This window comes from Accipiter gentilis, chromosome 11 (genome assembly GCF_929443795.1).
Source record: "Accipiter gentilis chromosome 11, bAccGen1.1, whole genome shotgun sequence".
NCBI lineage: Eukaryota > Metazoa > Chordata > Aves > Accipitriformes > Accipitridae > Astur > Astur gentilis.
The window spans coordinates 27,449,065-27,593,243 of record NC_064890.1 but is presented as its reverse complement, the minus strand read 5'-3'; the positions used below and the strand labels follow the sequence as shown (position 1 = coordinate 27,593,243).

The window sequence follows — 144,179 nt, the reverse complement described above, 5'->3', positions numbered from 1 at the left end:
CAGATTCATTGTCTGCTCCTTCTTCACCAATAGAAATCAACACTGAAAAAAATAGAAGCGAGTCATCTCTTCTGTGTGGGTAAATAAAAGCTACCCTTGAAGAAGGATCACAAGTCATCTTATGTACCTCTTACTTGTGTTGCCAGTGCAAGGATGTTCTCTGTGCTAAGGGATCTAAAGGATACATTTTGCTACTGAAAGTGCTGCCTCATCTCTTTTCAGGCTGTATGTAATGTCCTATGGCAAAACAAGGCAATGCGCATGGTCTGATGGTGAACACCACATCTCTTTCTCATGTTTTACAGTCCTATCTTTATAATTATTTGCACTAGTGACCTTTTCACTGTTTGTGTAAATTACATATTTGCTCTTTTTTCTTTTTTCCAGATTTCCCAATTGTAATTCTTACTTTCTGATTTCTCAAGCCTTCCACTTAATAGCGTTAAAGATCAAGCTTGGAGTAGGAATTCTCAAGAAATGTACTGGTTGTAGTGTAGTGTACTGGCTGTGTTTTAACCAGTCTATAATAACATCATATATTGTTGCACGTCTGATTTTTGCTATTGTTTTATTATTATAAGTTTAACTACATTTCTTGTTTTATTTGGCTGAGGTGATTTGAATCAGGTATGAGGAACAAACTGCCTCTTCTAAAGAGAATTGGCCCCCATTCTTTTCTGGGTCCCATTGGTAGGTGATATTGCTGCAGCAGAAGCCTAACCTCCTTTCTTTAAAGCCATTATTGTGAAAGGTGCCAATTAGATAGTCCTCAAACTTGAGGTATCCCATTCATCTATATGTCAAGAGAAGCAACACAAAATTATTTATGAATGCTATACAAACATCCACAATAAATTACTACAGCATTTTTGAGGGCCACAAATTATAAGAAACACTATTCCTAATCATGTTTGCTGTGCACTTCCTTTCTATAAAAATACATAGAAGTGGCAAATGAGTTACTGTTTTTATGCAGACAGCATTGTGTCATGACATCACTCTGCATAATCTAGCATAGTCATCAGAAGTCATCACTTTTGGAACAATATCTGTGCATTTTCATCTAGCTGCTGTACCAGCAGCATCTTACTCTGCATTGCTGGGTTACTTGCACTAGAAACAAGGACATGAGGCTTCTCTGGACTTCGGTTTGTGTTGCAGGGATCACTGTTTTCAAGGGGTGTAATTGAAGAAGAACAACCGGCAGAACAAAGTCTCAAAAGCTGTTTCCAGCACATCCACTGAAACTATTTTCTGCCACTTCTGGTCTGGTAGACTGAGGACCAGCCTGTGATATGTAAAATCAGCACAGGATTCCCCTATTAACTGAGTAGTATCTGTAAGGGTAGTTTATTCCAGCATTAATTTTCCTTGGTCAAGGTTTGACTTAGTCAAGTTGCCAGTTAAACAATATTGTCTCACAAACAAAGACCTAAAATCAGGTTCTATTAAGTCTAGGCATATCTAATAATCTCAACAACTCCAATAAATTGATTCTTTTCTAAATCTTCTATCAACTGCACTACTTTATTTAAATTTACATACTTATACCCTCTCCTAAAAGTCATGAAGGTAAAGATTGTAAAATCAAATCAAATCAGATTTGTATATTTGATAACAAATTTAGATGAATATTGTCATGCACTTCCTAAAAGAGGGGAGAAAAAAGAGCATAAACAGAAACAAAAATGAACAGAAACAATCAGAATCACAGAAAAAAATATACAACCTTAATTCAGAGGCTTATCTGATGTGACCTCTGCTTCCCCTACTGCTTCCAGTGTGATGTCTTTCCAAGGAGTTATTCTTCATGATACTGTCCCAGGCCTAAAGTCTGTTTTACCATTGCTGCTTCTTTGGTCAGACTAACTATACAGCATTCAGATATAAGTCAATCTTATTTAACAAAAGAAAAAAAGAAGGAAAAAAAGGGGGACATTTGCTTTGCTAGACACAGAATAAACAAAGGTGGGAAGTTTTCCTGCCTCTGTGCCTCAGAAGGTCTCATGCTTTGCTTCTCTGGGTCATGTTTATGGCTACTTTCCAGACATTGCCTTCAACTCTCGTGCACACATATGGATGTATATGCACACACAGTCTGCTCTGGGGCAAGCCACCCTGGTACCATCAAGTTTAGCCCCAGGTTACTGTGAGACCACCGCTGCAGGTGGTAACAGTCACAGTTCTTCTCTGTCCCTACTGTCTAACAACATCTACTTGTTCTTTTTGTTGAGCCTGAAGTAAGCTTTAGAGCTAGTCTTGGCATTATTTTTCTATTAAAATCTCCTGTAAGTTAACCTGTAACCCCTCCCAGTAAAGAGAAAAAGTTCAATTTCATTCATTCATTATATAATTGCTTCACTTCCTAAGGTTGAGGCTACATAACTTAGCCTCAGGCCAGGCTCATCTCTGACATCCCCCAAACTACCATAAACCGAACTGGATTACTAGGTCAGTTGATAAGCCGACATTTGCTTGTGCGACTGCAGCTCATTTCACCCACTCTGACCAGAAACGCAAGCACTCAGAAGGTACAAGATGGGCTGCTCCTGGACCACTACTGCTTTTAAAGAGTATTTTGATTTTATAAAAGGGTGTTAAAATGGAGTCTTTATTTCAATGTTCAAATACTATTTATTCCAAAGGAATTCTGACACATTCAGTGCATGTGGTCAGTGTTGTCCTATGTCAAATGAAGGTTGTGCACCAGAGGAAAATACTGGCCCCTGAACACCTGCCTCTTCCATCCCAAAGCTGAGTGCTGCCGCGGATAGCTGGGACTGTGTCCCTGCCTCTCTCCTCAAGTCTTGCATGATGCTGAGAAGGTCACCCATATCACAGTTTTCAAAAAGCAGCCACAAGTTATGCGTTCCTCATTTTCTGGGTATCTAATATAAAACAGCTGCGGATGAGTTTGCAGGCGTAGTGAGTACACACAACTCCAGCTGGAGCTGGTTCCCACTGCATAAAACTTTATAAAAAGGTTAAGTGCTCTGAAACATGAATTCCAAGGTGGCTATCTAAAAGCAGCAGACATTTCTGACAATGGGATGTTAGCACAAACCATTTCTACAGGAATGCAGTGAAGTCAAGTTCACATTTGTGAATCAGAGCAAATCTGCAGAGATTTTGGTAGTAGAAGAGACAGCTTTCCAGTGCCCTATCATAGTACAGGATCTGCAACTCTGATCTAGTAGTCTGCAAGACATCGAAAGTTTTTTGCATAAAACCAGTGCAAAAACTGAACCCCTTCTCCCACCACATGTGTGTATATATGTATATATATACACGACACACACAAGCAAACAAACAAGCAGAGTTGAGGAAAGCGAGAGGAATAAACAAACATTCCGGGGTAAACTACTTGTAGGAATTTGTAAATGAAAACAGTTGTGGCAACACTGCAAGACAGACCTCTTTCCAAAAAGTTAGGTGTTTCTCCAGTTGAAAAAGCTTGTGAAGCTCCACCATCCACACAACGTGAGGAAAGAGAGGCGTCTCCCAGAGTATCCAGCATGTTGGGCTACCTAACGCCAGCATCCAGAGCATGCAAAGAGTGACCACTTTCACATTTCTGAGTCTGAGGACATATCTGTATCTTACTCGGGCAAGGCTGGGGGCTCGGCTCCATGCACCCTGGTTTCCACTGAAAAGAAGCCCAGCTGAGCATCACAGAGGCAATCATACTAATTTTTCATAAATGACGAGTATTATTTAAGGGATCAACAGTTACATGTAGCCACAAGATAAGCTAACCAGAAAGAACGAGCTCATATCGTAAAACCTACCTATCCCAGCAAGACTGTGGGAGGCTTGGGTTAAATTCCTTTTGCTGCCTGGGGGAATCTGACCTGACATCTCCCACCTCCAGGTGAATATGCTGATCACAAGAGGTCAGCTATTTTAAGGCACAAGGGTGAGGCGTCCCATTATTTCTGTTCAAACTGTTCCACTTTGCATGGAATGAATATTCATTGGGCTCCTGAGAGAATTAAAGTGCAAAAATGTGTCTATAACCGGGTTGTTAAGGTGCTCAGAGGGGAAGGTGGGTGCGAGGAACATATTCTTCTGGAATATGAGAGCATACCTGGCTAAGCAGTAGCAGAGCAAGGGTGTTGAGGATCTGTGTTTGGGACTGAGGTGCTGACACTGGTGATAAGACAGAATCTGAATGCTTAAATCCGATTGTGGCAGCAGCCCTCAGACACAGTACTGAAGAGGCTACCTGGACTTTAATAGTTGTCTATGTAGTGCTGGATAATGTGAGGAAAATACAACGTGAAACCACTCACAGAAGGATGAGAATGACTCTCCTACAGCTGCAAGAATAAAATTTCTCCCTCTAAACTATCTTTATATATAGATGTAGGAGTAAAAATGATCCTGGCAGAGAAGTAATTAAGTAGACTGACTGCAAAGGTCTGATAATAGATCGTCCTAAATTCAGCAAAAAGGCCTTCATCTAGATATACTAAAAAGCAGATTAAATAACTGTTCACATGAACTCTTCCATGAAGGTATTTTTCCCCTTAGACTGTTGCTTTAATGACTGTGTAATTATTGGAATGAATTGGGTTTGAAGGAACATTAGCACTTTTAACACAGGTTTTATCAGGCAGTGACAGTATCTTTTGTCTTATTGTAACTTTTTATTTTCACACCCTGATGCCTTACCATTGGATCAAACTTTTCAATTGTGAAGTTGGTGATAAATTAATCTCTGGTGAAAAGGCATTAATTTAAATCTGTTTATACTGACTTCTGCTGGCTTTCCTCAAGAATTAATCTGTCCCACAAAGATTATTGTGAGATTTCTTTACTGTAGTAGAGGATGGTGAGGCGCTGGAACAGGTTGCCCAGAGAGATTGTGGATGCCCCATCCCTGGAAGTGTTCAGGCCAGGTTGGATGGAGCTTTCGGCAACCTGGTCTAGTGGAAGGTGTCCTTGACCACGGCAGGGGGGTTGGAACTAGATGCTTTAAGGTCCCCTCCAACCCAAACCATTCTAGGATTCTATGATTATTTAGAGAGATGTTGACAAAGCTAGACTGTCCAGGTAAAGAAATAAATTTCTGTATATTGCCCTGAAATGACCATGCTATAGAGAAGAGTATTTGGGCATGGCTTCTTTTATGGACAAAATCTACAGCCTTTAACAAGAGGGGACAACACTGTTTTAAGATTTAGCAACAAAAACACTTCATGGGATCTGTATGCATTATCTATTAAACCATTTGGAATTATATTTTAAAAACTAAAGAAAACATAATCCCAGATGATTTTAGTTCTAGTGGGGAACCACACAGCATCCACAAGAACGACTGGCCGGTTCACACGGACAGAGATCAGTGAGAGCTCTACTAAGGAGAAGGGTCTGCCCACTGAGTGTGTGGCCCATTCGATTGGAAAGAGAGCGAGGTTTTAACTAAGGAACACCAGGACTGCCTGTGCCTTTGCAGTTTAGTCAAAGTTCATTTCACATCTTCTGGCTGCCAAAAACCAGCAGGTTTGCTCCTGCTTGCATGTAGGTAGCTGGTTTGGCACTGCAACTTCATTTTATGTCGAAGAGCAGCAGCAGCCACTGCCTTCACATTAGCTTTGTGGTATAATTAGGTTTTACTAATAAAGACTGGATGCACCAGATTAGTAACCTCTTCTTTACATTGCAGACTGGTAAATTAGAGTCGGGTTTCTCTCCAAGAAATGTTGCTAGATTCACACCACTGCTTTTATACCTTTAACTTACCTACAGAACTTTTATGCCATTCATCTTCCATGAAGTGCACCTGCTAGCCTATGGCAACATGCTGATTTACAGTAGCTGATGATCTGGGGACTGTGTAGGAAGAACTTAGGTTGTATTTTTTCAGGACACTTGAGAAAAAATATCTGGGGCTTGGCATGCTCTCATATTCCAAAAGAAAGATTTTTGAGTGCCCAGGGAGAAAACACCTCTAGCAAGAATTATTTAAGAACAGGCAGAGAGGATTATGTCAGAGGAGGGAGATCATCCCAAGCTTTTGGTTTGCTGGCAGAAATCTAGTCTACCTCAGGAGCCCTCTAGGACGGACTTCAGCACAGCATTAGTAGATTTTATAAACTGCAATTATACACTAGGAAATGTTTCTTTTGTTCCTGCTTATAGATCCTTATCCCATCTAGAGACTGGTAAAACATGAACCTTTCCCTCCCCAAGGACACCTGTGTGTTCTGTATAGGAACCAGAATTTACATTCGTCTATGCTATGAAAAAGGACGCACTTAATTCCCTTTGAGGCTCATTGACCTAAACCCACAGAGACACAGATCGGGGAAGGACAACCGGAGGCTGCCCTGTCCCTCCCCTGCACTGTCCCCAACAGGTGTTGGTATGAACTGTCCTTAAACACATCCAATAAAAGACATTCAGATGTATTCTTGAGCGCTACTCCAGTACTTCAGCAGCCAAAATATTCCTTCTTAAAAGATTACACTAATAATGCAATTTAGAGCAGACAATATTTAGTTGCAATAATGTCTTCTTGTCATTCCTTGCTGGTCTTAAAAAACAGCCAATCATTATTCTTTTTATAATGACTTTTTTACATACTAGAAGACTTATCCTGTCCCCTTTTATTCTTCCCTTTTGTAGCCTAAAGGAACGGAGTTACCTTTCTTTATAGATTGTGTTTTCTAAACCCTTTAGCATTCTTTGCAGCCTCCTCTGGATTTTCTCCAAATCATCATCTTTTTTAAAATGTGGTGTCTAAAAGTGGACACAGTGGTCTGAGATCCAGTTGGCTCCCAAGTAGAGCAGAATAATTACTTCCCAAGGGTTGCGTGCAATATTCCTATGAATGTGTCTCTGACCAAGACTTTTTTTTTTTTAAAAAAATCACGTTGTTACTCATAGCCAGTTTGTGATTCACTACAACCCCCAGATCCTTTTCCGTGTAAAGTCACTCCTGTTACATTTGTCTATTTGCATTTGTCTTTGTTGAATTTCATCTGCTTTTAATTTCAGATGATGTCTGATTTTTCAGACTCATTTCATTTCCAGTTCTGATCCTGTCACCACAGTAGGAGCAACTTCTCCCTTCATATTGTCTGTAGATTTTCTAAATGTATTAATTGAATTTCATTGTTCAATTACTAATAAAAATACCTAGAAGAAATGGGACTCCACATGACGTGCCCCTCCAGCTTAATGTGAATCACTGAAAATTATTCTTGGCAGTCACTCAGTAACAATGACATTCAGAGGAGGGGGTTCAGCACTTACTTTACTTGGGTGTGGGTAACCACCCTGGTGGCTGTGGTAGCGCCCAGTCCTTATCCAGGGAAATGACATTTTTCTTAGCATTATAGTTTATGACCCCTTTTCCTAACATCCACCTTTCCAGAAAAGTTATGCAATGGAAGGGTAAAGAAGATGGAGCCAGACTCTTCTCAATGGTATCCAGTGACAGGCTGAGAGGCAATGGTAACAAGCTGAAATAAAGGAAATTACATTTAAAAACAAGTGAAAACTTTTTTTTTTTTTTTTTCCTGTGAAGGTAGCCAAACACTATAACAAGTTTCCCAGAAAGGTGTAGAGTCTTCATCTTGGCGACCCTCAAAACCTGAATGGACATGGCCCTGAGCAACCTGCTGTAGCTGACCCTGCTTGAGTAGGGGCCTTGGACTAGAGACCTCCTGAGGTCTCTTCCAGCCTCAACCATTCTGTGATTCTATGAATTTATGAGACAATATTATTTATTTTACACATCCTTGCTTGAATTCAGACAGTGTTTTGCAAGCAGTTTTAACTTTTTAAAATAATAATTTTAAATAGCCTGAAGTCATGGTCTGATCTGCAGTTGTTCTATTGAAAAAACCTGAAGGTCAGTCTGAGGATTAGATTAGACATTTTGCCGGTCTCTGCAATACTGTGAATGACACATAACATTTCAAACAGCATTTGAAACTCTGTAATTGACTCCTCTGGAGACTGAGTGCACATCTTTTTAACCCTAGATCAAAGTCTTTCTCCCAAAGTTTGAGCACTGGTATCAGTTTCCCTGTTACAGCCCCCCTCTTCCCACCATTCCACCTTTAAAAAGCAGGATGTTATTTTTAAGGAAGCTGAAGCCCAATGCCAACACTATTAGTAAAGACCTACATTCAAATTCATGACTCATATGACCCAGCGTAGGCCTCTGCAGTCAAATGGGAGTATTGGCAAGCATCACTTGTGACCTGGACTCCGTCCCCTGTGTTCCCAGAACCTCACAGTCACTTCATTAGTGCCCACATGGATGAGTAACATGAATAGCATGAGTCACAGTCAGGGACTGGATATGCCTCAACAGTCTTTCCACTGTGCCTAAGGTTTTTGGATTAGTCAAGAAGCCCATGTCCCAGCAGGGTGGTCAGACTGGCAGATGGGCGTCTCTGGCCCCATTACAAGAGTCTCTAATCACAGCCATCCACTGAGAAGTTTGTCACTGGAGCAGCACAGCAAGTAGCAGGATTGTACCTTACTGAAGAGCTGGGCCAAAAGCTATTTGTCTTGAAGCTGGAATTTTTCAACATTTATCCCTCCTAAAAGAGGTTTACCTTTCTCCCCTGCTGAAGTCAGTGGGGAACCTCTGGCTTCTGACTTCAGCAGGCACAGGACCTGACTCTTAAATGAACCCACAGCTTCTACAGATTACTGACTTGGAAACTGATGGACTGGCCAAAATACTTTCAGCTAGTCTTGTAACCCAATTTTGATACTTGGTAGAAATTTTAAAAGTATTAATGCTTTTTTTTCCTCTCTTATTTACCAGATTGTTTTTCAGCATTTTTCCACTTACATGCCAGAGTTTCTGGTTGTGAAATTCTGTAAAACCCACTTAACTAGAATGGAGAGGTTTTAATTTTCTGTTCAGACAGGTTACTAAAATATAATACAAGCACATGCTCCTGAGCAGCGGTGCAATAGCAGGGTGTGGAAAAAAACAGCATTTAACACAAGTCCCCTTATACATTTCTCTTAGTTATATAGTTGAAATCCACACTATGAGGTCAGCTATGATAGAACTCTGTAACAGTGCCTCTTCTTTTTCTCTTGTACGTTATGAACACCATTGTTTTCTCACTTACTTGTAAACCTGCCTAATAATTACCTTACAAGGCTAAATGGGGCTTTTCTGTTAAATCTTCCCTTGGAATTTAGGTATCCGTAAATGTGTCTCTTCTATTGACAGACCTTCACGTTTCCTTGTACCAAATGAGTGATTCTCCCCAAAAGATCATGTTACATAAAAACATCAGCACTTCTATCCTACAGGTAAGATACACATTTGCAAGTCTTGCCAGAGCACAGGTAAGAAGCGGACACCAGGTGGTTCAATATCAATTGTTTCTGCAGAAAAGTAAGAACTTGGGGCACGTTACCACTGGAAACTGAGGTGCCAAGGGGTTGTAGACACCTAAAGTAGCTCAGGAGGGTTTTATGAAACCCTTAATGATATGTGGTTTAGGCACTCTGAAAGCTCATTAGGAACAAGTCCTCCAGTGAATCTGGCCTCTTATCCTAGGTATTTTATTGTACTAGTCAATCTTAAGCTGAAAGGGGAAACGGTGAAGCATTACTCTGACCACGGAGGGGAGGCAGTAACCATGCAGTGTTCAAACTTACCACTTATTTTGTTTCTTCTAAGAATTCATTTTGATCTTATGGTCTTACACCTCTAAAACTGCTATGTTTCCTTACCAAAGGTTATTGAAATGTTGGTTTTAGCAAAAATTGGCTGCCTAGACCTTTTTTTACTAGCAGCATGACCCTCTAGTGAGGCTAATTCACATGACTTCTATCTGACTTCAGGGCATATAGATTCACATTTCTAATTAATATCATCCACATGGCTAGTTTACTAGGAGCAGGAAAATTCAATCCTGCAAGACAAACACAAAAGCAAATGCATTTTTCCTCCTTTTCCTGACAAAGCTCACAGTAACTGTGCAGATAGAAGGGTGTGTGTGGACTAGCAAGAGGAAAATGCAACAAAACTCTAACAGTAATTCCTGGAAATATTTTCCTGTGAAGATGCTTCTGTCTTACTGCAATAAGGTCTACAGATAGCTCCCTCCCACTTCCAAAAAGAGCAAGCAATCTTGCACATTTATAACAGCAAGTCATGATTTCCATGAGGCACGTCAGTTTGAAAGCTCATACACCATTGGTGTCTTAGGCAGAAGTTATATTGGGCCAAAGCGTTTGCACATTTCTAAGACAAATCTACTGCTATTGCACTGAAGGCGCATCCCCATTACCACATAGTGTTTAGCTATTTCAGGAATGAAGAGTTTTAAGAGCTCCCCAAGGTTAAATACAGCATCCTGTGTGCAAGCCGAGTTGCTATGGTGACATTGCTTCATACTTGCATCACTCACTTGTTTAATATAGGCCTATGGCCTTCTGTTTTCTAATTGCTGATGAACTATCAAACTGTCTTAGATTAACTGTACAAAGGTGATGTGAATCATATTTCAAAACACCAAACTAAATGTGGTACAATTAAACCTGAGGAAAATACCACAACCACAAACAAAACTCTGTTAAGACCGATTTTAGGTTAAAGCAGCACCTTTTCATTTGAAGCAATATTGTCGCAACTTAGCAGACACAAAATGTGTTCCAGGAGGTAAAGCTGGAAGTAGGAGTTACAGTTACAAAAGTAAGCCATGAAATGTCAGGAAAGTATACTATTGTCATTAAAAAACACTAGCACTCTGGATTTTTCTAAGTTTCTGGTCTCAGCCCTTTGTGTTGTCTTGGTCTCCACTCACTGGGAGTTGAACCTCACTACCTACCACTTGGAAATGAAAAAATATGTTACATCAGATATGTAAATTAATATTTTTTTAATTTACTTTCACATTGTTTGTTTATATCTTTATTTACAATTTGAAAAGTAGGATGCTGTTTCAGAAAGCTTTCCAAGAAAGTGGTATGTGATGTCTTGTCTATGGCTCTGATAATGATCTTGTGAGATAGCAGTTGCCTTTAGGCATTAAATAATTACACAACTTCTTGCTAGGGATCTCAACAGCCATCACAGCTCTTTGCACAGATGTGGCTTTGGGTTTTTTCCACCTCTAGCTTGAAATAATCAAAAGATATGTGAAAAGTTAATATTTTCTAAAACCGTTAGGCCTTTTGTTTTAGGGAGAACACTGTGATACTTAGGTTGTGCTGAGGAGGCAGAATGATTTTAGGCAGCTGGTGCAAGAAGTCCTGGTGCATTGTTAAGAGGCAAAGTATAACCAGAGTAGACATTTCTCGAAGATCTTTTTACCCACCAAAAAAAAAAAAAAAAAAAAAAAAAAAAAAAAAAGGCGCTGACTGCATTTTTTACAAGCTCTAGAACATGCTGGAAGTGAAGGCCTCTCTGCTTCCTCTTCTCAGCATTTGGGCTTTTCCCTTAAGATTCTGTGTCATTCGGCATCTTTTGCTACCCAGTGACTTCTGGTCAAACACAGGCCAAAAGAGAAAGTCTGAGACACATAGTTTGTTCCCTGTTGTTTGATGAAAATTATTTGGGGGCAACACTTTTTTTTTGTTTGACATTCAATATGTTACATCTCCCTCAACATCAGCATGCAAAACCGTTTTGTGTGTAAAACTGCATGTTTCACCCGATTAGGTGTATCTAGGCACGTTTTTCATTTGTAGCAACAAGCATAATGTGCTAAATACTTTCCAAACACTTTATAATTACTTTCTTCGGAGGAAGTCAGAATTTAGGCCCAGAACAGTAAGTGCTAGTCCTTGGAAGAGGAACAAAAAGAGATAATTTATACAAAAACCCTTGACTATTCTGCCAAGCTGACTGAGGTGAAAACGGGCCTTAAATGTGGATGAGGTCAATATAATCTTATCCCCAGTATGCTGTTCATTACCTTTGCTGGGAATATTAAGCTGAAGGTCACTTTTTCCCTTAATTTCAAAGTTTCTGTAGCTAATGCTTGTAAAAGAGTAACTTAATACTGTCTACTCTGTTGTGCTGTTGAAGAAATCTCTAATACATTTGGAATGTATTTTTAATTTTTATTTTATTTTTATTTTTTATTAGTGCAGTAAGTGGGGAGTGGGTAGACTGAGATATCTGATTCACAATAGATCAAGAGGCATATTTTTAGGAAAGGAAATCTTTAAAATACTGCAGATTTCAGCTTTCACAAGAACATCTAGTTTCATCCTTTAACGTATGTTCCTCTGGAGACCTGAGGAGTTTGCAGTTCAAGGACTAACAAAATATTTTCTGTGAAATACGTGGGTATATAGATCCTAAACAGAAATTAAGAATTATGATTTGAGAAAGGAACAGTAAGTATGATTGTTACAACTTTAAGCTGCTGTCTTCAATGTCTGATGCTTATACGTCACATGCTGCAATCCAACAGCCAGACTTCTGAAAGCTTGGTTCATAATCTTGGTTGCATGTATCTTGTACTAGTAAATTGAAAGGGGTTCTTAAGAAAGTTGAGGCTAATTATCAAAGAAGTGTGGCAGGGAGTGAATGGGCTATGTGCTAGGGAATGAGCACGTGTATGCAAATGTAGTAGTATCACTGTACTGTTTAAGGACAAGGTTTGGGAATTAGCCATCCTAAACTGATTATAAAACCCTCCAGTCCCAAGAGAGAGCTAATAATGAGATGCAGCTCTAATCCCATGTTCATACACATGTTTGCAGTAAATATAAGGTGCCCTGTAGAGAAAGGCTTCAGGATGAATTCTACACATTGCCAGGGTAGAAAGAGCATTTTACCTCTCACTACAGTAAAGATTTGCTAGTAGTTTAGACAAGCCATGACAAATGAGCCGTGTTTACCCCTGAGAGAGGAGATGACTGTAGAAGGGACATTAACATTTCCACACAAGGGAGAGCAGTCTATGAGGATCAACCTCTGTCTTGAATAAATTTGGAATCAGAATTCACAAAGGAGGTAGAAATCTCGATGGAAACTCCAGTCCCAGTCCCTTCCTGCTCCCTTCGAGGGGACCTCAAGGAAGGGATTAAACAGAAAAGCATTCACTCTTCCCCAGTCCATCATTAATATCCCACCTCCCATGAATGCAACCTGTTTGCAGATATTGTATGCAAATTCTGTGTCCCTGATCATATGGACTAGGTAACTGCTAGTGTCTATGGCTTGTTAGCTAAATGACTTTCAGATTTAAGCTTAGGATCGATTAATGGTTTTCTTTAACTTTTATTGGCAGGCTGTTATTAAATATTTACAATAGTGTTCACTGGGCATATTTTAAATTAATACTTTTGTTTGCTTTAAATTTAATCTCTCTTGTATTACAGATTCAGAATAGCTGGGTAAAATTAAAATATACCAATCCTATAAGGATGTACTACTCATTAGTATCAGTGTCCTGGACAATACTCAGAGAAATGCAAATACTTTACTCCAAAATATTAAAAAGTACCAAGGTGTTCCTCTGCTGAAGTCTTTTGGGAGCTGGAAATGGAAAAGTGTATTCTCAAGACCAGCATTATCCGTGTAACTTTTCTCTTGTACAGATGTTTCCTGGAGGACAGGACTGGAGCCTTGTGGGTTTAGAATCATAGAATTGTTTAGGTTGGAAAAGACCTTGAAGATTGTCAAGTCCAACTGTTAACCTAACACTGCCAAGTCCATCACTAAACCATGTCCCTAAGTGCCACATCTGCCTGTCTTTTAAATACCTCCAGGGACAGTAACTCCACCACTTCCCTAGGCAGCCTGTTCCAGTGCTTGACAACCCTTTCGGTGAAGAAATTTTTCCTACTATCCAATCTAAACCTCCCCTGGAGCAACTTGAGGCTGTTTCCTCTCATCCTATCACTTGTTACTTGGGAGAAGAGACCGACTCCCACTCGCTACAACCTCCTTTCAGGTAGTTTAGGAGAATACCCAAAAGTAACGCACTTCCAGGGGTTGTAGGGACACTGGTGGGATGAGCTGCAAGTCTCTTGTAGGCATACTCAACTCAAAATTTGATAGGGAGTGGGGAATGCACCACCTAAATTTAGGCTCCTGCTCTGAATTTTCCTCTGGCAGAACTGACCTCTGTCTATTGACTATACAAGAGTAGGGAGAAAAATCTCTTATTTTAGTGGACTTAGTTACCAGCTCAACTGGTGCCAGTCAAGACTTAGATGAAAATAAACATGGTGATTTGAGTGTCATTCCAATAGTGGATTTTAGGATTTAGAAGCACTGCAGAATTGTTACTGCTTTTCAGTATGAAGTCATGAAGGCTGCCTCTCTCCTTTTTAAGGGTGGACCTTCTACATCTGCCTGGAGTAGATGGCAAAGGAACCATATGAGGCAGCTGGAGATACAACACTGCCAGTGTTGTATCTGTCCAACAGATAAATACAGGATGACAGTCTCCAGAGTTGTCAGCTTGGTAACTTTCAAAAGCATTTCAATACCTGACATAAATTCCAATAAAACAACATTCTTCAGGTTAATGCCAGAGATCTTGCATCCTGGTGAACAGGTAGTACTAAAATCAGGCTCCCTGCTGCCTTCCAATGTAAAAATAACAGTACTTCTGAGTACACTACAGAAGACAAAACAGCCTAACAGTTTTTTAGAGTTAATGAGACAGTTACTGGATGCTAGATAAAGATGTGTTTCTAACAGTGTATTTAAAGGATAAGTCATGGGATGGATGTGTACCTGTTCTACATTTTCTGTTTTACAACAACTATTTTTAAAAATTACATGGACTTAATCGATATCCATGTAAGTTCCTTCTCACTCTCATGAGTTAGACAGATACATCTTAAACAAACAAACAAAAATGCCATTTAAAATCTACAATTAAATAATCACAAATAAATTGCATTAAGATTTTATAGTGGGGACTGTATTATCATGGAATCTGAATGATTTTTCCATGCTTTCTACCTTCTTACTTGCAAGAGCTTAAGTAAGAGTGGACCCTTCCAGCTTGGTTATGTTGGGGAAAACTCTGGTGACCTCTTACTGACTCAAAGGAAACAAGAAGCATCTTTGAAGAATACTGTCAGAACAGCAGCACTTTGAAGTCATTCTCATGTACAATGACAGTCCTTACTCAAAATTATTCTTCTCTAGATAAACCAGACACAAGAAAAGAGAATAAAAGTATTTACATAGAGATTTGCTAAGGTCACTGAGGAAGGCTGGTAAAGAACTCAGAACAAGACTTCATTAGTTGTTACACCATCCTTCCTCTCCACTTACAAGTTTCAGCTGATAAATGCCTGCTCTAAATTGAATTGTAAGCTAATTAGCTTTCAGAAGTCTGACTCAGAAGGCTCAGAAGCTGTAGCTCACCGATTAGAAATAGAGCTCTTAGATATAGCATATTAATTGTAATAGAGGAAGGAAGGAAAGAAGGAAGGAAGGAGAGAAGGAAGGAAGGAAGGAAAGAAGGAAGGAAGGAGAGAAGGAAGGAAGGAGAGAAGGAAGGAAGGAAGGAAGGAAGGAAGGAAGGAAGGAAGGAAGGAAGGAAGGAAGGAAGGAAGGAAAAAAACCCCTAGATTCTTTTAACTCTCTTTTTTGAAAGAATAGTCATTTACAAATCCAGACATGTAACTAGTTTCCAAAGCAACAGTAACTAAGAGAAAACAGTCATGGTTTTTGTTCAGTGAAAACAGGGTTAATAAACGGAGGCATGAAATACTCTATCCAAACCCATAGCAGGATTGTCATGATTGATAAATAACTATTTTATATTACGAAGGGAATTGCAAGAATATCATTAGCATAAGTAAATGTAAGGAACATCATGCAAAACACTTCTCATTTGAAGCAAGTGTTACAAAAAAATAATGCACGCTTTACTTTGTGGCAGATACAAATGGTGAATTTGAGGATCAGTTATATTTTAATATTGACAGTAGTATCTTGGTAATGCAGTGTAAATAGCTTCTTATTAACTAACAGAGAGATTAGCCGAAAAGAAAATTAAGAGCTGGAAGCAGATTTCCCAGGCATTGCCTGGGAGGAAGAGCTTTCAGTGGAGTTCAAGGGACTGACATCTTGCATAAAGGCAAACTTCTGTTGGAACCTGACTTGTATCTTTAGTATATATATGCAATTGTCTAAGAATCATACTCATTTTTACAATTCAGAGCAGAGCACTATATTCAATTGGGGGGGCGGGGAGGGGGATATGCTTTTAACCGCTTGATGAAAATATTCCTACTTAAGCAGTCTTTTTGCAAAAAATTAAGACTTTGGTTAATTTTCCAGGGTCTGCTTTTCATGCTCCATTTGATTCTTCCATGAAATATGAAAACCTGAAAGACAAAACATTTTTTCTGAATCTCAAAATTTTATGTTTGGAAATGCAAGCAAGTGGCCTGTGAGGTTCATTATCTCCCCATCTCCATCACCTTCCTGGGTTGCTTTCCTGAGCATATCTCCCCTAGTGCCCTGTTGTCAGGAACTGCAGTGATGCTCCTATTTAGCAACAGGTAGATCATCAGATACAGGATAAATGGAGAAACTGGACCAAAATGAAAATGAACTATTACTTGCAAAATAAAATAGTAAAATAGTCACTGAAAAACTTTCCTAGAATATGTGTGTGCATGTGTCTGTGTATAGATATTGGTCTTCAACTGTTTTTGAAAACTGCAACTAGCTATAATGATTATCATTAGTTACTACTATCCTACGTAGTCACCTAATGTACTGGGCACACAGCTATTAAAATACACATGATTAACAGTGGTGATGGAAACTTTTATACAGACTACTTCAAAATCACAGAAACTAAAGAAATGCTTTTCCCAAAATCACTTGGGAAATTTCATCCGCTACAGAGTCAAGCCGTATAACTGTGCCATACCCTGCCCATTACAGATCTAGCTCCTTAGAAAAATATTAGCTGTGCAACCATCCATCAAATAAATGAGTCAGTCCTGCAGAAGCCTACCAAAACCAATGGGCTCATCTGCGGTTTGTGCTAGCTTATAAGAGCTGTCTGGTCTTGAATGCCAGACCCCACGGGGCACTGCAATCGCCACATGCAGGATTTCATCAGTAACCGAGGGTCTCTCAGGATTTCACAAACAGGAGTCTGTTGAGTGGGATCCACTTCCCCCTCTTAGATCACAAGGATGATGCTCCCCTCTGCATCCCTTGCCCGTGCCTCCGATGGCTTCACTCCTACCAGCAGCTGGATTAGGTCAGGGACCAACAGCAAGAGAAAAGACAAATGGGACAAGTAACATGTCCGCAGCCCACCCTGTCTGACTTTTCGCCCCCACTTAGACAGCCCATCAGTACATTTTCCCAAGCGCCAGGGACGTCACTTCAATACGAACGGGGCCTCATGCCACCTCCCTGGGAGGTGGTGTCACTACCCCTGGGCTGTGCCGGAGCCGGCTAGCCCTGAGGGACAGCCCTCTCCGCTGGCTTTGTGGCCAACAGGATCTGCCCCCAAGGACCTATCAGACACAGAAGTCTATGGCTTTTGGGCCTGACCCACCAGGCTGGGGATTTAAAGGGTGTTGCTGTAGGGACAGGGATGACTTACAGGCCTGCCCTGCCATGCATTAGGATGTTCCATCAGGATGAAGCCTCCAAAACTTGTGTTGAAAATCAGATGTCCTCTCCATGGACATCTTTAGTAACGTGTGTAAGATCCGGGAGAGTACAGCAGGACCTAGTCACTCTTGGAAAGTACGTGCTTGAACTGGCTCTGAGGTGCAGGTTGAGCTGAGATTTTCCTCCAAGGCCAAGAGCTGCATTCCCCTTGTGGTTCCCGCGACAACCCTGAGGCACAATTGCATGAAGACACAGCGAATTTGGACTCTCATCAGGGTGGAGAAGTTCAGGCTGATTTCAACAGCCAACATACTGGGGCCTTTCCCCTTCACTCTGTTAACAGCGTCTTATTTTTCCAAGGCTTAGTAATGCCCACTTCTTGCAGGAGGAAACCTTTTAATGTATGAACATGCTGTATGCCTGATGAAGTACGTTTAGGGACTTGTAAAACAATGAATACTGTATAAATGTAACAAAAAATGCTATCACAGCTATGTGCACTTGTGGGACAAAATTAAAGGGAAACGATTCCAGGTTGAGGCCACAGCAACTTGGTAATTGAAATGTTATCCACAGCATCCTTTAAACAATGAGCCAAATGCTAAAGACCTTATTTCAAACACTGCTTATTATTTCCTTTGAAGCCTTGTGCAAGTAATGTTTAGAATAAAAAATGAGCTGGTAATTTAGGATTTTTCCCACTGTTTGTATACAATTTTCTTTTTAAAATATAAGGAGAAAAGGAAACAAAGGTTTCACAATGAGAACAAACTGAAATACAAGAACTTCTGTGGGAGACTGAAATAGCAGCAGGATTAAAAGCAGAAAATACATGCATCCCACAGACTCCTTTCTTGCCTCTGAGGCCTCTCATTCAAGTACTGACCAGGACCACTGTGGCTTTGTTTATGGCATCTGAGAAGCTCAAAGCCTCTGGCTGTAGGACTGCATTAGGTATTTTTTAAAGTGTTTTTTTTTTAAGCTCTAGGGAACAATAAAACAGTATTAAGCTCAAATTCAGCTCTTCCACATTTGCTCAGCACTCCATCTATATTGTTAATGTAGAGGTAAATCTGTGTGTGTGTGTAGGCATGGACATATGTGTGTGTATATATATATATATATATAAAAGTTGAAATATTTTATTTAACTATCACAGAATTGGTAAGATCTGCTATTTATCTTGGGGAACTCCAGACAATTTCAGAAGGACATGTGATGGGATACTTGCATCTTCTTGTTTTATAAAACTCATTGACAATATATATATAATTTCTGTTAATTACATTTAACAGTTATTCATAGCATGTTAGCTTAAATTCAATAGCTTCTTTTTCATATTTAAGAATTTTGGGGGAATTTTTAAGCATTTGTTGAAAAGAATGGATTTTTAAGGCTAGTTTCAGCACCACTGGAGTCAGTAATTTCTCATCAACCTCAACATCTGCAGGACTGAAGTCCCAAAATTCAAATGGCTTACAGCTGTCATCTTGCCTTCTAGTGGTATTTCTTTAAAGCCACCACTGAATAAAAAACAGATGGACTAGAGTATTTTAAATTTAGGAAAACTATAAATTGACTTATGTTGCAGCTGGAGGAGCAAATAGGTATAAAAAATCCCTAACTATTCTATTTTCCCCTAGCACAGCAGGCAAGATAAGGCTATTACAAAAGCTCTGAAAACTTCATGGGAAGATCTGCAATTGAAGGTCAGATAACTTGGTAGCTTGATTTATTTTGTTGGTAAACAATACTCCCTTTTTTTTTTTTTCAACTTCTCCAGCGTTTCAATGTCCTTCATCCCTGATAAGAATATATTAATGTTTTGACATTTTATTTCTGATACAGGGGCTATGATGTCAGACTTGTTGGATCACTAAATGTTACCCAGTTTTGCAAGGACTGGGAGCAAAGGTTAAAAACCCATCATGACTGCAGGAATTGCTGCCTGTGATTTTCTTCAGGTGTCTCTCTGGCTTGCTTATAGGATGCAGAGAGGCAAGGCTGAGATTCAAAACTTCCAGTAGAGCCAAGAAGACAGAGGTCTTCTCATGCTCATAGGGGGAAGAAGGCCAGATACTGTAAAAGCACTTCCAGGCAGGTTGTGCTGGAGCTGATTCATAGCAGAGTAAAAGGATGCTGCATTGATCTCATCTATTTCATATGACACTTACGCAGTATATTACATGCTTCTTAACTTGCAAAACATTTTGGTATCTACTTGCACTGTTCTGCGGGTAAAAACAAAAGAGGCTGGGGGCAAGTCAAGAGAAAGACAAGATGTTCTTCTCGGGCAGAAAAGACACTGAACACTAAAGGGGTAAAATCCTATAGCAACCTAGGACTTAAATCTCTTTCTTAAGCCTTGTCACATGTTTCTAGTTGATTTTACACTGGACTAGCACCATCAGGCAGAGGTTTGGGGAGCTCATCTAGCTGAAACCCAACCCAGCACAAAAGGAGGCGATTTCTTTTCAGCTAGATCAGCTCTCTTATCCAGTTCACCAGGTAAATCCTAAAACTGGATCAGGAGAAGGAAGAGCTTCCCAGGAAACCTGGACTTTGATCACCTTCACCTGCAAACGTGCTGACTGAGAAGTCTGGCAGAGATTTGGGGCAGAAACAAGGAGAAGGCATAAGAGCACTGCTGTACAGGACGTCTGTGTGGGTCATCCAAGCCTTTTATGTATCCTAGAGATTCATGGAGAAGAATTGCCTAATCTCTCTGAGTCAAAACCAGCTTTCACCATGGAATCATTTTTGGACAATTCTGTTCAAGAGACAATTCAAGATGTAACCTCCAACAGTTTTCCACGCATTTGTATTTCCACAGGAGAGGAAATCTGAGGCTCTGGCTCTTATGCTTCAGCATTTTTAAGTACTCCATGGAAGAAGACTCTGTCAGAGGTACCTCACTCAAACCATATGACAGGGAACAGACACTGCTTTCCTGTCAAAGTAAAAGATACCAGACTTGGGGCTACATTTGTCCTAAAGCTTTTCACTTCTAAACAGCACAATCAGGACTGCAATATTCATACTTAGGAAAATTCATAAAGACAATTCATGCTATCTCTGTTATGCCCTGGGAGGAAGTTTCACTGGCTCTCATCTTAAGGATCACAGCCACTGGAAAAGCTTGTTTGCAAACATTTCTAAAAGCAATAAAAAGAGGTACCCTTTCATTAAGGTTTTCCTTTGCATTGTTGCAAAAGAGTTTCTATTTTATTCTGAAGAAGTTACCAGATAATGATAAATATCTTTCTAAATTTTCCTCAGGGCCTAATCCTGAAGTCTTTAGTTGGTATTTAATCACTTTTGACCCTGGCAAGCACCCTTTTGCTTTGAGCACACAAGTACAAAGTTTCGTACCAGTAAGGCCATTTATCACTTCACCAGGAATTTTGCTGTGCTGTGCTTTCTTTGATCACTCAAAACAAAGCAAAAAACTTTAATAGAGATGATCATGAGCCACAAAATCTTGATATGTAAGTAAAAATTGGTTTAAAATACATATTCTGGCTCATTTTGCTGTGGAGATGGTCTGGCTAAGAGTTCCTAAACTCAAGAAATGCAAAGCAAGTTTAAAGTATACTGATCTCTACACAGAGGTTTGGGTTCAGGCTCCTCTCCAGTTCTTCACTGTGAGATCATAATTTACCTGAGTTGACTGCTTACTTCCTTTTTAGTGGCTCTATTGATGATGTCAGCAGTGCCTTGCATACTAAAATTCATACGCTCTTTTTCTGAAAGCAGACTTTTATTTTCTTTTTCTATAAAATTAAAGTAATTCTAAATGCAAGCTTTCAGAGAAATGTTCAAACTTTACACACCTAGATTAAACAGCTAGTTGTTTTTATTTCCCTTCATAGTCCATTGACATTGGTTGTTTATTCTGAATGTTCCTTGGACCAAATACCTTTGACTCTCACCTGGACTCAGTCTTTGGGAAAGTCTATTGCTTTATAGGGTATAGGTGGAGCTCAGAGACATAAGCCTTCTCATAAAGCATCTTAATCAGATGCTCTTTCTATCAAGCAGTAGCTCTAAAGGTAGAGATACTGAACACAAAAACCTACACTGCTTTGGTCAGTACTTTAACTTCCCTAATTGTCTTTAAATGCCAGGTGAAATAAATCAATGACTGCATTTTCAGCTTGAACCTTTATTGTGATTATTGTTGTGAAGGTACTGTATGAATCTAGACAGATGCATTCAGACAATTCTGCTATTGGAACGTCTGCTCTGCCCTGACCCTAGTAAAAAAATTCCCACCAATGATGGAGATTTACATGCAGTGCAGACTGGAGAGAAAAACTTTCCTTTAAGTGAGAAATAAGTTATTTGGTTAGTTAAGTTGTTCAAAGATTAATAAAAGCAGTTTAGTCCAGAAGATGGGAATCAGTCAAGCTACTAAACTGGTAGATGATTTATTGAATGTGAAACTTAACCACTGTATTTCTGTCTCTGACTCAGGAAATAAAAGCTTTGATATAATATTTGATCAAACAGACAATATTCTTAACATTTCCAATGAATTTTCTATGTCCTACCTAACTTAACAGACGTTCACTTCAGAATACAAGTTTAAATAGCTTATGCTTTTGGAATTAAAATCTATGAGACCAAAACTTGCAAAAGTGTCTCCATATCTAGGATATTTCCATTTTTACAGACTGAATTCAAGCTAGTTAAACAGTCTGATCTTTACAGTGTACTAAGCATGCATGCATAACATCTCAAGGCTGGCAACTTAAGTCGTGAACCACTCCTTAAAATCTTTTAAAAATATTGTCTGCACCGCAGTTGAAGTACATTTCTGTTGGAGGCAATGCTGGTGTATGCAGTTTATATATGTATATGTGTATATATATTTATTTTTTATATATGGTATATATGTACATACTATATATGATCTTTTTTATATATAAATGAACAATTTTTCCAGGTGCAAGACAAATGAATTGTGAGAAGGTTCAGGTCCACCTTTCATTTCCAAATAATGGTAGGATAGTCAGAACATTTTCAAAGACCTATCTAAATATCACTCCTGCAGTGAAGTTGGGACTAGTAGTATAAATGGAGAAAAATATTCCCTAGCATAAGCTTTTGACCACTAGCACTCTAGCCATTGACTTGGTCACAAAGTTTCTTGCTCATGCTCTCACATAACCTGTGCAGCACTAGTACTAATTATGCTAAGAGACAAGAAGCTATCATGCAGTTATTCACAGGCTCTGGATAATAAATACTCTTGGACAAACAAGTGTGGACATAATTTTATATCAACAAAGAGAGAAAAGAAAGGAATGGGAGCACTACACCTAACACGGGAGAGGCAAAAAGGAGATCTTACAAAAGGCTGTGGTTATGCATAACTGACCTCAAGAGGCACCTTACTGATGGATGTCTTCAAAAGGCTTTGCAATGAGCTAAATTTCACTGAAGGCACTTAACATGTTTCCTTTGACGTGCACTGGTTCTGTAGCACTACCTCAATTCCAGTAAGACCCTGGCAAAGACTGCAGTCAGGCTGAACTCAAAGCTCCATGGTGAGTCCAGGTGAAATTTTCAAGGTGAAAGCCTACACAAAAAGGAAGTAACGGTCTTGCTTGGTCTGAGCTATAGGACAGCAAGGGCAGCAGACTTTCTTGCTTACCACCCAGCCTTTGGCTTTGTTTAAAGCTGAGAAGATGCCCCCAGTTAGTCTCTCATGTCCTGGCCTGAGAGGAGGAGACAGATTTAACCTTTCGCAAACTGAAGCCTTTAGGGACCTTTGTTTCAATTTTGTGGGCTGTGCTTCTATGAGCAGAGGAAGACACTATATAGCACAGAAATATAGGACAAGTGATTACCATGTGCCAGATCTGTGGAGTGCTGGTGGGAGGTGTTCATCTGCATATGCTATAACAGTTCATTAAACGCACTAAACTGCCTGCAAAATTTGCATAGTGGAAAGACAGCATTTCATTTTTCCCTCTCTGTTTGAGAGAGACAAAGACCACTGAATATATCTCAGCAGTCATCATCTTAAGAGGATTCTGTTCACTACAGGGGAAGTACCTGGTAACACTTCAGTGGGTTTAGGCTTTTGCCTTGTGCTCATCAGCTGCCCTCAGGCTTTTAATGCCAGAGATAAAAAAAATAATATTCCTAGACTAGAAGAAAATCTCCTTCAAGATTTTATGCAGCAAATCTTCACTGCTACATTGGCTCTACACAAGTTAAACATTTGTATAGTCATGTAAGTGCAAGAGAAAATATCAGAACAGAGAAATGTGAAGAAATGTTTTAATTCAATTGTCAAGATGCAGGACTTCATTGTCAGACAGTATCATGCAATAAAGCTTTGCCATCTAGTTTGGGTGATCCTAGGTTATCTGTCATTTAACATTTAAACTATGTCAGGAAACTGACATTCATATTTCCACTAAGTTTATTCTTCCAAGAGAGTCCTTAAGTGATTTGCCTTCTCTTGCATGTATTTGCAGCATACAGCAGAAAGAATGCTATGCCTTCGTACATCTCCTTTTGACAGTAGTCATCTCGGATTTCAGTAGAAATTACTCAGATTGAAAGGGATGTGTTATTGTAATTGACTCCTATTCATATGCCCCAAAATATCATTCGCTGTGGGTGGCGGGGGAACCTCCACCAACATGCTGGTTTGTTCTGTTACTACATGTTCTTTGAGATTATCAACAGCCTGAAAAAATGAATCTGCCATATGTCTATACTCATCCATTCTCCATTTGGTTGAATGTACAATTCCTATTTTACAGAGCTCTGGATTTTACTCTCTTGAATCATGCTGAATGGAGAGACTTAGTACTCAGGTAAATCCAATGATCTAAAGCCAAGCAGGACAATTACGATCACCCATCTGACCTTCTGCACCACATATAATTCTATCTAGTCAAAGCCCTATCAATTTGTGGTTGAAGCAGGCTATCTATTTTAGGAAGATATGCACCGTTTTAGTCAGCTACAGAGAGTCTGAAAGTATGGGGCACAGCATCGAACTTTTTTCTAAAGAAAATGGAATCAAGCAGCAGACATAGCTATGCAATCTTACCCATAGAAATAACACTTTTGGGAATGCTGAGAAAAATCAGAGTCTTTGCAGCAGTGCACCGGGTTTGGAGTATATCCTTAGATACTGTGCAACATCGCTGGGGAATTTCAGGTCCTCTGTGTATCCTTTTCTCCCTCCTGCAGTCACATGAAGACATAACATTTTCTATAAAGTAAAGGAAATGATGAGTACAAGGAAAGTGTGGCATGTCAACTAGTGTGGCATATCAAACGAGGGCAGTCAGATCAGCTGCCTGCAGAAATATTTCTCGTCCATTCACTAATTTGTTGGGGAGCAGAATCCTTATAGTCAGGGCGAATATCTTTTCTAGTTTGACATATTACGTCAAGGCACAAACACAAATGTGACTTTGTTATCAACAACTACAGGATACATCACATTAACTCTATTTCCTACCAGATAAGAAAAGCTATAGCCCAGTAAGATTTGACCAGATCTTAAACATGGCCATGGTGGGAAGTCCAGGTTCTGGCACCGTTCTTTGATGACCTGAGGTGGGAATCTCCTTTTCCATTATTTTTTTCTCTCTTTTCTTGTGCCCCATCCATCACTATATGCTATGCAGAATTAGATTTTTCTATCAAATCAGGACTTTATCAGTCTGCCAGAGGCAACTGCTGTCGCTTTGCAACCCCTGCTGCTTGCTACGCTGTTCAGAACTGCCTCACTCCAGTCTATATTATCACCAGACCATTTTCAAGGCAAGTAATGTTTTTTGTTACATCAGCTTCTCTTTGGTTCCACGCTCGTGAACTTCCTTAGCCTTCAGTATTACCTGAACAACGATGCCTGCTCGTGATCTTATGAAGTGCTTTTGTAACTTACAATGTGGTCCAAAACCTTTCACGAGTCTCCACCTACAACAACAGACACGTGGACTGTAGGCTGCACCTCGGTATGGGCCACGGACTATGAGAACAGCGCCTGCTATTTAATGGTGCAAAGCTTACCTTCAATTTTCTCCTTGCTCACCGTACAAGAGTGAGTCAACTAGAAGATACAAAGCAGCTTATAGCAGCGCCAGCACCAGAGCCTCCTCCCAGGTGCTGAGGGGAGCCAGGCGCAGGGGAGGAGAGGCGATTGCCCCGGGGGATGCCAACGGCACACCGAGCACCGAAGCAGGGCTCTGCGGGGCAGGCAATGGCGCCCGCAGGACAGGGAGCTCGTGGGAGAAAGTCTGCGCGTGCAAAGAGTTGGTCAGGCGCTGATAGGCATAAGCAAGTGAAAGCTGGGTACAGGACTTTGGAGGGGAAAAGTTAGACCTTCCACACCTGGACTGACTGGGGTGGAAGGAATTTTTGAGGGAGAGGAAGCATTTTGGCAGAGAGATGGAAGACAGAGAACGAAGGCTTGGTGCAGTCCATGTAAACTACCACAGCAAGGTAGGAGCAAGCCCAATCTAAGGAAATTTGGGAACTGCTAGTTTAGTGAAATGACCACAAAGTAAGACTGAGCTCTAATCTTGGCTTAAATATTGATTCAATGTATTGCCTTGGGCAAGGAATTGGTTAGATGGGATTAATTATGTCTATCTACCTATTTCAAAGGGCTGCTGCAAGGATTAATTAGTCATTGTTTGTAGATTTCTTTGAAGATGAAAATGTAGAACTGTATAATTAAATGAAATCATTACACATAAGGTTATGTGACTTTGATGTTTTCCAAAAATGCATAAATTAATACCATAACATATACTTCCATTTTATTCTTAGGCATATATGTAATCCTGGATAAGGAATTAACGGTGCCTGTAAAACATGCCTACACAGTGGTTACATGAATGAAATCCATTTTATAAATAAGGCTATATTAAAATTATAAAGATTAAAGCAATAAAACTTAGGTTTATATATCAAGCTTCCTGTTGATATTCGAAAACTTAGTGAATCTGAGATAGACCACTGCTGTTTTAAAGTATTATTTTATCTATAGAAAGCACATTTCTGGTTGCTTTCCAACGCTTAGGAACTATAGCTGATGTTCCTCACAGCAGCAGTGCAACTCCACTGGAGAGAAAGGAATTACTGATGCACACATGATAAGGATTAGAGTCTAGTAGTGCCTGCTAGAGTGGCATGCTAGCCAATGTGCACACATTCCACTGTCTTCTCCAGGACAGGCTTGGGCCAGAATACATGGGAAGGGTGATGGATCTTACCCATCTTCAGCTTAAATGAACTTAAAGATGGTGCTACTCTGGTTGGCACACAGCTTCAGAAAGCATAAACTGTCAAAGACATACTAAATCAAAAGACACTACGCAATTTTAGGTCATCATCTCAGGTTAGGTGGGTTAATACCTATGACAGAATCATGTCTTTGACATTCAGTGTTTTTTTGGTTCTGCACACTTACTCATACAAGTGTAACAGAGATTCCTGTGTGGGTTTTTTTGCCATGATATAACATCGAGTAACTTTAAACCTATGGCAGGAACAATTTCTGGTGATAATGAAGAATCTGTAATCATAAATGCCTCTGAAACCACCATGGAAAGCTGCTGTGGAAAGTTTCTAGACTAGACTTGTTATCGAAGACTTTTTTTTTTTCCTTTTCTTTAAATTGAACTCTATTAAACGTTTCTGAAAGAATAAAACAGCTCCACCACCACACAGTTTGCTTCTTGCTAGGTGTTGCTTAGCATTCATATAATTACACCACCACAAATGAAGTTTTGTTTTGAATTGATTGTTTTCCAGACAGCTTTTGTGCACTGATTTATTGAACTTGGTGGGGAGAGGGGAATGAGAGAGAGATTCCTTCAGGGTCCAATCATCCCACCTAATTTTTCACAGCTCCTAAGATCCACATCACCCCCTGGTAGCACCCATCTGCTGGTAGGAAATGCTGCCTAGGGAATTATATTTCTCACTTAAAGTTCCTGAATAGAAGCAGAAGCTAGCAAAATGGCTGGACAGAAATAAAAGATGACTATATTTGTATTTACATATCTTTAGATCACATACAGAAAGCTTCCTCTACTCTTATGTCAAACCAGTGCCCTGATCATGGAGCTCATAATGTGGTCCTTATGCAAGTCAATCATATATCCTGTGGAAGCAAACCTAAAGAAAACCTCAGCCACGGAATGCGTGCTTCCTCCCTCCTTTAGCATCTGTTTGGATTCTCACCTCTACAGCCTCTTTTGCTTTGTCCTTCTCACCTCTAGCCTGACTCCTGCTCCCCATCAAGAGACTTATTGATTCTTAATTTATTCAGGAAACAGTGTCAATACTCACTCCCCCAAAATCTTCACTGCTTTCACCTCCTCAAACAGCCGGTACGCCTGTTGAGGCCAGGTGCAGGCATCCCTTCCTTCCTGCAGGCAGCGCCTGTTAATGAGGGCCATTCCCCAGACTTCCCTAAATGTTAAAAAAAAAAATCACACAAAGGCAAAATGTTTTCTCTCACTTGGTAAGGGACTGTTCAAATCTCATCACGAAACCTTACCATATATTGAAGCTTTTATTCCATACAAGTATATACATCTGCCTGTATGCTTTGCCACACCATAGGCAAATATATCCATGCATTACTGGTTCTTGCTTGAGACTGGACTTGGCAGTAATTAATCATGTGGAAATGGTGAGGTTTGGTGTGACAGAACCCTGCAGCAATCTTCGAGGGACACTGTAACGGACTTAGTATTTGCGAGACATGTCAATAGGTAATGCATATTTCATACAACCCTTTATGAAGGGGTTTTTCCTCAGGAGCATGGGGAAGAAACCAGTCAGATCTTCCTCTCCTCATCCAGACTGCATAGTTACAATTCACATGCCTTTCTGCCTAACGCAGTGCATTACAGACACTCTCAGTCCAGAGATTTCCTGGGTAAACAACTACAGCAAGTGAACTGGATACAGAACAGAGGTCTGTTTTATAGAAAAGATACGGGAGAGGGATGCTAAGCATTCCAGACACAAAGCGTCTGTTTTCTACTATCAAATGGCTGCAAAAAAACAGGAAGATCAAAGTTCTCTACCTACTTGCATATCATGTGCAATCTCTGCATCTCACTGTCTATACCACCACTACAAATATAGAGCACAGAAACATGTCTCTATGGAGGCTGAGAAGAAAGGAGGGGTGTCCTAGTTTCAGCTGGGATAGGGTTAATTTGCTTCCTAGTAGCTGGTATAGTGTTATGGTTTGGGTTCAGTATGAGAAGAATGTTGATAACACACTGATGTTTTCAGTTGTTGCTCAGTAGTGTTTAGACTAATTCAAGGATTTTTCAGCTTCTCATCCCTAGCCAGCAAGAAGGCTGGAGGGGCACAAGAATTTGGGAGGGGACACAGCCAGGGCAGCTGACCCAAACTGGCCAAAGGGGTATTTCATACCATGTGACATCATGCACAGTATAAAAACTGGGGGAATTTGGCCAGGGGGTTGCAGATCGCTGCTCGGGAACTAACTGGGCATTGTTTGGCAAGTGGTGAGCAATTGCATTGTGCATCACTTGTTTTGTATATTCCAATTATTTTACTACTATTATTGTAATTTTATTAGTTATTATTATCATTTTCTTCCTTTTTGTCCTATTAAACTGTTCTTATCTCAACCCACGCGTTTCACCTTTTTTTTGCCGATTCTCTCCCCCATCCCACTGTGGGGGGGGAAGTGAGCAAGTGACTGCGTGGTGCTTTGTTGCTGTCTGGGGTTAAACCACAAGGAGTACATTGAAACACTCTTGATTCTATATCATCTGATTTTATAGGAATGAGGCCTTCCCTGCATAGATGTAAATTGCCAAGAAAAACGTGAAGAGTTGGCTTTAGCTGCCTCCAGTACCTGGAGGCTTAGACACTCAGTCCCTCCAGTAGCTGGCCCTGGGTCCTCAATTGCCTCATGCATAGAGGGAGAGACACGCTCAGACACACACACTCAAGACACATACACACATCTGATCTCTCAGTCAGCCCCAGACCCTACAGCCACTCTGCCACATGGCTGGGACCCCCACTCCTCCCGCAGCCAGCTCCTCCAGTTGTCTCACTCTCAGAGACACACGCATGCACCTGGCTCCCAGGTCCCATCAACTACTTCGCCAGCCCAGGCTGATATTCGGGAGCGATCACACACTGACTTACATATCCTCACCCACTCCAGTTGCTAATACCACAGACAGGGGCCCCTGTGATCCTGTGGTCCCACTCAGTTGCTGGCCTCTCAGACATCCATACACACAGAAGAGAGCCCTGCACTCAGGAAAATAAAAATGGAGTTTAATGCGAACACAGGACAGACTGTGCTGATCGAGTGCAGGGCAGGGCCAAACAAGCCTACTGACTAGCCACCTGTTTACATGTGACTGCCCCCTTTTAGCCCCTTGTCCCTCTGTTTTCCCAAGATTTTTCCTCCCCAGACCACCTCTATCCCTCCCTTTCTCTGCTGTGGTTCCTCCCCTAAACATCCTATGATAAGTTTTGCACAATTCCAAAATGCTGTTCCCCTGCAACCCATAAAGTGTCCTGTACTCCCAGGCAGTGTCTCCCCTCAGTCTGTGACATGCTACAGAGACACATTCCCATCTTGCAGACAACACTTTCTCTCTGTATAACACAGCAGACCTGGATCCTGGCAAAACTCAGCAGGCAATGGAAGCCTCTGCCCCTTACAGACTCCTCTGCCAGTATGGTGTCATCTTGACACTTAAGGTGCTGTATCCATGTTCTCAGCTGCTCTAGAGCTCTTAGACCTTGCCTGCATCTGACACACAGTGATAGCTTGCTTTACATTCCTTGGTAACCACATGGAGGGAAAAAAGGTAAAGACCTGCATGAGAGAAAAATACCCAATATGAAACAATACACTGGGTTTGTAACCCACCCATCCCCTAATTCCAACACACTAGCATTGTTCAAAATCTGTTTATAAGAGCATTAGCTGGCATAATCTTGTTGCCAGCTTCCTCCACGCTCTTTTTATTTCTATGTTCAAATATTTGCCTTTGGGATCCTCACACTGCATAGAGGCCCCTTGCTGGACAATGTCTAAATCTGGAGTAGCAACTGTACCCTTCTGAACTGAGGTTTAGTTCAGCTGGAACATTACTGATTAATCACCAGTGCAGCACAACAATGCTGTAAAGTAAAACATAGACCTGCTTCAGAAAACCTGGCATTATATTTGGCATTGTGCGTTCCAATATATACACACATGGTGCCGTGACGTACAGTTTCTAAAGCTGAGCATTTTCCTGGAAAGATTGTATCCCTGAGATGTGAGGGATGGATGTTTGAGGAGTTTTTCCTACCTTGAGACAACTTGCAGCTAGATATGTATATCCTGGACACAATGCCTCCTGTAAAAATAACTCTCTGTAGAAGAGTAGTGCAGCAGGAAAAAAAAAAAAAAAAAAAAAGCCTGCATTCAGTAAGTGTCTAAACAAATTTGCTAGCAGTGACTGGAGATAAGTTACCAGCTCTGCTTCATCTGGAAACTGAAGATAATTATGTGTCCCTCACCAAGCACATTTTCATAATACAATCATGTCATGCTTGTATTTCAAGATTTTTAGAAAGTCTTGAAATGCGTTTTAAAAATCATTGCCAGGCAAACTCTTTGAAAGGAATTTTCTTAACCAAGGGCAATGTGCTGCTTTATCATACCAAATGCATTTTGGATATTAACAATATGATGAAGTTTTATAAAAAGATCTCCATTATTTACAATAGTTGCTATTCAAGTGACATCGCTCATTTCATCTAAGTAAGCACAGCTCTTAGGCTGAAATTGGGAAGCAATGTTATACAGCAGCTAAAAAAGAAATAGATGAGACTATATATATGTAAGAGCTTTTCAATTTAATATCATACTTGCATTTCTAACACAATGATAATGCTCCCTAGGTGCAGACTAGAAATCAGATTCAAATCACCATGGGTTTGTACATGAACATAATGAACACTGGGTATATTCTTTGAAAAATAATCATAACACCCTCTTGCCAAAAAATAGCAACACTTTTTTTAATTATTTCCTCTATAACACAGCTCCTTTTCCATGTGCAGAACAGATCACCTCCTGTTTAAATACCACAATCGTGACTACAAAATACCAGAGTCAGCCAATACTAAAAACACTTATGTGCTGTATATGTTCATAATAAAGAACAAAAATATGAAAGCACTTGCGAAAACAGATTGTGCACATTAGCTTCGGGGCAGCAGAGACTTGCACAATGACAGCCTTATCTTGATATTGTGCTTCAATTTGCAGGGGCCTGTTTTGCCTAGGAGACACACCTGCCTGCCTCATCACTTATCTGACATAAAAGAAGATAGACCATTTTATAAACATCCTAATATGTCATGTCAGTGACCTCAGGAATGGCAATGAATATTATTTCCATTCTAATGATCTTCTTTTAGATGCATTTAATTCTCTATTTTTCTCATTAAAAAAAAAAAAAAAGACAGACAAGCAGGTGAGGCAGATGATAATAGAGCTTTACCTCACATGTGGCGTACTGCAGTCCATATCCCACTCTGGAACTTCTCCTCCTGAGGCTGAAAGAGAATGAAGGTGGTTAGCAAAGTACTGGAGTCTCTGGAAAAGAGAAGAGATGGGGCAAGATGGGGAATGCTCATACATGCTATATATCAAATTACATGCTGAGGGGGAAGCAGGGGAACCTTCCTCAGGGTCCAAAATGGTGTTGTAAAATAAACTATGAGAAATTGCCTAGAATATAGTTCAGAAATCCAAATTTGCTTTCTACTGGTGGCACACAGTAGCCTTAGGCAAATCACCTTTCTTTGCTTTCTGTCTGTAAAATAGAATATTTTCAGTGGGAAGGGACCTATAGTAATCATCTAGTCAACTGCCTGACCACTTCAGGGCTGACCAAAAGTTAAAGTATGTTATTAAGGGCATTAAATGGAGACATTAATACCTTCTTCCTTTTGCACTTTCTCTTGGCTATTCACTGTGCAAATTCATTGTAGCCCAGACTTTTTGTCTGTCTTCACATGCTTATGTAGAGAGTTTAGCATAATGAGGCCCTAATATTGACTGATGCCTTCTGGTGCGTCACTGTAATGCCAATATTTAAAAATTAGCTAACTTTTATTCACAGTTCCACCACTGTCTTCAAAAGAAATTCTGCTATTTCACTGAATGTGTATGCAATTCAACTTACAGATTTAGTAAATAATTAGAATAATATTTACCAATCATTCTGAGTTGCTAATGCTGAGATGGTAATGCTTAACCAAGATGTACAGAATACTTTTAGTCCCTACAATAAGTGAAGCATGTGAATCTCCAGAACATTAGTAGCAGCAGCATATCTAGCACAGTTGAGTAAAATATAAAAAAATTTGCATTATATTTAGAAATTTGATGCCGTCAGGATGGTTTCAATATTCAGTGACATACATACTTTTGTCAATGACTATAAAGGGAGGGAGTGCTTATGAATGACATTTCACTCATTCCTCTTGCTATTCAATTAGACGCGGCTGATATGTTGAGTACTTTTCAGTAAGAACATAAGGGACCAGCAGGAATGGCTTTCAACAGCATTAATCAATAATGCAATAGCACAGCGGTTGATAATGAAAAGGCAGCAGTTACTAATGGTTAGCACTGTGCTCTCCGAGACACTGCTCTTCTCTGTGAGATCCTGTGGGGTGATGGTAACCCTTCTACACATAGCCAGGTAAGCATGCACTCCAATAATAGAAGGACATTTCTCAAGGCCTTTTATCATTTCCCTCCCAACTACTAGAGCACTATAGAGTTGCAAAACTAACTTGTACTTTCAGGCATTAGATGTACCCATCCAAATAGCCCAGAAATTTCAGGGCATGAGTTTACCTCTGCCATTCATCACTCCAGAATGGCAACTAGGCCTTGGACACGTTAATCCAAGGAGAACAGATTTTGTCTGAGATTAAAAAAAAAAAAAAAAACCAAAAAAAATCTGAGCACAGTGCAACTTCTTGCTGTGAAGTAGACCTGCCTCAAACAAAAAGCTTTACCTACAGGGATACCTCTTCAAACAACGACTATATCTTGTCATGACCCAAAGCCCTGTGTTTTTTTGTTTACAAAGGTGTTCCCCAGTTTAGACCAACAGTGCAAACAGTAAGTCAACAGAAAGACTTTCTTCTATTGCCAGTGATTCTTATCCCTATTAATCTCCATAATTGCGATCCCTCGTTCCCTTCCAGATACCGCTGTGCTGGCTGCAGCCCAGTTTCCAGGGTGCGGCATATACAGTTATCTTCATCACACCAAAGGCCTCAACACTGAACACAGCATTGGTGCCAGCTGCCTGCCTGAGTGAATGATGAGCTACCACAGCTGGGACAAGCAAGCTCAGGGAAGCTATTTCTTCTCCCCATAAGTTAACTGGCTTCAGTATCTGAACACTAACAGCTGAAAAAGCTCATCACTAGAAGGAATCTCAAGTGCCAGCAGAAACACTGACCAGAGGGTGTGAAGAGAGTACCTGAAAGTACCAAGTGAAAGAGCTAGCACGTACTCTGGCAGTGAACAAGGATGCCAGTTGCGATTACCGAGGAGATTCTGGGGGCTGTAAGAGAAAATACCCATTTGGAGCAGTAGCTTGCAAAATCCTAGGCTAGAAATAATGACAAAACAGACAGCCCTCTTCAAGGCTGTGAAGAAAGCATAGCATCTGCCATCCTCATGTGCTACCTCCCTTCATTGCTGTTGGTGCAATTCTGTTTGCTCGTGCTTCAAGTTTTGCCTTTCACAACATAGCCTACTAATAAAAAAAATGGCCTCCTCCCTGCCCTATGGTCTTATGGCTTTTATTAGACAAAACACAGTTCAGTGCCTGTTAAAGGAAAGGCAGGTTCTCCTATTTATCTTCCTCTCCTGTTGATTATTTTTCATTTACATGTTTCTAACATGAAGGATTTTGGCACCTCTTCTGGGCAGGACCAAATCCACAGTATATTCTTTCTCTGCTTCCGTAATTTGTTTAAAGGTCCTGGTGCAAAAAGATTGCTCTCTGCTACAATGAGTAACCTACTTCACAAAATAATGGTGCCATATAAGTTACAAAGCAGAATTATATTGATTTTTTTAGTGCAATCTACATTATATCTGGCAGGAGGCAGTGTGTAAGTCAATCTCTGAACAGAGCCCTTTGACCATGTGCTACTCCCTTCACATGGTGATCATGCGCTGCAGAGCAAATGAAACAAGAAGGGGAATGGGGTCAAATGGGCATCCCTGCAGAGTATTAAGATAAAGGACCTTATATTTAAAACTGGAAGATCTAGTCATCTTAACACAGGCTAAAGATTAGCATCAGTGCTTTTACAGGAAGATGAATTATACTTTGAGAAGTAGGGAATCTATCAGAACGAAAATCCTGCTTCATGAGAGCAATTTAGCAAATGCAATTTCAGCTATGACTGTAAAAAATGATGAAGCTGACGTGCTAGTAAATGTCAGTTACTTGAAGCTTATTATTCATTTTATGTACAACAGAATTGTCTTAATACTCTGCTTAGAGCAGCTGAAAACAAGAATCCATTTGCTTTGTAATCCTGAAGTTGTAGGTACACGACCCGTTAGCAATGGCATTTTTCCTACCAATAGTTCATAACACCCCCTAAAATTTCTATCTAAAAGGATAATGGTACTGAACTTCTACAGCTGTCTTCAGTTTCTTCTGGAAAAAAAAAAAAAAAGAGGAAAATGGAAAACAGTTTGTTTTTCTGCAAACAGAAACATGCAAAGTTATTTTTTATGCTAACACATTAAATAGGGATGTAGTCATTAAGATTGCTATCTTATTTTGCATATTTTAGCAAAAACTGCTGGAAAAAATACACACTTTCTCATATAAAGGAGCTCTTTGAGTAAAATTAGGTTTTTTGTAATGTTTCCCATGATAGCAGCAGTTGCTATCATAACATTCAAAATTCAGATCAGGTGTTTGTTAACACCGAGTTTCTAAAGATAAATAAGAAGCACTTTGGGACTACTTACGCTACAGATTTGTTTCTAATGCATTGTAACTTATATTCAGAGTCTACTAGCAATTTTCAGACTGTTAACCTTTTATATTTTCCAGTTGTTTCATTGCAAACCCCTGTCATTTGATATAATATACATGAAACACATCTCAACTCAGACTGCAGCTAGTCATGCATGAGGTGAGCAAGATCCTTCTAGTTTTCTCCAGCTACCAGATAAAATCTGTGTCCTTGCATTGTTGATAATGGACCCTAGAGTCTCTACAGGCTCAGAGGAATAAAGCAGAGATGAAGGAATGTTTCTATTTTTCCTGAACACATAAAGAGAAACCAAGCATGTTTAGCCAGCTTGGGTGTATATAAACTAGACGAGCTGAAGGGCTACGGTTTTTTTATGGAGTAACATTTGGGGAATATAGGTGAAAATCAGATTTAAATCTTTGAGTCCCAGAAAGTATGAAAAGGGCTGTTAGAAGGGTTAAGTAAATTAAATGTATGGGATTTGGGGGTGCTTAGTTCTCTTCTGGAGCATGTACTGATTCTTATTCTCCAGTATGTAGCACTCCATTATTCCCTACCTCAGGTGCTATTTTTTCTTGAGCAGCAACCAGGAGATGCAATTCTTGTTGAGCGGGCTGACAAATGTTACCAATTTCAGGGGGGTTTGTTACAAGAAATTTCTTAAAGCTCCTATTCCAAAAGTCGGGTGATTATATTAGTTTCAGCTTTCAAAGAAGCCTGAGGATTAGGTTTTGCACCTTTCTCCATCTGATCTGCCAGTGACAGGGCACGACATAGCAGTACTGGTCAGGCCTCTCCTCCCGCAAGAACTCCACAAAGCCATTTCACCTTTCAGAATGGCTGGGTCTGTAAAACCCGGCTACTTCTTAATAACCAAGTGTTTTGGGAGACGTAAAACTGATAAGCAATATACAGTGACAACAGCAACAAAACACTCACTCATCCATTCCACCAGCCCTAGGCTAGATAACAAGTTTACACACAATAACTGCTTGCACATACACCCTACAACTACCATTGCAGGGTTTCCTTCCTGCCCTGGCAGACTATAAGGAAGCAGGAAAGTGTGCAGAGACACTCCAGGGCATGATTAGTTGGTTATATATTCTGCAGAAAGCATAACATACAGCAACCACTTGCCATAGCAACCTTAATGTATGGAGAATCAATTGCAGAAATAAACTGATTTTAATTACAGAAGTATATCTAATTAGCAAGTAAGCTATATCTAGAAAATGTAAGAGAAAGGGAAAGCCTTTTTACAAAGGTGGGGTTAATTGGGAGCTTAATGGGCATTAGGCTTATATTCAGTTATTTAGTGTATGCTCATATTCAATTATTTAGTGTGTCCTCAAGGGCAGCTCTGCAGCAACTGTAGGAAAGAAACAGGCAAATGGTCCCTAGCTAGCTGCAGGTTTCTGATCCTAAAACCAATGTTATATTGGCAACTATGGTCACCAGGAATAAAATTTGTCTGGCCTAATGTGTGAACCTGTGAAATGTCTGCGTCTGAGTTAGTCACCCTCAGCTCACTTCATAAGAATTGAAGAAACATGGACATCTTTACTGGGAAAAGCATCTCATCCCATAGTAGAAAACTAATTGATTTGCTCTGTAAAGAAGACCAGGGTGACATACTCAGACATAAGACACCGAATTTCTACATCTAAAGTTAGGTCTCAGGTGATCTTGACCAGCTACAGAGAACCGATGCTCAAGGCTGTTTATTCATTTCGTCTAAAATGCCACTGGATTTCTGTACTGAAAGAGACCTTGTTATAGCAACCAGAAGCCAAGATTTCCCTCTGCTGGACAAGTAATGTAATCAGTTTTAGCCGCTAGCCTAATGGATCCGTTTTCTCTGCATGTGGCACAGATTCAACAAAAGGGCAAATTACAGCCCCAGGTTGTAACTTAGTCTACCAAACCTTGCTACCAAGGGGGAGAGGCAGGCTTTTTTTTTTTTTTCCCCTTTTTCCCCCCAAAAAAGATGCGGCGATTAGTTTTCCATTTCTTATGTGGAAGTTTATTTCATAAGAGGAGAATAATAGTAGTGGTGGCTTCAAACAGGAGGCTGAACCTCAATTAGGACTGTGAGAAGGGCACAGCTGCTTGCCTTCAGGAAAAGACAGCCTAAATAAATGAAGCCAGGAATTCTCTTTACAGAGCTCCTTTATACTGTGAGTGCTAACTGCTGTCAAGCACCTAGTTTGGCAAAGCCTGGGCACGTGACTTCAGGAGCTCAGACCTAAGCCTTTCTCTTTGGGTTTTAGTCCTCCTTTATAAAACAAGAAAAAAGTCCTTCTCTGCTTTTCAGGGACACTGTTAAACAGATAGATGAGAGATTCTCAGGGGATCAAATATCGAGGTAATGTCACAGTGCAAGTATTTTAAGATTTTATCCTACATCCCTGTATCCTAATAATCTCATATTCTTGGCCTTTGAAAATGTCTATCTTTATAGGGAGAAGGAAGAGTATGAAAAGGAAAATGTCAAACCACACACACACAAAAATCTTCAGCCTCTTACATGGAATATACAATAAGGGGTAGTGGCAGTTGTTAAGCTTTTTATATTAAGAGCTTAAGAGGATGGGCATTATGTAATGCCCAGTTCCAAAAGTATTTTATGAGCTCCAACATCTCTTTTTATGTTTTTGATAAAGGCTGAGCCTGAGTCCTCAGAGACTACTTTGGCATAGTTACCTTCAGAGGTGCCAGGAAATGTCTATCCATTTTTTTCTTGCTACTTTGCCTTGAAAAACTTAATTTTGCTTTCTCTGTAGTTGTGATGGCTACAACGTGAAACAACTGGCACACTAGGAAGGGATGAAACAATAGCATTCTGCTGTCCAGAAACAGTATTCCCTGCGGGAATTAAACCATGGGCTAGACACCAAGTTCCAGTTTGCGCCTCTTGCCAATTTGTCCCTGGAGTCTTTATTGAAATAAAAGGAAGTTGGACTAGTACTGACAGGGACGATCTAAACTCGAAGTAGCTTCTATATAGTAAAATAAAGACCACAAAGTATTTTTACAGTTGAAAGGCAGACACATGGAAGTCAGAGAATGCAGAAATGAGATGTTTTAAGAAACATCAGTTTGGTTTCATATGTCTCTGCATCTTTTGCTACATGATCTGAAACTTCTTTTTATAGGATTCCATCAGTTAAGGAGAACAAAGGCTGGTACCTCATCCGTGTCGAGTTATTCAGTGTTTCTTCTACAAAACTGGGAATAGACAACTTTGAATTTTCAGTTTGTCTTAAACACCTGATTGTACCTTCCAGTTATTAAAAAAATGCATTCTCAGTATTTCAGTATATTGATTTATAAGATTTATTAAGTTTACAGGTGAAAGCCCTGGAAAATAAAAATTCTGGAAGTTAATTTCCTCCCGTTTTTTTCACAGTACTATTTGAGAGCTTTCTCCTGTGAATGCGTCTGCTCAGTGCTTCAGCAAATCTAACCTCCTGATTATACACAGATCTAATGTTATTTTAGACCATTTTATGAAGCCCATCACAATCACTATCTTCACTGGCAGATTGGAAAACTTTACAGATACTAAATTTTCTCAGTGTCATCCAAAAACTGACAAAAAGGGGAATTCCATATTCTAAGTCCCAAGCTAATTCTCTGTCTACTGAATGCCATGAACTTACAATAAATATTTTTTTTAACCCAGAATTTATGTAACATTTCACTTCACAATATGCTGGACTGGAAATGGCCCACTGTTTGTTTTTATACTTTGAAAGAATATTTCCCACACAGTGTAACATCTGGAAAGATTGGCACTCAGTTCAATGAATAGCCAATACTGTCAAAAAAGCAGGTGGAAGAAAATTTTAATGTGACTCTATGAAGACTACTTGAGCAGTGGTGCTTAAACAACAGCATTGACCTCAGGCTTTGAGAAGCTTGGTAGGTAGATAAGACTGTTACAAGAGGTCATACCTGTGCTAAGACTTTAGGTATCACCAACAGACTGCTGTATTATTAAATACTGTTATAGGGATGCATTCATGACTTCGAATACATTGCAGTGCAGAGGATGTCTCTATGTACAACATATTACAGTATGGTTCTGAAAGCCACTTGCATACTAACAGACTACATTATATCCCACAGGCAAAGAAGGCTAAAGCGCAAGGATTGTTTTTGTAGCTTAACTTGGTTCTGTTACTGAATGTCTGAACTTAATTACTCTGAGGTATTTCTTGGGTGAAGTACCAGTGTGTATGCCTACATTCCTGAAGACTGTTGGCCAGTGCCACCACTGAAACCAGCAGACTTCATACACTCCTCCATCTCAAGAGGACTCTAAGGAGACTGAGGAAACACTGTGTATCATGTAGACTGACCAGAAAGTATGGAAAGCAGTAATAATTGGGGACGCATCAGAAGAAATAATGGACCACCAGAAGAGAAAGGGAAGAATGCTAATGACAGGTGAAGTTATACAAAAATGAAAAAAAGCACGAGCCCTTCGAGACATCCTTATTTGCCATTCCCACGTTTACAGATTATGGCGGAAGAAGATCCTGTAAGCATAGAATCCCAACTTCTGCATAAGAATCACCACTTTCTGAGCACTCTGCATCTTTTTAAAAAGATGCTGTTTTGCTCGGACTGGAGCTTGACCACTGCATTTCTCTTTAAAGCAGTGGCACAGCTCTCCACTTGCAGACCGCAGCCTGGGCCCAAGCAGGTATCTTGGTGCCATGCCCATTAGAGCACAGGATCTGGGCACAACAAAAATCACCTTCCCCAAGCCTCGTCTTCCCCACACCCAGCCATCCAACATTTCCTACAGAAAGCACCTCTGCACGGGACTTCAGTAAACAGCACTGCAATGCTAGCCCTGGGCACCCATCCCACAGCCCTGCTGCGAGGCTCTCCGAGCCAGCCAGGCCTCCCTCCCACCCACCCACCTCACACCGGCAGCCCGCAGGGAACCAAGGGAGGGATAGGTGGCTCCCGTGTTAGCAAGAGAAGCGCTACAAGCCAGGCGGCGAGGCCCTGACGACTGCGCACGGAAACAGCCCCCGCACTCCCCGCCGAACGTTCCCCCCACAGCCATGGCGGCCGCACGAGCCCGCCTGACAGGACACGACGGCTCGCACTGCGCCTGCGCCTCCTGCCCCCGCCCACCCAACAGGCGTCCCTACGGATGGAACCATGTGCCGCGGAGGGGGCAATGTGACTCCCCCCTACCACACCCCCCGCGCGGCCCTTCAGCCGCCGCTACTTGGTACAGCCCACTCCCATGCCTTTGCCGCCTCCTGCCCCTCCGCGCATGCGCATCCGCGGCGCCCCCTTCTTCGCGCTGCCGCGCTTCGCCCCGCTTGAAATCTCGCGGCGCTTTCCCCGCCTCTCCCCGGGGTTGTGCGCCTGCGCGCCGGGCCGCGCCGCGCGTCAGCGCCGCGCGCCGGAGGCGGCGGCGGGAGTCTCGCGGGCGCTGCCGCCGTCTCGCGGGAGGTGGTTGCCGGCGCCGGTGTGAGGGGAAGCGCGGGAGCCGTCGCCATGACCTCTGCTTTGGAGAATTACATCAACCGTATCCTTCCGGCGGGCGGAAACGTCCCGGGGAAGGCCTAGGGGCGGCGGGGACGGGAACGGGCCTTCCCTCCCCTTCGCGCCCGCGGGCATGAGGGGAGGCCGGGTGCGGAGGGCCCAGCGGCTCGGTGCGGCGCCCGGCTGCGGGGGCTTGGTGGCTGCAGCGCGGCGCGGGGTTGGGTGCCAGGGCTGCTGCGGGCATCGGGTGCCTCCGGGCCCGGCAAGGTGTGAGCTGCGAGGAGGTGCCGAGCCCTAGACAGGCTGCTGAAGGGCCTGTGAAAAGCGTAGCGGCCCGGGGCCTCCGGCCTCCTGCACCCCGCTGCCGCGGGCGGCTGCGTTGCGTGGGTCCTTCCTGGCTGGCTATGTCGGTTTCCCTTTACGTGAGGCTGGCTTGGCAGGTGGAACGGAGGTTACAGGAGACCCAGAGAAAAGGGTCCGCTATAGGCTCCGGTGCTGCAGCCCTGATCCTTGCTTGATCTGTGATGAGGAACGAGATTCACAATGGGCCTGGCCCCTTAAAGGGCTCTTAACTTGTTTAGTTGATAGCTTTGCCTCATTTGCTCGAAAGCTGTGAGTTAGTGTTCTTGGAACCCTTTTCTTGCTAGCTTTTTGTACTCCTAATAACCTATGGGCATTTTCCGTTTTATTCACCGTCAGCTACTAACCCAAAATCATTTACGATGTGGTCATCAAACCTGACTAGTCAGACTTTCCAAGTGAGGGGATGTAGAATGCTAGACTCGGGATCCCCACTGCTAAGCTGTTTTTTAAGGACTTAGCTTGAAGTGTTTATCCAACTGTTCATGTTCTTTCAATTTTGAGGTAGAGCAGTTAGTAATGGGAAGAAAAGCGCACTCAAATCTTTAGTCTGCTTTTGATGGTATTCATGTTTGTGTATGACTCTCTGTGGTTGGGTAAAGTGAAACTTTAAAACAGATTGTCATAAAAAATACTATGCTGTCAAATGTTACTATCAACCATGCAGGTTTTTTTTTTTTAAAAAGAAATGCTGATTATCTTTTCTGGCTCTTAATAGCTCTTAAAGCTTATATTATGTATCAATGTTTCAGAAAATGCTAATTTTTCTATTTCAGATATCTCTAAATTTTTCCTAAATGAACTATCAGGTACTGTTGCAGTAATTACTTCTGATGGAAGAATGATTGTGGTACGACTTGTATTTTTTTAACATTTTATTTTCCCCCATAAAGATTTTCTATCACAGCAATAAAGAAACTGTGCTGGGTTATTATCACTCATATGTTCACATCTTTACAAACTTTTTTTTAAAGCTTTATGGCTGTTATTTTATACTGTATGATTTAAACACTTACTGGTTCTTGCCTGTCAGCTTTGTCCGTTGATAAACTTGTGTGTGCAAATGCTTTGATTTTTTTGTTAAATGGCCTTTTCTATAGGAATGTACAAGAAAACGCATTTCTTCTGTTCAGTAATGTGGTTTCCATCTAAAATGTCCTCTTTGTTCAGGTAGCTCTTCAACTTTCATGCTAAAACCATTTCTTCCTTATGGTTATAGAGAAACATCAGCTGACTATTGCGCTGAAAAATTGTGGGATTCTGTTTAAGCCTAAAAAGCTGAGTATTGGCAAACTACTATATATTAGACTGTATGATGTTTTAGTTTTATTACTTCTGCATTATCTTTTTTTCTTGTATCCTCCCTCCCCCCCCAAACTTTTATTTGTTTGTGTTTTGAGTTTAACTTAATAGTATGATCATTGCATGAGGATTATATCTTTCTGTCTGTACTTAGTTTTGTGCGGCCTCTGGAAAGAGAAAACAGTACTTTTAGCAGAAAAATCCTAGCTTCACCAAATCTTCTGTCTGGTTGGAGTCAGTCTGGTAAACTTTGTGGTGTGATAAAAGATACTTTCTACCAAAAAGATTTGAATGAAATTGGTATATATGACTCATTGATACATGGTTAGATGATATAAATGGATATTACTACTGTTTGAATGATGGTATTTTACATGAGTTTAAATTTCCTAATCAATTACTGATGATAAATTACATAAATCATTTATGTTTTCATTTTTCCAAATGTGTATTGAAGTGGCACAGAAATTGTTCTTGGGGGGGGTGGGGGTTGAGTAATTTTGTGGAACCAGGCTAATTTCCTTCAAAGAGATACCATTTAAAACTGCATGTTAAGAGCGGCTTCAATATTGTTGACCACAAGAATCCAGTTTTTCTGTTCTTTGGTTTAATTAACTATTTATTTGATTTCTGGAAATACAAGGAAGACTAAAATAGTGTAGAAATAGTAAAATTAGTTGTCGGGAGGGCCATCATTGGTAAAAGGGAAACTTACTACTTTTACTGCTAAAGGTTACTGTAGCTTTTAGCATGAACACTCGGTAGTAAATATAGATACTTCTTCTCTAAATTGAGTATTGCTTTTAAAGTTTCATTCTCCAGCTGTTTGAGTTTAAGCCTAACAATAAAACCTAAATGGAGCATCTGTTCTCTAGTACCTTAGTATTGCCACCTTGTTTAAGATACCCTTGAGAGCAAGGATGATAAATTTAAAAGGTAATTGGAGTGCTTTATTTTTGTGTGTTTTTCAGGGAACCCTCAAAGGTTTTGATCAGACAATTAATTTGATTTTGGATGAAAGCCATGAACGAGTGTTCAGTTCTTCACAAGGTGTTGAGCAAGTAGTGCTGGGATTATACATTGTAAGAGGTGATAACGTGTAAGTATAGCATATTCTTGGTCAATGTGTGCGTGTATACCTAGATAATATATCTGTATATGTCCTGATAGCCCCTGACATCTTGCATCTTTGTATTTGTGGGTAGCACTGATAGTACTGTCAAAGTGGAGGCACATTAAATAGCAAATATCTGTGCTTCTCTTACAGAAGTGATTGCATTGTAATGTTAAGATATTGTTAGTCTAGATTTACAGTGTTGTAAACTAACCAGCTCATGTACGGATAACAATCTAGGAGAGGTCAGTATATAACTCAACATTTTCCTTTCTTGAGTCTAGGCGTTGTGTAGATGTTCTTTATTCCAGCTTGTGAAAGGCAGGATCCGTTGATGGAGGAACAGAGAAGAATGAACAAAAGATGAGATAGAACTTGTACAAAAAGTCAGCAATCTATTATACAAAGTTGACTTTTAACAGTTTTTTTTAGGTCAGGTGTTCACAGCGAACACTTTATAATCTGGAAAATGCATGAAGGTTCTGGCTTGACAGTGTAAAAACTGTCGAAGCCCATGTAGTGACAGGTCAAACCCATGAGTTGATACTTGCTGTGAAATGCCCTGACAAAATGAGAGTAAAAGCTCATTAAATGCAGAGAAGAGTAGCTGATGTAACCCTCCCATCTGTTTGGTACAAGAGAATTGGAAGGAAGGCCTGGTAAGTGGGCCTGCTAGGAAGACGACTTCTGCAGCAGCATTCTGAAACTGTTGGCAAAAAATGAGATTTTTTTAACACAACCAGAAAAAGAGCATGTTGCAGGGACCAATGTGTGAACCTGGATAAGAATTTGCATCTTCTAATTCTAATGAATATTGCTGTACAAAGAAATGTCAAGACCTAGATTTATATCTAGGTGTGTTTATCTAATGTCATCAAGAAAGCGGATCATTTTGGAAGGCTTTCATCGCTTTTGACTTAAGCTTTTAAGCAAAAATAAAGATATTGACAAATGTACAAAGATAAGGCTAAGTATCCTACTGTACCAGTAACTTTTCATTCAAATAGTACAAATGTGTATTAAAAGCCAAATAATTGTTTACTCTTTCACTTTTTCACTGTACCAGCCTGCCACATTACTCAAATGTACTCAAAGTATACTCAAAACATTATTTTATAGAAACTACTCTTATTTTCTTGTAACTGTAACAAACTCAGAAACATATTGATTAGAAGACATAATCCTGCATTCATGCAACTCATCATACAGAAATTCAGCATCATTGTAGGAAGAAATAAAAACAAACAACAGCTAAGTAACAGTAACTTCAAAATAAGGGACTCTCAGAAAGTAGAGAAGCTATTGAAAAATAAAATAAAAGAAATAGTCATGGGATAAAGTGCTTCCAGGCATTTCAGTGTGCATTACTAGAAGCTTGCAGTGCATATGCAGCACCAATCAGAAAAACTCAGTATGGTTCAACAGCAATTAAAGGTTGTTAGAAGGAAAAAGACAAATTCTGTTTTAGAAGCATGTGATGAATCAGGAAAACAACAAAAAAATAGTAATACTAGAAAGTTATGTGTAAAACTCTAACGAAAACTGTGAAGAAAAGCTGCTTAAAAACTGCAAACCGCTTAAATATGTGTGTATTTTGCTGCATGAGAAGCAGAAAGCCTATGAAAGAGACATCAGGAGTGGCAGGTATTGTTTGTTCCTTTTACAACTAGGAGAATGAAATCTCTGATGAAATAAGCTGTATTTCTTGATGTGAACCAAAGAAAAAATTATGCTTTGTCATCATAGACAGTTTTTAATCTAAGGAAATGTTTTAAATTGAAATGTCACTTTGGAAAAAGCTAATAAACAGAATAGTAATGAGCATCCAGGATCAAGTTATTTTCATGCAAGAATTCTGGAGGGACCCAAATCTGAAATGAGGTTCCATGCTGGTCAGTGCTTTGAATATTAAATTGGCATCAGCAGTTTACATTTTTGTTGTCTAAGCTCCCAACATAGTGAAGATCTAGGCAGTGATGGAACTAAGAAAGCTCCTCAGCTGACCAGATTTCTGTTTCAAGGCAAGTTAAATTCCTCTTTAGTTTCCACTGACTGTCATGGGAACCTAGACACCTGTATTGGGATGTGTTATTCTTAAGCTCAGTCTCACCCTGGTCTCTGGCTATTTTTTTTTTTTTTTAAATACAGTTTCACTGGGAAGAAAGAATATTGGGGATTATTAGGAGGAAAACTAAAACAGGAGGTATTGTCATGTCATTGCTAAAACACCTGGTATGCCACTGTCTTTAGAGGGGTGCAGTATGAAAATGTATGAAGAGCGCAAGTGAGAATAACTAGAGGTATGAAATGTCTTCCGTCAAGGAAAGGCTGAATAGGCAAGTTCTTCAGTTTGGAAAAAGCACAGCTATAGTGGTTATTGGTTGCTGTGAAATCTGGAGTAGTAGAAGGAGATGGGAAGATAATTGCTTCATTTAAATTCCTCTAGTTTTTTTCTGCTATTGAAAATGGAAGATAATCCAACAACAAGTTATGTATAAAGGTATTGCACTGCACACTGTAAAACTTAATTGTGGAACTTGCTGCTGTGGGATGTAGCAAACGCCAAAAATAGAAGTTTATTCAGAAAGCTGTTGGGTGGATTAATATAACATAGTTTGGCTGTTAATTCATTTTGTGGATCAGCCACTAGCTCATAAGTCTCTGAAGTGGTGAATAGAAGGGTATGCAGAAGGATTAGCCTCTGTTCTTATGTTCCCTCTGCATTAGTTCCCATCCTGAGCTAGTATGACTTCTATTACCTTAACCTTCTTTTCTCCTTTAAAGCAGTTTTACTGAGTCTACTAGTGTTTTAGTCAAGGTAAGTCTTAACATAGCATAGCTGAAATACCATATATTCTCCCTTGGATAAATTAATAACATTTTACTAGTCTGTGTTGAAGGAAATTGTCTTGCTTATCTGATGCTGTATGCACTTAATTGCTACAGTTAGACATTACTCTTGATAAGCTATTCTCTTTCTAAAAGGTTTCCAGTTCTTGTTTCAGAGGCTAACCTAGTGCCTAAAACAGACCAATAGTATTTGGTTCTTACAACCTATATCTTTAAAAACAAACAAACAAAAAACCCCAAAACTTCCTTTAGACTCTACTTATAGCCATCAAAATTTGAAGTTCAAAGGATAAAGCTCTACAATTAAAAAAAATAAAAAAAGTCTTCATTAGCAAGTTAATTTTGTGGCTTTCCAGATTTGCACCAGGGGATTTCAACAAATGATAACCTGTTTTTTATTGCAGTGCTGTCATTGGTGAAATTGATGAAGAGACAGATTCAGCTCTTGACTTGGGGAATATTCGAGCAGAACCTTTAAACTCAGTTGTGCATTGAAAAAATGAAAATGCACAGGGACTTTGTAAATCTTTGGTTGTACAGACCTATTTAACAACGTGGATAATTTTTACAAATTGTGTTTAATTTGTTTAGTCACCAGTTTTTTATTATGAATATGTTGTAGTTTTTGCATGTAAATTAAAGTTTCTACATTTTACTAAAGACGCTTTCATTGAATTTCCTTTGGAGTTTCATGCTGCATAATTTCACTGTAAAATACATACTGGGAAATACAAGTAATATTAGTGATAGTCCTGATATTGTATATATGTACCTTGTTCTTAAAATAAGATCTCATTCCTAAAGGTAAACCAAGGCTCTTCGTGTTAACACAAGATTATTTGGAGGTAGATTGTGTAACAGTCAGTTTTAACCATCTCTAAATGTAGTTCTGGCTGTAAGTGGAGAACTGTTTTTTGTGAATTTTTGTTTTGTAGGATAGAAAGCAAGAATGTTAAAAGCTTTCACAGTCAATGACTTGTGCATGTAATAGGTTTTTTTGTTGTTTATCAAACATTGTTCTCTAGTTCACAAGACTATACTGGAGGTGCAGGAGTTCTTAGTGCCTTGCAGACAAATTCAATTGGAGAAAGAAAGACTTTTGAGCAGGAACACAGAACCTAAACCAAATATGCACATTTATTTGAAGCCCATTAAATTCCAGACCAACTCATTCTCTAGCTTCTCTTCTCAGCAGCTATCATGTTGCTCAAAATCTATAGAAGGAGAATTGCATTTGCTAATGTGTGACCATTGTCTTGCTAGAGTGTAGTTTAGAAGACAGTAGTACTTTAGACAGAGAGATTATTTCTTTTGAATGAAATTTGCCTTAATGTTGAATATAAGGACCATGTGTAACCATAATAGACTTATACATCAGCAACAGCCAAGTTAAGTGGGACAAGCTCTGTGCTGCGTAGTGTGTTTTAGGCTACGCCCTATTCACTACCCAGCAGAAATACTGGTACAGTGGCAGTGAGAGGAAGTTAGACAAAGCTGTTTTTCTTGTCCTCTAGTGTGCCAACAGGTCCAATGTTTTTTCCCCATATATGACTGTGCTGTCAAAGTTATTTTAATGTGCATTTTTTATATTGATTTTAGTATTAAGTGGGATTTGGTACTTTTCATTGCAAATTCACTGTTTGGAAACCAAATACATTGAACTGAAGATACTTGTTCTCCGTGAAATCTGGCACTCAATTCTTGTAGCTTCTAGCTTGCTTTCTGACATTGCTCTTGGTGGAGTATGTGAAGCGCAGCAAACCGTTTTTGCCTTTATCCATCTTGTGACCTAGTAATGTCTTGTAGTTTTCTGTCCATATTTCTGCAGGGAATTGCTGAGCAGGCATCGAATAAAGCAAATCAGGGTTTTTTGGTGATTACTGAAAGTCAGGAAAGTCTGGCTATAATTCATTATATCAAAAGAATTGATCAGTTTCATTAAACAGTCAACAAAATCGTGTATAATGAAAAGCCCTTTTGCTACTGAAACACTGATATCAGCACAAGAGAAAAAGTACAGAAAGTTAATTGCATTGATAAAGCAGATTATGTAAATTAGCTACTCTAGGGCTCAGCAGAAAAAAATGCAGAGGCAAAAAGCAGAATCAGGATGAGCTGGTTTTAAGTGCACTACTTAGCCTTGGATGTGTTAGGAGAGTTATAATTGAAATACATAGGTTGAATTCTTGTAGAAGCACTGGAATAATTAAGAAAATCTGTTGCTTTATAACTGAGGAATTATGTTTGAAGCTGAGTTATGGAATGTTAATGCATATGGAGACCATCTGCTTCAAGCACATCATTTGCAGTGCAATTCCTTGGTCCTGTGTTTGGTTGAGGACTTAAAATATGATGAGCTGCTGATGTTAGTTGAAACTATTTTCTCTGTCCTTGAAGTGATGATTGCACATGCAAAGCTATAGAACCAAGTTGGTGAAGCTGATCAGTAAAATCTAGGGACTGACCAGACGAGAATTCAGAGTAGTTCAGGAATTGCTGAAGCAGGAAAAACGTGGTCTGGAAAATAATAGTTTCATGCAGTTAGGGGTTTAAAACAGATTGCGAACCCTGTTGTCTTCCCTTCAGGTGAGTGACCTGAGCTCCTGCACTACTTCTGGATGTGTGAAATTGTGCATGCAGGGTGGGGAGGGGTTACAGCTTAAAGAAGTTAAGATGTGTCTCCACTCACAGGCTGACCTAAACTTAGGGCATTCTCCAAGGGATTGAGAAAGATAAGTTTAAACTCCCTTTCAGAAAAGGATCCTAACAAAAACTGGCTGCACCAAGCCTGAATGGGTTGTCAGATTGATTCTTCTGCAATGAGGTAGGCAAAGGATGGCTGGCTCACAGGTCTGATTGGGATTGTGGGCAGTAAGTCAGCCCTGCCAAGATGGAGCCTACTTGGAAGCAAAGTTCTAAGACCTTAAAACTGGCAGCTGTGGAGTTTGCTTAACCTTCAGGCTTAAGACAGCAGCAATGTAAAGCTTTTCAGACTTGGGATTTTTGGCTTAGGCTCAAATTTTGTTTCAGTTTCTGCACCAAATTTTGCTTCAATTTGATGCTGTTGGTTTTGGTCTGGTTTTGACCAAATCCTCTTCTGGATGTACTGGTGAAGGGATCAAAGCCAGGAGACCCAGTCAGAAGGGGTTTCTTGAAATTGAATCTAGGGCCTGATATGCTTTTAAAAATTATAAGATGAAATTACAGCCTTGTGAACTTATAGGAACTCTAATCTATAGTGGATAACTAGGTTCCCATAAGTATATGGTGGAGAGAAAGCACTCAGGAAAAGAGTATTTCATGCAGAAAGTTGAATTATAACCAGTCTGAAACAGTATTTTTATTGAATCAAACCTGTAGTGCAGTCCAGCTGAAAAACAGATCACCAATGGAAAGCTAATTTTTTATATCAATTTCATAAAATGAAGAAAAGCAGCAAAAATAAATGGGATTGAAACCAGAAAGTGGACATGGAGTGATGGCCTTGTATTAGTGGTTCTAAAAAAGAAAGCTAGAGAATGTTGGTCCCCAGAGGGGGAAGAGTCTAGGATGGAAGCTCAGCAAGTGTGAAGGTTGTGTATGTATCTTGACTCCAGGTGAATCCACACTGCAGCTAGTGTAACAAAAGTGTTGAAAGTAGTAAAGAGGTAAAATATAAAGGAAATTAAGTGGAGTTGAATTTTTGAGAGGAAAAGTTACCTCCCCAGATGCTGAGGAGGTATGAAAGAGGACTGGAATGGAAAAAAGAGCACCACAGATCATTGTGTGCTGAGCAGGGGTATGCCATTTGGTATGTGCCAGCTGGCTGGGGTGAAGGTTCTCCTTGCTGTTTCCCACAGACTGTAGAGAGGTACCAAAGCAAATGTCTCCTAGGAGATGAGGAGTAGTACTGTCTGCAAAAAGCCTTTTCTTTATTTTTGCTGGAGGGAAAAGTACTCTCAACAAAAAAAGAGTAACTCCCTTCTCGGATTTGAAGGCACCCCCAGTGAGTTCTGACTGCTGTGGCCATATGACTGTCAGTGTGTTCCTTGGGGTATGTGAAGAGCTGTGCTGAGGTAGGAAAAAGGGGTCTACTGTAGTCCAGTGATCTTGGAAACTGTCTTTTCCTGCAAAGAGCCTAGTTTAAAGTCCAATAAATAACAGGTGATGTTCAGTAAAATCCAATGAGTCCTTGCAGAGTAATAAACCAATGTTACAAAAATGAGCAGGGCAAAGAAAAGTGATGTTAAGGACAAAAGGAAGTAACACTGAATTGGAGGTAATCATCTTATTCCATTAAGTTTCCTGCATTGCCCTAGGTAGGTCACTTCCTCCTTTTGTTCGTTTAATAGAGATCTTGGAATGAAAGGACAAGTCTTGACTACTACTGGAAAAATGAAATGACTGAGCTGGCTTATAGAGAGATTAATTAAATTCATTTGGTGTGCATGAAGCAACGGAGAAGCCGTCTTCTGTGGTCCAAGGGCAACTTGCCTAACTGCAGTCTACATGAAGTGCCTCCATGTCCACTTCACATACTTGCAATCAATGCTCTTCAAATATTACATGTCCTACAGGCAGGTTACTGGATTGAAAGAACATGGATTCTGTTTTGAGGACTTACTCTGACAGTGGAGAATTGCTGTATGAGACAACCTTTGCTATCAACTATAGCCTGTTATACTTAGTCCCTGGAGTTAGTGTTTATTCTTCAATCCATTTTAGAAGGAAAGCAGCTGAGAGACATACTAAACACACTGTGCTAGAGCTGAAGATAAAGTATGGATGGTTTGTATGATAGATCTACCTCATGGCCATTGCTGTACTACTTTCATAGCAAATGAACCAGATATGTATGCTTGAGTAGGTGCTTTGTACCCATGTCAACATAATTCTACCTCTTAGCTTCTGCTGCATGAAGCTGCACTTGCTAAGAATTCTGTTCTGCAAATTCATACAGAAATGATCCTAAATGCCAGTTGTGTTCTCCGTGCATTGGTAAGAAGGGATTTAATTTGTTCCACAGTTAATGTGACAAATACCAAGCCATGAGCTGTTGTTCCTTTAGGAATTAAATGACAACGACCATGAAGGCACTTCTCAAGAAGGTAGAAGCCTCAGTTGAAGAGAGTTCACAGCTACGAATGTGAGTCATGGCAGTGAAACATCAAGGTGGTTTGTGCTTGCTAGTTATATTTGGTCTATGATACATTTTGGCACCTGTGTATGCAACTCTACTGAGTTTTACTAATTGTGTTCTTATTTCTGCTTTCTAGTTGGGGAAACTGCAGCTTATTGATTAGAATCATGAAAATAAGTGGATTTTTTTAAGTGGAAGAGAGTTCTTTGGTCACAGTAAAGATCCAGAAAAAAACTATGTCATATCAGTTAGTCTTAGCTTCCCTGTTGCTTAAACAATAAGGCATACTTCAAGTATCAGGTATTCATAGACAAAACCCCACAAAACCCAGATGTGCCAGAAGGTGAGATCTGTACAGACCAAGCCTTGAGGTGAGGGAGGGAAGGCTTGTACCAGGCTAAAAACATGACAGAAGATAGTGGAGGCAGGCATTTGTCCTGGAAATCCTGTTCCGCATTGCCTCTTCCAGTGTGCTATATTCTGTCTTTGGGGCCCTTTTCAGGGGCCTTTTGGTTTTTTACAGTAATTTTTACAGTAATGGCAGAAATGCTGACATTTCTACCATTAGTATAATTTTCCATGAAGAAAATAAAAGCTCCACTGACAAAAGTGGAAATCAAAGCTGCAAACACAATAGCATTCAGGCTTTTGCCAAGAACTACTTCCTAGCACTACAAGCCTGACCTTATCTAGGCGGTAATATCTTCCTTCCTGGAGCCTTGCAGCATGTTCCAGGAACTGGAACTTGCGTTGAACAAGATGCTGTTGCCGTTCAGCCTTACATCAGTAACGGTGCCACTGAACGCCAAGAAATTTCACTCAATGCTGAACTTCTTGCCTGCCATTTGCGCTTTTAGATAAAAGGGGCCCGTTGCTTGAGGGAGCACAAAGGCATGTGCATGTACTGGTTTTGGCCACTAAAACATCTTTAATGGTTGTCCTGCCATCTTTTTGTTTTATAGGCTGGATTTATCTTACCTTTAATTTAGTGTCAGTTTTTCCATCAGTGATGATTACAATGCTCTGCATAGAAACTGGAGTGGAAATTAGACAGGTGGAGAAATCAAAGCAGCTGGATGTGAAGGAGTGAAATCTGTAATAAATAGAAGCAGGATAGAAACCAGTTGAACATGGACAAAGTTAGGTTTTACAGCAGTGCTCATAGTAGCGAAGTTCTCTTTAACACATACAGTTATTGTGCATGTCATTCATATTATGAGAAATTGTGAGACAACATTCTCTACTCAGAAATATTTTAAGGCACTAGAATTTCACATGGAAGCTTTGTCTCCGAAAATGTTATTCTTTAATTATGGTTCTTTAGATTTTTGTGCTTAAAACTTTGGGAATTCTCACTTGTATAATTTCAGACTTCAACTCTGCTTATGATGCAGATGAAACCTGTGTGCAGATGAACGCTGGGATGTTTCTGCAAACTGGCCAGAGTTGCTGGTGGTGTATGGCAAGGATCTGCAGTATTTGCACTGATGGAACATGCAGGTGATGTAGTGCCCTCAGATACAGGGGACAGATTGTCAAAATTGTATTCGAAGCAACGCGCATGCAAAAGACCAGGAAAACATGCAGCAATAAAAACCCTAGCGATTTATAACCGTTTCAAACTCGGTTTATAGCATTTCCAATGAATAAAACCAGTTCTTGCCAACTGCCACCTAAATACTGCTTCATCTATACCTTTTCCTGTATACAGACTGGATGTACAGGAGTTCTTTTTTGCAGTGAGTTGCAGTGCTGAACAGAAGCCAAGGCAGGAAGTGATTATGGCTAAGGAGCTGATGCTGATTGAAAACGTGTGATGCTGCAGAGGAAGTATCACACAATAGAACCTCAGTTAGTTTGGAAATAGATTTCAAAACCAGGGCACATTAAGATGTAAACAGTCAATAGGACTGGGGCCCGCCTTTCTCCTAACAATCAGATCATTAGCAGTAGGAGTGTGCAGAATGATTTCCATGATTAAACTGCAGGCGCAAAATGCGTGAAAGTGCATGCTCATCAATGCCAAACGGAAACAGCCTTCTTGCTTTTTGCTGTGTTTTTCTACTGCTTGTCCTGACTCATCCTGAGTACAAGAGTCAGGTGTAAGTGCAGCTTAAATCTAGGAAGTGCAAATGTTCAAGGTCTTTGAAAAGGCAGGATTAAGATTCTTTTGTGTAGGATTGCTGTCTGGAATTGCACTTCTGACTTTCAAGACTGCTTCCCTGAAAAGTCATCAGCTCACATTCAATTAAAATTGTCAGGATCTGAGTGGAAACAGTCTCTGAGAAATGGAACAGAATTCAAATATTTGGTGGAGTTAGCTATTGTTATAGTTTAAGTGATGATTGTTATGTGGGTGAAGGGGACAGCTCCCTGTTTATCTAGAGACTAGTTTAACATATTGCATAGTTTATAACAGTAATTTTGAGTTTTATGCTCCAACTTTTGATTCCACCATTTTTCAGAAGTCCAGCCAGCGCAGAAAGCAGTAAGAAAGACAAACGAGAGTCATACCATTTCATCTCTGGATAAGAGATGTGTAATGCTCTACAACCGCATTGTGTATGTTAGTAGTTTTGGTTTGGTTCTAACTATGCTTTTTCTGAGTTTCAGCAGCAAAGCGCAGATGTGGGCAGAATTGCCTTTAGCTGAAATGGAAGTGCCAGGCTACCCTACTGGTAATGCCACACTTCCAACACACAGACGTACCCAGAGCAATGCCCTTCATCATCTTGGGCCTTTAAGCAGCTGAGCATTATTCATGAAAGCACTGAAGTTTCCATGCAGCCTGCCATGGACCACCTGAGCCTTAGTAACTTAAGTGAGGAACTTCTAAGGTGACAAAGGTTCTACTGGAGCACCAAGAAAGGCTTAGTCAGTGAAGATAATCTAGACATAAGGACATACAGGTAAGTTGCAAAAGCTGGTGATCTGTCATTTTTCCCTGCACTTCTGGTACATATTTTTCTCTGTTTGCTCCTGTCTGCATGCCCAGAACATCTACATGTCTTGTCTTCCATGTCCAAGAATGGAATATTTTTCTCAAATGGACTTGGGTCTCTCGTATGACTGATGGCAATATGCAGGTGCGGGATTTTGTTTCAGGAATAAAGTTGGAAAGTAATACAACCAGTCACTTATAGAGAGGAAATTAAATTCAGCCCATGTTCAGAGTAACTTCTTCCTTGCTCCAAAATAGATGGCTTAAAAAAAAAAAACCCAATATATCCTTTTCTTGATGGAAGAAGGCTCAGCTCCATTGTGGATGCCAAGAAACAAACAAATCAGGTTTTAAAATCCACCTTCTCTGAAATATTGGTGTATTTTCAGGATACAGCTGCAACTCTTGTAATTAAAGGGCAGCATAAACCAATCTGAGTTTATTAACAGTAAATACAAAGACATGTTGTTGATTAGGTTGGTCTGAAGAATTGTGTGGAAAAGGGAGCTGGAATGGGCCTGTGTGTGTCAGGGTTCCTTGGTAAATAATATCTGCTGTGGCTACCTAGCTGCTGTGAAAGGACTGTTAGCTTTGTACGGGGTTATTTTTGCTTTGCTCTGGAAATATATAAGCATAATCCTGTTTCAAGAAAAGCCATTAAAGAGGAGCATTTGAGTTGGATAATAACTGTGTATTGCAACAGGGAATGTAGTTGTATGCACAGGATTTTGATAATACAACTGGAGATAAAAAGTGACTTTTCTCTAGGGCTATGGCAGTTGGCAGTTCATCAGCAAGAAGGTGACTGGCAGTAGTGTTTGTGTAGATGCCACGAGTGTTTATAAATGCAAAGGAGGCATTTTGTTTCACTTACAAAGATGCCTAGAGCTCCATTCTACATAGAGGTGCTGCTGTAGATGTCTGGGGATGGACCTATGAGGTGGGAGTGGAATTTGTACTCCATTTCTACAGTTAAAACAGAAATGGCAAGAGTATATAGAAAGTGAAAATTGTTCTTGTCATTCATGATACACAGCTGTGCTCATAAGGCCTAAATAGTGTGTGGTCCCAATTATCCTGAATAAAACATGGATTGTGCTGCTTGCCTATGTAACAGTCACAGTCCTTGTGCTTATAGCAGTGATTAAATAGTACTAATTACTGATTAATAATTCATCATAGTTAATAGGTAGTAGAATGGTCAGCTATTACAGTAACCTCAGCTAAAGTAGTGCTTAAGCTTAAGGAAAGGTGGTGCTCTCAATGAAAAGCAATTTGCATCTTCAAAGTTGACAGTGTCAAGAAACATAGTTGTCAACTTGATTTGCAGGTGCAAACTGAACACCATCTGCTACTGGCAGTATGGAACCAAAGGGTGAGAGGAGGTGTAAGTCAAACTGGTAGAGTGTAAAAGCTGAGTAACTGGTTGTCAGCCCCTTGTCCTAGGGGCCTTTTCTAGGTATCCTGATACCTCCCAGCACCTGCATACGGTGCTGGTGTGCTTCTGGCTGTCATTTAGAAGACATCTGTTTGTAATGATAATTTCCATAGTCTTCTCAAGCTAGCTGTACTAGGAAAAGGCATGCAAAGAAGTTGTAATTATAAGCACATTAAGAAGTCATCTTTCACACTGCTGTTTCTTTAAGCATTCTGCATTGTTAATCTTGTCATGATTTAACTCCAGCCAGCAAGAAGAAAATTAACTCTACCCCAGCCAAAACCAGCACAATCTGTTTTAGAAGTTAAAGCAGTGAGCAAACAGCAATGATAACAGACACTGATATGAGGAAGGATTGGGACAGCCACAGAGTGTCAACTGACACCAGCGAAAAGTTCTTGCCAATTACTTGGGGTTTTATGGGTAAGTAACAGGTACAAGTGACACAGTGGTGAGAAACCTGACCCCCACAAAGGAGGCAGAGACACCATGGTAGTGGTGATGGGGAGGGACGCTGGAATAATACCCTGCTCCAGCTGCACACCAGCCCATCACAGGAGCCATCAGCCCATCAAAGGCCCATGTGCACCAGCCTAGGGGAGCAGAGAGGCCCAAGGGTGGGTGGGAACCCAAATTAGAGACTCAGAGGAAGGGACTTGCTGTCCAGGCCCCTCCCCAGGCGAGCCTTGGCCCCATGGTCAAGGTATGAAACCATCAAGATAAGTCAAGATGAGCTCAGCTACAGGGCAGACTGAGTGTGTGTGCTTGGCTGCTGGAGGGATCCACACTGTACATACCTGTATCTGGGTAGCTATGTCTACAGGCATATATAGATGCATATATGTATCGTTGTATCTATAGCTATACATATCTTTGTACCATCCCATCCCCATCAGGCTACTAGATTTGGCAACTTGCTCCCAGTAAGTACTGAGTAGCTGAATTGCCCCGTTAGGATGAACTGTAAGCAAGTAAATGATCTTCCAGGTTAAAGAAGAGGAGCCCCTAACAGGGCTGCAGCTGTGCTTGATCCTCTTGTAGGATAGCATACCTAAATCAAGAGTTCAGAGCAATAAGAAACAAGGTTTGTGACAGAAATCCTGGGTGACTGGATGAGTTGGTGCAGCTGAGGAGAAAAGCTGATTGACTCACCATTGGTTTGGCATTGTACCAAGCCTGTGCCTCAGGAGCACTGAGGACCCATGGGCTGATGTCCCAGCCTGGCCCATCCCCATGGCCCTGCCCAGCCGCACTGGGGCTGTGTCCCACCCTGGTCACCCTCACAAGGCCTCATCCAGATGCTGACCCTAATCTGGGGACAGACTTCCCACTTGACTCATTATTAGGAACTTGCCTGGTAATCTGTGCTCCTGACTGGACCTGTCCACAATCTTCAGGTCCACCCTGCTTGCCTTGCTCCAGAGCAGTGGGACTGGGCTCCAGCTGGCTCCATCACTGCTCGTGGATGCAGCTGCACCTCCATGCTTGGGAGGTACCTCCAGGCCAGACCTGGGTGGTCCTGGTCCCAGCAGCTGCCATCAAGTACAACATCTTCCAGGGCTCAAGGAGCTAAGTGTGGCCTCAGTGGGGTTTCTTTTGCTTCACCAGATTCTAGGCGCACAACCATGTGCTCAAAGGCATTGGTGTCTATGCCGAGGGGACAGATATACAGACCTGCAAAACAGATTATGTCTGCACAGACCCTTTCAGCAGACAGAGGTTGCCTCATGGAGGGACAGGCAGCCTTCTGCAAGGAAGTACCCCAAAGACACCCCCCTGCCCCATCTGTGGCTGCTTTTTCAATAGACTTCTTACCCTTGGCTTCCTATTGATAGTGTATCACCACTGAAAACTGGCCAGCAGTTCAGCACGCCCATTAAAGTCACACCTCTCCACTCTGTTTTTGAGCATCCACTTAGTCGATTTCTGCCATGACAAGCCTGGAGACACCAAAGCTGTTGAGACCATACCAGTGGCTGTCTGGCTGCAAGACACACAAATATCATTCTGCCCCTGTACAAACTGAAGAACATAGCATGAAAAATAGCTTGCTATAAAAAATTAAAGCATATTATCTGTTACTGAAACAAGACCCCTTGTTTTAATATCATTAGAGAGCACAGAAGGCTACACACAGACACATATTGGTGCATTCAGGGCTCTACAGAACACACTTCTCAGATGATCTTTCCCTTTTTTTGTAGCCCTGATGCTCCAGAGCAGTTGGAGCAGTATAAACTACAGAACTAGGAATCACTCCTGTTACGAAACCTCATGCTGCAATTCTGGTATGTAAGCCATAACTGTCCAGCTTTGAGGCTTTCTCTGGTGGTGGCAGACTCAGGAAAGGTTTTTGCCCTGGGTACAAGGAGTGGTGTCAGGCTTCCATTTCTCCAACCACCTGATTTGACTGTTCAGGACTGAATCAAGACCACGAATCTGTTTGTTCTTACTAATACCATGTAAGACAATCAGGCACGTGAAAGAAATTGCTTAATTTGGAAAGATGGGAACACAGGAACTATAATATGAATTATATAAATATGCTGAAAAGCAGATAATGGCTGGAGCCAAAAAGGTTGGAGAGAAGCAACTGGTGGCTGCATGTTGCATTACAAAGGAGAATGCTAAAAGGAAAAGACACTGCCAATGCACAGATAGACTGGTATACCATAAACAAGTCGTTGGATGTTACTTCCCAAAGCCTGGAAAATGAAGCTGCACCTCATCTGGACACTGCTCTGGAGCTGAAAGTGTGAGGGATATGGTAGAAACCAAAGCTTATGTTAGAGAAACAGCTCCCTAAATAGGCATAGTTCAAGAGATATCATTTGGTAGTAGGAAACATCTCTTCACAAGCTGCATTTGCTTGTTCAAAGTCTCATACATTTCAGACTTGCTTAAGAAAGGCATTCTTTGTCTGATGCAGAGCCAAACCCCCCTTGTTCTGGAGTGCAAACAACAATGGTAGTGGGATACAGGAACAAGCTGAAATCCCCATGTTCACATGCAGTTTGCCTGTATTGCTTGCATTGTACAAACAAGATGGACCCCCCCCCCCCCCCCCCAACATGCATCAGCTATGTGCCAGTAGTACATGATCAAACACTAAGACATTAGGTAACTGGTCCAGATGCTTAGACAGAAATTATGCAAGATAGACACCTACACAGAAGATCGATTCCCTGTTTTATAGAACAGGATACAGCTCTGTTTCAGGGTAAACAGTGACCTTGTATTGTCATGCAACGTGATAGCAGCACCTCCTTCAGCGTAGCTGGTGCCGTTTCCAACACGCAGCAAGAACCAGCCACACACTTTTGAGAATACGTTTTTCACTAGTGAACAAGAAAACAAATACGTCAACAATGAAGTTAATGAATTGACTAGACTTTCCTTTACCCGCTACCCTTAAGGTAACAGTTATTAACAATTGTTATGGTAGATGTTAATGCTGGCTTTCAGTTTATTTTGTCCAGCAGTCAATAACCTTCACTTCTCACTGAGAGCCAGCAGTAAAGAAGCATTTACCATTGGCTTTTCTAGCAAATAAAGCTACAAGTTGTATTTTTAGTAACAGGTGGTTTATCTCAATATCCACATAAGGGTGGTGAAAGAAAGATGAAAACAGGACACAAGTTGGTCAGTATGCTTATAGGTCACCAGATTTATATTCCCTCTGTGAAGCATCAGTGAAGCAGTTAGAGCAGCAGAGGTTGGCAATGAACTATAAGCAGATGCCTGGATATTTCAGAAGTCAAGACTCGCTGGGTGGACATATTAGTGTTACAGTAGCATTACTCAAGCAGGCTTTAATTGATCTTTCAAGCCACTACCCTGCCAAAGAATAGCAATGAAAAACTAATCATGTTTTGTGGCCACAACTCAATGCAGTATTTTGAAGAGAGTAAAACCTAGACAAGTTCTTATGCCATTGGCTCTTGAGGAAAAATCAACTGGCATAACGAGATTTTCTGAAACAGAATTGTACACTAGGTACAACTGATTTTTAAAATGTAGCAATCCTCTTGCAGCTACTGACCTGAACTGGTTTCTAGTAGACCTTAGCAAAGGAATTCAGAAACACACTTGCTTTATCTTTGGAAAGAGATCAGGAAATTCCAAAAACTGAACTTGCATGTTACAGGGCAAGCCTGAGCAAACCTTGCTGAAGTCAATGTAAGCAACATGCACTGTTCTCCCTCTGTCCACTGAATTACATCTTAGAAGGCCAGCAGATTGGTATGGCACAATTTCTCCCTTTGCAAACCCATGCTGACTCCTCCCTGCCACCTTGTCCCCAACATCTTTGGAAATGGCTTCCAGGAGGACATGCTCCATCACCTTCCCAGGCAGCGAGATGAAGCTGACTGGCCTGTAGTTCCCCAGATGCTCTGTCTTGTCCTTCTTGAAGACAGGATGGACATTTCCTGTCTTCCAGGCCTCAGGAGCCTCCCCTGACTGCCACGGCCTCTCCAAGATTATTAAAACCGTCCCCACAGTGACACTGGAGAGGGACTTTCAAGTGAAGCTATTAATTGGAATTCTCTTTACCCCCTCACACCCCCCAGCTCCCCCATTGTAACTGCTATCAGCTCCTGTTATGCCAGATGCCAACACTGAATCTCCAGTCTGCTGTTCCACCAGTCAAGAACTTTCCCCTCTTTCTGACAATCAGCAGCACAGAGCAGGTTACGAACAAACTTTAAACACAGGTCACATCCCAGTTTATCACAATGACAACACAAAGCAAAGGCCAAGACTTGGGGTACCTGCTTTCTCTGTGGAGAGACACTAGAAAGCACCAAAGGCTGAACTTCTCTTTGACCACTCTGGTGCAGGCTGGAGAAATTTCTTAACACTTTTTCCCTTTGCAGGCTACGAATTGGTCAGCTTCCCATGGGATCAAAACCTGTGGAATTTGCTAGCATTTCATGGCTACCAGAAACTCACCCACTGCCTTCTACCCAGACCACAAGAAGGACTGCTCTGAAATACAGGAAGAGTCTGGGAACTGATTATTAGCAAGACCTCAACTCTACTCCACAATCTTAACAGAACTGTGCTTCAAGCCTCCCCAGAGGAAAAGGACACAGACGCATGCTGGCCATTTGCCTGGCCTCCAGGACAGGATGGAGACGCAGCTGTGAACAAAGCTGAAGTGGCAGGAGAGAGATCTGGGGAGTTATATGGGCAGGGAAGGGGGTGGAAAGCAAAGTCCAGAAGGGGTACAATAAAACAAAGATGCATACTAGATTACAAAGTTTATTAAATATCAAGTTGAAACAGAATATCTGGAATGAAATACAGTGTATTAGCTTCAAAACCCCCACTTATTCATATAAAAAGGAAGAGTGTCACAGCAGCATTCATCGCTTTCCTCGCTGCCTGTTAACTCAAGTCCTTGAATTAGTGGGTAAACCCCCCAGATTTTTCCCGTCTTAATTCATCTCAGTACAACCACTCTTAACTTTTCCAGAACTGGGACTTTGTTGTATAATCTTCCGATTGCTAGTGACTTTTGCAGACAGGAAAAGACAACTGCAGATCTTCAGTAACAACAGGTAACTCCCTGAAAGAAGCAGAACTGCTTGTTTTGTTGACATAAATGCCCCACAACAGCCACCACATCATCAGTGGCCACCAGCAACAAAGAGATGGGCTGTCCTATCACACCAGTTTTGGAAAGCACTAAAGAGGCTCAAAGTTGATATATTAGCGTTCCTTTTTTCCCCATATGAAGTGTTTCAGGTGCACCACAGGCGTTGAGGTAGGAACTGCGAATGTCTAAAGCTGCAGCGATTTTTAATGCAACGGTCAACAGGAATACCGTGAGAGGCAACGGGCACAAAGTGAAACACAGGAGCTTCTGTCTGAACATCAGGAAACACTTTTTCACTGTGACGGTGACCCAGCGCTGCCCACAGAGGCTGTGGAGTCTGCATCCTTGGAGATACTCAAAAGACAACGTGGTCCTGGGCAGCCGTCTCTAGGTGGTCCTCCTTGAGCAGGGGGGCTGGACCAGATGACCTCCAGAGGTCCCTTCCAACCTCACCCATTCTGTGGCTCTGCGATACAAAACAAACGCACCAAAAAGACCACATAGCTTTCTTGGCGCTACTGTACGCTCACAAGGAGTTTTAAACCTAAGGCGCGTGAAGTGACAGCAATGTAAAGTGCCCTATTCTCCAGCCTGAACACTGGAAAAACTTTCACTTTATAAGCAGAAATATTCACTGCATCAGGACTGAAGCAGCGGGCTGCAAGCGCGTCGAGTAGTGTTCTAAGCGTTAAAATAACACTGGAAACATTAAACACACATAGAGTGAAGGGCTTAAACGGAACAAAGGGAATGCTTTTGTTAAAACACAGAACATGAGTGGAGCAAAATAATGCATCTACCTCAACAAGAAACATTTTGACAGTTCTGGCAAGCTCAAGAGTAGTCAATCTGCCAGTCAGAAAAATAGATATGGTTCTTAGTGTGAGTGCAAAATAAAACAACTGTGCATCAGTAAACCATCAGTTAAGTGCAACGTGCTTGACATCCATTTAATAAACTGAGAATTTATATTCAGACAATAAAAATAAACACGTTTTCACATCTGAACAATCCAAAGGATGGGAAACCACAGATGCGCTTTGTAAACAAAATTATTTCCTGAGCCTCTGCCTAGCATTTTGTTCAAATCATATAATTTTTGGTTAGAACATCACGGTACTCCTGTATTGCCCTGGCAAGGGGATCCTGGTCAACATGGACGTTTCTGGAAGATCCATCAGTAGATACCATGGGAGAAGCTCCAGCAGATCCAGTTTCAAGTTCAGCAGTGGCTAGGGAGAAAAGAGACAAGATTCCTGGTGTTACTTTTCTAGTAGACAGGGCCAAGTAAGTCACTGTAAAAACGTTATGGGTAACTGGAGAGACTACAGTGCAGGAAGATTTAAACACTTCCAAAGGAACATAACAATGAAAGGGCTAGGCACAAAGGGAGAAACACATTTTTTCCACAAGTGCTTATTAGTCAACAGTACTTTTAAAGGTAGCGAAAGACATTCCAGAGGCCTCAGGCTGAACATCTTCAGGGAACCCACAAATGACTCTCAGTTACACCAGTGCTGAATTGAGCCCCCTGCAGAGACCTCTTCAGCCTCAAGTGCCTGTTTCCTTAAGTGTTCAAACCAGTGATTTCTTGGAACACTAATCCTAAAAATCAGCTTCTGCATTCGCTGTGACAAACTTTAAAAGAAGCTGCCCGTGAAAACGCAAACATCTTTGCACTGCAGTCAGGCCAGGACAAGTCTCCCAGCCTGGCACCTTCTCTGAGGGGCGTCTTTGTAACTCGCCCTGGCAGAACCCTCTTTCCTCCATGAAAACACAAACTCGGTGGAAGTAAACCCACCTTCACCGTCTTTCTCCAGCCACCTTTTTCAGACAAGGTCCCCAAACCAAACATACTCTGACTCCTAGCAGATGTGTAATTACGTTCAAAATGCGCACGGATGCAACGCAATGGCTTTGTGCCCATTCAGACACATGGAACGAGCTACGAAGCTACAGCTGAATGCTCTCTCTATGATTAAAAGCATACAGGAACAGAAGGAGATGCTCCCAGGGGCTACTTGCTTTGAAACAGCACCAGTCACTGCAAAGCAGTGACTCTGGAGGAACAACTGTGAAATGGGTGGAATTCCTCTTTGGACACCTGGCCTAACATTACGCTACCTATTACAAGCATTCAACTCACGTTTGCCTAAACACTACTGAACGATCTTCTCCTAAAGGAAGGCTATCTTTTGTCACCGATTATATTCCTCTTGCTTATCCAAAAAAGACCGCAACATATAAGCTACAAATATAAGCAATGAATAAGACACATGGCAAGAATCAAGAACTAACAGCAGAGAATGTGTATGGTATGGTTTAGTGCTGAATGCAATTGATGTACATGGAAGGAGAAGTGACAGCTGAAGTCTACAAAAATCTTTTCCCAGGGCTTCTTTTACATTTGATACATGTGCTTGAGGAGTAACTCGAGCGAAAGGTGACCTCAGCTTAAGCCAAGTGTATCTGTGTGGGGGAAGTGGGTTAGTTTTCTTGGTGCTTGGATTTTTTCAGGCAACTGCATAACATTCTACCCAGTATGTTGGTAAGCAGGAAGTTTTCACATTCAAGTCTAAACTGGAAAGCTAGCAGAAAAACCCCCTGTGCTTAGCACAAGAACTTGACAGCTTTGAAGCCATTATTTCAAGAGTTAGGACAGTCATCTGTTTCCTTAAAAACACTCCTAACACGATGACACATTACCCTCTTCAAGCTCTTTAGTGATTTTTTCATCCAGTTCCCGCCGTACCTAGAATTATATAGAGAACGTACAGTTAGTATTTTAAAAGTTACCTTTTTGTAACTTTAAACTTCTAAAACAATCTTAAACCCCACACATAACATGTGATAAAAACTACAAATGCCATCCCAAATACAGACATCTTGGTTTGGGGTTTGATTTGTAATGAAGAGAAACTCTTGGTCGGCCAGGCTGTAGCAGTCTCATTGCTGAGCATCATTAACTGCAGCCCAAAACAACCTGTAAAGAGAAGTGCAAAAGCAGCTGCTGCAGGATTGACATACACCATCGCATAGAAAAAAGCATGTGCCAATATTCTTCTTTTCTCCACTTTAAGATGGAAAATGGAAAGAGCTCCTGCAGATCACGCCAGGATTCTTCTTTATTGTTATTGCCGATACCACGACACACACAGAATGTAAAAACACACATGACTTTTTCTTGCGAACTTTGTCCTAAGAAACAATAGCAGCAGCTACAGCTTCTACACAGCAAGAGCTGTGGGGTTTATTATGTAAGCAAAATCAGCTTAAGGAGCACTTACTCCTTTCTCCCCTAGAAGGTGGGTATTTCGACCAATGAAGCTACTCTCACTTATGATTCTGACTTCAAAGTCTTCATAAGAAGAAGTCAGATCTTTTGAAGAGTCATAGTCCAAGCGCTATATGCTGTTGTTTACATTTGATGATACCTGTGGCTCCTACATTTTCCCCATCAAGTCTGTGACACGTGGAAGTGAATTTCAAAATAGATACCTCACAGCTTCCAGGCCTATGAGGGCCACGAAGATGCTGAAGGGCTTGGACCACGTGAGCTGTGTGGAGAGGCTGAGAGCTGTGACAGTTTCTTTACTGGAGCAGAGAAAGCTTACTAATGTATATAAATACTTGGTGGGGTGAGTAAAGAAGATGGAGCCAGACTCCTGCCAGTGGTGCCAAGTAAAAGAACAAGAGGAATGGGCACAAATCAAAATAGAGGAAATTTCATCTTAACATAAGGAAATTTTGGGGTTTTTTTCCTTTTTAAATTGTAAGCGTGGTCAGCAGTCACCTTCTCAAGAATTCTTTTTCAGAAAGCAGTGTTGACTTCTACTTACCCACACGGATTGTTTGAGCACAGAGTAAGTCGGATCCTGCAAGACTCCATGAACTGATACTCAGACTCTAGCAACTCAACTTCGGAACAGTACTGGTGCTCCAGACACAATCACTGTCACTACCAAGAACTTTTTGAATATCAGAACTGGCAAGGAGGCTAAACCAGCCTGCTCCTGTAGTTTACAGAAGTTCCATTGTAACAGATGAAATCCATGCACTGTCATCTTACTGTGGTAGTTAAACATCTGACGCCGTAACATTACAAATATATAAAGCATGAAAGTATTCTGCAGCAGCCGTTCCTTCACTTGGACAAACTAGCAAGTTCAAAATATTTGCAGTAGTAGGAAAATGTGAACGCATCAGTAAGTTTCAATCAAAACCTAACAGCATAAATAGACAAAACGTTTCCAGTACAAAATACCACCCAACATTAAACAATACTGGCTACAAACCTGGTCATGCAAAGAAGAGAGAGAAGAACAGATTTTTGATTAAGGAGCTGAAGAAGAAAGAAAAACGGCCTTAAGTTCAAAGGTCTTCAGTGAGAAATAAGAACATGGCCTACACGTAACCAAAGCAAGTAAAAAAGCTAACAATGCAAAGACTGCTACACTACAAGAGTGCAGATGGAAAATGAAATCAGAAAAGGAACAGAAATTGAGAAATAGAGTAGGAAGCAGACATTCCCTTTCTCACGTGATGTAGGAAAACTGGTTTCATAAATCCATTAAACTCACACTGGTTGCAGCTAGCAGAGTTCACTATTGTTTTCTATGTCAAGACACCCACTTTCATTTTCACCAGCCTTTGGCACAGCTGTTAGGATTTCAGCTTCACCTTTTTTAAACCTAACAACAAGACTCCAGTCCCCAAATCTCCTTGCAGCACTTGCAGCAGACATTCCTCACAGCAGTTCCCAAATTAGGGCACACAGACCACTAACATCATATTTGTGTTTCATCTGCTTGATTCAATTTGGTTCTGGATGGTGACGTGCCAATTCACGAGCAGTTTGGGAGTCAGTAGACCAGATCATAAAAGAAAAAAAGACCCCGTCAAAGATCTCTCTACTCCTGTAAAGAACAGGCAATACAAACATACATCCTTCTTACGACACGAGACCTACTATGAAATAAATTCACAATTCATGAAATAAATGCAGCCAACCTCCCTGCAGAACATAACGGACTGCTAGTCGCTACTGTTACTGTTTGTAATTACACGCACAGAATTTTTCAAGTACTTGTAATTTAGTCTTCATTACTGGAGCTCTAATAAAAAGAAAACCAACCAAAAAAACCCAAAGACATTTGCACGTGATTGGGATTTTACTGGTTAATGAGCTTGCGTCAATATGAACTTTGTATTTTGCAAGGTACTTTGGCACTCCCATTTCAAGGTTATTAATTTCTGTAGCGTATATATTTGATAAGGGGGAAGGGGCTATGCTGTAATGGAACACATTTCTTCTTCATGATATTCTTAAGAATAAAATTCTCACTTTTTGCTGAGCTTGCAACATGGCCATCTTCAAAGTGTAAGGCTATATGCATAATCACTGACATTCGCCTCATGTTAAGCAGTGGTTTAGAAAACCTGTGAAATCATTCAGGCCTTGAGACTCCAAATTCCTTAGTTACGTCTAAAAGAAGCAACTGTGTCCACTTGCCAGAGCAGCACTTGTTTGCAATCAGCATCATTTACCAATGTTTTTTCCAACAGTTGCATGGACAAAGAATTAATACCAGCATTTTGAGTAACAGCAGTGCGAAGTATTTTCACCTCCTTGCCCCTGAAGCTATTTCAAAGCTTTTGCACAAACCAAATTTACATAAACATCCTCCTCTTAAGAACGAGATGTCCTGTACTTCAAGTAGCCTTTCTCACCTTGAGTAAGCTACTGCGAGAAACACTAAAGCTGCACAGCGAGCTTTGACTAAAAAAAAGAAGTGCAAGATGACTACCTGAGGCATACTGCAATTTAAGGTCCTTAACTCCCTGTCACTACGAGCTTTAGTGGCAGGAGCATTCGTCATCTCCAGCCAAAAAAGCACTGCTCAGCTTGAATTTAAAGGCAAGGCAAATTCTGTAGAAGGGAAACAGGTTACTGGAAAAAACTTGAGGCATAATTCAAGCAAACAGTGAAGTGAAGAAACGGCTTAGAGTCAGAGAAACTCTTCTGTCTTTAAATCATCTGGTGAACAGGCAGAGTACTAAGCAGCACAACCTGCAAAGCACTTCAAAATAGACTAAAACTGTAATCTCTGCATTCTTTCCTCATGTTCCAACTTGTCTCCTGAATGGCACAGGACTCCTGCAGAAATGACAGCACAGACTGTGCATCTGGTAATTTTGCATTTGGCAACTGATGGAGATTCATCACCCATTATTTTATGCAGAGGGATCCATGCGGTTTTCCCCTTTTGTTCGTTCCTGACTTAACGCCCTATTTTCCAGTTCAGTCCTCTTCTTGTAGACGCACGTGTCAGGAATTCTGTCCTTTCAGCTCCCCTCAGAGGTACGCTATGGCTTCAAACACTGTTAAGGACGTACTGCACCCAGCTGAGGAAACTGAAACCCGCAGTTCTAAGTGAAATACCCACTTAGATGCATGTCCTCTAGCAACTACTGCACCTCTGAGAACCCTGCTTCTTTTTTCTGAAGCACTCTGAAAGAGAAGGTCACGTTTTCGGACTTTGCTGAATCCATTGAACATTGAGTGACTTGGGGCTACAGACAGTGCCATTACAATTCGTCCCAGTTGTTCCCTAACTGGCGATTACGGGAAGAAGTATCATGAAAGGACATGCAGCTGCATTTCGTAACAGACAGGATAAATTCACACGGATAATTCCGAGTCCCAGAGACCAGCCTTCTGCTTTGATTGAGGGAAAACAGGCATGCTGGGAATTCCAGCTTTTTCTCAAGACAACCTGGTAGAAATGGTAAGAAATGGGAAAGTTCTCTGAGGCTTTAGCCATAGTTTTACTCACCTTCGTGCAAGGAAGAAAGCTTTAGAATTTAAGACTATATTAGAATTAGAAGCTAATCACGAGAAGACAAACTGTGTCTCGTAAGAGCACATTATCCTCAGCTCCTCTCTTGACACGAACTAAAAGCCTCTGTAGGTTGTAAACAAGACCAGAGAGGACTTCAGGGGATTAAGTCCTACTAACAAAACTGCACTAGGATGGAGACATTTAGGTATATAAGAAAGCCCCCAAACTAGCAAACAAAACCTCACCTCGCGTCAGTAACTGGAGACTGGGGAAATGTCGTATGTAATCGTTCTTCAGCTTCCTTGAGAGTCTGCTCAAGGCTGACGGGTATTTTTGTGTTCTGGTTTTGTTTTTAAACCTTAAAAGCGAAGCCTCAGGCAACAGTACCAAGACTTAAAAGTATTCCCCAGCACAGCAATCCATCACAAAATGAGAGACATATGCTCTGAAAAGACACTTTATGGGTGCTGTTGAAGTCAGGACACTGAGTGACACTGAGTGAGAACCAATGAGCTATGAAGTAGCCTTTTGAAATATTTAATCTCTGGAATATACTTAAGGGAAGCTGGTAAAGCAGTAAAGGTATCTATCCTGACACTGACAAAAACTTTGAGATGCCCAGAGACTTCCAATTTCTTCTGGAAAATTAAGATGGAAAGGACTACTTGAAGAATGTTGCTGTAATTCAGTTAAGAAGCACTGAGTACTCCCACTTGCTCCCCTTTTTTCCTGTTTCCTCTTCTTCAACAAGGGCACAACTGTTAACCCTTTTCTTTTAAACTAGGGCAGTGTTTCTCCTAGAAGTGTGATGGTTTCCTCCTTTGCCTTTTTCTTCTTTTAACATCTTGCTCCCATCTCTCTGTCCGTTCTTTTCCTCACTTGTTCCCTGCTCCCTACCCATCTTGTTCCCTCGTCCTGGCCTTCTCCTTATTTCACTTTTGCAGTGGGTTCCTGACTTTTGCCTCCTTTCTACTGTTTGCATGCTGAATAGCCCCTGCAGATGGTACAGCACCAATCGCCTCCCGAGTTCTTTCTGTAACGTATGGCCACCCTCTGACCTCAAAAACACGTTCACAGCGATACAGAATCGTTCATCTTAACTGCCGCTGCTACGCATTACCTACACTGCTTTGTCCGTTTTTGATTTTGTTGTGTTTGGGCTTTTTTTTTTCCTTAAACCGGGTGCAGTATGTAGTCACATTGTTGACATGGATTCTTTCCAATGTGGGTGGGACCCCTGAACTGAGATGGACTTAAAAAAAGTGAATGAATACTTCTCACATTCATTCAGCCCCAGAATGCACGAGGGATAGAACACCGACTGCACACAGAAGCTTGTCCATGCCTCAACCCTGTGCTAGGTGGGAAACTGATTACAACTATTGACATCTGGTTTCCAAGTCTCACAATACAATGTTCACCATTCTGTGAGGGATGTGCTATCACACTGACTGCTCATTACAGGGCATACTTTGACCAGAAGTATTGCAGAGGTTGCAGCATTGCTGCAAAATTAGAAAGCTGTGAAGACGTCCTGAAGAGTAGCTAATGTTACCTGCTCGTGTAATAACACGTAGCAGGAGCTACAAAAACAAATGCCTCCTACGCATAGTATATACCCCGCACTGAAGTATAAAGTGAGAAATTAGGCGATCCTGTTCCTATCATCCTATTTTTGAAGCATCCCTTTATTGCTATTTATGTACTAAAACAAGTTCCAGTGAAGAAACCCCGAGAATGAAGATCAGTCAGGAAGGAAAAGGCGTCTCAAACAAAGGTGTCTGATGGGATTTTGCATTCAAAGTTAGCCATTTTAAACAGGTCATACATACTATACATTAAAATTTAATGAAGAGCTTAGCTGGGAACTTCCTATGCCACCGTATTCTTTATCACAGTTTCTCTTGTAAAAGAATGTAGTTACACAGCTCATTATTTAGATTTCAGATTTTTCTGGGTTTTGAGCACTCTTGGAAAATTTGTATAACCCTGATGACCAAAAGTCTTCACCCCTACCATATATAGTTGTGTACTGTTTTGATGATGAGCAATTGTTTGGGTATATTAGACCACAGTGTTTGGAACTATAAACGGATGCTAACTTCAGGCTAAAAAGCATAACGTTGCTTACGGTTTTAGCAGTAGTTGAGAATAATATTTCAAAATTCTTACCTTAGCCACATAGGCTTCAACCCTGTTTCTTGATGATAACGCGTTCCCGGCTTGGCTTAAGAAGCTTCCTCCTAGACTTAGACTTCTGTTCAGTGCCAAATTGTTGCCAAGATGTCCCAGTTCAGCTGAATACAGAACTGGACTTGCAGCCAGACCTCCACTGACAATGCTGCTTGCAATTAAAGATTTGCTTCTATGGCGTTCCTGAAGGAGCTTAGCATTGGATTCTGCTAGTCTCTCATTAGCTCTGAAACATTCAGAACCATACAAAGAATTATCTTTGGTAATGACACTTTTGCAAAGTTACCCCCCAGGTCTTTGACTGTCCTTCGACTTCTGAAAGGGGAAGGGATTAAAAGCCTCTAAAACAAGAATAGAATTTGATCTGAAGTCTTTGCAGAGAGCCTCTTTCTAGGAAGTCGCACTACCTGCAAGGAGCAGTAAGAGTTACCAACAAGTAGGACTTCTCAGCATTAGGGCTTCAAAACAATCTGTGAATGCCACGTGTTTACACAGCTTCTTCTGAAAGGTACGTCTCCTGTATAAGATCTCTGGACTACCCTTCCTTTCCCAAGGAAAGCTCAAACCTCAGACATGCTGCTAAAATGGATGTAAAAAAAAAAATTATTTTTTTTATTTATTTATTTTTAATTCACAGAATCAAATTCTGTTCTCTGAAGTGCCTATCCTTATTCAAGCAATAAAGGACATGAAATTTATCTTTTCTGCCATACACAGAATAAGAGGATGAAATTATTAGAGATTGGCAAAAAGACTGCATGTTAAAAGAAAATCAACTTAAAAATACCCTATTAATGCCATGATCAGAGGTGTTACTGCTGGAACACTAAAGAGAAATGAAGACAGTTCTAATGAAGGGAAAGGGTCTTAAGCTACTTTCCTCAGAAATATGCCTTCTTACGCTTATATACATAACACTACCAGAATCAAAAGAGGCATTTTAGGAGGAAAATGCATGAGGAAAAAGTAGTATCTTATTACCACTCCAAAAAAGCATAAACTTACCTTTCCAGTTTATTTGCTAGGCATCTTCTTATTTTTACTTCCTCCAGGTACAGCTCTTTGTACCTCTCCACTTCTGCCTGCATGGATTCTTTTTGAAAAATACTGTCTTGCGTATTTTTTATCCTGTCCAACTCACATTCAAGATCTCTAATTCTGTGTTTTAGCTGGTTTCTCAATGAAGCATGATGAGTGGCTCTGATTTGTTCTAATCTGTCCTGGGAGGCTGCCTGCGTCTGAAGGAGATAACACACTTTCAACCACTGCAAAGAAGAAGAGAACTCTCCCTGCCAGTCAATTGCACGTACCCAATGTCAAGGGGCCCAGCTTTACTCACTGAGGCAACTGTGCCTCCTCACTACCAGCAGCAATCAAGGCAGAACCCTGGAACTACCACATTAAATAGTTCTTCAGAAAGAGCCCCCCTCTTAGCACTATTGTTCATCAAAACTACTAATGGGAGAACACTGTCACTGTAGGACAGGGCATAAAGAAAAGGATTCCTCAAAGAAATTATAAGCATCCCTCATCTCCACCTGCCACCCCGCCACTTTGGTGACTTCTTCTCTGAGCACTTTTCCCCGTACAATGGCAAAGGAGGACCCGTATGCCTGGCCATGACAACTGGAAGTGACAATACCCATGCAAGGGTGAACACGACCAGTGGACAGCGATAACCTCCCCCCCACCCAAGCACTGCAAAACGGAAATCTCTCTTGGGCAAGCTTTTGATTCAGGGACCTGCAGGCACATTACACACACATGAAAGCGCTCTTGCCCAACCATATTCTCTTCTCCCACTGCCCTCTAGGAAAGACAGAAGTACAGCACTAACAGACAGAATCAGGCACCAAAACTAAAATACTAAAAAAATGACAACCACAACAAAAGTATGCAATAGAGACTACAGACACACGTGACAAATTCACTTGCCCGCAAAAACAGATTGACTTCTTGTAGTTTTTGTCTTATCTCTTGTTCGGCTCGTTCTTCCATCTCTCTTTTATATTGTTCTAGTTGGCTGCGATCCACCATGTTAGTCTCCAAATGACGTTTGAGGTTAGCCAGCTCTTCTTTCAGCTGGCATTTGCTCTTCTCCAGTTTTTCATGGTTCCCACGCATGGTGGACAACTCTTCTCGCAAATCCTGATTTTGTGCTTCTAGCTGCATGCATTTTTTAGACTCTATCTCCAGCTGCTGGGAAAGTTCACCAACCTGTAGAAAGCAAAAAACAAAAAAAAACAAAAAAAAAAAAAAGAAAGAACCCCCCAAAACGGGGAACTCAGATCTCCAATTACTCAGTTCCATGAAAATCAGTAAAGGGGTTGGCCATCGAGGCTGTATTTACCATCTGCTGACTCAGTATGACAACCAAAGTGAAAGCGGTCTCTGCTTTGAAAACAAGAACAGCTTTCACAACATTCCTGATAGGATTCCTCAGGCTCCCATCCTTTCTCAGTTCTTCTGCAGTAGGTATCAAGAGGACCAAGAGGTGCCAAACTTGCAGCATTTCACGCATAGGGCTAAGTGGAAAAGCACTAAGGCTATTCTTCCACGAGATGCTCATATGCTCACGGGAAATCACACACACCCATACCTAGCCACCTTCTGGTTTCATCAGAAACAACACGTGTCAAGCTCTAGAGGAATTTTTACATGCTGTCAACACAATCAAAGCTTCATTACAGAACGGACAAGACAAGAAACAGATGCTCTTTTTTTTATGCATCACACTGAAAGATTTGTAAATCGTGGTTCAGAACACAGCTTTTACAGCGGTGGTGGAGGAAGACATATTCTCTTTAGGTCAAGGCCGCAGTTTGTTTTCAAAAATTTGCAGGAAATATCAGACTTTCAGTAAGTCCCAACGGTCAACTACAGCTCTATCCTCCTCTTCCCCCCTCCAGAAACATACATTTTCTGTACCTGTTGAAGAGAAAACATAATACCCTGTCTTTTTTTAATAAAAGTGGAGGAAACCAGCATACTAAACACTTGAAAGAGTCTCTAACAAAGTAGAAACTTGAGACTTATCTAAAACCGCCTAAATGTAACGCCCTTCCCTGTCATTCAAAACAACTCTCCAACAGAAACGCAAACCCACTACTAACTTCTGGACTAAAAATGAGCCACTGCAGAGGCAGGTGACTCATTCTACAATGCCTTCCAAACTCGAACGTAGCTCTGAAACACGGCTGCTCTAGCAACAAATCTGAGCAATGAGCGGAGAAGTAGAGAAAAGGTTACGTGCTGCCGAACAGCCAGAGCAACCTCAAAAGCACTTCTGGGAACTCTACTTCTGGGTGCCCACGACAAGGGGAAGATGGGCCGAGGCAGCTACTAGCAAGCAATAAGTTACAGAATTTTTTCTGCATCGCCTCAACTGCATCGTGCCCTGGGAAGCAACGACACCCTTTAGAAAAGCAAAACCTGAACTGCCTTCTGCTCAACTCCTGCCTAAGACAGAGCTCAAGCGGTGACCTTGGGCAAAGCCAACTCCATACAGTTGTTCCCAGTGATGGTGGTGTTAATTCCCTCTCTTCCAGAGAAGGAATTCCTCTGTAAGACCTAGAAGATGCTGCCATGGCCTCAAGCTGCAGCCAGGCCTGTGCCGAGTCTTACTGTTCTCAGCCCTGAACCTCACCCATGGACGTGACATCCTGGTAGGACTGCAGTCCCTATGGACTGGCCTGGCGATCTGCACTCTTGGCTGACCCTGCTTGCTGTCACCGGACCTATTCTGCTCTTCTTGGTGAGGGCCTGTGGGACTGCCCATGAGGTCACGGACCCTGCCAGCCTTGCTGCGACTCTCAGCTCGCCCTTCCTCTGCAGAACAGCCTGCCCTTGATGTGCCCTTGCAGATACTGCTTTGCACATTATGTTTTCATCTCTACCCATAATGATAACTACAGCGGTATTAGTTATCGACATCTACTACTGTAACAGTAGAAGGAGCATCAAGAAAAGGCAGTCGCTTCCAAAATACAGCAAAGAAAAAAAAAAATCAACAGCATGAAAAGTAGTACAGGGAAGGAATAACACAGTTTTTTCAAAAGAAAAAACACCACCACCAAAAAACCCCAAAGAAACCAGAGCTCACCTTTGTTCTTAATCTACCAACTTCATTGACCATTTCAGAGTACCTGTTCTTCATTTCTCCCTGCAAATTAAGCTGGGACTCCATCTCTTTCTCCTCATATGCTCTTAGGTTCTTCGTAGCTCTGCTCAGAAGCTTCTTCAACCTGTACAGCAAATTAGTCAAGAAAACAATGAAGCAAAGGAACAACTGGCCTTTTTCACATACTCTTATGTAAACAGCGCAGGCGTGGCTTGATTCATCTTTAAGGTGCTTTACACACCAGCAATTACTGAGGAAAAAACCAGCATTACTGTGCCACAAACCCCTTGAAAGGTCCAAATTTCACCTGAAAAGAGGAATAAAAGACTTCCTCCCTCCCCCCCACCCCCCCCACCCCCCAGTAGAACTGCACAGCAACCTGCATTTGCAGTTCTTTTGGCAGCTATTGAAAACGATGGACTCATGCACAGAAGCGCCCTGCAAGAACTAACACGGGGCTTGAATTTTCTCACAGTTACATACACCTGTTTTTACAGTGAAGTTCAATAAAGCTTGACTTCTACTCAGGGAAACCCCTTCACCATACTAAAAGCCATACCTCTTACAGTCTTTCTGCAGTTCGATGTTTCTTTTCATTTCTTGGTCCAGACGCAGTTCGACTGGGCGTTTCAACTCTACCAGCTTCTTCACTTTCTTTCTTTCAGTCTCACACTTTCAAAATAGAAAAGATACATGACACACACAGCGTAGGAACAGTATCTACGCGCAGTATGTGCATCTAACGTTCTCCACAGAGAAGCTGCAGTACGCCTCAATTAGCCAACTTCCACAGAACGCCAAGGGACAAAGTTCCTGAGAACATTTAATCAGTTCGGGTTTCACATCAAACAGGCCAACACCTAACAACAGCAACAGACGACCCCACTGAGGCAAAGGCTCTTCTAACACTTCAAGGCAAAAAGGTGGAAAAGATGCTGCGGGACACTTTCGGCAGTTCCTCTACTCATAACAGGGATTACCTAAGTATGTACCTCATGGGGGAACACAGATCAATCTAAAGCTTTCATGGGGTCTTCAAGGACCAGCAGGCAGGGGCTTGCAGAGGAATTTGATCTTTTGCAATTCTTCAATGTTTCATTTCCCTCTGCTATTACCTCCCGCTCTCCTCTGGGGGTATTTACTTATTCACATCTTGTTCTGCCTCTTGGTGTCTTCTCAGCCAAACCAGAGGAGAGCTGGCAGCTGTTTGGACTTTGTACTTCCATTTTTCCTCTACAGAAAAGGAGAAAAGGGAAAGACTGCCCCTTGGAAACTGGCAGCCATTTCTTGTTTCCCAAGTCCTAGTTCATTTGCCCCAAATTCCTTCAGTACATTTTTCCGGAAGGCTTTTAAGCTCCCACTGCCCTGAAAACATGCAGCAGCTCCTCCGTACATTGCACTGGAAACACGAAGCATGTTAACTCTGCCCAGAAACCAAGGCGTCAGAAGATGACCCGAAGGAATCCAAGAAATAACTGGGGAACTGCGGCCTTGCTCAATGTGCTCAACCGATAGCAAACCACATTGGGAACTCTTCCCAATAGTACCACTCCAGAATTTACACAAAGATACCCAGCTAGCTTTTATTTGCTTCCTGGCTGATACCCAAATCACAAGATACTCACAGCCTGAACGGCAAGGATAACAGAAAAAGCTGACAGTAAGAACTCGACAAAAAGGTAGACACAGTTCTCCAGGGTATTGGCTAGGCACCCAGAGAATTTTCTGGGCTCACCTGTTCCAGGAGTTCAGCCTTTTCTCTGTCAAGCTGAGCAACAAGCTCTTCAAGGTGGGATCTTGACTTCAATTGCTCTTCCCACATGCTGTGTGAGTCCTTTGATGACAGAGGCAGCACATTCTGCTTTTGCACCTGTGAAAGCAACAGCGGCAAAAGAAAAAACTAAGGTGCCTGGAAAGACAGCACTGCAGTAGAAAGCAGTAACTTAAATGGAAACAGGTCTAAGCTCTCCTCTCCCCATCCAAGATCTACAGTTAAGGTTAACAGGGAGTGTAGAACACACCTCAGGAAACATAACCAAGAGCAGCAGTTGAAGCTGGTGGAAAGAACGTACACTCTAGAAGTCACAGGATGAGCTTGCAACTTTGGGGGATAAGATGACAGGCGCACACACACACAAGATCACCCTACAACTTTCTTCCAAAGGTCCTCCAGAGTTCCTAACGATACATACTCTTTAATATAATTATTCCTCTGGTGCCCACCACAGAAAATACCTTACCCTCACAGCTTCTGTAACAGCTGTACATCTCCTGAGAGCAAGAGTAAGTTTTCAAATCAGCAATGCTATTTATGCTTCTACCCAAAGGGACAAAGATTTGCTTAACAAGTGCATTTGAGTAGAGCAGAACTTACAGATTCAGTTCAAGTATAAAGAACGCAAGTTGACTAGGTGCTTTAAGCGGCATTCTGTAAGAAGTGGGGCATGAGGGGAAAAAAAAAAAAAAAGATGTCTGATCTACAGAAAGTCATGAAAACGTCAGCGCAAAGGCTTAGATAAAAAAATCCTTAGGGTGTATAAATTTCTCAAATGCCCTTACAGAGTAGGCAAAATGCTATGTCTTACAACAGAAGCTAACATGGTCTCAAGGGCAAGCTGTGACAAAGCTGCAAAGTAACACGGATCTCCCAAGTCCAGTCTCCTCTCTCAGCTTTCAACCACTGATCTCCCCCCTGCCCACAACATCCATCCTGTCCATCATCTGCCATGCTTTAACTCCAGTAGGCAGCTAAGGACCACACAGCCACTTGCTCACTACACCCTGGTATGATGGGGTAGAGAATTCAGACAAATCATGCTGAAGAACACAAGTATCTTGCACACCACAACACATACACAAAGTACAGCAGCAGGGGAATAAGGAATTTTACAGCCTTTTCCCTTGAGGGTGCCTTGCCATAAAACCAGAAGGGTATTTTTCAGCTGAACTGTGCCTACACAGCCCACCTGATCTTTTTGATTACCTGCACACAGAAAAGTCAAAGACTAAACCAGTCATTCACAGAAGCCATTCATGTACCTGCTGGTGGAGGTGGTCCTCTGCAGCTGCCTGTGTCGTCTGTAAGCTAGTTATCAAGTCTTCCAGGCGGTTATGAACCTACAGAAGCATTAAAAGACGACGACATACTATGACGTTCCAGACTGAAGTTTATACCTCATTACCAAAATCAAATATTACATACGCCTCTTCATTCCTACAGTATTTATACCTAGCACCAATAATCACAACGGCCTTAGTTTGATGCCACTGTAAAATTGGTAGCAATCATCACGTCTGCCATTTACTTCAGGAAGAGAGAACATCATGCAAAGAATCTTCAATGAAAACAGGCAGGAGTAGCTTTTCCCATCCACAGTAGATTTGAAAACCATGCCCTACTAACCTAAGAGGAAGGACCAGCATCATGACTGCCTTCCCTTTTCTCTTGTCAGTATCAGTACATCACAAAAGTTCAACTTTCACATGTAGTTATTTTCCAACTCTTTTCAGCATTAATTACCAACTACAGTTTTAACAAGAACCCTAGTTCACAGGTTACAATACAAATTACCTCCATACAGGCCACAGACAAAAGCACCTTATCTGAGCTAAAATCAACCACTGTGCAGAGGCAGTGGGAAATTCCAAGGCCTGCACGGAGCTCTGCGAATGATACCACAGGCATTCTTATTCACTGTTTCATGAAGACAAACACACGCCAAGTGGCCAAAGGAAAAGCAATTCTGTACAGCCAAAGCTCTGGAGAGTATAATTCTTGTTCCAGTCTGATGATGCCAGTCAGGCCTCTGGCACAAAGTGCTTGGTATCAATATTCTTTGTAGAATTTCCATGAGTTAACTTAATGAATACCTTTAATGATACACATTGCAACAAGTGTTTGAAGCCGCATCTGATGTCATGACAGGTCTAAAGCAGACAATAGTTAGACCAGCGTATTACTGTCAAATCCTTACATTTTAGAGCGTTAAGTAGGACTTGCCATAGTAGCATGGGAAAACTCTCAAAACCAGAAAGCTGGGGAATGGACCAGGCTGCTTTCTGAGCAGCCTATATTCACTAGAATGCAGGAACTGAGCTCCCCATGGCTCTCCAGGAAAACCTCATCCTAAGATTTCCCCACAGAAATAGGTAACTAGGCTCAGGAGCTCACAAAAAGGGAAGTTTGTGACCAGCTTACTGAGGCAGAGGCTTGCAGGTCTCTCTGAAGGGCTTCAATCCTATTGTTTTGTTGCTGGACTGTGGCTTCCAGTCTGGCATTTTCAATTTCAAGGCTTAAAAAGAAATACAGGTCTTATGAGGGAAATCCGCCAGAGCACCAGCTCTGAAAGAACAGCGTGAAACAATATAGTCTAAGACAAAAGCATCCTTCAAAATCGTATATTAACTTGCTGTGACGCAACAAGGCTACCCTGTTGTTTTCACACCATCCCAGTAAGCGACAGACCTTGCTTCACTGTGTTACTCTCTTACCGTTGCACGTGTTCTTCCAGTTGTTTTATAGTCATATTAGTCCCAGAAGATGCCAACAGGAGGTCCTGCAGTTTCTGGTTAGAAGCTAGTACTTCCCTTTCCTTATTATCCAAGGCAGTCTTCAAGTCACGAACACAATGCTCAGACTGAAGATGCTCTTCTTCCAACTCCTGCAACTGTAAAATCACAGGAAGAATCCCCCGTAGTCAGGTGAGCTTTTATATAGAGGGGTCAACTGCTGCTGAAGAATTCAAGGGCTGCATATATCTGCACATACCCTCTAGTCAAACAACTGTAATCATTTCAAGTACGTTCAAACCTTCACTTGTACTAGCAAATGAGCACAAACTGTGTTACTTCACCATCTTTTTTACTGGCCTCTCCCATCCCTCCACTGATTTCCTATAGCACAGTTCTAAGCACTGACACTGCCCCTCCTACCCTTTCAGTGACTTGTGACACTCTTTGTATCCACTTGTTTGCTCCTCCATTGAAACAAACAAATTAAAAAGTTCATCCTTCTCCTCAAGTGACTTCACACCTCCCTCATAAGGAAATTTAAGGTGATTTCTATTTCAGAACTCCGAGGCCTCTATGCTTCAGTTTTCGTAAGAACACTGCAAAAGGTGGTTCCCGCCTCAGAAAGTAGCTTACAATTCACTTGCAAGAAGACTGCTTAAGGACGGCAAATTACAGCAGGGCTAAAGAAGGGGGAAAAAACTGAACCAAGCAAAAAAATATATACGCAGAATAAGTTAGAACAGCATTCAGCATTGACAACATATTACGTAATGGTAGGGGGTGGGGGTGAGGAAGCATAGACAGCATAAAAAAGCCCAAATGCAACAGTCCAGTATTTCTACTGCTCTTCAGAAATCAGACAACCTGCTTGGCCAAACCAGATGCAATAAGCTACAGACACATCAGTGCATTTTGCAAAGCACCTTCGCAAATACAAACCTTTGTCCAAGTAAGGACATAGTGTCCTCATATCAAAGACATGGACACCAAGTTTATAAAACAGTGCAATGCATTCACACATCATATCTATCCTGTTGAAGTTTTTTCTAGGGTTTTAGGACAACATTCGCTCTACTTTCATCAGCCACCTTTAGATTTATTCATATAGTTACAGACATTATGTACCTTAGTTTTAACCTTTTCCAGTTCCTTTTGTAAGCGCAGCTTGTCTTCCTCCAGGTCACTGCGGTAGCGCGTGGTAACTTCAAGTGAAGCTTCTGACATAGATTGCTTTTTAAGAGCATCGGCAAGCTCCTGCTGCAGCTGTCTGACCATGCCCTAATGAAACAGTTAAATGAGCATGAAGAAAGTTGTAAGAATGTGAAATATCCCTTTACTTTAACTTATTTGATTATACAATTAGACCTTGATTGACTGAACTCAAAGACATGAAATTCTGCCTGCCAAACAGCAGGCATCTGCACAGATAATGGCCTCTCTTTATCTTTCTCAGCTGAGCACCTCCAAAGTATCAGCAGCTTTCTGTATCCTAATACATCAAAAAGGCTCAAGTATTATTCTTCTTGGAACAACACACAAGCACATGCTGCAATCATATTTTTTTTCTGACAAAATCCAAAGCAATCTGTTGCAATGGAAGATCCGTAGTTTGACTGCAGACACTACTCTGATGACTAAAGACAGGACTTTGTATTAGATCTTTCTTTGTTCTATTCCTCCATTATACAAATATAATTAAAGGAATACATATATATGAAAGCTCTTTTGAGATACGCTTTAAGTATGTGTTGAATCACATTCTCTTGCAGTCTTCTTTCCGAGTTCATTTTAGAATAACAACTGCCTTTAAACTGACAGATTAGGTTCACAAAAATCTGGAAATCTGGATAGTTCATATCTATCTATCTAGTATCTTCACAATGAACCTGTTATTTTGGTAGTGAGAATACAAAGCAATTCACAGGTTAAAACAATTGAGAGCACTGCTGGAGTTCCCCCCCCCCCCCCCCCCCCCAGCCCTTAAAGTAACTGACAAATGAAGGATAAGGTGTTTATCTGACACATTCAGATATTTACCTCACTCAAATATTCTGGATTTGTTAGGAAGAAGGAAATGTAATTTTAAATCACTATTCAAATCATTAAGGGAGACCTTACACCAGAGTGTCTAAATACTGAATACGATTAGTTACTGTTTTCCAGAAAGTAAACAAAGATTAAACAAAATGGGTAAGGCAACTTTCAAATCATTGCTCTACCTGCCATTGGTAGAATACTCTATCAATAGAGAAGACCCTACCTACTCCTAGGAACATATATAATAGTGCATTCTCCCATTACCTATAGCTTTTTCAACTGTCCACCTATTCCTTACTCCTACCCCTGCCTTTATTCTCTTCCACCCTTTTTCTTGACAAAACCACCTCTATGCAGAAATGGGAGCAATCCTTAGTTCATGCCTGTTTGACTGATATAAAATTATGCTCATGCTCTGCATAGGAGCATGTTTCATACTCATATACTGTGTGCATTTGCAGAAAGACAGTTTAACTGATGTCCTAATGAGTCTTCTGTCGAGTTAATTAGTCTTTCACAGAGCCACAAAGAACACATTTAAATATGACTATGCATCATAAAATAGAGAAGAGAAAACTTAGGTCAGTGTCTGAAATGATCTCAAGGAACAGGCAGGCCCCTCAGAACCCCCAAAACACATACATAAATTAACACCTGGACACTACTAATACATTTTGATAGCAACTTATGGAGAAGTGATTTTTTTTTTTCTTTTAGAGCTTAATATAAATCCATCCCCCACCACTTCACTTGTCTGCATCTTCGTTTCTCAACCCTCACACATTGGATGGTTCTTCATTTTCTACCACTCTCATTTGTGTCATCAGAGCAATACATACATAAAAAACAACAAATAGATAAAACCATTCTATAGGACATAAAATGGACTAAGGAAAAGAGATGAAAAAAGTTCTAGAGAAGAATCACTTTTCTTGATTGAAGCTTAGACTTGGATACCTTTCTTCTGTTCTCTGCTCAGATCTGAACAGCAACATCCTGCTTGCCAAAACCTTCCACAGGTCCAAGAGACACATGACAAACCAGAGCATATCAGCATTTGGTCCCACGCATGTAACTTAGACCTGGTACATTTTAGAAACATAAAATAATTTCAAGAACTCACAAACTTTAAATTGTTCTTTCTAAGTGCATACTTTACCTCTCTTTCTACTTTGTCCGTCTCATATTTAAAGACTTGTTCTCTTAAATCAGTACACTTAGCATTTAATTCCTTGTTTCTCTCTTCCACTAGGTAAACCTGCTTTTCAGTATCAGCTCTGAGTTTGTTGAAAATATCATTAAACCGGTCCTGCACATCATTCACTACTTTTTCTTTGATGATCCCCTTGTTCTGCATATCTTCCAATTGTTGACGGAGTAAAAGGTTTTCACTCTGGAGCTGGGCCAATCGCTCCTGCATGGATTCCTGCTTTATTATAAGTTTGCTTACTTGATCTTTCTCAAGTTGTCGAGCATGATCACATTCCTTTGCGTGACACTGGGCTTGACTTAATTCTTTTTGTGTCATTTCTAAAAGCAATGTTTTTTCTCTGAGTGTTTGTTTCAACTGGTGAAGCTCATTTTCTAGACTATTAGCTTTGCTTTCAGCTTTACTCAGCTGCTGAGACAAGCTCTTGTTGGTTTCTCGCACATCAGAGAGGTCATGATGAAGCTTGTCTTGCAAGCGAAGCCATTCATCACGTTCTCTCTGAAATGTTCGTTCGACATCACTTTTTGATGACTGATGACGTTCAAGTTCTTGAACAGTAGTGTTCAGGCGGGAACGAAATGATTCCATTTCTGTCTCTAGTCTGTCTTTGCTTTCTTTCGTCTGCTCAAGTTTGGAAGTTAGCACTGCAGATTCTGTCTTTAATAAGTTCAGCTGTCCATTGTACTGAAAAACCGTTTGTGTTAAGGCTTCCTCGTTTAGTTTAAGTTCCTTTTTGAGATCTTCATTTTTTTCTTTCAAGGTCTCATTTTCCTCTAAATATTTTCCTTCTTCCTCCTGGTGCCTAAGTCTTACTTGATCAAGTTCTAGTCTTAGCATAGCAATCTCATCTTGCAGCAACTGATTTTTGTACAACAGATCTTTTTCTCTTTCAGTGTCGGATTCCTGAATGACAGGGAACATGAATAAATAGCCAGTTGGGAAATTAATCTACAAAAACACTTCAGCATTAAACTGCATTTTAACATTTCTAATACTGAAGCATAACTTCAAAGATGAGAGTGAAATTTCAGGTAATACATAAGATACTCTATGAACCCATGCACGTGTACAACGCATGCACACAATGGAAGTGTAACATAAACTTAAAACCTAAATGAACAAATGAACATCCCAAATATACAATGCCTTTTTTTTTCTTAAACCAGCAACCAAATAATGAAATTATTTTAAATATCTCAAGTATAAAGCTTTTAAAATATCAGCGACTTCTTGTACGCGTATGCCTTTAAAATATTCCCTTTAACGTTAATTTAGCCATATTACACACATCTGGTAAAAACAAGGCTAAAAAGGGTAATTTTCCTTCTCAAATGTCTTCTTAACACTTATCCTTTTGTATTACTGAAAGTTAGCTATACAACTCAATCATCCCTGGAACGCAATAGTCTTGCTGTATGTATAATAAACCAGAAATACACAACTTATTTCCACAAACACATTCACCTTATGTTTACTGGGCAGCACAGCGAAGAACAAATTATTCTTCCAAGCGCTGCGCATTCTTAATAAATTCAGTAAACTCTTTTCAGGATTTTTTTTTTTTTTTTTTTTAATACACTGTTTATGATTGCTTGTTCACCTCCAATTATTCTAACTCCTACAGAGAGTTTAATTCATTGCTGATATTCCTTCATAAAAATTCAGTATGTGGAGGTGGAAAAGAAAGGCACACTGAAGTAAGTAAGTTTGATAAGGGAATAAGTAATGAAAAAACCCCACAAGTAATAGGAACACAAAAAGTGAGTGTCAAACAAATCTATTCCTGGTCAACCTTGATGTAGGTGTTTCACTGCTAGAAACCTTAAAAAGTGCAGATGAAATGTCTATGAAACGAAAAACAACAGATAGCTTAAGAAATAGCATAAATAGTGTCTTCTATTAGTTTCCTACTTGCACATGCAATTCGGGTACACACAGGACTGATGCTGCTTTCCAGAAGTTTTAGAGACATAAGGGAAAACAGAAATGGTATTTACACAGTGAAGTTACACTGGTAAACTGTAAATAATCCATCAAGAAGCAGAAAAAGTTATAAAAGATTTATTATGACTTCAGAATGAACATGGTGAAATCTAATTAATTAGAAGCAAGTCTGCTTACATCTGAATTTTTTCCTATAGTTCTTCTTGTCTCTTCTTCTAATTCCTGTTGTCTCCAAAGGTGGTTGTTCAAAATTCCTTCTTGCAGGGCTCTGGCACTCTTTTCCTGAGAGAGCTGTCTCTGTGTTTCATCACGTTCTTCTTCAACCTACAGTAATACAATTAAACCACTTGCATCTTGAGAAAAATCAGAGCTAGCAATATCTTCCCATTCTGTTTTGTATTCTTACCAATATTTTTGCTTCCCCACAATTATGATAATCCACTTATAAATAACAAATTTTAATTTTCTTCTGAAAAATTAAAGAAATACAGAATGTGTTGTAGTAATTTAGAAAAACAACTCAAAGTCAGGCTTTGCCTGAAATAGGAGTGAAACCTAAATATAGAAAAAGGAGAGAAGGAATCATGAAATTGCAAAGGAGGGGGGAAGAAAAAAGAAGAACAGACCACTAGTGAACCAACTGTTCTCAACTGTCCTCAAAGTTTGGCAACAGTTATCCAACACGCCTTCCACCAACAAAGTACCTCCTTCTTTAGGCATACTGGAATACAATGCCAATTAAAAAGAAACAGAAAATAAGACAACAAGTGTCTAACTCATCATTTAACACACCTGTTTCAAGAGCTTCCTCAGTGTTAGTAACTCCATTTCTAAATTCCTTGAGTGTAACTCAAGTTGCTCTTTCTCCTCCATCTCTTTACAATATTGATCTTCTTTCCTTCTGAGTTTTTCTCTTGTTTTCTCATACAGAGTTTCTACTCTGAGCCTCTTTTCCTCTTCTTGTTTCAAAGTAAATCTGGGATTTAACAGAACATTTGAGAAACTAAAGCACTGATATAAAAAGTAAATATTCTACATTATGAACTTGCAGAGACAACTCAAATTATAAAAATATGAAATCTGAAAAGTTTTAACATTTTTACTGTAACTTCTAACTTTTTAAAGAATTTTTACTTTATTCCATTATCCACGGTATCAGTTGTACAAGAGATGAAAATAAACTGAGTGATTTATCATTTATTTTTAAGTTTATGTAGGTAAATAGACAGCAGTATGCACATTTCTACAATTTGAAAAAAACCCACCTTCATATTACAGACACTTCATTCAAAAGGAGTTTGTTGTCTTACCAGATCAAAGCATCATAAACTTTTACTATGATTAATATAAGTTTTCTTAATATGCTGAGCATTGCCTACATATTACAGTTTCAGTGATCGCAAGTAATACCAATGAAGCAGCACACCACTTAGACAAGACAGATCCAACAATTTTTTAGCAAGCCTTCTGTAAGTCTAAACCAACTGCTGACCATAGAAAGAGCAAGCAGCTTCTATTTACTCAAGAATGAGGTCAGTGTTCAAAAATACATTTAGAAATGCATAAGGTTTAAGCTTAATACGAATAAAAATAGTTTTAAACCTCAATGGATCTACGTCTGGGAGAAACAATATCAATTTAATTTTGAAGATAATTTATAATGAAAGCCTTAGGGAATGTCAACTTCTTTACTAACTGAAAATCAGCAATAAGCACCAACATGGTAAAAAAAAAAAAAAAAAAAAAAAAGAGTCCATGGCATGTCCACAGTACCCAAACAAGAAAGCAGTTCTATGTTTGATAATTATTTTGAATATTTTTTTCTGATATCGTTGCAACAGTCAAAAAACCAAAACAAACAAACAAAAACCCCAAGTATTAACATAAGGAAGGAGCTGCCAATTGAAAATCTGCTTTGGAAATTCTGCAAAAAGCTTTACATATAATTTTTAGTGTAACGTCACCAAAAGTATAGCTTTTATAAGTGTAAAGTTAACATTGCTTTGAGAATTTTTTAGAACAAAAATATTAACTCCTTGTAATCGATAGATACTTGAGAATTTTGAAAAACCGTTGGAGACAAATCAGAAGGCCATTGGCCTTCTCAGCCGCCAGGTCATACTAGCTCACGTTGAGCTTGCTCTCTGCCAAGACCACCAGGGCTTTCTCAGCAAGCTCCCCAGCCAGGCCACCCCACAGTACATAATCACAAGGGGATCTTCCTTCCCCACTGCAGGGCTTTGCAGTTGTTCTTGTTGAATTTCATATGGTGCCTGCTGGCTGCTCTTGTCTGAACTGATGTGAAGAGTGATTAGAAATCTCACACCACCCAGGTCTAGTTCAGCAGTATGGGGAAAGGGGCAAGCCTGAATTTGACCTTTCAAATAAACAAACGCTGTCAGCTCTGTTCTGAGTTGCATTCTGGGGAATTACCAGAATTCTCAATATTATACACTAACAGAAGCTGCAGAGACAAAATAAATAAATAAAAAATCTTATATAAATCTCTCTTTTATAAATCTCATTTTCCCATACATACTCTCTTGTTCTCTTCTCCTGCTATTAAAAAAGTTAAAACAACATCCAGAAGATTCTACATGGAAATAATACCCAGGCATTTTTTCCCCGCAACATTAAGTAGCATAACTTGCCCATGGGATTCAAAAAACCCAAACCCAAAAGACTAGAAACTTCTCACCCTATCAGCTGTACCATCAGCATCTTCTGGAACATGAACACTGACACAATAACACACTATCAGAACACAAGGTTACATACTTAAGGCTTTGGATATCACTTTTCCATTCCAATTCTTGGTGAGCCAATATGGATTTCAAATCTTGAGTTTCTTCCACTATTAATTGTGACTCCTCCTTTTCACTTTCCAATTTCCTTACTTCTCTCCAGACAGCTGTATACCGATTTTTTTCATGTTCTATTATCTGTTCATATTCAAGAAGTATGTTTTGAATTTTCAACAAAATAGCAGAACCTATTTTGAGAGAAAAGACACAAAGCTGCACATATGCACAAATACTTTCCAAAGTATAAATTATTTAATTCTTTGCTTTGGGGCCTAGCTGGCAAGGTTCTGGTAGCAGGAAGACTACAGGTAGTGGGGACGTCTCTGTGAGAAGAGGCCAGGCATTGCCCTGTGCTGAACACAGCCAGTTCCAATAGACCCACCACAGGGTACAGCTGAGCCTCTCAGCCACGCTGGTGGCACCTTGGGGAGAACATATTTAGGAAAGGGCAAGAACACCACACAGGCAGAGGAGAAGGGAAAAAGAATGTGAAAAACAGCTTTGTGAACACCCAGATCAGTGAAGAAGGAGGGAGAGGAGGTGCTCCAGGTGTCAGAGCAGAGATTCCCCTGCAGCCCACGGAGACACCATGGTGGAACAGGTATTTCCCTGCAGCCCCTGGAGAGGGCCATGCTGGAGCAGATATCCACAATGCAGTACTGTGGAGGACCCCATGCCAGAGCAGGTGATTATTTCCTGAAGGACCTGTAGCCCATGGAGAGCCCAGGCTGGAGCAGATTTTCCCTGAAGGACTGCAGCCCATGGAAGGAATCACACTGGAGCTGGGGAAAAGTGTGAGAAAGGAGGAGTGGCACAGGGAAACTGCTGTGTCCTGACTGCAGACCCCAGCCTCCCTGCACTGCTTGGGGAGGGGTAGCCCAGTCGGGAGTGAAGGAGTGAAACTGAACTTGAGAAAGGGGTGGTGGGGAGGTCGTCTTTTAATTTTTTTGTCTTTGTTTCTCACTATCCAAATTTATTTTAATTGGTAACAAGTTAAGATTCCCCAAAGTGTAGTCTGTTTTGACTGTGACAGTAACTGGTTAAGTGATAGCCCTGCCTTTGTATTGATCCTCAAGCTTTTTCATCCTGTTTTGTCCTGTTGAGGAGGGGCAGTGAAAGAACAGCTGGGTGGGAATGTGGCCTTTAGTCAAGGTTAACCCTTGCCTAACAAAATTTTATCATAGTTTAATAGACATAGTAAGCGATGCTTATGTTTATATAATGCTATGTGTATATATGCAAGTATCTTATGACAGCTGATTTTTTATATATACATTTAAGCAAAGCCATTATTTTGCTGCACCATTTGTCATTAGCTATTAAGGGGATATAAAGAGGAAAAAGATCTTGCTAACTTTTGATGACTGCATTAGAAGGAGCTGAACTGCACTTGGCAAGAACCTGTTTCTGCAGCTCTAACTAGACAGGGAACCAATGATAAAGTAAGGCATGTTTGCTGACAATACAGACATCTGTGGTTAAGTGAGATAATTTCACATCTTTTGAGGGGGGGGATCTCTAATCATAAAGAAATACTAGATCAAAATATAAACCTAAAATACCTAGGAGTGCATACAAAGAAGTCATGTTTTAAAAGAGGAACTTTTAACAGCTGAAGACAAAATGACTTGAAAACATACCCGTATGATCCACACTAAGCTGTTCTAACAGCAACATAGCCTCTTTGTAGGTTGAAGTTGGTAATTCAACGTCCTCTGAACTTGTGTCAGATGAGTGAGTTAAATCAAGGTCATCAGTTACATCCATTTGTATGCTGACCTACAAACAATACAGTATTTTCTGTATACAACTACATAGTATTACAGATCATTACAAATGCATGAATGCTTCATTCTTTTATTCCCAGCCCATGGATTTGGCTCAGATATGATGAAGCTGCATACTAGAAGCAATTTCTGCATCTAGTTGACCACTACATAAATGCTGTTCCCATATAAGTGATTAAAAGCTGATAAAAACGGTTTATCAAGAAACCAATTTTACAGTACCTTGTTCTTTTCACTTCCTGTTTTTGCTGCAGGTCTGGAAAACAGAAATATATTCAGTACTGGAATGCTGATATTGCATTATGAACAATATCTAAAGTGGCTCTGAAAACTTAATTTCAGAAGTGAATTAACTAAATTTGAATACAAGAATTTTGTTAGATCTAGTTGGAAACTGAAAAAAATTTGTGTACTGTTATGTTTATTGGAAGGCTATTTTTTCCACAAGTTATTAAGCAAATAGTTGAAATAACTGTTCTCTGCACTTCACTCAAAGTCACAGGAATCTTACAGCTACAAATATGTAGATACACTGCACATGTACACTGTATATTTGTGTATATGTGCATTCCCTAGTTTAATACTAGAGGTTGAGCTCTCTTCAGTACTGAGAATCCTCTTACGGGTCAAAGAACAATAATTCTGGATTCTCTAGTGTACTGGGTCTGGCTGGGATGGAGTTAATTTTCTTCGTAGCAGCCCACACAGTGCTGTCTGTTAGATTTCTGACCAAAACAGTGTTGATAACACACCAATGTTTTAGCTATTGCTGAACAGTGCTTGTACAGTGTCAACACCTGTTCTCACTTTGCCTCCCACACAAGTAAGTTTGGGGTGGGCAAGAAGCTGGGAGGGGAAACAGCTTGGGGGAGAGGGGTGGGAAAAACTTGGGATGCCTTCAGGAAAGAGTCATTTTGCTCTTCTATAAGTCTCTCTAAAATATATATATTTATACACGTGCACAAGCTCAGAATTTGCGCACATCTGACCTTATCGATAACTTGGCTAGTATGTTTAAAACACTCCAAGCGAAAAAGAAGTGTTTTTGAGCACAAAGGGTAGGTATCAGGTAGTATTGTCACATGAAAGAACAGGAATCATTGTACACATCAGGTTTACAAAACTTACCTTTAGCTTTTAGGTCAATTTTTATCATTAAGTAAGTTTTATTTATAATATTCCTTATATTCAGTACCTTCCTTCATCTTGAGATGTTTCACTGAAAGTGCTATCATCTAGTACTTGAAAATTATTCCCACTGGAAGTGCTCATCTGCTGATTAGCCTTCTGCTTTGAAGTCTGTCTTTTATTTTTCTTTGCAACTTTGGTATTCAGGGCAAATTTACTACATTAAACAGAAAGAAAAAATAAAATCACCAATTCAGTAGCTTTACAGAAAATATTTCTGTGAAACAGACATACTTAAGATGATGTCCAGAAACAATTGAGATGAAAAATATCTATGATAAAACACAGACTTGACCCCAAAGATCATGGAAGATACCCAAGTATTTAAAAAACCTTCCCCTAGGAATAAGGGGGAAATGTGGAATCTGAGCTAGATTCAGGTAAGATGGAACGCATCCAATATCCCCATTAGAGAAAGTATCTAGAGCAGAGATTCCTTTGAGGGACAGACAGGGAAACACTCCTGCTTAGGGTTACACTTTGGGTTCAAACTTTTGAGATTGGTTTGGTAATATCATCTTTTCCCTTTTCCTGACAAAGAGCACCTGAACTTAATGAAAAGGAAAACACCAACCACATGGAGATCACTAAAATCACCTAGAAAAGGGAGAAAGCAAAGTAAACTGTAAGTTCTTACTTTTCTTTTCTGGATGGCCATTTCCTACAAAAATAACTGTTTTTTCCAGTCTTCAAATTTGGTTTTCAAAAGTCTCTTTTTTAAAAAAGCAGGCAATAAATTTTCACCTCTGTTGTGAGCTTAGGTTTTTCTAAAAAAATTGGGTTTTTTCTTAAATGTTTTAGAAGCAGTGGACAACTCAGTATGACTTTCAGCATTGAGGAAACTACTTCAACTACTACAATATTAGAAAACCTAGAAGATACTTAAGTAGTACTACAAAAAAGAATTAGAGATTATTTCCTTAGTTTACCCTTTCATTGGCAATTTAATCAATTTTGATCTCTCCTCAGATGAAAAATTCTGTTCGTCTTTTTCTTCTCTAGTGTTTTCATTCTCCATTGTCAAACAGTCATTCTTCCTTAGAGTAAGCTTTTCTTTCATGTGCTGATCAGTAACAATGCCTGTCGGTGTATTTAATTTATCAAGATCTTCCTGTTTTGCCACGTCCTGTGTTTTGAAATATCTTTCTTTGCTTTTTTCCTTCTCAACCTACAAAAAGAAAGTTAAACTTCATATCTCTCAGTACTTCTAGAAAGGAAAAACAGCATATCCAAGATTGAATAATTCAGGGTTTAGCTCTGCAATCACATAAAATGAAAAAAAAAAAAAAAAAAAAAAAAAATCAATTCATATAGAGAAGCTTTTTCACTAAATTACACTACAAAGCGTATCAAGTCATTGAAAGTACTTCGAATTCACTCATGATTAAAGATATAACAAAAACATAGCCCTTAGAAAGAAAACAATAGTGTATCTTAAAACATGAACAACAAAAAGTGAAAGCATTACTGATGGACAAAGAGTTAGAAGGACTGCACGATGTTAGTTGTAAACCCAGAAAAAAAAAAACCAAGCAGAAGTGTGCTGGGCTACTGCTTACCTAAAGGGGGGGTGGGGCAGGGAATGATCTCAAACCCACAAGCAGAAATGGTTTCACAGCAAACAGGAATTTTAGTGAAGAGCAAGGAATACACACCATGCAGAAATCACAGCAAATGAATAGATTAGTCAAGACCCTGTTCAGAAGCTATTTTCATTCTTTGATTCAGAATCAGAACGGATGTAATTGTGTGCATTTCTTTTTATGGCAATGAAGTGATAACAACTTAAACTGGAACCGAGTGCCACCTATTGTTAAACTGGAACAATAATGCATTCTGTGTTTTCCAAAAATCTTCTAATTAATTACATAATGGGGAAAAGGACAAGTCTCTACTGCTCTCTTTATTTATAAGTAACATATTTCCATCAAAACAAAACCCAATTTGCAGAAAGCATCTTCCCTTAATAACAAATAGCTAAAGTGAACAGGACCATTGGTATGGAGAAAGGCTAAAGAATAACGATTAGCAGATGAACTTCTACCTCTTTTTGCAGCTGTACCTTCTCTTTCTCCAAAGCCAGGAATACTATTTGCAGCATTCCTACCTTACTCTTAAATCTTTCCATATCTTGTTTTAGTTCTTCATCAAGATTTCTTTTCTGCATGCCACATGATTGTCGAGCATTTGCGAAAAGACTGTCAATTTCTGTTTCTCCTATTTTATAATTGTCGATAAGGCAGTCCCCGGGAACTTCGTAATTAAATCCAGAGTCTTTTCCAAGTTTCCTTTCTGTTACAAAAAGTGTGTTTGCATCACTTGTAGAAACAGGTCTTATTTTAGGAAGAATATTAGAAGCATCATCCAAAATACTTGTTTTTAAGCTATGTCTCAGGGAGTATTCAGGACTTCCCTCTACATTTCTACTACTTCCATTTTCATTCTCTTCCATTTCCATAGTAGGCATTTTCTTTTCCTCTCCTTTTGCTAGAGGCACCTTTGTATTATCTGTACCATTTGTGCCATCTTCTTCATCTGTACTCCAGGTATCTTCCACATTTGCATTTAAGTTATTTTGATCAGGAAGGACACCAAGACTTGGAATTTCAATTTCCATTTTGGGTTCTTTTCCACCTAGCATAAGTTTAATATCTCCAAATTCACCTTTAGTTTCTAACTTATTACTTGATTCTGTCACACGAGATGAAACAACACGAGAACTCTTCAATTCTTCACTGAAGCCATATTCTGACATTTCTTCCACAAGGGAAGTAGTTTTCCCAGTTTCATTAATTTCACCAAACAGCTGCTTCAGCTCTGCTGTAATGTTTTTAAAATTTGTTTTCAATTCCCTTTTCTCATTTTCAACCCACATCCTTTCATATCTTTCTTCCCAAGGTTTTGGACTTAACTGCTTGTCAGCACTGTGCAATTCCTCATTTTCTGCTAGGGCTTCCTGATGTGAAATTTCTGCTTTGTCAGTCTGATTTTCATGTGCTGTTTTTTCTACCAAGATGGTAGCTTCTAAAATATATTTATCCTTAATAAACAGGTACAGACAGAAAGATTACCAAGAAAAAGGAAGTTACAGTTAATCTAGGTAATTTCTGTTGCAAACTCATCCTATCATATAACAGAAATAATACAAATAAACAATTGCTTTCAAAATATCTTATAATAAAAATCAAGGGATACTAAATTAAAGGTTCACTGAATCATAATTTTCTTAAAAATAGGACTTACTTGAGTGACAACAGGTTTTCTTGGATAAGATTTGTCTGGACATTAGGGTTGCTTTTACCTTTTAGCCTACCTGCTTTCTGAAACTGCTGACATTTGTCACAAAGCAATTTATTTTTTCATGTTTTACTGCTTTAATACCATTTTTCATTACAACTGCCTACATTTTCCCCACTCTCCTTCTTCCATCATTCTCTACTGCCTGGCATTTTACAGTCCCCTGCCAGCTGAGCTAATACAATGTGAATGAACATGACAAGCTTTTACTGTCCACCACATGGAAAATTGGCAAAGTTAGGGCTATTTCTTCACCTAAGACTCAGAAATATTAAATTCCATTCCAAGCTCCAAAGAAAAGGATCTACTAGGAAAACCTGTCCATTCCTTCCCTTATCCCCAAAACCAGGATCCCAAGCTTGTATGAAAACCGTACCATGCCTCAGCCCCACTCAGTCTCCTGACATCCCTGACCCCATGCTCTGTTCCTCAACAGTCCTGACTCCCATGTCATGTGTCACGCTCCTCCCAACATGCTCCTTCTCCATGTGCCTCCTTAGCTCACGGTCCCTTCTACTTAGGGCCTGCAGCCTTGGTGTCCCAATGGGCTACAACCGTCCAACTCCTTGCTCTCTTTTCTCCTTCTGCAAAAATTCCTCCTTTCAGAACAGGGAAGGAACACCTCAGCCAGCCACCATCTGCCTCGGCCTCTCCATTCCCAAGTTCGTTGCCCAACTACTACCACCTGTCAATAGGCTTAAGTTCTGTCTCTGCCTATTGAAATTAAACAAGACCTTCTTTCGTGGTGACAGGATGTGGGGTGGAAATCATTTGCTCCACTGTCCCTTGACATGTTACAGAAGACTCCAGACTCCTCTATCCAGCCCTGTCCTGTGTGCCAAACACAGACTGCCTGCCCTATTCCCCTCTAGAATGCCCTCTGAAAAAAACAAACGCTTTTCAAACACTTATTAACATGGTCAAACAAGCACGTATTTTGCAGAGGCAGTGAAAGCATCAGAAAGCTCACCAAATGTCAAGTTTTTTTGTTTGATCTTTCTCTTACAAAGAGGAAGATCAGGCAGTTTAATCCAACAGATCAGCATATTATAGACAAATCTCCTTCTTCACTTGAATGTGCATTTTGCATAGGGAAAACAAATGCATTTGACTGCACTGTTTCTCAGCACCACACAAAAGGAAAAACACTGATCAAAATTTAAGCAAAGCAGCTGGAAACCATCAGTATAACAGCAAGTATCCAACACAATGACAAGGATTTTACCCTGCCATAAGACAACTTTTTCCAACTTTACTTAAGACTATAATACAACCATAATCTACAGGACTCTCCCTTCAGCTCTATTCACTGACTGATAAGTTTTCTTTACCTTAGTGTACACTACAATTTACCAATTCAGACTGTAATTTAGAATACTTAGTTTCACATACCTGTGCCCCATAATTTTCAATGGCATCCTTGATGTCTTCTTTTTCAGCTGATGATGACATATGAAAGGTAGATCCTGAGTACTCATCTACAGTGAAAACCACATATTTTTTTTTTAGAACCAGCATGACTTAATACTACTTATTTACACCTCAAGCGCATCTTGAATCACCATATTTGGGAGAAAAATCGTAACACAGAACAACACATTCCCTCAAATTTGTGAGGTCCTAGAGAGAAAATTATCATAATACAGATTTTTAAGATGCACCTGTGTGAATTCCTTTCTTCTAGGGCATTTTATTTTTTAACGTATAAAGGGAATTTGCTGAAAATCACTATAATGGTCACAAATAAACCACTCTCCTTTCTTAAAGGTGTGTGATCTCTCTCTGACACTGTGCGTGCCATGCAGTAACTAGCTACACTCCTCCAGCAATTTTAATTTCCCCTATGTATTGTGCACAGAAAATCAGGAACGACAAAAATCACAGGCTTGAAATCTTTAAGGCCCCAGTTCTAATCCATGCATGAAACAATGATCTGTCTCTAGACCTGGATCTGGACTGAGTATTTTAGTCAAACTGCTGCCTCATCTGTTGCAGAAGACACAGATGGGACACTGAATGAGAGACAGGCTTGTGAAATGTTGAAACAACCCATGATCTGGACATTTCACTTGTACTGTTGAAAACTGCATTCCACCCTCTCCTGTCTCAGAATTTCTAAGTAATATTTGACAGGTCACAAACTCCTCAGAAGCAGTCACTCAGTCTGGACTCCCCATTATGGGGTGCCTACCTTGAATCTCTGTTATATCTAAGAATTGGATTCCAGATAGTCCCAGATACAATTTAGAAGCAGCAACTCATTGTCATTGTTTGTATGGAAGGCACACTGAACACTTTTAAGTATCAAGTATTCAGAAAGAAAAAAGTCCCAGCAGCTCAAGTGTGAAATCTAAAAACAGAGATGGAGGTTTTCACCTTAATCGCTCTGCACCTCCTTTCCCGCTCCATAATTCTATGGTTTCTGTGCAATCACCTTTCTATAGGCAAAACTTCACTGCTAAAGAGGGACACAATACTCCTTCTACAAGAAAAGCGAGCAAGACAGGGAGAAAATAGGTATCCTCATAAAAATACAAAAGGGTCCAGTATTAACGAGTCATAGGGCCAACCTCACTTCTGGCATTTTCTGCTTTAGGTGACTCCTTTTGCAAGCTTTCATTTCTCGAAGGGGATTACATTAAGATACAAGCTTCGAATTACAAATCATTATGTCTGAATTGGGAACCTAACCTCGTCAGTCAGTCATACAGGTCTCCAGAGGTTGATTCTAACCTCAAGTTATACAGTGTGAAATAACAATCTTCTCCTCCCACCTCAATCACTGGTGGGTGCAATTTCCTAGACATTTTGTGAATTTGTTTTTTAGGTTTTTTTAGAACAAGGCATTTCCCAACACATGTTAGTCATTAGTGGCTTGACAGCCCTTATTTCACAGGGTTGTTATGATGATCTATTGATGACTATGATACTCGTCAGACTGTCTGAAATGCATCATAGATAATAACATACCTTTATACCTAAGGATAATGTTCTATGAGGAAAACAGGCATTTTTCCCTTTTTCTTGTTTTTCAAGATCACAGAGTCGATTTAGCCTTTTACTGATACTTATAGAGAGCTCAAGCTCTTTGCTGGTGCAGATGAAGGCTCCAACCAGCATTAGAAATAGAGGACAGATGTGCTGGTGGTCAAAGCACATTTGTAGATAGCACCATAGTGTCATAAATTATCAATACCAAAATGCTTGTAGTAAGTAAACACTTAGGTCTGATACAAACAACATCCATAATTTGGAGATCAACATTGCCCTTTCCTCCATTAGTTATGCATAGTTTTTGTAGATGGGTCCTTGCCCCTCTTACTAGAATTGCAATGTGGCTGGAGAATTTGAACCAGCAAGTCCCTCCCTCACTAAGCACACAGTTCTGGGAGGGGTGACCAGAAGCATTGGAGTCTGATGAAATCCAAGAGAAGTTTCTGTACAAACGTCACACTAATTTGTAACACTCTTTCAGAAAACAAAAGGAAAAGAACTCAAGAGAGTAGAACAAGGCAGACAGGCACCCAGTATGCTGGTAATTTACACATAAGCCTCTTGGGTGGTAACAATACCTCCTAGAATGAGAAGAGTCTAGACATACCAGTGTGCTCCTAGAAGCCTCTCCACCCCAAGTACAGCAGGGGGCGGTCAATCTCTCAGATATATGGGGCTGCTCCTATACCATTTTCATAAAGGTACACTTGCCAGATTTCTTCTGTCACTTCATCAGTGTTCATTCAGGTCACAAACTGCAACGTGCATGCAGCTTCCTACCATACAACTTGATATGTGTGACTACTCCCACCACGTAACATGGACACTACAATTTTGCTTAAAAGATAGACTAAGTATTTTGTGGATGCAGGAGAGCTGTGACACCTTTCCTCTAGAATACTGCACAACACTGACTGAATAAGCTCTTCTGGTCAACTGTATCTGCCTGAAAGTTGGATAAAAGCAGACTTGCCAGCACCCAGTTTTGTACTGACTTTCTAAACAAGCAATTCACATTCTCTGTTCAGAGTATGTCAGTATCTTAACGTTTTGGATTCTGTTTCAGAGTCCAGACACTTTAATCAAAAGCAACCCAAACTCTTATTCAGTCTTGCCCACCATGGTCAACAGTAAAGTTTTCAGTAGCAGCTGTTTAAGTCTGAAGTCTCAGTCTTTAGATAAGATTTTAGGATCTTTGGAGCCCATAAGATTTTTTTTTCATACGGTTTTTATCAATCTTGAAATTTCTGTTCAACAGCCACAGAACAAGGAAAAAGGCAGGAAAGATGAAAGGCAACAATATTCTTCCATCTGCAAAATTCCAGTTCTCATGGTGTCAGTAACTCTAGTCAGTAATTATTTTTCCAGCGGCTGGAAAAATAATTCAAAAACATGAACGTATAAATACACAGAAATCCCTGTGCATACAAAACATGCATTTCGCACACCTTTTTACTCTGCCTGGTCCCTAGCGGGTATCGAAAGATGACTTTTAGTTTTCTTTCCAATTAACCTTTACCTCTCCACTCTCTCCCAAGATTTCCCTCCTCATAAATTGTCTCACATAATGACTTTTTGCAGATTACGGTGCAAAGCAGCTACTCTTCTATACAGAAAGCATGAGAAGACCACTACTTAATTTTGACCCCAAAATAGATTTTAAGAAGTTATTACTGTGAGTCAGTAACAAAGTAAATAGAATGACAAATTTCAGCTCTCATTCAACATTTAATTGTGCAAGATACTGGACCTGTTTTCCAGATTTATGAAATAAACTTGTGAAGGATGGCATTCAACCTTTTCACAGTTAGAAGTATTTGTGCTGCAGGAATCATGATTCTTTGCCGAAGCAATCTAAATTGCTTAAACCCAAATCCAAACATAAAAGTTAGAAAGAAATTTTCACATGTACTTCTTAACACCTGATCTTCAAGATAACACATGGGTAAAAAACAACATGACAGAAATGAATAAAGACACATAGGAAAAATAGCTGACATGAAATGACCTAGGAAAAGGCAGTCTTTCTGTGATTTTTAATATTACATTATAACACACTGGTCCACTATGGGGCCACATTTCACGTTACTGTATAATACAGACAAAACCAAAACTCATGTTTTAACTGAACAACTTTTAACAAACCTCTATGCATCTTACAAAAACACTATCACTGCAGAATAAAGGGCAAAAGAGGACCTGTTGTTGCTTACCCATTGCAAATACACGAGAGAGAGAAGAACAAGAGGAGTGAGAGATTTTTCCTAGAGAGAAGTTTAATCTCTAATATCATCAAAAGAACAACAGTACTCCTCCTCCCCCCCCCCAAAAAAAACCCACACCAAGTATGCCAAAGAACTTGGAACTATTTGTATTCTATACTTAGAAGTTACAAGTTCACTTGCCTACATATCTGTTCACCTCTCTCTGCTTTATATTTTCAACAGCTGATTGTAGAAACTCTAAAACCTGAATGGGGAATTGTTTCTCATCTCATTAAAAAATATACAAATCAATAAACATTAGAACAAAGGAACTAAAAAAAACACATTAAAGTCATATATCCTCTCTCCAATATATAGTGGACCAGCTAGCTGCTTCACTTAGGGAGCAGGTATGGCGGAGGAAGCCTACATCATGGAAGGGTATTTACAGTGTTGAATGGCAGGCTCAAGGGAGAACACACATGCATAGAGGCATATTTCAGTAGACCTTCTGCTCCCAGAACACCTTGCTAGAACCATTACTTTAATATTAGGAAAAAATTTGCAAGTACAATGTGCCTGTCCATAAAAACACTACAAAGAGACTGTTACGAATACCTTCAATATCCTCTGCACCTCCTAAACCAAATTCCTCCAATAAATCTGCAAAACAAATAAATCAGATGCTTTATTTAATACTCCTATTCAGAAAGATTAGGAAGCTAAACCCAGAACCACATGAAGTGAACATTACCTGATTTCTGCTGCCTTTTTTTAGGAGAGGTTTCCTTCATTTCCAAAACAGATTCAGAAGTCTTCAGCTATGAAAGACACAATCCAATGATAAAAAAAAACAAATTTAAAGTAACTACGTACTACTTAATAATCAGAACAAGTGGTCAGTCTGACATGAACAAATACTTACTGGGGAATTGTTGGGTTTCTCCGAAAAGCCTGGAGGTGAAAAATGTTTTGGGAAGTGTTATTTTATTTAATTGAAGGTATCTTTTACTCCATTCAATATCAGGAGTTTGTACAATTAAGTAATAGTTGCAAGCATTATTTCTTTGAGAGTACGATACCCAACACTCAGTTCACCTCATCATAGAGCATTTGTATTAGTATACACGAAATGGAGAATGCATATTTCCTATCGTGCACCTTGGATTTAAAAAATAATCATCACAGAACTAGGACAATTCATGTGCTGTTAACAAGCATGACCTTACTGCTTTACAAGATCAAAAATATTTAGTCCTTTTGAGGAGCTGAATCCTGCTTTCTAAAAAGATTTCAAAAGCCAAAGTGGGTCTGCTGTAATGAACAATCATAAAACAGTCCAACAGCACTATGACTGCGACTATTCTATAAGCCTTTAATGTTGAGGAGTATTTTCCTTTCCATTGATGGGACAGAGAAAGCATGGGAGCATCTACAGAAACCTCATACATGTGTCCTTCAGTGAAGTAAAAATCAAGCTAGTTCTCATCAGATTGTTCTGCTTTAGCTTGCAAAGAAACAAAAGAAACAAATGTTGCTTGGTTGTAATCTGTATTTATAGCATAGTTCCAAATACCTTTTTTTTTTTTTAATTTTTGTCCAACATTAAATAATTTCCAAACCCACACCGTCTACAGGCCCACCTATATTTTTCAAATCCTCTGCTTTATTCATCTTACAGTTTGAGTCCTCTCATGAAAGAAGTATATGAAATGTTACTAAGAATGGCTCCACAGCAAAATTTTTATATTTAAAAAAAATTATTAAAAAGCAAACAATATTTGATTTCAGGAAACTTGGTAGTCTAGCAGTATGGAAATGCCTTAGAAAGATTACCATAATCACCTTTGACACCCTTTTCACACTGATTTTAAACCTACCTTAATAGCATCATACAAAGCAGACTTCCATGACAACTACTCAACAAGTAGATTTACAAGCTCCCAGGAGCTTGTAAAGTTTTGCTTCCAGCTTACTAAACTAAAACTGCATTAGCTGCTTCAGCTATTGTGTTGTACCTACTACAAGCAGGATTGACAAACCATTTGTTAAAGGAGAAATCCTTCAGAAAAGAGTTCTACTTCCCTGCCATCCTACACTCAAGATGCTCAAGACACAGTGTCAGAAACTACAGGCAGAAACCCTTAGGAACAAAACCTAAACTTTTAGTCACATTTTAGCTACTAGGCAAAGCACAACAGAAAGCTATCAAAAATTAAGCTAAGGGGAAAAAAAAAAATATTAGCCAGATCATAGCTTTCTTCTGCTGCATTATTACTAAGAATGTTTAAATGTTCAGACAAGTCAGTCCTAAACCACGTACACTTTCATCACTATTCAACAAAAACCTGAATCCAAAAAAATACAAACATGTCCAAAGAACACATCTAATGCAAACAAGACAACCTCCTTTACAAACTGGCCAGTAAGTGCTGTGATAACTGGTGTTAACTAAAAAATACTAAGCACTTCATCACTTCATTGCTATAGCACATACCCACATCATAGCAGCATTCCTAACACAGACACTGCTAAAAGTTTAGTTTAGCCTATAAAGGCTTACAGACAAACATTTAGGCCACGAGGAAATTACCATTGTCATGTTCCCCTGAAACAATCTGTAAGCATACTCCGTGTCTGTCTGCAGCTGGGAGCAACACGCCAGACGATACTTTTCTCGGACTTCCAGAATCCGTCTGTATAATCTAAAACACGTGCATAAGAATTGGTATAAATGCATTTTCAACTCATTTCTATGCAAAAAAGCTCCTGCTAAGTCAATTTGCATAGCATGGTATCAAGTATATTAGAGATACAAAAACCTTTGATAAGACCCTTGGAAAGGACACATCGAGACATAGTCTATTGGAAATCACAGCAGTTGTGCATATTTTCAGATCTTGGGCAAAAACCTCACAACTCATCTAAACTATTCTGTTACACTGATAAACCTTGACAAACCAGACAGCCACAAAAGACAATTAACATGGTAACTCAAGATGTGGGCTGTGAACCAATAACTGCAGCTCTGTGGGGATCCAACTTTTGTACTGAACTTGCACCTGACATTCAAGTTTATGCTTATGTTCCCTAGGCATGTATCCTGCAGTGGCGAGTGAACACATCACTACTCCCAATTGCAAGGATGATTTGGGTTGAACAAAGACCAGCAAGGCAAAGCTTGCAGAAACTAAGGCTACCTAAAAAACCTAATAATATATTACTCTTGTATTTTGAAGAAGGGGTGGGGAAGAGTTCGTTTTGCCTCACAAGAAAGCCAGAGGGGGTTAGCTACAGACCCTGTTCATTTTCTTCTAGCCCAGTACCACAGACAGAAAGAACTGAAAGGGCACACACAGCCAGCATGCGTGGTATCTCTGTTGGACATGACTTTCAAAAAGGGCTGAAGTACACCTACAAAAAGTAGAGAGGATCTATTCAGAAGCAGCTAACCATCTAGGCTGGAGACCCTAAGGGCAACCACTGACCAAGTCAGTAGAATAGAGCTGTCTGGTGAAAAAGCACCAATCCTGCCAGCTCCTGTGAAAACCTCAGAGTATTTTCAACAGCAAGAAACTTCACTGCTTCAAGACTATACTAGAAACCAAACTCAAAGGCCAGTTGTCATGCGACCCAAGTTGTTAGCTTAACCTAACTTCATCCCAATCCTAACTGAACAGATGGCCTAGAGCAGAAGTATTTCAAGGGTCCCCAGTTACAAACATATGGTAGAAGCAGGAAAAGAGGAAATAAGCCTCATCAACGGTAGGGCCCAAGTCAAAAGCAAGCTCTCAAGTGCTTCTGGATCTTACTCCTCCCCTCCCCTCCCTGGTGGAAGCCCCTGTATCCTTCACGGAAAGTACCTCAGAGTCCCAGGGAGATTCAGCATCTTCCTCTTCCTCTGCTCCCACTGCTGGCAGGGCACCTACAAACAAGGTAAGAAGTGAGACACCGAGTGCTTATATTTCACTCTACTTTTCCCCATTAGTCAAGCCCTGCATCCAAAAGATGTGCAGTGGTTCTATTGCTGAGGACAAACTAAGAAGCAAGTGTTATTCAAGGGTTTCTCCACACCCAGCCACATAGTGCTATTTCCTTTACGCTGCCACCTCCTCTTGCCTCTTTTCCAGCAGAAGACAGCTATGCACAACAGCTGACACAGCTACAAGCAACACACAACACATGTTTGGGTAGCATTCAGGAAGGGACTCCAGCACGCTGCAGTCCTGTGGTATACAGAGTTTACGTCACCTGCTCTCCATCCTACAGCTCCAGAATTTGGCATTCACTACCGCTTTCCACTGTACAGGAGGTAGTGTACAAACACTACCCAAAACATCCTCATGCTAACTTCACCAAAATCACCAAGACACAATGCTCCTTTTGTAGAAAAGAGCAGGAAAGATCTTCATTGACAGAGACTTGTTATACCCTGCACCTTCCCAGAAGCTAGACACCTAAGCACTGCCATTTAAAAATAGAGTAGAGGCTCACAGCTCAAACACTCACCCCAAACACAAAAGCAGTTTCTCTCTCAGGGGGTTAACATTCAAATCTCTCCTCTACCAGATGAGTGTAAGGCTTGGTCTCAGTGGGATCCCGGCCAGATTAATTTCTCTGTTTTAAGCTACTCCATTAGGTAAAACTGATTCAGGATTCACTTGTGTGGAGACATGCACACAAAGAAGGGGGAAGGAGCTGGAGACCAGTGAGGGCACCCACCCCAGAAAAGGGCAATTGCTGGTTCCAACCTGAGCTCCGACTGCTTACACCTGCCAAATGCACGCTTATGGTAAACTGCAGAGACAGAAGAGCATGTATAGGTACAACACTTGAATACAGCAGGTTCTGCCAGGCTCCCTGTGTAGCATTTGATCAGCAGCTACACATGCTCTGGTAACATCTACCATACCAAGCTACTCTCTGGAGACAGACAATGGAAACAGTACCTTTTCCTCCTGCTCCGAGACTCAAGGTGAGTACCACAGTGCTCAACTCTGACTAACCTGGTAACATTATAAAGCACACAGTGTGGCACTGGAGAGACCTTCTACATTTTAAAACTGGACAAGGTGAGGCACTGGAACAGAACAGCTTTCTCAGCTTGACTCAAATCTTTCCCAGGCTTCAGCCAAGAACAATCACAGCTTTTCCTACAAGGAATACAGCTTTTCAATCCAACAGTATGGGCCAGAAAGGGGAATACTACTGTCACATGAAAGACACTGTAGTTGTCCTCCTCTTTCTCATCAGTGCACATTGTTCAGATCACTTCAGGGAGAACACAGCAACAAAAGCAAGAATGGCACTTGCTTCACATAGCATCATTTGGAATCCAACACCACAACTTCAGTTCTTCAAGAACGAATGAAAAGGAACAAAAGCTCTTTCCTTCTCTGCCAATGCCCACTAGGATTCAAAGGCCAGGGAAAAATTTGCTATCTCAGAAGTCAATCACCATTTTAGTTCATTTACTGTGCACTAATATTCATAGAGGAAGAACTGGATCAGTATTTACTAACTAATTTCTCTCACCAGTGTTGTCTTTTGAAGCACTGTGGACTTGATGGCCATCATTACAAATAGAATTTTTCACACCCTCAACAACTGCAGTTTGGAGCTCTTCACCAGTATCTTCCTTCTCCTGCTCCTCCTCTTCCTCTTCTTCCCATTCAGGTGATTCTGCCTAAAAGAAATTGACCAAGACAGCTGGAAAGAGCAGAAACAAGCATCATCCTCACCATCCATCAACAACTTGAAAAATACTTTTCTTGTGTAAGGCAAAAGGGAAACTGCGTTGAGCTTTGTTTTACAATGCCTTCAGTTTTTCCATGACAATCTATACGAGTAGAGAGCAATGCCTAATGTCATTAAGTCTCACCCCTGGTTCTGCAAAGCCCCTGAGAAGCACTTCCTAATGTCAGTCTAACTAGCTCCATTTAAGTTACATCACTCTGGAACACATTCCTTCTTTTCCCCTACTTTGCCCCAAGGGAAATCACTAGCTTCCTGCTCTCAATCTTATTCAAACTTCTTTTTGTTTCCTCACATTCAGCCACCACACCATGAATTTTTACTAAATAGCAGTAAATGTTCACAGATAAAATCTGTACAGACAACTGAGAAAAATGTAATTGATTCCAGAAAAAGTCTACTGCCTATTCTTTTTCCTGCAAAACTACTGTAACCAACAGAAGAAAGTATTGAAAATACTGCCTGATATTATTCTTATACCTAAGAAACTGCTTTGGCTAGGAGTAAGACATTTTCTAATTTCAAAAAAAGGATGATCAAAAGACAGATATATGTGAAGAATAAGTATTAACAGAAATCCAGTTTACCATTTGTTTCTTATCTATAATACCCTTAGAAAATATCCTTGTGATTGAATCATCCCTATATACTTACTTTGGTGCTTGAGTGAAATGCTGCTCTTAAATTTTCTTCATGCCTATTTAAGCACAAGTTTTCACTTTCTTGTTTCAGTGCTTCACAGACTTTATCATCTACCTCTTCAGATTGCTCTTCTTCAGTATCTTCATCATCCACGCGTTCAAGAATGACAGGGTTCGGTCTTTGACTTTCAAGCCTCGGGTTTTTTGCTGCTGACCAAGAATTATCACCACTTTCAAAGCCATCACTGAAGCTTGACTTTTTCTCTTTAAGACCACAACTATCTGAGAGAGGCTGAGGGAGCTCTTTTTTCCAGTCTGTTGTTTCAGAGTCTGCAAAACAGGAGTCAGCATTTCTGTGAAACTTCTCCTGTATCATGCTTTTCCTGTTCCAGCTTTCTTGTGTATCTTGCAAATTATTTAGATTTTGAAAGACAGCTTGTTTTGGTACTGACTTGCAAGATACTTCATTATTCATTATCTTTGGAGACATGGCAATTGCATCTTCTTGTGACCTTTCATAAAACCCAGCTATAAAAGATACAGGAGCATCAACAGATTCCTCCACTTTTTCATCAAGTTCTTTATTTATTTTATCATCACCATCACAGACATCTCCAGTTCCACACCAAGCTTCTCCTTCATACTTAGTGTTACTAAAATACTCCAATTTCTGATTGATTTCCCCTTTAGATTCTGTTTTCTCCCCCTGCTCCTCCTCCAGTATGTCATTAGACTGAGTTTCTTCATCTTCCAGATCCTCCTCCTCCTTTTCATCTTGTGTAAGATCCTCGTCGTCCTCCTCTTCTTCCTCTGCCTCCTCATAATCTTCATCATCATCTCCTTCATTTTCATCATCTTCCTCCTCCTCCTCCTCTGATTCTTCTTCCTCCAGGTTGCTTGCATCTGAGACATCTTGACTCAACAATTCTCCACATTCTCCTCTGTTCAGGTTTGGATCTGACGGGGTTCTTTGTTTGAGGCTTTTCTTTGGTGACTTGGGACTTTCAATTCTAGAACCATCACCTTAAAGCACAAGAAAAAGAAAAATGCATGTGAACAAAAGGAGTTATGTAAATAGCAATAGGCATGTTACCAGATTAACGCACAGGAGAGGAGTCATCTGGGAATGTCTGGAAAAGGAGCCAGGTAAGGGATGGGCAGGATGGACAAAGGACTTGACCGGGGACAAAGGCTTAGGAGGGGATTAATATCTTCATTTTAATGATACAACTTATTTTTTTCTGAAATGACCAAGTGCTGTGTTTTCAAAATGCTACTTTTGTCACTTGCTACAGCAAAAAAAAAAATTATAAAAATACTACTTAGCAAGTCTACTTTTATGTATCAGTATATCATACAACCTTTTCCAAATAGCTTACTGTTTTTCTTGAACTGCTGGGAAACATTCATTAACAGTGTCAAGTTTGGCTTCTGCAGCTTCTGTAAATAAAGAATTATTTTAGCAAAAAATTATTTATTTTTTTTTTTTTTAACAGCAACAACAACAAATCCTTTGTTCACATCAAATCTTGAACAGTAAATATAATCAGGCTGTCCTTTTGGTAGTGCTTAGGTGCTGGCTCCATCCTATACTTCTAACTACACAAACACTCCCCACATATGCAATTCAGCGAGTACTTCACCCCAAAACACTGTAAAGGCACCCTTCTGCAAATTGTTTCTAAAACTATGTTCACATGCATAACAGTTCTAAAAATCTGGTTTTAATATCTGTCATACTTAAGTAAAATTCAGCTATATTTTAAGATTGCAGTTTCAAGATGCTTACTTGCAAATGTGCACAACACAAGTAACTGTTAAGATCCCTAGACTTAATCCATAAATTAGTCCCTTCAAGTACACTTACCAAAATATCCCTAAATTTCAAAATCATGCCAGAAAAAAACCGCATCATTTCTATTTAAATCAGTGCAAGAAAATGAAATCATGTTAAAACTAAACATGCTTGCATCTCCAGCATTCCAGAGTGGGTTCAACTACCACACTCAGGTTCCTCATCACTGCAGAATCCCAGTGCAACAGAATAGATGCTCCAGACATCACTGCAGAAGTTGATAATTCTTCAGAACATTAGTAAAAAGAGTAGGCACAAGAGCTTGTAGCTGTCAAAAAGAATACTACTCAAGCATTTAAAAAAAAAAGGGGGGGGGGGGAAACATGCAGTGTGAGATTACATGCAAGCACAGAATGCCATCTCATAGAAGAAAAAGACGACCCATTTGAGTAACTCATCCATTGAGTGCCCTTGAGGAACCTGACGAGGAGGAAAGGAGAACTAGGTGATGAAGGATTTCAGTAGATCTTGATAAATAAATGCCCTTTTTCTTTATCAGTTAGGATTCTATCACCAAATTTACAGGAAACAATAACAATGTTTGGAGAAGAACAGAACAGGTTATAATAGTAACTTACAAACTTTTAGGGCCTGCAAGTCTGTCTCAAATGAACAAGAACAAATAAAAGAATGCAGCTGTTTATCTCGTCACCTATTGCTCTTTTGCCCCAAACCACAAGTCTACTGCATGCTCTGCCACAGCTACGGGTCTTTCAGGAAAAACTCACAGCAGAAGAAAGGCTGGCAGGCCAGAGACTGCTTCTAAGGAGAAAACAATATTGGCTGGAACTGCAGTTTCTTTCAATCCCAGAGAAAACTTGCCTTCAAATCACTAATTTTTACAGGACATTCTTCCTGTAAAAGCAGCATACCTTGGGGGTAAAATCAAGTTCTTCTTCCTCAGAAGTATGCCAACTGTCATCACTCCCTTCTTTCTCAGAGCTTCTTAAAAAGCAAAGCAAAATGAGTACTGTGTCTCTCAAATCATTCCTCAGGTAATTGTGAAGTATTTTTAAAGTCTCACCTTATTGAGTCTCCTTGGGAAAAGTCATCTATTGCTGTTCAAACATTAATTGACATGTTGAAATTAGATTTGGCATGCTAAAAATTAACCAGTACATATAAATATTTAACACGGACAACTCTACAGGTCATAACAGAATGAAACTTTGGGTAGTTAATTCAACACAAGACAGCATGAATGAATGTATTTCCAAAACAACTGCTTTTTTGAGCCATACTGAATTAAAAAAAAAAAACAAACAAAAAAAGACCAGACTTGTATCTCCTTTGGACTCTTATACCTAGAAGATTAACAAACATCTCTAAACTATAAAAAACCAATAGCATAGCATGAATAAGCTATGTTCGCAAACACTTAAACTGGTGGTGGGTTAGCAAGGCAGTAAGTAAATGAACCTCCTAAGTACTCATATTACACACATAAGTACACATCACATGCAGAGATTTTTACTGTTTTCTGTGACATTATGTGTATAACATTATGCTGTATACTACACTATCTGCTGATCTACCTAATGACAGATTATTCTGAAAAGGTAAAGAAAACCAAAAAGCATAATCAAGATCTAAAGCTTATCCCCAGGTAGAATAATCACCAGCAGTTCTCTACGCTGCACCAAAAAGCGTATTCAACAGACAAAAGGGGCATAATCAGGGCATTCTATACTACGCTCCAAGTATTCATCAGTGTTATGAAGGCAACTTGCACATAGGATCATAGGATAAATCAGGTCAGAAGGGACATCAGGAAGTCTCCTAGCCAACTGCCTCCTCAAAGCAGGCTCAGCTATGAGGTCAGATAAAGTAGCTTAGGGCTTTATCCAGTCCGGTCTTGAACACCTCCGAGGAGAGACTATACAACCTCTTTGTTCTACTGTCCTTATCACAGTAAAGCTCCTCACACCCAATTAGAAACTCTCTTGTTTCCATTTATGCCTCTTCTATCTCCGCCTCCTGTCAGGCAGCACGGGGAAGCACCGGGCTTTGTCTTCTCAGATGTACTGGAAGCTGCTGCTAGGTCCTCTTCCAAGTTGGCTCTTCTCTAGGCTGAACAAGCCCTGTTTCCTCAGCCTCTCCTCAAAGGGCAAGTACCCCTGCCTCTGATGAGTCTGATGGCCCTCCACTGAACTTGCTCACTGTTGAAACACCAATCTCTCTTACACTGAGGGCTCAAAGTTATAGCCAGGGAGCTGGACACAATCCAGTGAGTGCCAAGTAGGAGTGGACAATCACTTTCCTCAAACTTTTGGCTATGCTGCTTTTAATACGGCCAAAGACACTGTTGACCTTCTCAGTTGCCAGGGCACCCTGCTGGCTCATGCTCAGCTCACTCTCTGCCAAGACCCTCTGGGGCTTCTCAGCAAAGCAGCTCTCCAGCCAGGCAGTCCCAGCATGTTTTGTAGCAAGTGGTTGTTCCTTTCCATGTGCAGGACTTGGCATTAGCCCTTGCTGAATTTCGTAAGACAGGCCTGACAGTCCAGTTACCCAGCTTTTCAAGGCCCCTCTGAATGGCAGCACTGCTCTGAAGCATATCTACTGATTCCCCCGATTTGAGGCCACTTGCAAACTCGATGAGAGTGCACTCTAGCACATCACTGATGTACAAAAGAAATCTGAACCCCAGGAATCCAGCCTAAAGAGTGCTAAAACCTCTCAACTATCAACAACCAAGATGAAATAAAAGGGGTCTTCAATTCCCAGTACAGGAGGGAAAAAACAAACAATATAATCTCCACACAGTAGCTATTTCAGCATTCCTTAAGTTCTTGATAACTAATCCTTAACTATCATAATAAAATGAAGTTGCTTATGAACGGGAGACTGGTAACCTTCCATAAACTCGCACGATGACAACCAAACCAAGGTCTTCAAAGGAAAAGAAAACAAAGGCATACCATGCCTGAAGACATCTCCTCTACTACCAGTAAACCGCAAATAAGCATGGAAATTTTGTCCTAAAGACAGGGTTTATGAGGGAACTTTGATGAGTACATCTCCTGACCTGAATAGGGCTTTCAGACAATGAAATACAGCATACGTGTTCAGTGTAGACGTCATGTAGACAAAACCTAGAGGCTGAAACTTCCAGTGGGAGGACAAGCTAAAATTGTCAAAACACCAACACAGTCTCTGATTTTTAATGTTTCCCATTACAAACACATAACATTTAAAAATAATAATTAGTTCCACACACCACAGTCTTCTGTTAACTCACTTAGTACCAGCAGTCTAAGCTACCTGCTAACCTCCCAAACTGAATAAAAATCTGTCTCTCAGAACTGAGTGGACAGGGTGGAGCAATCAGTTATAAACTCTTGACAGGTGACTTCAGTTATATTTTCAATTAGCATAGTTATAATTAGTCAAACCAGCTAAGTTATCTGAACTTTTGCTTTCAATGCATAGTAACTTTAAGCAATGATCAAAACCAGATCACATTGTCCTTTAGAAAGCAAGAGAGAAAGTTCATGAGCTTTCAGAGAGACCTTGACGCCCTACCATAGAAACGACATCTAGAAAAGCAGTCTCTGGGGATTGCTTGTTTCCACTTCAGTTGAAGTCCATTTCCATTTTGGAGTAACAGAAGAGCATATTTTAAAAAAAAATATTATTTACTATCACTAATGACACAAAGCAAACACTCAAGTCAATAATAAAGGACCCATGCAAAACATGCAAACAAATAAAAAGCACCTAAAGCCTGCTCTCAAATCTAATTTATAAAACCAAAACCATCGAAATAGGGACCACCAGGATAATAAACATCATAGATGTGTCAATATTTGTATATTGTACAACATGTTTCATATCTGAAATGCTACTGTATAGAATACCTTTCCTTGATTTTCCTGTTCTCGATGTCTGGTTAGGAGATTGTTGCATTCCTATATCCATTTACGAAAAGGCATGGAAAGGACAGATGAAACAATGACATCAGAATAAATTTGAATCCCCAGAAATTTGGAAGACATAAGCAGTACATCAACAAAGCTATAGCAATGGGAAAACATACTGTGACTATCAGCCTACTCCATGGTTATAAGCACTAGAAACAAAACCAATCACGATCTACAGAACTCTCCTGTCAAGGGACAGTGTCAGTGTAACTTAATTTACTTGTTCCATGTAAAATACCCATATTCCAATATTTTTAAATACTGAAACAGATTATCAGGAATTTACTGCCAACTTTAGATTTCCCTCAACTTGACTAGTCCTTGTCTAACAGACTGCAAATGCAATTCCTTCATATTTGTAGAGCACTTCATACATACAGCACCCTTAAAATCCCTTCCTCTAAGCATCCCAAAAATCCCTAGGTGCCAACAACTGAACTTTGGAGATACACTATCCAGAAATTTTGAAGGAAATCTTGGTTCTCAGTACTCACATCACCATGCAACTTTGAGCCATTACGTTATTTACACTCACTCATCTCAAGTTACAGTTTTAGCATGTTTGTTATCCCTCACTAAAAAAGCAACCCAGAAACCTGTTGCCTTAAAGCAGCTCACCTTAATAGTTGTGTCAGTGCCTAATGCAAAGGTAGGCCCCTCCTACCTCAGTCTGAAGATAGGAGATTTCTGCTTAAATTGATTTGACCATGCTGAACTGTTCAGATACAGAAGTTATGCCACCAGCCAGAATGCAGACACAACAAGCACTCAGAATGAATACCCTGTTCCCCCAGGGCTATAAGGCAGGCCACAACTGGACCAAAACGGGTACGTTGACTGGTATGAGCGTCATGTTTGTGTGTGTATGCATGTCTGTGTGCTATGGAAGAGAAGTTTTAGAATATAAATCACTATCCACCTGCTCTACCCATCCTACTTAATAAAGTTTTATATTTTAAGTCAACGAATGGCGTGGTTCTGTTATTGCATCTACCCGACACCAAATTTCTTCATGACAAAGCCATAACATTTGTCTCGGAGAGGAAGGAAGGGAGTCCTGCTTGTATTGATTTTACTGCAAATTCGTGGAATGGATATGGCAAAAGGACTCCTATCAAAAACATACACTTAAAGAGTTAAGAAAGGACCTCAAGATGGTTTCTCATCCCTTGTCCATTTCTCAGTTTTCTTAAAAGGTGATACAGGACAACTTTTCCTGACCTCGGGAGATATAAATCACACTGAAGCACTCAATTTTTTTCAAGAGCTCTACAATAAAAAACACCTTAAACAACAGCTTCAGTAGGGACTCAGGGAAACACTGAAGGAACAATACACTAATATGTAGTGCAGTAGTTCAAAAAAGCTGCCACTGCAGACATACTAGAAATCTGAATCCTTGCCTTTCGAAAAATTGCATAATTATTATTATTTTTTGCCAAAGAAATTCCAACTTCAAATCTAAAAAGTCTGTCATTCAGTATGCTAGGGCTGGAAGCCATTCATTTGGAGGTTTTTGCAAACCTGTCCATGATTAATAAAGAGATTCAGGTTCTGACAAAAAGTAAACATTCAAATAAGTAGGAGCCAACTCCTTAAACATGCTGACTTGCTTGTTAGAGGAGAATACTTTGAAGAATGTTCAACAAGTGCAAAAGCAGCAAGAGGAATAAGGACAACATTGAAGACCCCAGAAAAATAGTACAGAAGAGCAAAAGAAAAGAATTCTGAAGTGGGTGTTTCTCTGGTCGCTCAAGATCATCCCAGCTTCTCCTCTAACAGAGGCTTCAAAGCCTGTTACTGCAGCATATCAAAGGGACTCTCATGATGCAGGACCTGTGCTTTGTGGGTGCAAGCCAGAGACTGCGGAGTTAATGCCAATAAATGCTCCCTATATGCTACTAATCTCTCTCGCTTAACACACTGGGGTCATCTTTTAAGAGACTGAGCACAAGGAGAAAAGGGTTCATACTACTCAGAAGAAAAACAAGCCCTACTAGAAATAGACTGAGAACAGAGAATACTCTTTCTCCTCCAAAGTCCTTAAGCCATGTAATATTCTCTTCACACTTACTATGCCTCTGCAAATGTAGATAAGAAGTAAAGATTTCCCATTATATTGGGGACTTATATTAGTTGTACTATAATTTTCAAGGGATGGGGCAAATTATTTGGTTCCGGAACCCATACTTCACTGAGAGTATGTCAGATTTGGAATCACACAACAGTGTTATTTTGCAAGCCACATATTTTAAAATAACCCAGGCCTGTCAGCCATTACAATGTGGTACCACAGCAATTATCTAGACGCATAGGTAGCCGTAACGGAGAGTGCTGTTTGGGTGAAAGCAACATTATGCTGATTAAACTACCTGTACCAAGCCCTTTCCAAAAAAAAAAAAATGGAAAAAAAAAAAAAAAAAAAATCTTCCTTCAATCTATCAAGAACTTTACAAATCTCTGACTAGATCAAAGCAACTGTTCCCACGTCAAAGGAACAAAGATTGGCTCTAAATTAAATTCCTATGTCTGGGAAAAGTCAATGAGGACAAATATCCCATGTTTTGCTCATATTTCTTGACATATTTAAAAAAGGAGTAATGAACTGTGTTTGAACACTGTCTACTGCCCACTTGCCACATAGTTCTGATAAAACACCCTCAAAAAACCAGAAAGAATAAAACTCCCCACTGTAGGGCCTGAGATGTAAAGTACAAGACAATTTCATTTAGATTAAAATATTAATTTTCTAAGATTCCTCTAGGGCTCTGTGAGCTCATAAGCATAGATGGGATTTAAAAAAAAAAAAAAAAAATAAAATCACTGAAGGAGGTAGTTTTTTGATCACAAGGCAATTTAATTGTTTTTCTGGATCACAAGGTAATATGGATTTTTTTTAAAGCTTATCTCATAAAATTACTGAAAGTGGAAGAAAAGCATTATTTTTACTGTAAATCAAACTATGTCTAAGAAGACACAGTATACGCAGACACTGCATTGTTGCTGCTAATGAAGTTACTTTTCCAAGACAATTTTTCCTCAATATGTCTCTACAGCACCTACATGGAAACAATGGTAACTGATGCTGAGAAATACGATTACTCACTAAGAGGAGCTTAGTGCAGGTGAAACTATTAATATTAAAACAAAGATGCACAAACTCAGTGGAAATCAAGATGTATCTTCCTGCTAACTCATCTGTTGCTACCCAACTACAGAAATATGAACAACTACTCAGAATGAACCTACTGCTTTTGCAATTGGATTTTCACAATCTGAATGGCCATCTATAGGTAAAAAGTACACACCTGAAAAACAAAAACACTCTCACCTAGTTCTTCCCCTATCCCCCTTCTCTCTCTCTCTCTCTGAAAACCTATAGAGATGGGCAATCTAACAGGCAGAAGGCAACAAACCCTAGAAGGGGACGTGTAGCGTTACACAAATAACAACTGCCTTCACAGCCTGACAAGAAGCACCTCCAGCTAGCAACAAATAAGCACATTCACAAACTTCTTGTGCTACTCCATCTGATGCCTCCACTAAAGTCAATGGTGAACACAGTAAGTGCTAACAATACAAGCCACCTAAAAAAAAGGCCATAATGATTTTCCTTATGAGCTCCTCCATGGTTAAAGATCCTACCTCCTCTGTCCACAGCAGGTGCACCCAACGTAAAGCCAGCAGCTCCTACCCGGTGAGGAGTGCTAGGTACCATGATGCCTTGTGCACCACCTGCAGAAGCTTCTCCTGTGTTTTCCCAGTCTGCGTACTCTGCCAGTTGTTTACTAAGACTATATAGAGAAAGAGAGGAAATATATTTGGTAAAAATAACCACATACTTGCATATACCATTTCAGAGAACAGTTAACAGCCACTTATTACCCATCCTACACATACTCATAGCCATATGAATTCATATACTCATAGGCATTTGCTAAGGGTAGTACACACAACTTATTGCATGACTATTACATACCTCAATATTTACTACCGTCGTGTTCAGTCTAGAGATGCATATTCATACCTACAAAGTTGTTAACTCTTGCTTGGCACATTTTTTTCAGCCTAGCTTTTAAGCACACATAACCACGTTAGAGAAGGAACACCCACAGGTACAAAGCGATACATAAGAGGAGTAAAACTGCTTAAGATTGTAAGAAAAGGGGTATCAGTTAGACCTCCTCTGAAACAAAAGGCTGGTAGTTCTTGGTCACTGTAGTGGAAGTCAGCAAGGACAATGGTGTTGGTCTGAGGAGAGGGGTTACATGCATTTCAGTTTGCCAAGTTCCACCTCTGGATAACTGTAGGGTACAGGCACTTTAAAGAGTTTACAAAACTTGAAATCTAACAGAGAATTCTGGGTAGACATTTTCCTCAACTTCCAAATTAACACTAGACACAGCAATGATACATATCAGGAGATGTCACTGAGCACAGCTTCCAGAAAGGTCTCAACACACCATTAAACCTTGGTGCTGTTACAAAAAATGTTCAAAAGCCACACTGGTAACGGACGACCTATTCTAACGATAAAGTTAAAAATTTACCTAGAATATCCATGAATAACAGCATAATCCTCAGCTGTCCATCCGTTAGTGTCCTTATGGGAAACATCAGCGCCATATTGAAGAAGAACTTTTATCAAATTAAGCTCCCCACCAGAAGCAGCAGTCATAAGTGGGGTTCTGAAACATCCAAAACACGATACGAAACAGATGATTTTACACAGACACTGTAATTATTTTTATTCCTATTTGCTCTCAAAAAAGGTGTTTTCCCCATTACTTTAAAATGAACCAAAAAAAAGCAATTTTCATTAAGTATTAAAAGCAACAGTAAAACAGGAGAGAGATTGAAAACAATTAAGCGTTCAATCTTCACGCTAAGCTTCCACATTGACAACACTTAACATACAAACTATGTTGCTACGCAGGAGATGATTTTTCAAATTGAGGCAATGCTGCTGAGCTAATGGCATGTTTCCTGCCAGAAGGGCCATCCCAGACAATGCCTTCTTGCAATCCTCAATGCAGAAAGCATCAGCTGAGGTATGACAGCAGCCAATGCAGACTTGCTTTCGCAAGTCACACTGAAATAGCTTCTTCTGTATGGCTCCCTGCTTTTTTTCAGCACTCATTCCCATGCCTCTCATCAATCCACCCTCAGGAATACTAGAGATCCATGTGGAGTTTTGACAAACCCCTCACCTTTCACACTGATCTCGAGCATGCACGTCAGCTCCTTTTTTAAGGAGAAACTCTACTATCTCTTCATGATGTTCAGAGACAGCAAGAATAAGCGGGGTACATCCCTCCTGAAAGGACAGATAAATGAAGTTAAAAATCAAAGTCACAAAACCCTTCAACAGAAATAGTAATGCAACTTTTTGAAAGAACTTGCTTAACAAATATAAAAATTTACCTTATTCTGGGCATCAATATTGGCATTATGCTCAAGTAACAGCCTTGCTACAGATATATTAGGAGATATGACAGCAAGGTGAAGAGCAGTGTTGCCATCAGCATCTGCCAGATCTGGGTCAGCACCATGCTGCAGCAGAACAGCCACACATTTTTCTTGCTGGCACTGTACTGCCTGGGAACAACACACAAAAAAAGGAAAAACTTCCAGCATTTACACTTCACTGTGTTACAATTCCCCAAGCTTCCCAATGCTGGAAAATAAGAGCACCTTCAAAGATTAGCTAACATATGCCTATTCCATGCCTATCACGATATGCATGTTTCTACACAGGTCTATGTAAAGAATCCTGCAAGATACATCATTTAGCGCATAATCAATAAGCCCCACTTACAAGAACATAACACATTCCACATACCTTCATCAGTGGCGATCTGTTATCATTGTCAAAAAGATTTAGCTTACACTTGTTCTCTACTAGATATGTAACAACATCCACATGGCCGTTTGCACAAGCAAGATGCAGAGGTGTCCTAAAAAATCAAATCAGCACAGACAGACAACCAAATAAATAATTTCAGGCTGTGATAAATGGATATGACCACAAGTTTCCCTTTCCAAAAAGCAAGCTTAAGAAAAGATTAATCATTCCATTACTAGTAACAGCAGTTGCACATCAAATGCCTGAGGCTGGCTAGCAAAAACCCTCCACAGCATTTGCTTAGTAAGCTGATATTTCCTTCACTGTAGAACTGAATCTACACAAAGAGATGCCTATGCCCAGGCATTGGTCACTGCCTCCAACACGATGACACACATGGCACAGCAACAGAGACCAAAGCTTGGGAATCTGAGGACTATGGCAAGTAAACCTCTACTTCTTCTATGATCATTCATGTGCCAGAAGTATATCAGAGATGTAGGAGATGGGTTTTACAGCAAGAATATTAGTGTTTCCCTGCACTTTGAGAATTTCTGCTTTTTCTCTAGCTTGCTTACTACTGCAGCAAAAACAAGAACGCACACCGACATGCCTCTGGTAACACACAGCAAACTAGACAGCAGAACACTGCAATCCTGACTACAGGAAAGTAACATTTGACCTTCCTGACACATGTAACTATCACAGTCATAAAAAGCTTACCACAGAATAAGTCCTCTCCAAGGAGGGAATACTGTGCTTCCACAATACATGACCGGCGTAAGAAAATGAAACTTTTTTCTTCAAGTTAAAGCCTTGCCAGAAAGAAAACAGATCCTTCAAACCACAGAACATCTTAGGTCTGATGTCAATTAACCAGCCTACTTGTCCCCAAAGACACAATCATGCAGAAAGTCCTTGCATGTGTTTCCCCCTACAGCACAGGCACAAAGCAGCACAAGCTTCACTCTGTGCAGAAGGCAAAATGCCTGCTGCTCTGCAGGACACCTGTCCCAACAGAGCAGGAGACAAGCTAGAAAACAGCCAGGACCCTCCTCCCTTGAAGGTGATGCAACAAAAATCCTGCAGTTCCTCAAAAACTGAGGGGAATGCCAGCACTAGCTGTGAACCACATCACTGTGGGTAGGTCCTCCTCTGTATTTGGGAAAGCTCAACTAACCTTTCAATTGTTTTGGTACTTTGCTGAGAGACAGGAGCACAACAGCTCCCTGGCTAGGTGGGAACAGAAAGGGAGAGGTACAGAAATGCAGTGGCACATGATACAGAAACACAGCAATTTGTAATGCAGATACTGCTTGTTACCGGGCAGCTGATGAGCCTCCTCCATGGCAACAAGGATGAGGAGAAGAAAAACACGCAAAACTTCAAAGAACTTGTAGTGTCTTGCTACAGACAGGGCACTGACTGAAGCATCAACAGAAGGTCCCTCAAGAGCAACTACCACCACTTCTTGAGAAATTCCCTTATAAGTATGCAGGACCCTTCATCTCTGAAGCAATGACCGACTGAGATTACCTGAAGGCTAACCAGGACTGGTTATGAAGGAGTCCACGATCATCTAAAAGCTGCTATGCTACTACCAAGCACTAGGAAACACGACAACCTGAAGAAGTCACTATCCGCTTTGCAAAGAAGAAAAGCCTTCAGAAAACCTGTGGACTCATTGTTGCCCTCCTCAGCCGAGCCTCTCAGTCTGACAACAGGAAAGGAGATGTTTCTGCTTGGAGCAAGGCCTGCCGAGCTCCACAGAAGACCCGCTTCAGGGAACAGGCTGGCAGAGAACATCGGAGTGTTCACAGATGCCTGCCCCTGCAAGAGGCCTCTAGTAACACCAAAGCTGTTCTGCCACCCAGCCTTCAGGATCCTGCCCAGACTCTTGTTCCTCCTGCTGCTGCAATCCTATGCTGATCACCCACGGGGCAGAAGAGAACTGCTGATGCCCGAGCAGCGGCAAAACCACCCCACTGCGAGACCACAGGGAAACAGCAGGTTGGCAGCACTCACTTCCAATGGCGCTGAGCAGACAACCCAGCAGCTACAAGCCAAGCAATGAAAAGCTCTAGAGTTCACTCTGACAGGCAGCTGACATGGTAAATCTCTCCTAGTGATTAGCTTTGACCCAGGATTCACGATTAGCTGGCACCGTACGTCCAGTGCTTCCAACTCTGTACTGAGCTTTGCCCATCCCTTTCAGCAAGGCTGAAGGCTTTGCTAGACCACCTCCGAAAAGCTGCCTGCTCCTAAATGATACTGTTCCAAGGAAGTCCCATGGGCTACAGGACCCGCTTTTTGGAAGGAGCCTGTAGGGGTGATACTTGCCACGCCCCGGTGCAGGATTTTGCTTTTGGAGATGCTGAGAAGCAGAACTGAGATATTCTCGTGAACAATGGCATTTTAGCCATTACTTCCCACACCTCCTATTCTTTGCTTCTATTTTCAACGATGTCAACTCTTCCGCTCCCTGGAGGACACAACGAAGCTCTGACTTCAAAGCGTGGCTGGAGAAGGGCCGCGAGGCTCCTTCTGCAACCCACCTTTGCCGGGCTGCTGCCAGCTCCCTTCCACTCCTGTGCTCCCCCCCCCCCCCCGGCAAGGAAACAGGACTCCGTCAACGAGGGCACCGAGGAGGCCGGGGCAAAGAGGGTAAGGCGACACTGGGATGGCCAGGCCGAATTCAGGGGGGTTCTGGCAGCACAAGCCCGATTCCCACAACCGGCCGAGGGCTGGGCTCGGCTACGGAGCCAGCCCTCCCGCTCCTCGCAGCGACGCGGCCGTTCGCCCCCAGCGCCGCTGAGCTGCCGGGGGCCGCAGCGGCACCGCCGGGGAGGGGACCCCCCCACCCCGCCTCAGCGCCCGCCCGGCGCTGCTCCCGCCCTTACCGCTCCGCCTTGTCCCGCCCGTCGACGCCGTATTTCTTCAGCCCCTGCCGCACCTGGGCCAGGTCGCCGCTGGCGGCCGCACGGTGCAGCTTGCCCAGGTCCTTCTGCCGGAGCTCGTAGGCACCGGCGGGGCAGGGCAGGGAGGCGCTGCCGGACGGCGGCTGCCCTTTCTTCTTCCTCGCGAACCCGAAGATCCTCTTCATCCCGCGGCAGGGACGCGGCCGCGGTCCCGCCTCAGGGGAGCGACGGCGGGAGGCGCCCGGCGGGCTGCGTCGGGCCCCGGGCAGGGACGGAGGAGCGGAGCCCCCGGCAGCGGCCTCGGGCCGGGCCGGGACAGCTGCTGCGGAGCGAACCGCGAGCGGGCCGGTAGCCGGGGCTCGCTCCCCCGCCGGCGGCAGCAAGAGCAGAACCAGCGGTAGCGGCGGCCGCCGAGGCCAGCGGCTCCCTCAGGGCGGCGAGCCCCGCGCGCGCACGCGCGGCCGACGGGCGACCGGCGGGCGAGTCCGCGCATGCGCGGCCTCGGGAGGGCGGGGGGTGCTGGCGAGGCGCGTCAGTGCCCGGGGGGGGTGTGCCGGCATATGTGTCTTTAAAGTCAGTCGCCGGCCTGCCCGTGCAAGTGCTTGTCGGGGGCGACGAACGGTGAGCGACGTCGCTTTCTCCCCCTCAGGCGCCGGGCTGCGACGGCGGGCGTGGGGAAGGAGGCGCCTGGATGCGGCGGTGCTGAGTGAGAGGCCCGGGGGGTGGCCGTGGGGGGCCAGGCCGTGCACCCCCCAGAGCCCCGGGGGATCGCCGCCGTGGAGCGGGGGGGGGGGGGGGTCGATGTCCCTGGCGGCAGCAATGCCCCGCTGTGAGCGCAGGGGGGGCGGCTCGGCCGGATTTGCTTTAAAAGCAAATGGCGCAAACGGGGGAAGCGCATTTAAGTACAGAACCAGAAAATCCCCGGAAGGAGTTGCGGGCATCGCGCGTTTTTTAATCGGGTATATTTGTTGTCTTCCAGACACCTCAGAAGAAAGGCAGGATTCTGTTTACAAGGTGGCAACGTAGAGAAAGCACAGTCCACCGCTACACTCTTTCCAGGAGGCGGTGTTTCTTCTCGAGTCCTTTTTCAAGTGGAGACATGCTCAGCCACAAAAGCTTTTGGGTTTTTTTCCAGGTCGCTCCCCAGCCAAGACCAGGAGACCCCGCGGTCCCTGTCAAGTGTTTCAGACTGGTCTCAATAAAAATCCTTGTTACTGGAGAGTCAGCTTTACTTGGTAGGGCCTTTGCTGGCTGGTTGGGCTGAAATTCGGTTTCACACTTTGAAGAGGGTGCTTGATGGGGCCTGTGGATATAGTCCTGTGGGTACAACAGGAACCGTTCATTCACTACTAGCCAAAAAAGGATGCAAAATGAATAGCTAGAATCTATTGCTAAACCAATGTCCTGGTTTTGGCTGGGATAGAGTTAATTTTCTTCCTAGTAGCTGGTATAGTGTTCTGTCTTGGCTTTAGTATGAGAATAATGTTGGTAACACACTGATGTTTTCAGTTGTTGCTCAGTAGTGTTGAGACTAAGTCAAGGATTTTTCAGCTTCTCATGCTCAGCCAGCAAGAAGGCTGGAGGGGCACGAGAAGCTGGGGGGGCACACAGCCAGGGCAGCTGACCCAAACTGGCCAAAGGGGTGTTCCATACCATGTGACGTCATGCCCGGTATATAAACTGGGGGGAGTTGGCTGAGGGGATGCAGATGGCTGCTCGCGAACTAACTGGGCGTTGGTTGGAAAGTGGTGAGCAATTGCGTTCTGCATCACTTGCTTTGTATATTCCAATCCTTTTATTATTGTTGTTGTTGTTATTATTTCCTTCTTTTCTGTTCTATTAAACTGTTCTTATCTCAACCCACTAGTTTTAAATTTTTTTTCCCTGATTCTTTTCAGGTGGGGGGTGAGTGAGCAGCTGCAAGGTGCTTAGTTGCCAGCTGGGGTTAAACCACGACAACCAATTACCAGCTGTTTGTATTCATTTTTGCCAGCTTTTTGATCTTTGTTCATACTATTTCTTTAATCTTTTTGGCTCATGGGTGATGCTGAAGATACCCACATTTTTGTTTCAGTTTTAATCCACTCCTATTTTTATTTTTGTTTAATAGTTCCTTTTTGTTTGTTTGGGTTTTTTTTTTAAGATGTTGGTATTTCCTATTAGGTTGCTTTGTCCTTTCCATGTGTTCTATGTAGCTTATCTGTAGCTTTCTCAGTATCATCTAGTAACTGTTGTTTCTATTCCTGTCTGCATGAAATGTTCCATTCCTGTTCTAATGCCCTGCACAAGACCCATGTACCACAGGAAGATTGCCAAATAGGGCTTAAATGTGGCTTAAGTATTGCATACGCGTTGATATTTGAGTTAGTCTGCTGAAGATACACCTTTCCTTTGACACAATTCACTCTAGCTGGATAATTTAGTTCACAATCTTTGTACCACTGAGGTACAAAATGGCACTCGCACATTCCCTTTTTCCAGTCTGTATTTTCCCCTTATTACATCACCCTGTGTATTTTGTTTACCAAGAAGGAAGAAGTTCAATGAAGACTTGTTGGGCTGATAACCATGTGCTGCTAATCATCAGGTTTAGTACACCTGGTTTGCAACTGCTGTGTTTTCTAGGAGGGGTGGTACAACTCGGAAAAGCAGCCTGGGAACATGGCATTTCTCTGCATGGGTTGCTCTGAGGCTTTGAAGAGAACTGGGTGGTTACACCCATCCTGCAGGCAGTGCCTGTAACAACTTTCGCTGGCTCTAGGTGGAGAGCTGGAGCTGTGGTGGTGCTTCTGGTGTGCCACCTCTGGAGCCCTGTACAGTTAGTGGGTATGCCGAGTTGAATGGTGGCAGTTTTACTTGTTCCCACTCCTGTCTGACACTCACACTGTACCCCCCCACACACGGGGGCACACAGCAGGATTAACAGATAGCCTTCTATTTGAGAATGAGGAATGGGTATCTTCTAGCTTCACTAAGTGATGAAAAATAAATGTTATTTTCTTTTCACTACAGTAAAAGAGTGACTGTATAACAGAAGAGACTTACTAGCATATTCAGAACCACATGGACTCACTGGCTCACACTTTTTGGGCAACCAATATACAGTTATCATTGAAACAGACTCTTGAGTGTGTTATTGTGGAGCCAGGTAGATCATAATTGGATTTATTAGGTTTAGTTACATTTTAGTTGATAACAAAGCGCAATAAAACTTTTGCCTTCTTTCTTTTAATTAAACTACTTACAAATTATAAATAATAAGAAAGTGAGAAATGTCTGCTAAAAGTAGGACTGTAATGCCTTGAGAATTGATTTCAATTCCCAAAGGAATAGAGAGTAGCATTCCTACTAATGTGGTTATTCTCAACATTTTTTGAAAATCGCACCCTATGAGTGTATACCTGCTACTAAAATGTTTTTTTCTTATGTTTAAATAGAATTTCCTGTATTTCAGGTTTACAGTTTGTGGCCATTGCTTCTCAGCCTGTCACAGGATGCCAAAAGACTGCTGTTCTTTACTGCCCCCTCCCACCAATTGATAAAGATTCCCCCCTGAGCCTTCCCAAATGAAATTCATTACAAAAAGCTCTTTACTACCTTGAGGCCTCTCCTGTTCTCATACCAAGAAGCAATAGAAGAATGGTTTCATAGCCTCTGTCTCACTCATTTTCTTTCCAGTCTATCGATGTTCAGAATCCAAGTGCATGAAGACTAAATACAGGTTCAATATCAAGTATATAATATAAGTGATTGCGGTGATGTTACTGAAATTATTTGAGCTACGGTGCTTTGTTGCGTCAGAGCTATGGTTGGGTATGATTCATCCACACAGTTAATATAACACATCTGTTATTCTGAGTCTACCAGAAGCTCACCTGCTACCTTCTCCCCAGACCACAAGAAGGACTGCTCTAAAATACAGGAAGAGTCTGGGAACTGATTATTAGCAAGACCTCAACTCTACTCCACAATCTTAACAGAACTGTGCTTCAAGCCTCCCCAGAGGAAAAGGACACAGACGCATGCAGGCCATTTGCCTGGCCTCCAGGACAGGATGGAGATGCAGCTGTGAACAAAGCTGAAGTGAGCAGGAGACAGATCTGGGGAGTTATATGGGCAGGGAAGGGGATGGAAATCAAAGTCCAGAAGGGGTACAATAAAACAAAGACGCATACTAGATTACAAAGCTTATTAAAGGTCAAGTTGAAACAGAATATCTGGAATGAAATACAGTGTATTAGCTTCAAAAAACCCACTTATTCATATAAAAAGGAAGAGTGTCACAGCAGCATTCATCACTTTCCTCGCTGCCTGTTAACTCAAGTCCTTGAATTAGTGGGTAAACCCCCCAGATTTTTCCCGTCTTAATTCATCTCAGTACAACCACTCTTACTTTTCCAGAACTGGGACTTTGTTGTATAATCTTCCGATTGCTAGTGACTTTTGCAGACAGGAAAAGACAACTGCAGATCTTCAGTAACAACAGGTAACTCCCTGAAAGAAGCAGAACTGCTTGTTTTGTTGACATAAATGCCCCACAACAGCCACCACATCATCAGCGGCCACCAGCAACAGAGATGGGCTGTCCTATCACACCAGTTTTGGAAAGCACTAAAGAGGCTCAAAGTTGATATATTAGCGTTCCTTTTTTCCCCATATGAAGTGTTTCAGGTGCACCACAGGTGTTGAGGTAGGAACTGCGAATGTCTAAAGCTGCAGCAATTTTTACTACAACGATCAACAGGAATACCATGAGAGGCAACGGGCACAAAGTGAAACACAGGAGCTTCTGTCTGAACTTCAGGAAACACTTTTTCACCGTGACGGTGACCCAGCGCTGCCCACGGAGGCTGTGGAGTCTGCATTCTTGGAGATACTCAAAAGACAACGTGGTCCTGGGCAGCCGTCTCTAGGTGGTCCTCCTTGAGCAGGGGGGCTGGACCAGATGACCTCCAGAGGTCCCTTCCAACCTAGAATCATAGAATCATTTAGGTTGGAAAAGACCTTCAAGATCATCGAGTCCAACCATCAACCATGCCCACTAAACCGTGTCCTGAACTACCCCGTCTACTTGCTTTTTGAATACCTCCAGAGACGGCGACTCAACCACTTCCCTGGGCAGCCTATTCCAATGTCTGACAACCCTCTCAGTAAAGAATTTTGTCCTAATATCTAACCTAAATCTCCCTTGCCTCAACTTGAGGCCATTTCCTCTTGTCCTATCTCCAGCCACCTGACAGAAGAGACCAGCACCCACCTCACTACAAGCCCCCTTCAGGTAGTTGTAGAGAGCGATAAGGTCTCCCCTCAGCCTCCTCTTCTCCAGACTAAACAGCCCCAGCTCCCTCAGCCGCTCCTCACAAGACTTGTTCTCCAGGCCCCTCACCAACTTGGTTGCCCTCCTCGGAACACGCTCCAGCAAGTCAATGTCTGTCTTGTAGCGAGGGGCCCAAAACTGAACACAGTACTCGAGGTGCAGCCTCACCAGTGCCCAGTACAGGGGGACATCCACCTCCCTGCTCCTGCTGGCCGCACTATTTCTGATACAGGCCAGGATGCCGTTGGCCTTCTTCGCCACCTGGGCACACTGCCGGCTCACGTTCAGCCGGCTGTCAACCAGCACCCCCAGGTCTTTCTCTGCCGGGCAGCTTTCCAGCCACTCTTCCCCCAGCCTGTAGCGCTCCATGGGGTTGCTGTGACCGAAGCGCAGGACCCGGCACTTGGCCTTGTTGAACTTCATACGATTGGCCTCAGCCCATCGATCCAGCCTGACCACATTTCTTTGTAGAGCCTCCCTACCCTCAAGGAGATCGACCCTGCCTCCCAACCTGGTGTCGTCTGCAAACTTGCTGAGGGTGCACTCAATCCCCTCATCCAAATCATCGATAAAGACATTAAACAGAACGGGGCCCAACACCGAGCCCTGAGGAACACCACTTGTGACCCGCCGCCAACTGGATTTCACCCCATTCACCACAACCCTCTGGGCTCGTCCAGCCAGCCAGTTTCTCACCGAGCGAAGAGTACGCTTATCCAAGCCATGAGATGCCAGTTTCTCAAGGAGTATGCCATGAGACACAGTGCCAAAGGCCTTGCTGAAGTCAAGGAAGATAACATCCACAGCCTTTCCCTCAACCACTAGGCGGGTCACCTGGTCATAGAAGGAGATCAGGTTGGTCAAGCAGGACCTGCCTTTCGTAAACCCATGCTGACTGGGCCTGATCCCCTTCTTATCCTGGACTTGCCATGTGAGTGCTCTCAAGACAAACCGTTCCATAATCTTCCCCTGACCGAGGTCAGGCTGACAGGCCCGTAGTTCCCCGGATCCTCCCTCCGACCCTTCTTATAAATGGGAGTCACATTGGCAAGCCTCCAGTCCTCTGGGACCTCCCCTGTTGACCAGGATCTCTGAAGAGATGATAGAGAGTGGCTTGGCAAGGACCTCTGCCAGTTCCCTGAGTACTCTTGGATGGATCCCGTCAGGTCCCATAGATTTGTGAGTGTCCAGATGGCGTAGTAGGTCACTAACTGTTTCCTCCTGGATTAAGGGAGGCATGTTCTGCTCTGCATCCTTACCTTCCAGCTCAAGGGGTGGAGCACCCTGAGGATTACTGGACTCACTATTAAAGACTGAGGCAAAGAAGGCATTAAGTACCTCGGCCTTTTCCTCAGCTCTGGTTGCTACGTTCCCTTCTGTATCCATTAAAGGATAGATATTCTCCTTGGGATTCTTTTTACTGTTAACATATCTGCAAAAACATTTTCTGTTGTCCCTTACAACGGTGGGGACAATTAGTTCTGGCTGAGCTTTTGCCTTTCTAATTTTCTCTCTGTATGATCTAACAAGATCCCTGTACTCCTCCCAGGTTGCCCGCCCTTTCCCCCAGAGACGATAAACTCTCCTTTTTTTCTTGACTCCTAGCAAAAGCTCCCCGTTCAGCCAGGACGGTCGCTTTCCTCGGCGGTTCGACTTGCGGCACGTGGGAATAGCCTGGTCCTGAGCCATTAAGATTTCCTTCTTAAAGAATGTCCATCCCTCCTGGGCCCCTTTGCCCTTCAGGACCGTCTCCCAAGGGCCTCTCTCAACCAGTGCCTTGAAGAGGCCAAAGTTTGCCCTCCGGAAGTCCATAGCGGTGGTTTTGCTGACCACCTTCCTTGCCTCACCAAGAATTGAAAATTCTATCATTTCGCGGTCGCTAAGCCCAAGACGGCCTCCGACCATCACACCTCCCGCCAGTCCTTCCCTGTTCGTGAACAACAGATCTAGCAAGGCTCCTCCCCTGGCTGGCTCACCCACCAGCTGTGTCAGGAATTCATCTTCCACACTCTCCAGGAACGTCCTCGATTGTTTACTCCCTGCTGCCTTGTATTTCCAGCAGATGTCTGGAAAGTTAAAGTCCCCCACGAGGACAAGGGCACACGATTCCGAGACTACTGCCAGCCGCCTGTAGAACGATTCATCCGTCTCTTCAACCTGGTCGGGCGGTCTATCACAGACTCCCAGCACAATATCTGCCTTATCGGCTTTCCCTCTCATCCTCACCCATAAGCACTCCACCTTGTCATCAGAATCGTGTAGCTCTGTACAGTCAAAACATTCCCTAACGTAGAGAGCCACCCCACCACCTCTTCTACCTCGCCTATCCCTTCTGAAGAGCTTGTAGCCATCCGTCGCAGCACTCCAGTCATGGGAGTCGTCCCACCACGTTTCCGTGATGGCGACTAAGTCGTATCTATCCTGCTGCACGAGGGCTTCCAGCTCCTCCTGTTTACTGCCCATGCTGCGTGCATTGGCATAGAAGCATTTGAGCTGGGTTGTCGAATCCACCCCTAACATTGGCACGCTGCCCCCAGGCTCATCTCTTGTGCACCTAGTTTTATCCCTTACCCTCTTCGAACCTAGTTTAAAGCCCTCTCTACGAGCCCGGCCATCTCACGAGCGAGGATTCTTTTAGCCCTTTGAGATAGCCGGACACCATCTGTTGCTAGCAAGCCCGGTGCCGTGTAAACCTCCCCGTGATCAAAAACCCCCAAATTCCACCGATGGCGCCCGCCTCTGAGCCACGTACTAACCAGGCGTGTTTTCCTGTTCCTTTCAGTGTATTTCCCTGTTACTGAAGGGATGGGGGAAAACACTACCTGTGCTCCCGATCCTTCCACTAATCGTCCCAGTGCCCTGGAGCCCCTTTTGATTGCCTTTGGATTTCTCTCTGCAGTCTCCTCACTGCCAACCTGCACAACCAGCAATGGGTGATCATCAGAGGTCCGAACCAGACCGGGGAGTTCCCTGGTAATGTCTTTTACCCGGGCCCCAGGGAGGCAGCAGACTTCCCTGTGGGATGGGTCAGGTCTGTCCCCCTCAGAAGGGAGTCGCCTAGGACAGTTACCCTCCTTTTTCTTTTTTCAGGGGATGTGAGAACGCGGGGGGCTGCCCGACTGGGCCTAGGCGCCTCCTCCCTAGACAGGACTTCATCTACCCCCTGATCTTCACTGGCCTGGTCCTCAAGTTCCAGAGCCCCATAGCTGTTGTGTCGGGGCAACTGGGAAGGTGAGGGAGACCGGGAGGGGATTCGCCTGCCTCCCCGAGCAGGGACCTGTATCCATTCCCCTCCATCTCTTAGGTCCCCTCCTGCCTGGTGGCAGGAGGGCAGGGGAACCTCCGCTGCTTGCGGAGCCTCCACCTGCTGCCTCTGCCTCAGGGATGGCAGGGTGTGGGCCCACCAATCCATCTCCCTCTCACGCTCCCTGGTACTCCTCGACCTTTCCACTGCCTCCTTCAGCTCTGCCACCAGGCCGAGCAGATCGCCCGCCTGCTCACACCTCACACGAGAGGTGTCCCCGCTGCCCTCCGTCATCAGTGATAGACTCGGGCGCTCCCCGCAGCCAGAGACCTGGGCAGCTGCACGTTTACAGGGCACCTCTGTCTGCGTTGCCACACTTTTCCTGACAATGGCTTTCACCCGAGCGGCAACCGTACCGGGGTCTCCCTCCGGGCCGACGCCCACCGCTTGAGTAGCCTGCTCGAGCTGGCAAGAGGAAGACGGGGCCTGCACGCCCTGCCGCGCCGCGCTCCTGGTCGCCGGCGCTCCTCAGGGCCGTTCAAATCTCCCGCGGTTGCCCCGGCAACGCCCGCGCCGCGCCAGCCTCTCTCGCGAGAGCCGCCGGCTCCGGCCGGGCCCCTCCGCTCTTCTCTTCTCTTCTCTTCTCTTCTCTTCCCGGCGCTGCCGGGCCTCGGGAGCCTCGCGGTCCGCCTCAGTCTAGCGCTCAGCCGCCGACGGACCGTTGGCTCTGCTGGCCTCGCCGCTGACTGGCGGCTGCTGACCGTTACGCCGCGTTCAAATCTCCCGCGGTTGCCCCTGGCAACGGCCGCGCTGCTGGCCTCGCGCTGACTGAGGTCTCTCCCTTTCAAAATTCTGACCGCAGCCACCTAGGCTTCAACCCTGTTTCTTGACGGTCATGCGTCCCCGGTTTGGCTTGGGAAGCTTCCTCCTAGACTTAGTTGTTGCCAAGATGTCCCAGTTCAGCTGAATACAGAACTGGACTTGCAGCCAGACCTCCACTGACAATGCTGCGTGCGATTAAAGGCCTGCTGCTATGGCGCTCCTGAAGGAGCTTGGCTCTGGCTTCTGCTAGTCTCTCGTTAGCTCTGAAACATTCAGAAGCATGCAAAGAATTATCTTTGGTAATGACACTTGTGCAAAGTCGCCCCCCAGGTCTTTGACTGTCCTTCGACTTCTGGAAGGGGAAGGGAGGGATTAAAAGCCTCTAAAACAAGAATAGAATTTGATCTGAAGTCTTCGCAGAGAGCCTCTTTCTAGGAAGTCACGCTACCTGCAAGGAGCAGCAAGAGCTACCAACACTTAGGACTTCTCAGCATTAGGGCTTCAAAACAACCTCTGAACGCCATGCGTTTACACAGCTGCTTCTGAAAGGTACTTCACCTGCATATGAAGTGTTTCAGGTGCACCACAGGCGTTGAGGTAGGAACTGCGAATGTCTAAAGCTGCAGCGATTTTTAATGCAACGGTCAACAGGAATACCGTGAGAGGCAACGGGCACAAAGTGAAACACAGGAGCTTCTGTCTGAACTTCAGGAAACACTTTTTCACCGTGACGGTGACCCAGCGCTGCCCACGGAGGCTGTGGAGTCTCCATCCTTGGAGATACTCAAAAGACAACGTGGTCCTGGGCAGCCGTCTCTAGGTGGTCCTCCTTGAGCAGGGGGGCTGGACCAGATGACCTCCAGAGGTCCCTTCCAACCTCACCCATTCTGTGGCTCTGCGATACAAAACAAACGCACCAAAAAGACCACATAGCTTTCTTGGCGCTACTATACGCTCACAAGGAGTTTTAAACCTAAGGCGCGTAAAGTGACAGCAATGTAAAGTGCCCTATTCTCCAGCCTGAACACTGGAAAAACTTTCACTTTATAAGCAGAAATATTCACTGCATCAGGACTGAAGCAGCGGGCTGCAAGCGCGTCGAGTAGTGTCCTAAGCGTTAAAATAACACTGGAAACATTAAACACACATGTAGGGTTGAGTTATATGGAAGTTAGTTATTGGACCTGAAAATAGCTCATGGTCACAAGATTGTTCCAGGCGCCTTTAGAAGGCCTTGAACAGAATAAATAAGAAGATAGAAGAAGAAAGATCCCAATTAGGAAAACACAGGTGCACATTCCACGATAAAGGGAACTTGGCACAAACAACCTCAATTCAGGGGCTTATCTTGACCAATTGGACTAAGACAAGTCTTGTATGCTCTAATTAACACAACCAATTATGTCTTATGTTTGTGCGTGTGGACAGTACCGATGTAACCAATCACCGCTTATGCTTGTGCGTGTGGACACCAAGTGCTTGCATGTAGTAGCCAATCAAAGTCTCTCAACAACTTAGAGAATTGTATAAAAATGATTAGCGAAGCTCAATAAACTGGCGACTTTAATCATCACATTGGTGTTCCGTCGTCCGGGCCCCGCACGGATTAATCCCTAAACCCTACATTTGGCGACCTCTGACGTGATCCGAAGAGGAACAAGAGGCAACGCTACTGAAAAGGCGGGGGAATTGCCGCGGACCACGGTGGCTTGAAAGACAGCACCGGCACTGCTCGAGAGTGGCAGGACACTGCTTGGGAAAAGCAGGTAAAATCTTAAGCTTACGTTGATAAAAAGGGCGGCAAGGGTTTCGCAGCATCTGCGAGGGAAAAGACAGCCGGAAAGATATTTATGAGGCTGGTTGAAAAAACAGAGAAAAATATTAAAAAGGACAGAAACCTTTCAATTAGTGTGGGTACAGCTTTTGAGCTTAGTACCTGGAAAGCTATTGGAACCTCCCTATGGGATGAAATTAGTGACAGGTCTAAAGAAGTTAAAGGTCTTGCAACTTTAGGGAAATTGATTAAGATAACTTTGCAAGAAATGAAAGCAGATCGTAAAGTGTCTGCGTCTGCTTTTGCTGCTCTCTCTCTCCAACCGCAAGCGAAAGGGAAAAGCGGGGAGAAAAACATAATGCAGCGAGAGAGACTTTTTGGAGCTTGTCCACCTGCTCCTGTGCTCTTGACTTCTGCTCCATTCCCTGGGACTGCTGATATTAATCAGCCATCTGACAGTTCCCAAGCCTCCCTAACTGTACGATTAAAGGAAACTCTACAGAATCAGGGAGTGAGTAAAAATCCGCCTATGAGAAAACAGCCCCCAGATACCACCGTTCAACATGAACAAATTATAACTAGCATATACCCTGATTCAAATAATGCAAACGAGGATTTGGCTACTATAATACAAGAACAAGAGAAAGCTAAAATACATGCTGAAGGTCACGCTGTAGCACTCGCGGTAGCATTACGACTGATGGTGCGACAGGGAAAAGGACACTACGGCCCATACAAAGACCCCCCCACGTGTCATCGGTGCGGTCAACCAGGGCATTTGAGACGTGCGTGCCCTCAACACATAGCAACGCAGCCTCGATCTGTGCCGGCACGGACTAACAGCAGCCGGTCAAACTTTCCTGGGGTCTGTGAGAGGTTGCAGAAGCCTCTGTACATCCACAAAAGCTATCGCTACACAAAGACATACGAAATGTACATGATGTACAAAAAACTTGTCGGAGACCTGCAGTGGATCCGGCCTTATTGTGGTATCACCAATACAGACTTACAACCACTGTTGGACTTATTGCGGGGCAGCAATAGCCTAACTTCTGTACTACATCTAAGTGCGCCCGGGTGGCGAGCCTTGACAGCAATTGAGCAGAAAATCGCATCATCTATGTCTGGCAGATATATCCCTGATTTGCCCATAAATTTGTATGTATATAACTCAGACAAGGAAGTTGCGGGAATTCTGGGTCAGTGGGATGAGCAACAAAAGCAAAACCCATTGGTAATACTAGAATGGATATTCTTGCCTGCTAGCATGTCAAAAACGGTAGTCACTAGAATTGAAGCTCTGGGGATGTGCATTCAAAAAGCAGGGGTAAGGGCGATACAAATTTCAGGGAAGCAAATGGACAAAAACATTTTACCTGTATCACTTGATATTGTGAGTAATGCCATGACGAAAAATGACTGCCTTGCAGTAGCTCTGCTGGACTTCAAGGGGGAAGTAGATAAGCACTACCCCCCCCACCCATTATTTAAAACAATGTTAACAATGGAACCGCACTCTATCTGCAGCAATAAGCCGCTGGAAGCCATTACCGTTTTTACTGATGCTAGCAGCAAGACAGGTAAAGCAGGATTTGTATATTTACAGGATGGATCCTGGAAATCCGAAGTCATTCTGTCAGAGTGGTCAGTACAAGTGCTCGAGCTATTAGCCGTATGCTCTGTTTTTAAAAAATGGGATAAAACACCTGTCAACATTATTTCAGATTCTCAATATGTCGTGGGGATAGTCAAACGTATGCATAGGTCCCTACTAAAAACTGTAAACAATAAGCAGCTGTTTATGACACTTTTAAAATTATGGATGTTACTAGAAGAACGGACAGACTTATTTTTTATCGATCATGTTCGTAGCCATACAACGCTGCCGGGATTCATTGTGGAAGGTAATGCGCGCGCGGATCAGCTGGTAATAGCCAATGCAAACATCTATTTTAATACACCCAAACCTGATTTCTTTGGACAAGCACTGCTATCCCATAAATTTTATCATCAGTCGGCAAAAGCGCTGAGTAAACAGTTTAATCTTCCATTGCAGCAAACCAGAGCTATTCTTGCTGCTTGCCCAGACTGTGCGAATATTCCAAACTTACAACCACAGGGGGTAAACCCCTGGGGATTATCACCATTGCAAATTTGGCAAACAGATGTTACGGAATATCCCAGTTTTGGGAGATATAAATTTATTCATGTATCTATTGACACATATTCGAACCTTATGTGGGCTACTGTTCATATATCAACCAATGCTAAAGCCGTAATTAAGCACCTTTTGGCAGCATTTGCCGCCACGGGAGTGCCAACAGAAATTAAAACAGACAATGGCCCGGGATATCGCGCACAGTCATTAGAAACATTTTTACAGATGTGGGGGGTAGCTCATAATTTTGGCGTACCCCACAATTCCACTGGTCAAGCTATTGTTGAACGTGCACATCGGACCTTAAAGGATCGTTTAAACATTTTAAAAACAGGGGAAGATATGCGGCACTGTACTCCCCAAGAGTTAATAAGCAAAGCACTGTATGTTTTGAATTGGCTACAGCCACGTGGTACTGAGGATCAGATCCCAACTAATAGGCATATGTGTGGGAACAAAAATGTTGATAAAAATCAGCCGCAAGTTTCAGTATTCGATCCGGTTTTACAGCAGTGGCAAGGACCTTGCAAATTATTTATGTGGGGAAGAGGGTATGCTTGTGTTTCCACAGGTAACGAACAACCCCATTGGATACCGGCGAAATGGGTCAAGCCGTGGATTGAGCGACCAGATGCCACAGACAACTCAGAAGAGCAAGAGGCAGCGGAGACGTCAGCAGGTCCTGAAGCCCTAGATAGACCGACTAGACAAATCACGACGGAGACCGGCAGTCAATGTGGAGATTAAGAATGCGTGTAAAAAACATGGAGTATGATATCGTTTTTGGATATGTATTTTAGTGCGAGTGGGTAGAAAAGAGAGTAAATCATCAAAAAAAAAAAAAAAAAAAAAGAAAAAAAAATTTTTTTAACCACTGTAACAGACATTCAACTAATCATAATCAACTAACCTACTAACCTATAACTAACTGTATAGAGGATAAGCTGTTTAGAATAAGTGCTGTAGAGAATAAGTAAATATATATATAGTTTAATGTTAATCAGTCCTCGGCGAAACATTACTCACAGAAGCCGAGTGTGGAAGTAGTTTTACGATACCTGATATGTAGTCATTCATTAAAAAAAAAAAAAAAAAAAAAAAAAAATTTTTTTGCTAAACAGTTAGTTAAAACTGAAATTAGAAGTAAGGTCATAGACTCAGTTAACAATCTAGAAATAGGGTGATGGGAGAGTCCATTTTTCATTAATAACCTCGGGGCGAGATTATGCTTATGTTTTCACAGGTGCAAGCCCCTGATGGACTTCCGTTTGATTTATGCGACCATCATCACCTGAAGCATCATAGATGGTGCGGCAATACGAATTCCACCTCAGCCAAAAACTAATGCGTAGGTCATCTTAGCTAACATAACATTAAAATTCTCAGTGCATTACGGCCGCATCACAAAGCCCATGAACGAATTGATAAGATAACTATGACTTGTGCAGTGCGCCTGGCCAGCGAGTGCATGCGTCATAGGTTTTCAATTGAGGTGGATTTTGGCACCCGCCAGCCACGTGTGCTAAAATCCATTCCTCTGAATATGTATAAATACCGGGATTTTCCGAAGAGCATCAGGCTGGTGTGCAGCAAAACCATAGTTGCCTCCATAGGGACACCCACATAAAACTGACACCTACTGATTGCTGGGCTAAGTTTGCGGAACAAGACAGCAATATGCTATCCAAAAAAAAAAAAAAAAAAAAAAGTGAGAGAGGGGGAGATGTAGGGTTGAGTTATATGGAAGTTAGTTATTGGACCTGAAAATAGCTCATGGTCACAAGATTGTTCCAGGCGCCTTTAGAAGGCCTTGAACAGAATAAATAAGAAGATAGAAGAAGAAAGATCCCAATTAGGAAAACACAGGTGCACATTCCACGATAAAGGGAACTTGGCACAAACAACCTCAATTCAGGGGCTTATCTTGACCAATTGGACTAAGACAAGTCTTGTATGCTCTAATTAACACAACCAATTATGTCTTATGTTTGTGCGTGTGGACAGTACCGATGTAACCAATCACCGCTTATGCTTATGCGCGTGGACAGTACTGATGTAACCAATCACCGCTTATGCTTGTGCGTGTGGACACCAAGTGCTTGCATGTAGTAGCCAATCAAAGTCTCTCAACAACTTAGAGAATTGTATAAAAATGATTAGCGAAGCTCAATAAACTGGCGACTTTAATCATCACATTGGTGTTCCGTCGTCCGGGCCCCGGATTAATCCCTAAGCCCTACACGCACATAGAGTGAAGGGCTTAAACGGAACAAAGGGAATGCTTTTGTTAAAACACAGAACATGAGTGGAGCAAAATAATGCATCTACCTCAACAAGAAACATTTTGACAGTTCTGTCAAGCTCAAGAGTCAAGAGTAGTCAATCTGCCAGTCAGAAGAATAGATATGGTTCTTAGTGTGAGTGCAAAATAAAACAACTGTGCATCAATAAACCATCAGTTAAGTGCAACGTGCTTGACATCCATTTAATAAACTGAGAATTTATATTCAGACAATAAAAATAAACACGTTTTCACATCCGAACAATCTGAAGGATGGGAAACCACAGATGCGCTATGCAAACAAAATTATTTCCTGAGCCTCTGCCTCGCATTTTGTTCAAATCTTATAATTTTTATATAGAACATGACGGTACTCCTGTATTGCCCTGGCAAGGGGATCCTGGTCAACATGGACGTTTCTGGAAGGTCCATCAGTAGATACCATGGGAGAAGCTCCAGCAGATCCAGTTTCAAGTTCAGCAGTGGCTAGGGAGAAAAGAGACAAGATTCCTGGTGTTACTTTTCTAGTAGACAGGGCCAAGTAAGTCACTGTAAAAACGTTATGGGTAACTGGAGAGACTACAGCGCAGGAAGATTTAAACACTTCCAAAGGAACATAACAATGAAAGGGCTAGGCACAAAGGGAGAAACACATTTTTTCCACAAGTGCTTATTAGTCAACAGTACTTTTAAAGGTAGCGAAAGACATTCCAGAGGCCTCAGGCTGAACATCTTCAGGGAACCCACAAATGACTCTCAGTTACACCAGTGCTAAATTGAGCCCCCTGCAGAGACCTCTTCAGTCTCAAGTGTCTGTTTCCTTAAGTGTTCAAACCAGTGATTTCTTGGAACACTACTCCTAAAAATCAGCTTCTGCATTCGCTGTGACAAACTTTAAAAGAAGCTGCCCGTGAAAACGCAAACATCTTTGCACTGCAGTCAGGCCAGGACAAGTCTCCCAGCCTGGCACCTTCTCTGAGGGGCGTCTTTGTAACTCGCCCTGGCAGAACCCTCTTTCCTCCATGAAAACACAAACTCGGTGGAAGTAAACCCACCTTCACCGTCTTTCTCCAGCCACCTTTTTCAGACAAGGTCCCCAAACCAAACATACTCTGACTCCTAGCCGATGTGTAATTACGTTCAAAATGCGCACGGATGCAACGCAATGGCTTTGTGCCCATTCAGACACATGGAACGAGCTACGAAGCTACAGCTGAATGCTCTCTCTATGATTAAAAGCATACAGGAACAGAAGGAGATGCTCCCAGGGGCTACTTGCTTTGAAACAGCACCAGTCACTGTAAAGCAGTGACTCTGGAGGAACAACTGTGAAATGGGTGGAATTCCTCTTTGGACACCTGGCCTAACATTACAGCCCATGTTTTACGCTACCTATTACAAGCATTCAACTCACGTTTGCCTAAACACTACTGAATGATCTTTTCCTAAAGGAAGGCTATCTTTTGTCACCGATTATATTCCTCTTGCTTATCCAAAAAAGACCGCAACATATAAGCTACAAATATAAGCAATGAATAAGACACATGGCAAGAATCAAGAACTAACAGCAGAGAATGTGTATGGTATGGTTTAGTGCTGAATGCAATTGATGTACATGGAAGGAGAAGTGACAGCTGAAGTCTACAAAAATCTTTTCCCAGGGCTTCTTTTACATTTGATATATGTGCTTGAGGAGTAACTCGAGCGAAAGGTGACCTCAGCTTAAGCCAAGTGTATCTGTGTGGGGGAAATAGGTTAGTTTTCTTTGTGCTTGGATTTTTTCAGGCAACTGCATAACATTCTACCCAGTATGTTGGTAAGCAGGAAGTTTTCACATTCAAGTCTAAACTGGAAAGCTAGCAGAAAACCCCCCTGTGCTTAGCACAAGAACTTGACAGCTTTGAAGCCATTATTTTCAAGAGTTAGGACAGTCATCTGTTTCCTTAAAAACACTCCAAACACGATGACACATTACCCTCTTCAAGTTCTTTAGTGACTTTTTCATCCAGTTCCCGCCGTACCTAGAATTATATAGAGGATGTACAGTTAGTATTTTAAAAGTTACCTTTTTGTAACTTTAAACTTCTAAAACAATCTTAAACCCCACACATAACATGTGATAAAAACTACAAATGCCATCCCAAATACAGACATCTTGGTTTGGGGTTTGATTTGTAATGAAGAGAAACTCTTGGTCGGCCAGGCTGTAGCAGTCTCATTGCTGAGCATCATTAACTGCAGCACAAAACAACCTGTAAAGAGAAGTGCAAAAGCAGCTGCTGCAGGATTGACATACACCATCGCATAGAAAAAAGCATGTGCCAATATTCTTCTTTTCTCCACTTTAAGATGGAAAATGGAAAGAGCTCCTGCAGATCACGCCAGGATTCTTCTTTATTGTTATTGCCGATACCACGACACACACAGAATATAAAAACACACATGACTTTTTCTTGCGAACTTTGTCCTAAGAAACAATAGCAGCAGCTACAGCTTCTACACAGCAAGAGCTGTGGGGTTTATTATGTAACCAAAATCAGCTTAAGGAGCAAAACGTTTCCAGTACAAAATACCACCCAACATTAAACAATACTGGCTACAAACCTGGTCATGTATCTCGCTGAAAAGAAGAGAGAGAAGAACAGATTTTTGATTAAGGAGCTGAAGAAGAAAGAAAAACGGCCTTAAGTTCAAAGGTCTTCAGTGAGAAATAAGAACATGGCCTACGCGTAACCAAAGCAAGTAAAAAAGCTAACAATGCAAAGACTGCTACACTACAAGAGTGCAGATGGAAAATGAAATCAGAAAAGGAACAGAAATTGAGAAATAGAGTAGGAAGCAGACATTCCCTTTCTCACGTGATGTAGGAAAACTGGTTTCATAAATCCATTAAACTCACACTGGTTGCAGCTAGCAGAGTTCACTATTGTTTTCTATGTCAAGACACCCACTTTCATTTTCACCAGCCTTTGGCACAGCTGTTAGGATTTCAGCTTCACCTTTTTTAAACCTAACAACAAGACTCCAGTCCCCAAATCTCCTTGCAGCACTTGCAGCAGACATTCCTCACAGCAGTTCCCAAATTAGGGCACACAGACCACTAACATCATATTTGTGTTTCATCTGCTTGATTCAATTTGGTTCTGGATGGTGACGTGCCAATTCACGAGCAGTTTGGGAGTCAGTAGACCAGATCATAAAAGAAAAAAAGACCCCGTCAAAGATCTCTCTACTCCTGTAAAGAACAGGCAATACAAACACACATCCTTCTTACGGCACGAGACCTACTATGAAATAAATTCACAATTCATGAAATAAATGCAGCCAACCTCCTTGCAGAACATAACGGACTGCTAGTCGCTACTGTTACTGTTTGTAATTACACGCACAGAATTTTTCAAGTACTTGTAATTTAGTCTTCATTACTGGAGCTCTAATAAAAAGAAAACCAACCAAAAAAACCCAAAGACATTTGCACGTGATTGGGATTTTACTGGTTAATGAGCTTGCGTCAATATGAACTTTGTATTTTGCAAGGTACTTTGGCACTCCCGTTTCAAGGTTATTAATTTCTGTAGCGTATATATTTGATAAGGGGGAAGGGGCTATGCTGTAATGGAACACATTTCTTCTTCATGATATTTTTAAGAATAAAATTCTCACTTTTTGCTGAGCTTGCAACATGGCCATCTTCAAAGTGTAAGGCTATATGCATAATCACTGACATTCGCCTCATGTTAAGTAGTGGTTTAGAAAAACTGTGAAATCATTCGGGCCTTGAGACTCCAAATTCCTTAGTTACGTCTAAAAGAAGCAACTGTGTCCACTTGCCAGAGTAGCACTTGTTCGCAATCAGCATCATTTACCAATGTTTTTTCCAACAGTTGCATGGACAAAGAATTAATACCAGCATTTTGAGTAACAGCAGTGCGAAGTATTTTCACCTCCTTGCCCCTGAAGCTATTTCAAAGCTTTTGCACAAACCAAATTTACATAAACATCCTCCTCTTAAGAACGAGATGTCCTGTACTTCAAGTAGCCTTTCTCACCTTGAGGAAGCTACTGCGAGAAACACTAAAGCTGCACAGCGAGCTTTGACTAAAAAAAAGAAGTGCAAGATGACTACCTGAGGCATACTGCAATTTAAGGTCCTTAACTCCCTGTCACTACGAGCTTTAGTGGCAGGAGCATTCGTCATCTCCAGCCAAAAAAGCACTGCTCAGCTTGAATTTAAAGGCAAGGCAAATTCTGTAGAAGGGAAACAGGTTACTGGAAAAAACTTGAGGCATAATTCAAGCAAACAGTGAAGTGAAGAAACGGCTTAGAGTCAGAGAAACTCTTCTGTCTTTAAATCATCTGGTGAACAGGCAGAGTACTAAGCAGCACAACCTGCAAAGCACTTCAAAATAGACTAAAACTGTAATCTCTGCATTCTTTCCTCATGTTCCAACTTGTCTCCTGAATGGCACAGGACTCCTGCAGAAATGACAGCACAGACTGTGCATCTGGTAATTTTGCATTTGGCAACTGATGGAGATTCATCACCCATTATTTTATGCAGAGGGATCCATGCGGTTTTCCCCTTTTGTTCCTTCCTGACTTAACGCCCTATTTTCCAGTTCAGTCCTCTTCTTGTAGACGCACGTGTCAGGAATTCTGTCCTTTCAGCTCCCCTCAGAGGTACGCTATGGCTTCAAACACTGTTAAGGACATACTGCACCCAGCTGAGGAAACTGAAACCCGCAGTTCTAAGTGAAATACCCACTTAGATGCATGTCCTCTAGCAACTACTGCACCTCTGAGAACCCTGCTTCTTTTTTCTGAAGCACTCTGAAAGAGAAGGTCACGTTTTCGGACTTTGCTGAATCCATTGAACATTGAGTGACTTGGGGCTACAGACAGTGCCATTACAATTCGTCCCAGTTGTTCCCTAACTGGCGATTACAGGAAGAAGTATCATGAAAGGACATGCAGCTGCATTTCGTAACAGACAGGATAAATTCACACGGATAATTCCGAGTCCCAGAGACCAGCCTTCTGCTTTGATTGAGGGAAAACAGGCATGCTGGGAATTCCAGCTTTTTCTCAAGACAACCTGGTAGAAATGGTAAGAAATGGGAAAGTTCTCTGAGGCTTTAGCCATAGTTTTACTCACCTTCGTGCAAGGAAGAAAGCTTTAGAATTTAAGACCATATTAGAATTAGAAGCTAATCACGAGAAGACAAACTGTGTCTCGTAAGAGCACATTATCCTCAGCTCCTCTCTTGACACGAACTAAAAGCCTCTGTAGGTTGTAAACAAGACCAGAGAGGACTTCAGGGGATTAAGTCCTACTAACAAAACTGCACTAGGATGGAGATATTTAGGTATATAAGAAAGCCCCCAAACTAGCAAACAAAACCTCACCTCGCGTCAGTAACTGGAGACTGGGGAAATGTCGTATGTAATCGTTCTTCAGCTTCCTTGAGAGTCTGCTCAAGGCTGATGGGTATTTTTGTGTTCTGGTTTTGTTTTTAAACCTTAAAAGCGAAGCCTCAGGCAACAGTACCAAGACTTAAAAGTATTCCCCAGCACAGCAATCCATCACAAAATGAGAGACATATGCTCTGAAAAGACACTTTATGGGTGCTGTTGAAGTCAGGACACTGAGTGACACTGAGTGAGAACCAATGAGCTATGAAGTAGCCTTTTGAAATATTTAATCTCTGGAATATACTTAAGGGAAGCTGGTAAAGCAGTAAAGGTATCTATCCTGACACTGACAAAAACTTTGAGATGCCCAGAGACTTCCAATTTCTTCTGGAAAATTAAGATGGAAAGGACTACTTGAAGAATGTTGCTGTAATTCAGTTAAGAAGCACTGAGTACTCCCACTTGCTCCCCTTTTTTCCTGTTTCCTCTTCTTCAACAAGGGCACAACTGTTAACCCTTTTCTTTTAAACTAGGGCAGCGTTTCTCCTAGAAGTGTGATGGTTTCCTCCTTTGCCTTTTTCTTCTTTTAACATCTTGCTCCCATCTCTCTGTCCGTTCTTTTCCTCACTTGTTCCCTGCTCCCTACCCGTCTTGTTCCCTCGTCCTGGCCTTCTCCTTATTTCACTTTTGCAGTGGGTTCCTGACTTTTGCCTCCTTTCTACTGCTTGCATGCTGAATAGCCCCTGCAGATGGTACAGCACCAATCGCCTCCCGAGTTCTTTCTGTAACGTACGGCCACCCTCTGACCTCAAAAACACATTCACAGCGATACAGAATCGTTCATCTTAACTGCCGCTGCTACGCATTACCTACACTGCTTTGTCCGTTTTTGATTTTGTTGGGTTTGGGCTTTTTTTTTTTCTTTTTTTTCCTTAAACCAGGTGCAGTATGTAGTCACATTGTTGACATGGATTCTTTCCAATGTGGGTGGGACCCCTGAACTGAGATGGACTTAAAAAAAGTGAATGAATACTTCTCACATTCATTCAGCCCCAGAATGCACGAGGGATAGAACACCGACTGCACACAGAAGCTTGTCCATGCCTCAACCCTGTGCTAGGTGGGAAACTGATTACAACTATTGACATCTGGTTTCCAAGTCTCACAATACAATGTCCACCATTCTGTGAGGGATGTGCTATCACACTGACTGCTCATTACAGGGCATACTTTGACCAGAAGTATTGCAGAGGTTGCAGCATTGCTGCAAAATTAGAAAGCTGTGAAGATGTCCTGAAGAGTAGCTAATGTTACCTGCTCGTGTAATAACACGTAGCAGGAGCTACAAAAACAAATGCCTCCTATGCATAGTATATACCCCGCACTGAAGTATAAAGTGAGAAATTAGGCGATCCTGTTCCTATCATCCTATTTTTGAAGCATCCCTTTACTGCTATTTATGTACTAAAACAAGTTCCAGTGAAGAAACCCCGAGAATGAAGATCAGTCAGGAAGGAAAAGGCGTCTCAAACAAAGGTGTCTGATGGGTTTTTGCATTCAAAGTTAGCCATTTTAAACAGGTCATACATACTATACATTAAAATTTAATGAAGAGCTTAGCTGGGAACTTCCTATGCCACCGTATTCTTTATCACAGTTTCTCTTGTAAAAGAATGTAGTTACACAGCTCATTATTTAGATTTCAGATTTTTCTGGGTTTTGAGCACTCTTGGAAAATTTGCATAACCCTGATGACCAAAAGTCTTCACCCCTACCACATATAGTTGTGTACTGTTTTGATGATGAGCAATTGTTTGGGCATATTAGACCATAGAGTTTGGAACTATAAATGGATTCTAACTTCAGGCTAAAAAGCATAACCTTGCTTACGGATACACTTTAGCAGTAGTTGAGAATAGTATTTCAAAATTCTTACCTTAGCCACATGGGCTTCAGCGCTGTTTGTTGACGATAATGTGTTCCTGGTTTGGCTTGGGAAGCTTCCTCCTAGACTTAGACTTCTGTTTGGTGCCAAATTGTTGCCAAGATGTCCCAGTTCAGCTGAATACAGAACTGGACTTGCAGCCAGACCTCCACTGACAATGCTGCTTGCAGGTCTGCTGCTATGGCGCTCCTGAAGGATCTTAGCATTGGCTTCTAGTCTCTCATTAGCTCTGAAACATTCAGAAGCATGCAAAGAATTATCTTTGGTAATGACACTTGTGCAAAGTGGTCTTTGACTGTCCTTCGACTTCTGAAAGGGGAAGGGATTAAAAGCCTCTAAAACAAGAATAGGATTTGATCTGAAGTCTTTGCAGAGAGCCTCTTTCTAGGAAGTCACACTACCTGCAAGGAGCAGCAAGAGTTACCAACACTTAGGACTTCTCAGCATTAGGGCTTCAAAACAATCTGTGAATGCCACGTGTTTACACAGCTGCTTCTGAAAGGTACGTCACCTGCATAAGAACTCTGGACTATCCCTCCTTTCCCAAGGAAAGGTCAAAACTCAGACATGCTGCTAAAATGGATGCCAAAAAAGATTTGATGGGTTGTTTTTTTTTTTTTTCTTCACAGAATCAAATTCTGTTCTCTGAAGTGCCTATCCTTATTCAAGCAATAAAGGACATGAAATTTATCTTTTCTGCCACACATAGAATACCCTATGAATGCCATGATCAGAGGTGTTACTGCTGGAACACTAAAGAGAAATGAAGACAGTTCTAATGAAGGGAAAGGGTCTTAAGTTACTTTCCTCGCAAATATACATTCTTATGCTTATATACATAATGCTACCAGATGCAGGAGAGGGATTTTAGGAGGAAAATGCATGAGGAAAAAGTAGTATCTTATTACCACTCCAAAAAAGCATAAACTTACCTTTCCAGTTTACTTTCTAGGAATCTTCTTGTTTTTACTTCCTCCAGGTACAGCTCTTTGTACCTTTCCACTTCTGCCTGCATGGATTCTTTTTGAAGAATACGGTCTTGTTCCGAATTTTTTATCCTGTCCAATTCACATTCAAGATCTCTAATTCTCTGTTCTAGCTGGTTTGTCAGTGAAGCGAGATGACTGGCTCTGGTTTGTTCTAACCTGTTCTGGGAGGCTGCCTGCGTCTGAAGGAGATAACACACTTTCAGCCACTGCAAAGAAGAAGAGAACTCTCCCTGCCAGTCAATTGCACGTACCCAATTTCAAGGGGCCCAGCTTTACTCACTGAGGCAA

At 41.6% G+C, this 144,179-nt stretch overlaps 2 protein-coding genes and 1 long non-coding RNA gene across 4 annotated transcripts; 2 read left to right on the top strand and 1 right to left on the bottom strand.

Annotated features, from left to right (window-relative positions):
• Positions 1–41,067: 41,067 nt before the first annotated feature.
• Positions 41,068–48,266, top strand: LSM8 (LSM8 homolog, U6 small nuclear RNA associated). Its single transcript, XM_049814409.1, has 4 exons — positions 41,068–41,201; positions 42,328–42,368; positions 43,792–43,919; positions 47,189–48,266. Exons 1-4 carry the CDS (start codon positions 41,171–41,173, stop codon positions 47,277–47,279), a joined length of 291 nt encoding a protein of 96 aa, XP_049670366.1. The 5' UTR covers positions 41,068–41,170; the 3' UTR covers positions 47,280–48,266.
• Positions 48,267–54,067: 5,801 nt separating this feature from the next.
• Positions 54,068–58,780, top strand: LOC126044561 (uncharacterized). The gene is made up of 3 exons (XR_007507713.1): positions 54,068–54,812; positions 56,529–56,705; positions 58,487–58,780. It is a non-coding gene; the product is annotated as an uncharacterized LOC126044561 (long non-coding RNA).
• A 3,647-nt stretch (positions 58,781–62,427) lies between these two features.
• On the bottom strand, positions 62,428–120,168 carry LOC126044557 (ankyrin repeat domain-containing protein 36A-like). 2 transcript variants are annotated; one of them, XM_049814400.1, is made up of 39 exons: positions 119,932–120,168; positions 117,029–117,143; positions 116,611–116,784; positions 116,397–116,503; positions 115,737–115,874; positions 114,832–114,980; positions 111,124–111,174; positions 108,291–108,324; positions 108,139–108,211; positions 106,791–106,851; positions 105,425–106,434; positions 104,552–104,702; positions 102,880–102,941; positions 101,610–101,721; positions 99,942–99,970; positions 99,771–99,837; positions 99,635–99,679; positions 95,211–95,296; positions 92,566–93,561; positions 91,451–91,689; positions 90,529–90,678; positions 89,556–89,589; positions 89,187–89,325; positions 87,521–87,734; positions 85,535–85,718; positions 84,920–85,066; positions 82,748–83,701; positions 80,677–80,829; positions 79,531–79,706; positions 79,238–79,331; positions 78,079–78,156; positions 76,775–76,909; positions 75,599–75,711; positions 75,022–75,163; positions 72,855–73,136; positions 71,925–72,157; positions 70,899–71,145; positions 64,591–64,636; positions 62,428–63,116 (listed from the first exon to the last, which is right to left on the bottom strand). In XM_049814400.1, the coding sequence occupies exons 1-39, from the start codon at positions 120,132–120,134 to the stop codon at positions 62,968–62,970; spliced, it is 7,572 nt and encodes a 2,523-aa protein (XP_049670357.1). In that variant the 5' UTR covers positions 120,135–120,168; the 3' UTR covers positions 62,428–62,967. The 2 variants fall into 2 exon arrangements, with proteins under 2 accessions (XP_049670357.1, XP_049670358.1); XM_049814401.1 differs by lacking the exon at positions 111,124–111,174 and having other exon boundaries at positions 108,139–108,208.
• Positions 120,169–144,179: the final 24,011 nt, after the last annotated feature.

Excerpts from the sequence above, each read along its gene's own strand:
- LSM8 (XM_049814409.1), top strand. The coding sequence starts at position 41,171 with ATGACCTCTGCTTTGGAGAATTACATCAACC. Across the intron at positions 41,202-42,327 it reads TTTGGAGAATTACATCAACC|GTACTGTTGCAGTAATTACT; the intron begins GTATCCTTCCGG and ends ATGAACTATCAG. Across the intron at positions 42,369-43,791 it reads CTGATGGAAGAATGATTGTG|GGAACCCTCAAAGGTTTTGA; the intron begins GTACGACTTGTA and ends TGTGTTTTTCAG.
- LOC126044557 (XM_049814400.1), bottom strand. The coding sequence starts at position 120,134 with ATGAAGAGGATCTTCGGGTTCGCGAGGAAGAAGAAAGGGCAGCCGCCG. Across the intron at positions 87,735-89,186 it reads GCTTAGTGTGGATCATACGG|GTTCTGCTATTTTGTTGAAA; the intron begins GTATGTTTTCAA and ends CTCTCAAAATAG. Across the intron at positions 78,157-79,237 it reads ACCTGCAAGCCTCTGCCTCA|GTTCATAACCGCCTGGAAGA; the intron begins GTAAGCTGGTCA and ends ATGCTTCTGTAG.